Below are 124268 nucleotides of genomic sequence, written 5' to 3'. Positions count from 1 at the left end.
GCTGCATGTTTGCTCTATAATTTGTAAATTTCTGGAGACAGATCTTATGTTTCAGAACTTGTTTCTGAATTCGAATTTGCCAACAGGGGCATGTCTTGTCTTATATCAAACAAGAAATATCTTTAAAAAAGATAAACGGCATAGTTTTAATGCTCGCGGTTATAATGTAAAACTACTGGTGAAATAAGTTAACGAACTACATTGTAATTAATAAATGCGCAGTTTCAGCACGGATAACAAAATTATATCAGTTTGAGTCATTTTTGGTTATTATAAGCAGAGACATATAAGACTGCAAATGTGTCATTTGAATAGATGCATCCACTTATTCAGCTTGCATTCAATTTAAAAGCGACATCACGGTAAAAACGTTGCAATTTTCATTGAATGTACGCGTTTTGTTCCTTTCCAATTATGTTTCTGTGCTCTCCCAATGTTCACAGTCAATCCCTATGTCCAGCTTGACCACTCGATTTAGTTGGGAATCCCCCTCTAAATTTAGCGCGGAAATTATTTTTAAATCATTACGTGACTGTTTAGAAATCGTGGCAGCACAAACACACGATAGTTTACAAGGCGATATCTATATTCCATCTGGGTTAGTTGGATAACGATATTATACAGTGGTTTATATTACGGCACATATATTTATGCGTAAATAAGTGTAAACATTGTTCATATAGTATAGTGACAGTAGCGATGTACGTATACTGGTACAGACTGTATAAATATTACCGAGTTTGTGGAACTATTATAGAGTTTGTGTTAATATTACCAAGTTTGTGTAAATATTACTGAGATTGTGGAAATCTTACCGAGTTTGTGTAAATATTACCGAGATTGTCATGACCTACTATCAAACAATCAAGCAGAATACGAGCGGCGTCCGTATTACTGCTGTTTTCATGTTTGAACTGTTACAGTGTATTGTACTGCTTCCCAAGTTAAATTCTAGGACTGTGTTTGACCCATTTCCCTATTATTCTCTTCATTGCGGAAGCTGTTATCACACTATGGTGGCATGGATTTGCCATTACATAACGAGATAATTTTGTCATTATAGCGAGACAAATATACCATATAGCGAGATAATAAAACCGACATCGCGAGATAATTTAATGCGTTTATGAAGTCGCTATCTCGAAATCTTGCCGCATTAGATGCTGCTACTGACATGGATTTTTTTTCTTGTCAACGTCACGTGACCCCCATTCGGAAGTTCAGCGCGCCATAGGTATCCAATATGCTTTACTTAGTTTACCTGTTTGTTGTAGGTGTTGGGCCGTTCAGCTTCCCTGTCCAAGCCTCGTGTGCACTGGCGCGCTGAACTTCCGAATGGAGTTCACGTGACGTTGACAAGAAAAAAATCCATGACAGCAGTAGCATCTAATGCGGCAAGATGTCGAGATAGTGACTTCGTAAACGCATTAAATTATCTCGCTATGTCGGTTGTTTTATCTCGCTATGTCGTTTTATTATCTCGCTATATGGTATATTTATCTCGCTATAATGACAAAATTATCTCGTTATGTGATGGCAGATCCATGCCACCATAGTTATCGTTTTCAACCGCAGTCGATTCACATTGGTAGCCATTTTTGTTTCCATGTGTTTATTCAGATTGTTGATCAGCGAATTGTGATAACCTTTTAATAATTGATAATTGATGTTTTTATGTACCTAAATCATCGAATTCGAATGGTTATTGTTCAGAAGGTTATTTATTTTTAAAGATATACCCAATAATAAGATAAAAAATACAAAATAAATATTGGTTAACCGTGAGGTCCCTTTAACTTTGTTTCGTTTTTAACTGTATATCTGCATTTTGCATTGACCGCTACATTGACCAATCACATACTTCATCTTGACCAGTAACGCCACCTGTCGCGTCATATCCGGGGCCAAAACAAAATTAGACGGCTATGCCGAAAAATATTTTTTAATATAAGACTTGAAATGCCCCTGTGATCTGGCTTGTTATAGCTGTACTTTCACATTCTACTTGACAATAATTAATTGAAATAAAGTTAATATTATATATGTTGATAGTTGCCTGTGTCCATACTAATCATTTGCCATGTTTTCATTAGACACATATAGGGTGCTAAACTGCAGTATATTTATTTCAAAACAAAGGTAAAATAAAATGAATTAAAGCACATAGAAATAACTACAGTGATCGTTTCAACGATTACATCATTTTAACGTGAACTACTTTTTAATAATAGACTTCTGTTTGCATTATGGTTTATTTCACTTAAGTGAAATAGAATTTCAATGAAATGAAATAAATTTTATTCATTTTTAAAAGAGAATCCTTTTCACTTATGTGAAATAGAATTTCACTGAAATGAAATAAATTTTATTCATCTTAAGAGAGAATCTTTTTCACTAAGTGAAATAAATCATAATGCGAATGCTGAAGTTGAGAAGTTAGTACACCCACTCTCATATGGGGCGCCGTTTTGCTATTTATTCCCATTTGGTGATATCACCTATTCGAATAGGTGATATCACTTATTGAAACGAATAGGTGATATCACTTTAGAACAATACAAACGACTGCTCCCAAATAAGTATAATGGTACAGTAGATGTTGGAGGTTTTTTTTTTTATAAAAATAAAACGTTTCAATTAATATGCATATATCTACAAAAAACGTCATATTTTTTTACATTTTATAAAATAACCATTTACAGTCTAAAATATTTTAATATACATATTATCCTGTTTCTAACGCGATAACTTTGCAGAATGTCGTCATTGGCTCGATTATCCATTTTGAATGCCTATAGTTATCCCTAATATTCACTGAGACATGTTACACATGATGAAATTGGGGAGCAGTTTTCCAAATTTTATAAGTGATATCACCTATTCGAATAGGTGATATCACTTAAGAATATTTTTAAGTGATATCACCTATTCGAATAAGTGATATCACCTATTCGTTTCATTAAGTGATATCACCTATTCGACCTGTTTGATAGATAAGATTTAGGCAAGTAGGAGACTTAAACTTAAAAATGATAAACTTACTCTAATTTGAAATATCTTCTGTCTACAACACAGAGTGGTGATAGAGTCTTTAAGTTTTTGCTGAAAAGTATCAGAGTAGATATGTTGTGATTCTGAAGCGAGGAAGGGTTAACAACAAAAGCTCGAGAAGTTAAAATTTCTCTTTTCAATACCATCGTGTTTCTGCCCTTCAAATGCCAGAATGTTTCCTCCGCGATAAAACAACGATCTTGATGTGAATGTTTGCACGAAATCATTAAATCTTAGGTTATAAGAAAATCATGCAGATATACAGCATATTTTATCGAGAAAAGGACCGGAATATATCTTGTTGAACCTATATATCTTTCCCCCGCCCCACTCCGCCATTAAACCACCGCCTTAGATATCGAAGTCCGTGATTGAAACGTGTTCTGATAAAACAACACAGCATTAACAATACCACAATACAACAAAAGAGCAAACTAAAAGAAACATAACACTAATCTAATAATATCGAACCAGAGTACGTGTATGTGGTACTCTCTGCCTCCGTTTTGAAACTATGCATTTCTTAGACATGCGGAGTTGTCGTTCTTTGGCCACTAATGGACGAAATTAGCTAGATGAAAAGTGATCACAGAAGATAAAACATTTTCAATAATATCAGAAATTCGGGTGGTGGTCATCACATCTTAGACCATCTAAGACGAGGTCTCAAATGACCTATTACAATCGCAGTTTATCCGTCGCCGTGTGTCGTACGCAATTTACAATGTCGGCTTCTTCTCAATAACCAAGAGGCATATGGTCTTGATATCGGATGCTGGACTACAAATCATGTTGAAAATCACAGCTTTTAGAAGTTAAATATTCATTTGAAAACAAAACGTCATCTGTGAGTTTACATATCAGAAATTACATGACCGGTAAGGCCATTGGTGTTCTTTTTTAATCGAGTGCTGTTTTCATGGTCGGAACAACAACGGGTATATCTGTATTAATATTGTAACTTACCTGTCCATGATAATTAATCACGTAGCACGTGACCAGATAACTAAATACCTGTCATAGTCTATGATTGGTCTCTGACTTGACCGTGTCTATTAACGGATGTGCTTCATGCTTTGTTGCACAAAGTCGGAATAAAAAGTGAGATGAGACCCAGTCCACTATTGGCAAGGATTGTCATTTCGAATTCTACTAAAGATGATACTTGGTCATGGCCATAAGATGGTTGATTACAAGTGAAGTAGACGTAGTGGAGATGGAGAAACTGAAAAGGTTTCAGAACTTATTCCATATACAAGAGCCTAGCCGCTCCTCTTCTAGGGGAATCACATGTCTATTCACTTCAGTTATAAGTACATTATCGAATATGTTTCAACTAAACTAGTTATACAAGAATATAAATTAGGAGCAATTTTCTATCATTCATTTACACAACATTAATTTCCTTTGGCCTTCGTCAATTTTGCGCCGGGATTCGTCATACAAGGTTTGCTGAAATCCTTGCAGCTGTTCCATTGTAGTAGTCTTTGAATGGAAAAGTTAACAAACACCACACGATGGGATAAAATCAGTTTTTCGGGTTAGCTAGCTAAGGAATTAGTATTGCCCCTGATAAATACGGGAGTGTCCTTTCATCTTAAACTTAAATTGATCAAGATCAAAACACGGGATTTCCATGCAAGGAAATTACCTTGGGTATATGTTATCGATCGGACGGTCCCTTTATAGGTTTTACCTTCGATTTCTCTACGCCGAAGTTTCCTTCTATGACCGACTACGCATTCTTCTTTTTTACCATTTGATTCCTGTGACCTTGAGCCAAGGGCAAGTTCAGCGATGACCTTGAAACGTTACACCTATCGTCAAAAGAGCATATTCTATAAGATGTGATTAAAAGAAACTGTTTTATATAAAGGAGTTTCATTTTTTTTTTACCAATTGACCCCTGTGACCTTGAATGAAGGTCGAGGTCAACCATAAGCACAACTTTTGTAGCCAACCAGCTCTTTATACCAAAGATGATGTCTGTATGTCTTCAGGAGGAAGAGCAGAAACCTCTCCTCGCATTTTTTTTGAGAATTTTGAATTTTGGCGGGAAACTGAACATTTTCAGTGCCATATATATCATTTTGATGTTATCACCTTGAAACATTGAGCATACCATCATACAAACATGTTCTTTACCAATTTGTTTTTGTTTTTTTTGGGTTTTTTAATTATTTAGGCCATGTGACCTCAATCTAATTAAAATATAGATGTTCATTCTCACTACGTTATGTAGTGAGAATCAGCATCTAAATTTTGATTAGATTGATGTGACCTTGAATGAATGTCAAGGTCAAAAACAGGCATACCACTTGTAGCTAACCACACATCCTATCTACGCACCAAATAGCAAATGTGTGTGTGTCAGGGTGAAGATGAAGAAACATGTAAGTGATTTTTTTTTAGAGAATTTCGAATTTTTGGGAGGAAATCAATATTTTTCAAAGTGTGATATAATATCTTCGTCATTTTTTAAGGCATGCTTTAACTTGAGTTGAAAACGTTTTAAAGTGTTTGCTCTTTATTTGAGCCCATCGCGAGCCCTTGACTTTGGCACATTCTCTAAATACATGTCATGGATAAATGTTAGCCCGGAGCAAGACCTATACATCAAACAGTTAAGAACTTATGACCAGAACATTTTTAAAGCATAATTTATATATCTGTGACCTTTGAACTCGTGATCGTAAAATTGTTAGTATATGTATTAAGATATGAAAGCTTTATCAGTTTTCGTTTATGAGCAAAATAGTTTACTTGATTTGTGGAAATAGGAGAAAAAATAATAAGAAAAAAGGCATAACGAAAAGAATAGAAATTTCCATCCGAATTGGAAATCTTTAATTCCATACCAGAGTAGATCTACCGTATATTTTCCTGTTACTCCCATTCTCCAATTCACCAGCTTTATCGTCACATTTTTAATTAAATGACAAATAATCAGAAAATATATGAATAAAGGTCTTTCGTCCTGTTTTGTTTCTGAATGAACGTGGATACGCTATCGCGTCGATGTAAGAGTTGCTTCCCTTTCACCATCCCTGTTGTCAACGTAACGAGGGCCGCGGTCGTTGTTTCGTTTTTGAAACAAGGACGGACCTGTTGATTTTTTGTTGTTTTCAAGCGAGCTTTATCAAAGACCTCCATTATATCTTCAGGTCCGTCAAAATATATGCCTAAAATATTACATTTATAAACGAACAGCCCCCTGACTAAATGTGACAGGGCTTTTAGACGACCTATTTTTATTAAATATTATTACCGTCATCCAGATACAGACACAGCTGTAATCAATGCAGAGGACAACATGCCGTGGGTGGAAGAGTTGGACGTCAATAAAGACACTAACTAGGAACATCGCGACCTTAGGTGCCATTGGACACAAAAAGGATAGTAAAGCTGAGATGAAGTGAAGTGAAGCATGCTATGAGCGAATTCCACCTTCTCTCAATAGTTTTTACTCATTCAATCATTAGTTTTAATATTGGATTGAGGTTTTAAGTTTGAACAGATTTGATATCATCTAATCCCATTTTGTAATGGAACAATCAATTATTCTTTATCTATCACGTTTGACCCCATGACTTTTGAAGTAGTCCAAGGCCGTTTGTTTTAACAATCTCGACATACCTTCGTCCTACTGGCCAAAGCGGTTTGATAGGGAGAATGACATGGGCAGACAAAAATGATGGACATTGTGTACCAGCTAATTAAGAGGCCCAGAGTCGCTCATATGGCCAGTTAGGATTATTGGCAAAATTATCATTTGTAGGTCTTTTTAGAACTTTTAACTATTTTGCCCCTATAGGTCAAGGTCATTTATAAGAGGTAATTTTACCACTCTGCCCTAGGTAAATACTTACTGGCAAAAATATCTGGCCTCTGGGTCTTCTGGATCTTGAGAAGATTCTGTAATTTTGTAACATACTTGATATAGCAGGTACTTACTGTGTAAAGAGGAGTACCTGGGTCTTTTAGAAAATAAGCAGAAGATTGGCAGACACTTTGAACTATTTGGTCCCTGTGACCTTATAAATATGTCAATGTCATTTATATAAGGAAACTTTACACCACCTGTCCTTGGCACTTTTTGCCATTTGAGCTAATAAAAACCAAACGAAATGTTAAGATTTCATATTCTGGTATTTTATTTTATCATTTTCTCAAATATTCTGTACAAATATAATGCTTCATTCTGACTCGCACACAACCAACATCAATAACATGTTTACATCTTTAATAAATTAAAAAGGTTCAACTTTCATGCAACAGTTTGAATTACTAATGGTGTGCCTCAGCTACATGGTAAAACCCATACACAGGAGTAAACACACCTCAACTACACATGTAAAACATGTCAACGAGTGATGGATTCATTGGAAACAGAAATAACAGACACAGGGGGCATAACACCAAATTCTATAATATCTGTCAACATTTGTAATATCCATATCATTATAGTTTTGAACAAAGTTTATGCCAAATGTTTGCAGTTTATTCTGATGTTGTGAAATATATTTAGTGGTCATTACAACACATCAGCTATATTAAAGAATTAACCGTCACTTTGTATCCCTGTAATTCAATAAGAGCGACAGTCAATGGAGGTATTAAGATGCACTCTAATGTGAGTGACTATCTGGAGAGTGTGTGATAAACAAGAAATTAACATTTTTTATCATTATTGTTTTATTTATCTGCATTACGAATGTTTTACTTTTTAATTTTTTTTATATATTAAAAAAGTTAAGTATTTTATTAATCTTGGTTCTAAAAGACATACATTTAAAGAAAATTTTTCTTTATGGTTATTATGAATCAAATATACATCAGCAGAGTTGACTAAATGCAATTTCCTTTTAAATGTGGGATAATCAAAGCTGAAAACTAATGTATGTATATAGGTGCATTAAAATGCTTAATTGTGACATTCTGGTTAACAGGGTGGGATTTGGGCATTTTATAAATATTTAAAATCTTTCAGAGATTAAAATCTTATTACTAAATAAATATTCATTCAATCACATAAAACAATACTTGAGGAAACAACCATTTCAATTTTTATACACGTTGTAAAATGTATATGTATGAAACATCAAATAAATTTCTATAATATGAAAATGAAGCAGTAAAATTTAAAATGTGTATCAAAAGTTATACCAATGCATCAACCATAACTTGTCACATTACAACTTCTTTTAGTTTGAAAATGAATGTTGGTGTCAAATTGCCATTGTTTGTGACAAACATTGTATTGAGTATTTCTATTGTTTCCTGTAAAATGATATCCTCTGTATACCCATCACATTTTACATAGGAGGATCATTACAATTGAAGACATTATTATTCCAGCAGTAATAAACATGTTTAGCTATGCTACGTCGCCAAGAAACGGTATTTATTTATGATATTTATCATTGGAAACATGAATAAGTTGCTGTAAAACTTGTATACAATACCAAAAGTTACATACTTCACAATATTACCACCCTACAAAAGTTACCAACTTTACAATATTACCACCCTCCAAAAGTTACCAACTTTACGATATAACCAATATCAAAATGTTACATACTTTACGCTATTATCATGACCCTCCAAAAGCTCGAGCTTCTCAAGATCTTTTTACCTTTTGAACTTGAACAAAGAATTAATTCATCCCGAAGAGATTCTATGGTACACTGCCTAAATTTGGTATGTAACTTTCGTTCCACATTTTTAGAAAACTATATTTTACCAGTATTAAGGTTTACATTTGTTGGTTAAGATTTTTTTCTATACCATGGGTACCATTTTGTACACTTTTGTATATAGCCGGCGATGTAGCATATTTATCATATATATTCCACTGTTACTTTAATTTTCTAGTCACTATCTTATCAGACTTTTGAGTTCAAACTTCTTAATTAGGTAAAAATTGGTCATTTCTCAGGGAAAACAAATCTGATCATATTAGATTATCAGAATGGCTTTTCTTGTTACATGATTTTAGAGACAAACATTACAACCTTTAACACAGTAGAATTTATTGCCAACATACTGAGGTATTACTGTCAAAGATGTGTATATTACTTGCCATTTTTCTCACCTATAAAATGATACCGACAACCATCATATAATTATAACCTTATGCCTTCACAAACAGATACATACACATACGATAAAGGTTTATGATACTTCAGTTTAACAAACTATTATTTTGACTTTTTAATATTATAAGTGAAAATGCAGGTTTTATTATATGGAGCATATAATTACCAGTAAGTGATTTCTTTTTAATTTATGGCTATAGTGGATATCCAAGGATAAAATACTATTTTATTGTAAACCAAAATGGCTTCAATTTAATGTATAGGAGTATACTTTTAAATAGACCAAATCATGAAAATAGCATACATTATGACTGCGATACTTTGTGACATATTTAATACCATAAGTTACAACTTTGTGACACAAAAAAATGGATTTCTTAGGCATACATCTACAGTCAAACCTGTGTTAACGGGCACCTCTATATAGCGGGCACCTGTCTATAACGGGCACTTTCAATTCCCCCCGTCAAGTTTTACTCTTTATTGAACCTCTATATAGCGGGACCTGCTCAACGCGGGCAGCGGGCACCTTATTCTCAGCAAAAATATAAACAAACTTGTTTATAACGGGCACAAAAGTCGAGGCTAATTTCCCCTTGGAAAATCAGTAGACCATAATATCTTGATCAATGGTACTGTAAAAACATCGCCATTCACCGAGACACAGGTAAGCTCTGGAAGTCAATCGAGCGTGTCTGTATGTTTGTTGAATAGGTACATATAAATACATGTACTAACCGTGATTGTGGCATATAAGTCTGTATATATTGTCCCGAGGCAGTGTGTTTGCGGGTGAAAACCCACAAAAGGTATTTTCAGTGGTCTTTTTATTGATTACATCTCCGACTGCAGAGCACACTTCCTAACGCAATGGCGACTGTGACGCGGCCTTCACCTTCATCTTGAAGCGAGTAATTATTTGATAAATGATTTGTCTGAATAAACGTATGCATGTTGTGTGTTTTTAAGTTTTATTCAGTAATTAAAAGTTACAGTAGGAATCTGATAGTATTTGATACATAAATATAGTTTGAGACAAATAAAACAAATCCCACGGGATCCGGATATCGTTCAATTATCGAGAACGAGGTTGTTTACTGAAACTAGGAAGTGATCAGTGATCTGCAGTTCACCAATTGATGCAAGATGTCGACGAAACGGCGAGTCGCTTTAACCCACGAGCAACGATTGCAAGTCATCAGAGAATCGGAGAAATTTCATACTAGTTCTCGCAAAATTGCCGAGAAGTATGGTGTTGGCAAAACTCAAATCGATAGGATTTTAAAACGAAAATCGGAAAACCTCGCTGATCTGGAGGACAATGTTGCCCCCGAGAGGAAACGACAAAGGCGGCCTACGGGCAATGAGGAAATAAATAACCTTGTGTGGGAATTTTTTAAAGACGCTTCCTCGCGCCGTGTTAATCTTAGTGGGCCACTGTTAAAACAAAAGGCACTGGATTTTGCATCAGACTTTGGTAACACTACATTCAAGGCTTCAAATGGATGGTTGGATTCGTTTAAATCACGGCATAATATTGTGTTTGGAACAATGAGCGGGGAAAGAGGGGATGTAGATAACTGATCAATGAGTAGTGTTTTATGTAACATTTTACATTAGCATTATCTTAAGTTTGGTAAATGTTTTACAGAATTGTTACTGTTTTTTAATCAAATGTAATTTTTATGTTGAGCAATAGTATAAAATGGTGCTGTATATATGTATTTATTTAATACTGTAATAAAATGTGAACCTTATTTTATAGCTTGTTATACTTTATAAAGGGCTACTGGTGATCAAATTTCACAGTATGAATGGAACCTCTATATAAAGGGCACCTGTCTATAAAGGGCACTTTTGTTGCTTCCCTTGGATGGCCTTTATAGACAGGTTTGACTGTATATATATATATTCTACATGTAATATGTGTAAATTGTCTAACGCTCATCTAAACAGCACCTAGACGAGGAGTTACCACAACTGACTGGCCTATCAACGAGGAGCGACCACAACAAACTTGGCCTACAGGGAATTGACACAACACACACATACACTCATGGGTATATAATTTCAAACTATCACCAGATTTCAGGTTCGAAAATTAAAAACAGCAAATGAAAAAAAATTGCAAAAATTTATTCATATTTATTATTTAGATATTTTTAGTTCTAGATTTCCATTTTTGAAATATAATCTCGGTATAAATTTTTAATTTTTTATAAATCTCTTCAAGTCATTGTTTCCAAACTGGTTTTTGTTCACGTCATATTTTATGCAGGTCAAACGTGAAATTCTAATAAAAGACAAAATGAAAAAGACCCAACTCTGGTACACTGCATGTCTAACCCTTGTTTTATAAAATCTCCACTCCATATCAAGATAAAAACACACTAAATTATCTCAAATCTAAATTATTAACTGTTCATTCTAGACAATGGCACAATTTTAATATTAAAAATTTCTCGTGAAATTCACTTTTAATTTTTAATACTTATATGTTTAAATATCAAATGCTACCTTCCAAAATTAATATGGTTTTTGACATAAAAAAATATCTTTTACTTTATTATTATAAATACACTATAATCAAACAATTCAGATTTTTATTCAAATTACTGATATTTTTGTGGATACTTCTAATTTCTACTCATGAATAAAGTCAAAATTACCCTCACGAAAAATCTCTTGGAAAGGAAAGCAAAGTAATTGTATAGATTTTTCGATTAAAAGTGAATGTTACAATACAACAAAATGTCTTTTAATCATGCATTCTTTTTAAAAAAAAAATTGACAGTCCATGAATATGTGATGTGGTTATATTATAGAACAAGGATATGACATTCATATACAAATATGTACCGATCACATATACACATTCCAGAAATACCGGGATTCACAGTACACTCACAACCCTCTAACATACCAATTTTATACATGGTAATAATAAGTCTACAAAACAAAAACGCTTGGAACCAATGGATTTGCATGAGGTATGTTCCGTCTGATTATTTACAATGAGAACAAGATTTGTACACATTGCAAGCTTTAAAACAACATTGGCTATACAAAATTGTATGATACAATTCAGTACACAAAACAGGAGATGGGAAATCAGTCTAAAAGCCATGTAAGATATATACTATTAAGGTTTCCATAAACGAACATTGCCATTTTAAAACTCAGATGCATTACTGAGCACCTATACTTAATAAATAAAATGGTGAATATATGTTTAGCTCTCTGACAAGAGATTTTTTACACCATCAAGTTTGTTGCAGTTAATTTTGGTAATACCTATTTTATCTTTTATTTTTTCTTAATAATAGCATAACTTATACCAAAACATTTGAAACTGATTGAAGTTTTATATGTGAGGAGAGGGAAACAGGCAGTTATTAGTCAGGATTTGGAATTCTGGTTCCTTAAAGCTATTACTTTGCATTTATTTTTCTTCATTTTAGTTGATAAAGAAGAAATCTGCAACTGTGGATAATTTTGTAAAATCCTTTCCTGACATTTAGACTACAGTAGTTTTAGGACAAGCAGTATCAATAATTTACCCGTTTCATTTCATTCTCCATTTTTTGTCATCAATGTACACAAAAACATATCAATGTATACAAATAATAATAAATGTCTGTGGCCTACAGTGGTCACAATAGTACCCACCCCTCCTGGGTGGCTCACAAGGTATAAAGCTTTGGCTTGTTACACAAATCACAGAAACTTGAATACAGTATTTTGAATCCTTCACGCTGTTGAACATTGGCATTCAGAATCCTTAGCACTGTCGACCATCCTGAATTCTTCATGCTGTTGAACATCAGCATTCTGAATCATTCACACTGTTAGAACGTCCTGATGTCACTATTATGCTGATGGGTACATTCTTGTCAACACACAAACTACTACACATCCACTGTTTTCCCATCTAAGGATTTTAAAGTGCCATTTTGTGTGACGCCATTCGCTTTTGAATGCGAAGACGAGTGCGAACGTCTGTGCTTTGGTGGAATGACAGGGGGGATTTTGTCGATGGCTCCATTGCTTGTCCGATGAGTACCACCAACCACTAACACTTCTCTATAATTGTTATGATGATTAGAATCCATTGCCATGTTTCGTGGCAGCGACAGTTTATTATTAGCACACACCTGACAGTCATGAGTATTGAGTAGAGATGGGTTGTGGTGGTTATATGGATTGGGTATATTTGGCACCACATGTGGCGGCATTCCTGACACCAAATGTGGTGGAGTTGGTGATGGTGATTTCATAACATGATGACACACTGCAAAATGTAATGAAAACATGTCAGAAATAAACACACAAATGAAAATGTGTCAATATAATGATTTTCAATTCAAGGAATGTATTAACTGATCCTCTATTATAAGAAAGCAAACAGTAATATGGTCATTTTAGAGAATTATAAACTATTGATAATTTTTACTTTAGAATGTAATTTGTTGCCATTAATTTTCACTGCATAACATTATAATATTTTACCTGTAGAATTGCTTGGTACTGGGATGGGAGAATTATTATGTACAGGGGACGTACAGCGACAATTACAAATATTGTGTTGACTATCACAAACAGCATCTTCAACTTGGTAATCTGTAATATAGAAAAGACAGGATTAGTTTATATCAAAACATCCCCTCTCCTACACACTGTCTCCTCTCCTACACACTATCTCCTCTCCTACGCACTGACTCCTCTCCTACGCACTGTCTCCTCTCCTACACACTGTCTCCTCTCCTACACACTGTCTCCTCTCCTACACACTGTCTCCTCTCCTACACACTATCTCTCCTCTCCTACACACTATCTCTCCTCTCCTACACACTGTCTCCTCTCCTACACACTGTCTCCTCTCCTACACACTGTCTCCTCTCCTACACACTGTCTCCTCTCCTACACACCGTCTCCTCTCCTACGCACTGTCTCCTCTCCTACACACTGTCTCCTCTCCTACACACTGTCTCCTCTCCTACACACTGTCTCCTCTCCTACACACTATCTCCTCTCCTACACACTATCTCTCCTCTCCTACACACTATCTCCTCTCCTACACACTGTCTCCTCTCCTACACACTGTCTCCTCTCCTACACACTATCTCCTCTCCTACACACTATCTCCTCTCCTACACACCGTCTCCTCTCCTACGCACTGTCTCCTCTCCTACACACTGTCTCCTCTCCTACACACTGTCTCCTCTCCTACACACTGTCTCCTCTCCTACACACTGTCTCCTCTCCTACACACTGTCTCCTCTCCTACACACTGTCTCCTCTCCTACGCACTGTCTCCTCTCCTACGCACTGTCTCCTCTCCTACACACTGTCTCCTCTCCTACAAACTGTCTCCTCTCCTACACACTATCTCCTCTCCTACACACTATCTCCTCTCCTACACACTATCTCTCCTCTCCTACAAACTGTCTCCTCTCCTACACACTGTCTCCTCTCCTACACACTGTCTCCTCTCCTACAAACTGTCTCCTCTCCTACACACTGTCTCCTCTCCTACACACTGTCTCCTCTCCTACACACTGTCTCCTCTCCTACAAACTGTCTCCTCTCCTACACACTGTCTCCTCTCCTACACACTGTCTCCTCTCCTACACACTATCTCCTCTCCTACGCACTGTCTCCTCTCCTATGCACTGTCTCCTCTCCTACACACTATCTCCTCTCCTATGCACTGTCTCCTCTCCTACACACTGTCTCCTCTCCTATGCACTGTCTCCTCTCCTACACACTGTCTCCTCTCCTACGCACTGTCTCCTCTCCTACACACTATCTCTCCTCTCCTACACACTATCTCCTCTCCTACGCACTGACTCCTCTCCTACACACTATCTCTCCTCTCCTACACACTATCTCCTCTCCTACGCACTGTCTCCTCTCCTACACACTATCTCCTCTCCTACACACTGTCTCCTCTCCTACACACTGTCTCCTCTCCTACACACTATCCCCTCTCCTACACACTGTCTCCTCTCCTACACACTATCTCCTCTCCTACACACTGTCTCCTCTCCTACACTATCCCCTCTCCTACACACTATCCCCTCTCCTACACACTATCTCCTCTCCTACGCACTGTCTCCTCTCCTACACACTGTCTCCTCTCCTACACACTATCTCCTCTCCTACACACTGTCTCCTCTCCTACACACTATCTCCTCTCCTACGCACTGTCTCCTCTCCTACACACTGTCTCCTCTCCTACACACTATCTCTCCTCTCCTACACACTGTCTCCTCTCCTACACACTGTCTCCTCTCCTACACACTGTCTCCTCTCCTACACACTGTCTCCTCTCCTACGCACTGACTCCTCTCCTACACACTATCTCTCCTCTCCTACACACTATCTCCTCTCCTACGCACTGTCTCCTCTCCTACACACTGTCTCCTCTCCTACACACTGTCTCCTCTCCTACACACTATCTCTCCTCTCCTACACACTATCTCCTCTCCTACACACTATCTCCTCTCCTACGCACTGTCTCCTCTCCTACACACTGTCTCCTCTCCTACACACTGTCTCCTCTCCTACACACTGTCTCCTCTCCTACACACTGTCTCCTCTCCTACACACTATCTCTCCTCTCCTACACACTGTCTCCTCTCCTACACACTGTCTCCTCTCCTACACACTATCTCCTCTCCTACACACCGTCTCCTCTCCTACAAACTGTCTCCTCTCCTACACACTGTCTCCTCTCCTACACACTATCTCCTCTCCTACGCACTGTCTCCTCTCCTACACACTGTCTCCTCTCCTACACACTGTCTCCTCTCCTACACACTATCTCCTCTCCTACACACTGTCTCCTCTCCTACACACTGTCTCCTCTCCTACACACTGTCTCCTCTCCTACACACTATCTCCTCTCCTACACACTGTCTCCTCTCCTACAAACTGTCTCACTTGTCCACACAATCAACACATCTCCAATACACACACAAAACAAAGTCACACCTGACACACAATCAACACATCTCCAATACACACACAAAACACTGTATCATCTGTCAACAACTCAATGCATCCCCTCATTTGTCTACAAACTCACTGACATGTATACCCTAGCTGTGTCATCCAAAAGGCCCCATTTCAAAAACACTCAACTCTGTCACAGATTCTGGGTATCAACAACCAATTTTTAGGTAGCCAGCTTGGGCTGTATTAAAGTATTTTCTACTGTACATACCAATACAGAAACCTGCAATACACATTAGGGCTTTTCCAGTAAATCATCTACCCCACCCCAGGACGCCAGGTTTGGTTAAGGGGTACCACCTATAGAATTTATTCAATAAATTACATAGCAGTAATAGGAAGGCAATCCAACCATGTATAGAAGTGATTTATTGTGGAGTCCTGAGGTCAGGTAGATACAGTGTGTAAAGAATGTCCTAATTACCTAATAATATATAAACAAAAGTAACTTCAAATTATTTAGACTTATACCTGGAGGGGCAATGAATATATATTAAGTAAGTATCTATATAAGGTTAGTGTCTTCTATTCCACAATTTGCAGAATGCAGGGTACCGAGTGGTTGTTGCAGAAATATCATTGGAATGTTACTTATGACTTCCTGGAACTTAGGAGTTGTGAAAGTAACCCTTACCTATGCCAGGGTGCGTGGCTCCTGGAGGTTGCGGCTGGGATCCATGGTGAATCGGCATACCACTCTGTTGTGGACTATTGTATAATGAGTGTCTGTAATTAGCACTGTGACAATTTTGTCTATCACCATTCGCCTGACACTGATCACACCCTTCACAATGACCAACCCCACTCACGTTCGGGGTGGTCAACACCCGCGACGAAGACAACGTGTCGTGGTTAGTGGGTACAGGGTGGAAAGTCCGCAGGGTATGCTGTTCACTGGCACGTGTACTGTTTGTACTGTGTGAACTTTTTAAAGAGTCTGTTTCATCACTGTTTGGATAATGCAAACTTGACACACTGTTTTCTGATGGAAAGAGAAAAGAGAGAAATTTGAATGATATTTCATTTAATTTCATAATTTGCCAAAAACATCAATAATGAGTATTTTTTTCCCCTAAACCATCACTGAAGAGTATCATTTGCCAAAAAACCACCATAAAAATCATTGTTATTTCAATTTAAGGTCTTTATTTTTTATCGTTACTCCATATTTTCTGTCATTTTCACTTGCACGGAAAATCACACTTAACATTAACAATAAGATCAGCCATTTTTTAGGGGCATGAAAGCTTGATAGAAAACTTTAATGTGACAGTAGAGTGCCATACCTGGTGAGTCAGACCCCAGCTGATGTTCTCCTAGTGTAAGAGGCACCGACTGTTGATGATCCTCCTCATCCACATCACTGGGAAATATGGCTGCTCTTGCAGCCCGAAATCGCCCCGATGACGACTCATACCCAGACTCTTTCATCTGGTAGTCGTGGTATTGAAAGTTTGGAGTGGTCATCGGGACTGGTTGAGTGAAGCTGCCCTCCTTATCAGAGGATGTATACCCTGAGCTGGGTATTTCTCCCGGGAGGGTGGTTTCATCTGTCGGAGTAGCACTGTACATTTCATGTCGCTTCCTCGTCTGGTAGATGATAATTACCCACACCAATGATGTCCCCACCACACAGCAGACAACAGCGATGATGATGATTCCTGTTGTTGTTGATTCATCGCTTGGACCATTGTTTCCATTCTGACTGCCTTTTACTTCTGTGACGATGCCACGGTTCTTGGGGATTACACGTAGATTGGTGAACCCGGTCTCTTTACCAAGAGTATTGGACATGACACATGTATAACGTCCATGATCGCTCCTCTCAGTCTGTACAATTATTAGGAGCTGGTTACCCGCGGTAAAGAAGTAGCGCTGACTTTCTTTTAAAGGCTGGCCATTTTTAAGCCAAGAGAGACTTGGAGTTGGACTCCCTGCAGCCATACACTCCAACACAGCTGTATCCCCCACTGAGGTCACCTTAACAGTCTCCATAGGCTTCACGAACGTTGGTGATTCTAAAGTACAAATTAAACATTTTTTTTCAACATCTTGTACATTATAGTTTGATCATATAACTACCATATGTTTCATCCAGTCACTTAAAAAAAAAAGAAATTGGTAAAATCTTACTAAAGTCTTCAATATCTGCTGGCAGGGAAACAAGGGCACAAAACATAGAATGTTGTTTCCATTAACACTTAAAATACCTACCCAATACTCTCAGTGTTGCATTGGCACTGATCATGCCAGCATCATTCTTGGCTGTACAGCTGTATACCCCCTCATCCTTCCTGTTCACCTCCACAATAAAGAACACATCATCAGCCGTCATTACGTGGACTCTCCTCTCCCTGGCTGCAGGGAAGTCATCGCCATCCTTGTTCCATTTGATTATAGGGTTGGGCTGACCTGTTGCTGCACACTGGAGGCGGGCTGTGTGTCCCGCCTTAACCGTCACGTCCAGAGGGGTCTTTACAAACTTGGGGAATACTGTAAAACAAGCATTTTCATCTATAACATTCCATTTCAACTACAGGTATACTGTCAACAGAAGCAACATTAAATTTTAACTTCAGCTTATGATCACCTGGGAAATAAAAGACATAACAAAATTCAAACTACTTCTATAGCTACTTCATTTCAATTTGTATTAAAAGAAAAATGTCTTACTTAGAAATTCAAAGTAGAAAAGAACTTTACATGGAAGTGTGGTGTTCAGTGTAATAAGAGTCTCTATAATACAGCATTTCAGATACAATTCAACTATCTATGTCTTGGAAGGCCTGACTAGAGAACACAGTATACTACAGTTGGCCTGACTGAGAACAGTGTCGGATACAATTCAACTATCTATGTCTACGGAAGGCCTGACTATCTAGAGAACACAGTATACTACAGTTGGCCTGACTGAGAACAGTGTCGGATACAATTCAACTATCTATGTCTTGGAAGGCCTGACTATCTAGAGAACACAGTATACTACAGTTGGCCTGACTGAGAAGGGAGTATGTACCATGGACACGGATGTCGGACTTGTTTGAGTAGGCTGAGCCAAACTCGTTGGATATGATACACTGGTAGAGCCCCATGTCCGAGTCCTGTATGCGGGTAAGATGGAGGCGAGAGGTGTAATTGTAGATATCTCCATCCGCACGAACAAAGTTCTCCACATTCTTGTCCATCAACAGCTGCACATAGAAAACATACACATACAAATTATAGGCACTACAGAAATTAATGTAGAAATAATGGACTTTTTTGGAACAATACTAGTAGTATTACATGTATATAAAGATATTTGCTTGTTTTGAAGCAGACTATAAGGCAAAAATATTGAAATGACAAACAGTAAATAATGTACTGATTATAAAAAGATCAATGTGTATTCATATTCAACAGCATTACAAAAATGCTCCAAGAGTTTTCTCAGAATCAAAAATATGCACAATTCATGAAAGTTCAAATAAATCTATAAGTAGGCATATAAGCATTCAGTTAATGAAAACAAAGCATTATATGTGTGATAAAGATTTCTTAGTTGTGCTTCAAAAATAAGTTGGCTTGAAGATGGTATATTTTAAAATGGAACAAGTCTGTTCACAAGCAGGTGAAGGCTTACAATGTTATTCTTTTTCCAGCTGAACTGTGTGTGTGACTGCATGGTACTGTTGGCACTACAATTGAGGGTAATGTTCTGTCCCTTCAGTGCTATCTGGGATACCGGACTCACTGTGATCACTGGCTGTAGGAAATCACCCTCTGTAGAAGACAGAATACCACAAAAATTACAAAAAGGAAAGCATTTACACACTTAAACAGACCATATATCTTAGAGCTTGATTTGCTTTATTAAATGGACTCTATATTTGAATTTATTTTTCTTCAATTTGACACCAGGAAACATAAATATGACATTTTGAAAATATTGCATAAAGAAGCAGTAAATATGTACATTAGATGTTAACTACCATCAATAGACAAGACAAAGAGCTACTCCAGTAAAATCATTTAACATTTCACACAAGATAGTGTTGCAAGAATTTTATTGTGTTTATTTATCAGTTTTCAGCTGCTTCCTTCTAATTATCTTGCTGTGTCTCACTCAAAACTAGGTTCTAGTTAAGATGACCTTGACCCTTCCTAGCTGACATGACATTGACTGGATACGTACCACACTTAAACTCTTGTGGGTCTATGGTATAGATATTTTTGCCCCTAAGTTTGGCAGGATGGGCACATACAGCTGTAACTGTGCTCTGGAATCCCTTCTCCTCTAGCCACTTAGGCAGCCATGACAGTTGACAATCACACAGTAGACTTGATGAATTAAATGACCTGAAAGTACAAAAAAACATAGAAGTTACAACTCTTGTACAACCTCTGGGAAATACATAGAGATGAGAAGCCTCAAACCAACAACAACAAAAAAACAGCCAACACAAGGAAATTTGAACTATTAAAACCACATGGGATTTTCTAATGTAATTAACTATCAAATAATGATCTGTAAAAGAGAGAAAAAACCTTGCAAAAACAACCAATTGGCTGCATTTAGAGCATTGGTGGAGAAGCTTAATGGTAACCTAGAGGAATCAATCGATTGGAAAATGAGCATGGAAAAAAGCAACAGTGAGAAATTGTGGATCACATCGAGCCCATGGGGTATTGTATATTGAAGGAATTAAAAGATCTACAAATGAGAGAAAAACTTAAATTTAGGAAATTGAGAGCTTTAGAAAAGTTTTGGTATTAATTGTCAAACGGTGGCTGTCTCATCAAAGGTTAATGGGACATTAAGCGCCCTATTTAATATGTATCAATCACTGAGACGTATTCGTATGCTGCTGCATGTACCAATTACCATGGCATTACACCCCAGTCAAATTAACAACAGCACCAGCAAACTTAATCAACTCAAAGGTTTTCTCCTCCTAGGCCTGGCGATTAACATGTTTTTAATCACATTAAAATCTACTACTCTCAATCATTTTGCCACCAGGCTGTGTATTTTTGGGTCTTAAGGCAGATAGATTGCACAAGCATTTCTAGAATTATATGGCTAACTATTTAACGAGTAGTAATAAACCACTCATTGTTTTGTCTTTCATGCATTTCAATAAGAAGCAAATAGTATTAAAAGTCATTAATGACCGAGAACTAGGGAAGAATGGGTGAATTATACCGTCTCACTCCATACATCATCATTGTGTTAGAGATAAATTGTACTCCTCTCGGGAAGCAAGAAGGGGGAAAAGAAAAATTCTAATTGTTCCTTTGAATCTTGACAAATAGTAAGAACTTTTGAGCTGAAGAAAATCTGTAAGCCGTGATCCTTGAGAGCCAAAAATGTTCAATGTTATTTACTTTGATATAATTGAAAAAAAATAACAGCACTTAATTTTGAAACAGAAATCACTTCCCTAGTCGAGGTATATATGTGCTCAATTTTTTAGCACAATGAGATTTTCTAATGCACAAAAACCAGCAGATAATGACATTTATTAGCATGCGGGCACTTAAACTACCAGGCATCATGTTTAGTGTGATGTCGGAAAAAAAATAAGCATTTTAATTAATGTGAATAAGATCTTCTTGAGATTTAAAAGTAAAAAAAAACAACAATGTTTTGTCAACTTAGGAAATAAAACAAAAAGGAATATGATTCAGTTGATAAATTCCTGTATAAAAACCATGTTAATGCTGTGGTAAAGATCCTTACAATTGTGTGAGCTGAGTCATGACCCTGAGTGCGTCACGCTGGATGGAGGCGATGGGGTTGTTCTGCAGGTTCAGTCGGACTACTTGGCTGAGGCCGCTGAATGCATTCTGGGCAATCGACTTGATCTTATTATTCTCCAGGCCTAGCTTGGTAAGCGCAGTTAGACCAGTGAATGCTCCGTTCATGTCCTCAATCGTCCAAGAGATGGCATTATTGTTCAACTCCCTGTTAAGTCACAAGGGTAAAATTATGTGGGATTTTTCTTTAACATATCACACATATTTTATTCCCCCCAGAAAAGATAAATGGGCTGCCAGGGTTAAGAAGCCCCGGGGTCAGCCCCTAGCACAATAGGTGTCCTCACTCAGAAGGGCTCTCTAAATTATGTTATATTTCCATATTACAATATGTGCTCAAATGCATATTATGCCAATCTCACTTTTATCCAAGACATTGTAGTAGATCAATTTCGCAATTCAATTTGAGAACAGAGGTTCAAAAAGGTCAAACACACAGGTTTTGGAATTATGATGTCTGGAGTTTATCTATTTCTATGCAAAATATGAATTAAATAATTTTCCTACCCTTACATCAGAATACAATATTCCCATGAATAGCTCAGTTTTAGTCAACTACTGCATACTTACAGAAGTTCAAGGCTCTGCAGGTCACGAAAAGCTCCATCCTCTATGTTTGAAATATGGTTGTCACTGAGGTAGAGGGAGCGCAGATTGTTCAGTTCTGAGAATGACCCTCGGGTGATGGAGGTCAGACGGTTATTGGTTAAGTCACTACAAAGAAAACGAGATAATTTTACTTAATGTGTGTCCATCATATAATGTCAGGATTCTTAACTTTCAATTCATCTTCTGTTCATCAATATTTTCTCTATTCCTTATAAGGGTTTTATCTTTTAATGTCAATTAAAAACCTGGAATCTTTTATTTCATTAGATTCCTATGCATTTGGTCTACCAAAAATTGTCAACCTACACCAAGATACAAATCCAACTATAAGCTACTTTTGATACAGAAACAACCCCACATCATTTGGAGACTTGCTATAAAAGGGCCTTATACAGGACTTGTGCAGGTCTAAGTACAAGGGCTTACAGAAGAGTCTACAATTTCAACATATGCCTATATACACATAGGAGACAAATGACTGATCATGACTCTCCTTTAAGTCTACAGGTACAAGGCCTATAGGGCCTGCTGCAAGTCTATTGCTAGAACCAGGTAAATACAGGTGACATCTTGGTAAGCACAGGACTATGAGCGGCCTAGAGAAAGCTTATATACAGAAGAGGTATATGTTTCTACAAAGCTTTACCAATAAAGCCTCCTGTGACAGGGTAGGATCCCTTTACCTGTACACATACACAGTAGAAACAGAGACCCATTGTACCAGTACGAGGACAGGGTATACCTGGCCAGCGTTGGGCCAGGTGTGGGGCTGATTATATCTATCAATTGTTTCTGTGGTCACGCACCAAAGCCTTCTATAGCCATACTAAATACACCATGTATATAAATTACCCTGTAGTAGTAAACATAGATTCTTCTTATTCACTAAGGTCCTGAATGTTTGTCAATATAATACTGGACATTTTACTTGCATACAAATTACTTTACATACATGTACATTCATCTTAGCTTTCCACAGTCTCTAGATCTCTCTCACATTTTTTTTATTCTGGAATTTCTGTAGAATATATACCCTAATAAAATGCCTTTGTCTTACACAATTTATTTCATAACACATTGATTAATTTAATCTCTGGTGAATAAATGATAAGTATTTTCAGTGGCTTTATCAGCATTAATTATAAGAAGTTCCTGTATATTCTGTTATTACACATTGTCTAACACTACATAGAACCGCTACAGCAATCCTATGTAACAAACAGAATCCTCAGGCCAGCCACCTAACCTCTTCCATTCCCCATGATTCAAGTCCTTATCAAAATCATATAATACTCCCAATAATTTTACTATTAGTAGAGCAGGAGTTATGCCCCCATAACATCAGCCAAGGTATACAAGATTGAGTGTAAGATCACGAATTCAATTATTTACAAGATTGCCTGCACCTGATAGTGCATACACTGTATATAGGTATGAAACACCTCGATATATCTCCAGTCCCCCTTCCTGGACTTGGTCCAAAGCTTCCTCTCCCTCCCTCCGGATACATGTACCTCCTCATTACCCCGAACAGATGGTCCCCCTGTATCACCACCCCTATCTACACTGTTTGATATGAAAAACAGATCATTTCATTAAGGCAGTGTATTCTACACCTATTCCGCCTAACAAGCCCGACAAATTTACCAGATTTCCATAAATGTTACAGTATCTAATTCCTCTCTACAAATAAAACTCCACCAAAACAGAAGTCTGCTACCCTATCCTGTTCTGATAAGATGAAATTGTGTAACTCTGCAGCTGTTTTGATGGGCTCCACACTGCTCTCCCAACCCTCAGCTGGGTTATATACAGCCATTCAGCTGTTCCTCACATTCACCATGTTTTTATACATTATAATTTAACCCATCATCTTCCTTCCTCTCCTTTTCTGTATATCCACTCACCTCTGTGCCTCTAACTATTTGTGTTTATGTTGGCTTTGATAAAACCTTACATAATTTTAATTGTTTCCTACTGTTTTGAAACATGGAGATTTCTTTTCATTCCTTCACTTTTCACCACATGTAATATTCGGCGAGATAGGTATGTATATGTAGGTAGTTAATTTTTACACATTCTTCAATAGTTATTTGACTGCTTACTTTTGAAGTTGAATAACACATTTACACTATCCTTTCCAATCATATTGCTTCTAACTTTATGACCTTTTACCAAAATGGCATCTTCTATTTGTCACAAACATTTGAACTATCAAAGCATTTCATTGTTAACATATCTATCTACTTAAATTAATTTTTGATGTAATTTTTTTTTTTATTTCCACAAGGAGAGAAAAAGGGTGTTTGATGCCCTATTACATAACACCTCGGCCTAAGTACCGCTTATAACAGACGGAATCTATGCCTTTTATATTAATGAATACCATTGTCTGCTTCTTACAGAGAAAGCCCCATAGACATAAACATGGCAGAGCCGTGTACATAACATTCACACATACTTGAGAAGCCAGGCAGATAGTTGTGTTCAGTAGCACCAGCCAATTAGCTTGTGTATCATCTCTATCTACCCTTACAACCAAATCCAATGGCAGTGGTCGATGCAATTTCATCCATGCAATAAGCAGACAAAGTATTTATGATCGACCAGATTACATCCATACATGTTAAAATGCTATATAAGATTGTGTAATACATAGTTAGGAGAAGTGCTCGGGCCTCACTATTGTATGTAATGTGTTACGGCAACATATACATCATCCCAAGTGTCCCTAAACTTATGTGCCTCTCTCCCTATCCCGATCCCCGCTTGCCCGCCCATGAGCCCATCAATCGTGGACAGATTCCCTTCCCTCCCTTGTATGGGACGGTAAAGTTGCCTGCGCAAGCCTATTCCAACAATCGTTTGATATCCAAACCAAGCAATAGTTAAATAGATCCATCTATTAATATAATTGCACGATATATAAGTATATTCCATAATTCTATTTCTTGGTCTTTATTTTTCACTTAATAAAATGTTGTTTTTTTAATAAGATAAATTTTTGACAAGTTCACAATGTAATTGAGGAGAATTCAGATGGCAGTGTTAAGCTAACTGAGTTTGAGCTGAAATAGCTAGAGCCAGCGTAGTGGTTAACGTTTTACAGTCTGCAGAATACTGTTTCTGATCTGGGTTGTGAATGTATTGATTTGCAGTTTTCCATTTCCATCGGGATTACAGCATTACATGATATAGCTAAAGACCTGAGACCTCAGGTACAGTGTTAGTGTTTGAACAATACATCAAGCTGTTTAACCCATCCCAGTCTCAACTAGCCCAATACTCTTACACTATTAACAACACATTTGCCCTTTTCATTCAAATTGTGTCTTGCATATGAAGAGGTATTTATCCATTATTCCGCTATAATTGGCTGGTACTCACTATCAGTATGATATGGTATACTAGGGAATTCAGCCGAGAAAACTTATGAGAATTTTATTGTATTTGAAAATTAACAGAGCTGTTTTATGAGTACTGTTAGGCATTTATAATGAAGAGGTGTTTTGTACGACAACATTACACTGCCGGTTTGTGTGAATGTATGTGATGCACACACCTTCTTAGCTGCATATAATGTATATCTCCAGGTTCTAATGTAACATAAAATGTTGTATCCCTTCGCTTATTTTTTATTTCATTTTTAATTTGATATGTATGCAGTAAAACTTTCTAAAGACGAACAGGATTGATATGAATTTCTGCTTATTAAAAAATAAATTAAAGTCCCAAATTCAGCTCAACCTTATATACATTTTAAAATTGTATAATTAATTTTGTATATAATGAAATAAATCCCTTGGAAATCATTATAAACAAGTTTTACTGTATACAATTTTCATTCTCTTCCATGTAAGCATTATCTATTTCCATAAGATTGTGATATAAAACGCTCATTGGAAATTACATTCATCCACTTAATTATGAGGGAGGACATACACAAAAAAAGTGTTGTGTAGTTGATCAAGCTTTACATGGACAGCTGTAGAAAGCTAGTCACTGCCAACTACCATAAGATAGTCTTGTACTCAATAATACCTTACAAACACCAGTGAAACCCTGCTCCAGTAAGAAAACAAATTTGTCAGCTAAAAATCCCCAATTCATTTGGTACATAGGAACATAAGATAACTGCCTGCTAAATAAACCCAGCCGATGCAGTGAAACCCTCCCTAGAAGCTCCAAAGGGGAGGGGGAAAAGAAAACAAATTGTCAGTTAAAAATCCCTCAATTCCTTTGGTATCCAAATCTAGTTCTATCTTGCTGTAATGCCAATCTCATCTCCAGGAAACAGCACAAATAAACATGTGCTCCAAACTTACAGCGTGCCTCCCTCCAGTTCAACCCCAATGCATACACATGTACCATTTCCTCACTGCCAAATTCATGCAGAATTTCTGAATTTTATTACCACAGTAGAAAGACGGAGGGAAGTTTTTTCTCCTTCTAAATACACATAAAAGCTGTAAAAGCTTGAATTCTCCTAATTGTGGCATGAGCCTGGTTACCCCACACCTGCTTACTATTTCTAATAGCTGAGGAATCGTAGCCCATCGAGGAGGGATTACAGACAAGATGTTACAGCCATTTAAACCCGGTCCCCTCCCCTCAATCCTTTCTCCCTTTTAACCCTTTCTCCTTCCTTATTTGCCAATACCTACTCTTGGGCTATTTCCTAAATTCCATCCTAAAATCCTCTCTAGTCTGTGGTTCTCCCTGACCTAAATATTTACCCACCCCTCTAGTGAGCCCCAAACTTACACCTGTCCTCCATCAGAACCCAATGGTGCCATTCTCTCCAGAATCAAATCAGAAACACTCTACTATATTTCACAAAAATATAATACTTCAAGTTATCTTTTTCTTTACATGAAAAAAATGATGCTAAACCATTAAAAACAATTTGTAACTATGTCAATTTCAATGAAATAAATTCCTTCAAATAAACCGGTGCAAAATAAAATTACTTTTGAAGATGTCAATAATCCTGCTGATACAAATGGATTTAGAATCAATCTCTTAATCAGTTATGATAATGTCTGTAAGATTCACTGCTTTCAAATCATGCAATTATGATATCAAATTGAATTTTGAGAGGTGATGATAAATGTATCACGATGTCAAAATCTTTTAAATCTTCAAACCTTAACCTTAGCCATTTTTTTCAATTTCCAATAAGGTACATACACTATGATATGATAATTAAGGCCTGAAAATGATGCAGGTACAGAATAACTTTCCTTTGTGTTGACATTGTGTAGGATGTCAAATTTTCACTATACACAGAGAATTCATCAGATACAGCATGAATACCAGATTTCTTACTTTGAGTAACACAAAAACTCAATTCTACAGGTGAAGAGGACCAGTGAAAAGTTTTACAATTCAAATCTCCATTTCTGCTGTATAATTGAAGGCGGATGATCACTTGCCAATATTTCCCTTTGAATAGAGCTATGCTATGTCGTTGGGGAGATATCTGGGCCACTGAATAGGGCTCTACAGCAGTGAAAAGATGAGCTCGTTATGTTAAGGTGAGAAAGGGCAGGACGTCTTCTGTGCCAGTATGAAGTGGCTTGCTTCACTTCTTCCCAAGCTGGTGCCAGTGTGGTCCACTAGCCTTAGAGCAGGGATCCCTCACCATTCACACATACAAACATCATCGGCCTTTCTGTGTCCAAATTAACATGACAAACACAGGCCATTGTCAAGCCCTCTCATACAATCACAGCGCTACACATTTTTTTTTATTAAAACTCTTCTTTTCAAAATATGACAATGTGAAATTCTGATTGGAAAGTAATTACTGACATCTCCTTCTTAGCCACACTAAGCTTTGCTACATTTTATAATCAACATGTAGCATTAATATCAGGGCCTAGGTTTGGCTAAATTGTCTCCATATCCCAAAGCTGAAATTCCTTACATAATTCTTGACTTGGGTAAATTTTCCCCATGATCATTAACTTGGCAAATTAATGTCTTCCATAATCTAATTGCTTATGATTTAAATAATTAATCAATATGAGGTCAGAACAAAATACATTAAGCTAATTTATATTGACCACAAATGACTTAGTATCTACAACACTACCGGATACTTACAGAAGCTGTAAATTTTTGCAGACCTCCAAACTCTCTGGATCTATGGTATGAATTCTGTTGTTGGTCAGGGACCTGAAGAAAAAGATAAACAATTTAGATAAGAGATGTAAAATTACAATTGGTGACAATACTTATGTTGGACTAATGTATTGTAGCTACATGGTTGTCTATCTTATGAAACTGGTTAACTATATAATTGACAATAATGTGTAACCTGCGTTAGTTGATAACACCGATGTTTTTATCTCACAAACATGCCAATTCTGCTACATAATGTTTTTACATTAGATCAATTATATATAAAGTCTGAGACAATTAGAAGCCCCCCCCCCCCCCCCCCCAAACCTGGTAGCTATATAAGAATTCTGACTCACACTTTGGCCAATTACAGCCATTTGTACTGCTATAGGTCTGATACAGCTGTCACTGAAAGCTTCAACAATTAATGGCCGCTTGTTCCACTTTCATTGCCAGATGTTTTTCAGCAAGTATTTCATAGAGGAAAACCGCCAAAATGCCAAAAATAATTGCAGCACATTCACGCACATTGTTTATGATTTCATTTCCAAATAGGTACAGAGGAAACCCATTATCAAAATCTAAAAACAATTTTCTGGTTTAAGTAATTTTAAAATGAGTATAGTCGGAAAACAATTGCCAAAATCTTGAAGCTATTGTGTTGTAATAACGACGTCTTCCTTATCAATTCTAACCATTTTCTCTAGCAAACGACAATTTTTTAAATTTTTTTTCTTCACATTAATATTCCCATCATGATTACGATGTTGATTCCATCAAATCCAACAGCATTTTAAATAATTGAAAAGGCAGAGTCGGGGACCATTTAAAGAGGGCATGTGTTTGTGGTATCAGGACACACCACCACACATGTAATGTATAGACGGCATTTCAAAGTCATCTCAAGTCCCAACTGTACCAAACCAGCTATTTATGGTATGTATCTCTACCATATGATACTCTTTATCATTGAAATGTTTCAGAAAAAGTATTTCACAACACCATGAGAAAAACAATGGACACGATCATTAGCTAGGAGACTTACCAACTCCCTGGATGGAAAACAAAATTCAAATGAAACTTTTTTTATAAAATAAATGAAATAAATATAAGATATATATACATATATTCTGTTCTCAATTACAATTACAGGTGTTTATTTCAATTTAACACATTTCTACTAAATAGAAGAAAATATATTAAGGTTGGTGAATTGTTTATTTTATTTTCATAAAAGTTTCAATTTCTACATGAAGCAAATTGAACTAAGTAACTTGTATGAAGCAAATCATGGCCCCAAACTATCTGACAGATAATATTCTAATCTACACATTAACCACGCACAGGGCATTGCAGATGGGCTGACTCTCTGACCTGTAAATATGTCGGCATTTCTAAAGTTACTGTGTTCCAGAGACCTTTACAGCTAAAACAAATTCTTCTCAACTTCCCTACAATTTACATTTAAATGTAATTCTATTCTCCTAACATTTTGAATGTACTTAAAAGACCAGATCATATTTCGCAGGCACATTTTTCTTATTTTGAGCAAGAGTACTGCAAGCTTTGTATTCAACCTTTCATCATAGCTTCTGAAGATTATGTGAATATAACTTCATAATAATATTAAAAGGTAAATTCAAACATTTTTTGAATCAAAATCTAATTTCCGATATGAAGCATTTTTTGTGTGGTACAATGGTATATAAACTCTGTACAAATGAAGGTAAAATACACTTTCTGTAAGAGTGTGGAATATAATCTCTGTATGATGCAAGATTTTCTATGATCTGAACCAGTGAATTACATTACTCTTTCTTTAGTCTAAGAGCACCTTGTGTAAGTCTATCAAGAAAGCCTACCAAAGACATGTTTTATTATCAGGGGAGATAATTAATGGCTAGAACTGTAGCCAGCCTGGGCTATAAGGAGGAATATAAATTATGTTGGCAGTTGCAATATCAATTCTGTATGCACATACAAGTTGTTCCTAACACATATATCTTAATGCTGTTTCAAATCAATATATGGAGAGAAATTCAACGGGTTTATTAAAAATAAAATTGAAATTCCGGATGAAATTGAATGCCAAAAAGGAAGCCGTTTTAATGTAGTACTGCTAAAAAGGTGATTTGTAAAACTGATCTGTATTCAAAATGACTTTTCTTACTGGTATGACAAAAGAGGAAATCTGCTGTTTGAAGCCATACATGATCATGAGGTGATACATGGTAGTTTCCTTATGACAACAATGAGCCATAAAGTTAGAAGATGGAGAGTTGTATGTGGTGTTCATACAGCAGCCCAGCTTACAGACAGGCTTCAGCTCAGTAAATACATGCTTGCTGCCTCACTCATACATGAAAACCAACTCTCTTCACTAGCATGATTTAATGTATAAGAGAGTTTTGCCTGCTTGGACAACCTATTAGACAGCAAATTATTAGCAAGTGCTCACTCGAATATTTATGAAATATTGATTGAAAATTTAAAGTATTAGTTTACTCTTGGTATAAGTAGTATAATTCTCATAGGTGTCAATTCTTCCATTCAGACTTGTGTCCAGTGTTAAAATAACAGCTACTTTGTGTGAATAAGAAAGTGTTGATGTGTAAGATAATTAAACTCCAAAAGTAACTGGCCCTTGTTTTCACTGAAAAATCTATAAGTAATCCACACAAAAATAGACACCATCATCATATATATTGCTAAGTTTGATTTTTATGTATTGTTCCTTAGGATTTCGATAATGAGGACTCCCCATATATACCTAGATGATGTCCAATATGTTAGCGGCTGTACAATAATCACCAAAAACCCATCATTTTGAATTTAGAGTGAACTACCTAGTCATGAAACAAATTTGTTGTGGTTTTCTATATACTACTACCTAGTCATGAAACAATTTTGTTGTGGTTTTCTATATATTACTACCTATATATTAGTCATGAAACAATTTTGTTGTGGTTTTCTATATATTAAGTAAATGAGGAAGAGGAATAATGGCATTTCTATTTGTTTTGAAAAAAGAAATGTTGATATTTTCAATTCCAAAGTTCATTTCCTTTGAACCAATGAGAAAAAGAAATAATGCTATTTTTTTTTAATTTCCATTTGTTTTGAGCCAATGAGAAATAGAAAAAAAATCTTCACTCATCCCACAATGTCATCGGAAACGTAGGGAGATAAATTGAGATGTATGATGTGTCACTTTGAGGAGATGCTAGGAAAACATGGCCACCCCATATATTGTATCAGCTGGTAGCCAATCAAATGGTATAATACATTTGTACAAACACAATCAGGGGTTACAATGAGGGATTCGTAGGGAGGTCAATGGGGTTAAATCTTGACTGATTAGTGCGATTCATCACAAACACAAAACTGTTGTTATTCCTACAATCACACATTCTATCATCGTCAGGTCCTTTTGATCAACAATAATTCATAACAGAATCAATATTGTCAGTGATTCAAACAAATATTCATTTTTAAATCACAAAATGTTTACTGCTAGTACATCTTTAATAATTTCATGTTTTTCCTTTTTTGAAAGAGATAACCAATTCATTATTTTCAATATAATACAGATTACAAACCTCACCAATACTGATATAGTGATGTATTCACCACAGGAGAGATTTCTCGCAAAATAATTATATAAATATGTGAATGAAATGTGTGGAAAGCTGATGCAACCAAATGTGATTTGCTGGTAATTTAGCTGGTATTTTGGACAGAAATTAATTAAATTCAAATGACTATCATATTGAGTTGATCAATTTTCTTTAAATTAGTTAAAAAAATTAATTACTGTAGATGTTGTAAAAGCCATTTACACCTAAACATTATCACATCTAATGACTGACAAGGATTTAAAAATAAACCAGGAACAATTTTTCAAATCAATTTGTAAGACGCGAGACTTAATAGTGGTACAACATCATCACCTCAAGGCCAGGTCAAAATAAGAAACTTTATGAATTTAAATCAAACAGTTTGGAACCCAACTCTTCTCACCACCTTTTAATCACAGAGAACCATCTATATAAAGTGTTAAGTCTAGTTATTCACACAAAAATTCTGCATCATAACACTTGAGCTGAGAAATTAATTCTGTGGAGTATGCCAGTATCAGAAGAGGTGAGAAGTAGGAAACGCTTATGCCTGGTCCTGTGGAGCCGACTCTACTTGGCCTGTTCAGGTCAGATGGCCCTCCCGCTGTCTCCCAGATTACTTACTCTGCTATCTACTTATTATCCAACAATACCACAACTCCAATGCTTTCTAAAGAGCATACACGGGGTAGCACATTCATGTATATGCATGTGGAAGCCTGCTGATCTTACCTTGTAACACACATAAAGTACCATTTCATTTGCTTTTTTCTGGGCTGTAAAATCTCTTATAACAAATAAACTTTCTGCAATTGTTGCCGTGTTTTTTAAGGCCGAGAGATTTAATTGGACAGTGTAACAGTGATACTATGACTGTATTGTATCATGTAAATACTAATTATTCCCCATCTCATTTAATTTTTTTAAAGAAATTTAATGCCCGCTTCAATCTTTTACTCGCCTATAAATTACATACAAGCATTACTTGATAAATAATGTATGTACGGGCATGAATCACAGGAACACCTGCCTAAAGGAAAACTGTATCTGCTCACAACTTCATAGGGGATGCCTACAGACTCTGCCGAGACACAAAATTCTGAGGTAGTTTTGTACAAAAACATTTTTCATGTTACACCCTATTTCCAAGATAAACCTGAGACCAATGCTTAATATTTTTTTTTTTTTTATCCTAATAAAAGATAAATATATCAACTTCATAAGGTAGGATTTACATTTACAACTAGCATGACTAGTGGTCACTGGACTTGTAAAATATTTGGTGAATCACTGCATGTCTCTCCGCCAGGATTGACATCCACATATTGTGAGTTACAGCTTGTTGCTCCATCAGGATTGACATCCACAACACAAGTCACATTTGTTAACTATAAACATGTACATCTAATATTAAAAGTTCTTCATAGGACTACATAGACCCAGAATATACTTACAGTTGTTTGAGTGACTCCATTCTATACAGCCAGCTTTGTGTCACATTGGAAATGTTGTTGTGATCAAGTTGTCTGTACAAAAAAAAAAGCAACATTTACCATTTGCAAATACCACAATTTAAACAATACACATTTCAAAAACTTCGAATTTTTAGAGGTTCTTCCTGATCCCGAAAATTAACTTACTTCCAAACCTAATTTTAATCTTTTTTAATTGCAAGGTTAAAACTTCGAGTAATTGACACAGTGACCTAATGTATTAAACAGAGAATTAAATATTAAACTATACTTAACATTTACTCTTGTTACAAATACAGGAAATGATTAAAATGTGATCAATGATTACATACTAATTAAATAATAACATCCCAAGTGTTATTATATAACACAGGTCTACATTATAGTGCCTGTATATACCTACAGATGTACTAGATGCAATGATACAGACAGCAGTTATATACTTACAAGCTCTGAATCTTGGTTAGGCCATAAAATGCTCCATCCATCAATACTGATATCTGATTTTTCCTTAACTTCAAAATTTGTAAATTGGATAACTGTCGGAATAAAAGACCTTCAATTTGGCGGAGTTGGTTCTTGGTAATTTCTCTGTAAAACAAGATAAAAACATCAGTTAGCCTTTTTTTTAAATAGAATACCTCCACTGTTTATATCTAATTATATTTTGTAAAACATTAAGTGATAGACTAGTTAGTATCAATGTTAAACTCTTGTTTTGCACTTCTCACATAAAAATAACTGCACTAATTCCATAAGGATAACTGAACAGGTGGCTCAGGTGTAGACAATTTCAAACATTTCTTTTCTACTGGTAGGTCTTGTAGGTCACAATGTGCATATTGAAAATGTTTTAGATCAAAATACTGAGAATACAATGAAGAAAAAAAACTTCAATTTTAAGAAAGAAAGAAATTGTAATTATTGATTGAAATAATTGTTGAAGAAAAAGTGATAGTCGAGCAACAAATGTTAAACCCTAATGATTAGATGACAAGTCATGTTTGCTTCTCTTCTGACCATGTGACAGGCCTTCATGTTTGCCGTCTTTGATCATGTAAAAGTACTCATGTTTGCCGTCTTTGATCATGTAACAAGCTCCCATCTGTCAGTTTGCCCTCTTTGATCATATGACAAACTCTTTATTTTGCCCTCTTTGATCATGTGACAAACTCTTTATTTTGCCCTCTTCGATCATGTGACAAACTCTTTATTTTGCCCTCTTTGATCATGTGACAAACTCTTTATTTTGCCCTCTTTGATCATGTGACAAACTCTTTATTTTTGCCCTCTTTGATCATGTGACAAACTCTTTATCTTTGCCCTCTATGATCATGTGACATGCCCTCATGTTTGCCCTCTATTACTGACAACTCCTCATGCTAACCCTCTATAAATGCATCATCATGCTTGACCAAAATAATCTCCCAATATCAATAGGATCTTCAATTCCCTCTACCTAATGTCTCCAACAGCGATTCCCATTCACAGAGATGTCAATGTTTTAAGTGTTGCATAAATGGTTTTAATGTAATGAGATGTGATTAATCATCAAGACTAGTATGTTATTTCTCCATAAAGATGAAATATAGATAAGTCATAGCGGCAAATCTTTTCATTTTATTAACTCTATTATATGAAAATAATATTCCCATGAAGATATTTGGTGCACATTCAAAAAACGATTTACAGTTGGCACAGAGCAAGCAATCGATACACGAAGCTCATAATTATCCAAACAAAATGTGTCATTTCCCTCAAATCATCGAACAATCCTGTTCATCTCAAAACCTAATCGCATGTAAAAACACAACTCTGGGCCATAAATCCCTAACTGATTGCTATCTGTCATCTAAGTTAAATGTGTTTTCCATGGTACAAGTTTAAATAAAATGCTGTGGAGAAAAAACTGGTAGCCTCTCCAGTCTTGTAACAATGCTGTAATGACAATTCTGCAGCAGAGGAAGCCGCAGTAATGTAGGAAGTTCAGAGTCTGGTTAGCCTGCTCATCAGCTCAACAAAATTGTCACAGCATACACAAGACTTGATATTCTTATGTTGTACATGTCAAGATTCAACTAAATCAAGCTTACAATAATTAGAATGACAAAAGCATAAGAAGTCCCTAGGATGTTGAGAAAGAAGTCTGATTGAAGATTGATATTTGTTGATGAAGCTTGTTTTTCTGAGAGAGAAGCTAGAGATAGGAACAGAGCGAGCTTGCCAGACAAGCCACTGCTTGTGATTTATCAGTATTGTCTATAGGCTACTTCTTCCACCATCTAGGCCTTCCATCTTAGGCTAGCACAAACATTTCATTTCACTGAAATGTGTTTATGATGCATGGGGGACTCTGCTGGCAAGGTACTAATTATACTTCCAACTTAAGCAACATGTGCTTAATGTCAGATGGGCTATAGCTACTGCTTGTAAAGGCATCTGTATAATTTCAATTATGATGATTAAAGTTGCATGAAGGATTTCCGATTAATCTCCTATGATCTGTTACCAGTGGTGTCATTATAAACAAAAAACATGTCATTTGCTATGGTCTGCACTATGACAAATTCTCAAGCCAAGCTTTTAAAATCTTTTTGCAAAATGATGATACTTCAATAATTCCCTAATACTTGTTTTCAGAGCATTTTGATAGATTTGATGAATCATATGAATATTATGTTACTTGTTGTAACTTTCATATTTGTAAATTAAATGTACACATGTGTATATGTAACGGTTTGACACTCCCTTCCGATGGTGGTTTGTGGCTCTGGGAAAGCTGAGCTTGGGCAAACACTTTCTCCTACTTGCTCTAAGGGCAAGTAATTGGTCTCCTGTATGTTGTTTAGTGAGGTAGCCACCAGCTACTACAAGGAGACCCTACCTCAAGTGATCAAGGGGTGATAAACCCAACAAACAAACAAGAACATAGAACTTGGGCTAGCACATTTTTTTAGGAGGATATGCATGAGAGGCAATGATATTGGCCATATCATTAGTTCACTATTATGCCTTACAATTAACTAAGATTTGTTTAACAGATACATAAATATACACACACATGTAAATCTACAAATGCTGCAAAGCACAAATGCTGAATTTTCACATTATTTTTACAAACAAAAAACAAAAAAAATATTAACACAGTTACAGTGTCAAAATGGAAATGTCTATACAACATACTTCATATCAAACGACCAACAAAAATTTCATTTTAAAATGTTATAAATCAATGTCTTTTCCCCCACTATTCTCACACCAAGTGCTTTTTTTCCTGGTAACTCATATTATATGTAAATATAAGAGCATGAAACCCATAAATAAAATTTTAATGTATAGCTGGCATCTGTAAGACTTTGTCACGTGATTTTTTTTATCATGTTTTACATAAAACAGCTTATAAATTTGAAGCTGAATAATGATGAAATGAAGATTCTCAGGTCAATTCAAAATCAAATTGTAACCTTTGAAATTAATTTTTCACTTAAAACAATACTAATTTGTTAGTGATGATCACAGTAAAATTAACCCTTAATACACTTGTTAAATACAGCTTTGACATTTGTAAGTTGCATTCAGCCAGATGGAAAATTTGCAGTATATATATATTAATAATAGACCAGTTTCACTACATGCCAATAAATATTGCATAGTAGTATTTCCTTACAGGAAAACTACCCAAGGTAAGGCCAATTTGAACATACATAATAATAATTTGATTATTTGTAGTTTAATATATCGCTTTATCACAGCAACATAGCCGTCTCAAAGTGGTTCACAAATTATTAACCATGGTTATTGGGCCTTAAGCAACTAGCCAATGTCTTTCTCAACTTCCTGGAAAGCATACAGCAGGAGCTGCCATTTTGGCGCTAACAGCTTACATACAACATTTTTTACACTGTCCTAACACATACTCATTTACAGCTGAGGCAACAGAAACACAAAGGAGTAAAGTATCTTGTTCAGGGAATTAACACAGCGCCCGCACGGGACTCGAACTAGCAACCCTTCGGCCACATAGCCCTGCGTCCCACCACTAGACCATGTGCCTCTGATACTTACTAAGAAGTTTCTTTATACAGCATTTTGAAACAAACAAATATCAAATCCCTTGAAGTTACTGAAGTGGTTCAAATTATTGGCTTTATCTTATTGATGCTGTATTTAATTGCCAAAACAAAGTATTTCAAACATAGGCCAAAATCTTTCCAGGTATTTGTATTTTGAAAAAACATTTCCATCTTGAATGTATTTGGAATCTGCTTCTCATTTACTCCAGAATGAGTAATTCAAAACTAAAAAATGTGTGGAAAATACGTTATCTTCTTTAACTCGAAAGGGAACACTTACAATGTTTTCAGTCTATTCATTTTACTGAATAAATTCTTGGGCAGGATGCGGATTCTATTTTTATTCATCTTCAACACTTCTAATGATGTTAAGTTGTCAAAACATCCTGGTTCAAATGTTTCCAGACCGTTTCCATTGAGAGTTCTGTAAAACACAAAAACATAAATGTGTTACATATACACCCATCAAGAACACCTACATCAAACAAGCATAATTATCTAACAATCATCTTATAGAGCCTGGGGTAATTTATTACACAAGGCCCCCAGCCTCAGACACACCAAGACAAAGTGATAGCAGAAAGAAAAATATATGTATTACATCTCATAATATCTATTATGTCCACATACTTTTCTACAAATTCTGTAACTAGATTACATCTCATAATATCTATTATGTCCACATACTTTTCTACAAATTCTGTAACTAGCTTTTAAAAAATGTGAAGAGAATTATGTTGATATTTAATGATGTACATTAAACCATCATTACAATAATTACATAGAAGGTTCTATAATATAATGTATCACAAAGCTAGTAGCTACCTTTTACATGAATTAAAAAAAAAACATTGTACCACTTCCTAGCATTTTGTAACAGCCAAATCCAAACAATTGATCCAGTTAATTTCATTACAGATATTTTATAAGGATTGCTAGCACTGAACAGCATACACTAACACGCATAACCACCATTACATCACCAACATTTATCATCATCAACTCGGGGGAATCGTACTGGTATGCATGTTGGTACAACATAACTTGCAGCTCTCTCCTATATATACTTTAATGGGACAAACAAACATGACGCACCCTCCCTTAAATAGGACAACTAACATTAACTCCCTCCCCACATCTTTAGGACACCAAATCAGACAACTCATTAATTACCAGCTGGGGTAGACAATAACATCTAATTTCTGGTAACACAATGTAATAACATTTATGACACATATCCCTCATATATTTTCAATCAACACAAAAGAGGATTACTTTTTAATCTATTCTTTTTTTTGAAGCGCTATAAGTATTCAACAGTAGCAGAGGCTATCCCAACATATAAAGGTGATCAGCAATCCAAGACCCATTTTTTCAAGAACAGGCAGAAATTTCTGCATTTTTTTCACTTGAGCTAAAAGTGATCCTACAATGACTTGGTACTTAATCGGGCCTCGATACCACATACAACATATTGGCAACACATTTAATAATTGTTTTCAGACGAGGTTTGCAACTTTTGACTCTCAAGAACAAGATACTGTTATGTATCTGGGGGCCGCGTGCAGTCAGGCAGGACCAGTGGGGAAAGAAAATGTTTCTTTTAGCAGATAGTGTATATCAGGTTTCCTAATTTGAGCTAGCGTTTGACTCCGTGGCCTGGCAAAACAGTTGTGTCCCGACTGATCCTGTTACCTATGTGAGACACGCACTGAAGTGCCTACCTGGTGTTTCCCAACCAAGCTGTCCTGTGAGATACCCCACTACACAATAAACTACAATTTTCTGGATACATGCTTCTTTATTGTTCTGACACGAACGGAACACAAGTAAAGCTGCGACCCCACAAATTTCGGGGATCAAACTTGAGATAACATTTCTTTCTAAAAAAGATTTTGAACAATCGTTTAACTTTTCATATCAAAACCATCCATCCATGACCAAAGGCATTTAAAGTCTGTTCTCATATCGACACTATATACAACTGGAGTAATGTCCCAATGATAGATAGCATTTTGTAGCATTTTTTTTGTGTGTAGGTATTTTGGAGCTTACAAAGAGGTCCACAATTACTAACAGGCACATCTCATACTTTAACATAAGGAATAGTGAAATACCACCATAAAAATGAAACATGGCATATCTAACTGGAAAATGATCATTTCTGTAATAACCATTTCAGGAGAAACAGTAATCAAATACTACCATTCACTTCAGGGTTTGTTCTGTTAATCTAGAGTAGGGTATATATATGGGGAGGAAGTGGAGGGGTCTACTGATAATTGATAAAATATGGGTGAATGGGTATAAAATAATGGTTAACATCTGTACAGTAGGGCCCCTGGAAAAAATAAGATGTTAATGTTAGGGGTCACTAAAAAGGCAACCATATAGTCCTACTTCCATAAAAATGTATATGTCCTACAAAATGTATAAGAAAATACACATACAAAATAAATCAAGTTCAATTTAAAATCTAATCCCAATCTTATGAAAGGATATAAATTTTCATTAAAATATCATGTACAAGTTGACATTTATTTATTTGTCAAACAAAAGAGGATACTGAAATGTCTTTTTTCCTTTATAAAAGATACTACACATTGTTGGACAAGACAGGGTGTCAGAATACTCAGTGATCACAAATGAGATTCAATCTACATAATTTTTCTCTTTATTTTAAACATGTCTGTCTGCCTATGTACACCTGTTCCGAGTCCTGGGCAGAACACAATATACATGTACTTCTAATGCCCCAACAGTGTTGGAACACTCCTAGCTAGCTGTACCTCCGCAAGTATCATTTCCAGTCAGTGTATCATTAGAGGACGGTAACACGCACCTGGTCGTCAAGTACTTGTAATTGTTCCAAAAATGTGCAACTTTGGCCGCGGCTGGCACATGGCTGGCTTTGTTAATACAAACTGATGAGATGTGTTTTGTACATATGTATATCACAAAGCCATGTTAATAACCTGCCGGCCCTGTCAGAACATTCATTTTAAATATGAACTTTTTTCAGTTTTGAAAAAATATTCTGAAAGACTAGGTTTCTATTTTTTAAGGTTATAATAGTATAATTTGAGAAACATTTCATCATAGAAAAAATTTCAAATAAAGACACTATTTGTATATATATATTCTATCTGAAATAAAGCTATCATCTCTAAACTTGAAACATGAATGTTTCAATACTGAATTAACCCAAATAGTTTGGACAACTTGTCCAATATTATCATGATGACATCCAAATAATTATTATACAAAATTTGAATACTGGTAACCTAATATGCTAATCAAATGAATAATGAATATTTATGTGGCAGATCTCTCCCCAACATAGGTTTTACTGGATGATAATCACTGCTTTTTTTTAAATCAAGACAAAGCTGATGTTGGGGTCGGCCATTAATTTTAGGTGGTCCATGGCTCCAGTTGGACTGGTCTCTGTTTTCATTTACACATAGTGATGGATGGATTTGCTGGGGGTAATACCAACACTTTCTCTGCCTTGTCCATGGTACAAAACAAAAGTAATTATACTTTAATCAAGTGACAAATGAAGTTGATGACAACATGTTAATCCACTCATTATTTGGCTTTTGGTACAGTTAATAAGAATTTGGTTATCAAGTGCACTTGTCATGTTGGTAAATGTCTGCTGAACATTGAAACCGCCCCACCTATTCCAATGCTCTACCCATCTCAATCCTGGTCTCCTGGCTACTTTTAAAACATGTTTGCTGAAACTTGAGGCTTTTTTCGTGGTCATACTTACAGTTTTTGTAGGGTGTTGTTGACTGGGAAGACCCCTGGAACAATGTCTGTGATCTGATTGTGACTAAGCTCCAGTACTTTGAGTTGAGACATGTGAGTGGTAAACTCCATGGCCAGAGTATGGATACGGTTGTGATTTCTGTTAACGGAAAGTTTTAATTTAAACATCCATACAAACAAATTCCTTTTTTTCACAGAATGATAGATTATAATTTTAATAAATTTAATGAAATCAAGTATTCCCTTAAAGTCAAATAACAATGATGCACAATTATGACATTATTTTCACTAAAATTTGCATTTGAAATTATATAACTATATATGTTGTAGGAAATCAATGCAATAAACATTTCAGTTGCTTCTTTTTTTTTCTTTCATTTTATTCATCAAATGAATCAATATAACAAGTTTAAAATTTGTTTTTCTTTCAGTTTTAGTGAAAAACAAAATAATTGTCATAATTCAAGACCAAGTATGTATCACGAAGAAGGAAAGTAAAGCCTGTCCTTTACAGATCCAACATGATAGTACAGGTCTATCTCCCCTAGTAGGACTGGCACCCTGTGGCCGAGGACTCAACACGGACAACTTAAAACTGATGAATTATTTTATGGTGAATAATCAACATCCAAATAAGCTCTCCTTTTGATGTACGACATCAAATAAAATGAATTTCAAAATTTGACTTGTGGACATTCATGCATTTTTTGTAAACATTTGAAATTGTTAATTGAACATAAATATGTACAACGAAATGATTAGATGTTTGGACATATATATAGAATTGATTATACTTACAGCTCCAGGGTGGTTAATGATGTGAGGCCTTTTAGCATACTGACTTCTGTAAGTTTGTTGTGGTTAATTTTTCTGGAAAATATTTAATAAGTAATTATAACTTCATCCATAACTGTGTTTCAATCAAATACAAAAATGTTAATCATAGATCCTACAAATGGTAATAATTTCACAAAGAAATGATTTTTTAAACAAATTATCCGATACCTTTTCATATGATACCAATTGATTATTGTCCTTAATTAAATGTACTCATCATTCTCAGTATGCTTCTTTATACATTATACAAAATGTATAATGCAATATATATTTATCTGATAATTTAGAATTTTAATTGATGTACAATCTATTTTATTTCAGAGCAGATCTGAAGGCATAGAATTTTCTGAATACCTGTTTGAAACTGTCCTGCTATATTGTACAGCGAAATTTACAACATTGTGCATGTACATGATGTTTTTATCTTTGAGACACATAAATCTGTCATCTTGGTGCAACAAGTATGTCACCAGCAGTATGTACCTGCAGATTGTTTACTCTATGGCACACACACCAGGTGGGACATTCTGACACCTCAATTAGCATTAAGACTGCCACTGGGTTGTAGACATACGACAGACAATACCGAACATTACATACCGTTCTAACCAACTGCATATAGTTGTTATCAGAACAATCAAGAGTAGAATAACTTCTTTCACATCCAAAGAAATATATTCAAAATTTCAATATTTTTACAAAAGAATGATCTATGGATGTATGTGTACACGGTCACATTAAGAAAGCTATATATGCAATGTGAAAGTCAATACTGGTTAGAATATTGTTTGGACGTTTATATAACTTACAGTTGTTTCAAAGCCGGAAGGTGTAGAAAAACAGATTCATTCAAAAACCGTATTTCGTTGTTACTTAGGTCTCTGAAAGCATAAAACAAGAAATATTTTGAATATATATTTATATATGCATTGATCATTATCTACTCAATCTTGGAAAATTCATAACTTCAATTAAAATAATATAAAATAATCAGGGCAAGCTTAAAGTTTCAGCACTGAATTTGGAGATATAATACAGAAATGTACCATACACATGTATAACTACTGCAACTGTTAACCTGTTATGCTCAAATACCAATCTGAACAAATTTATATATATATATATAATTAATACTGTAAGAAGGTTATGAAATACACAAGATAAGATATTTCTATCACTAAATAAGATATAAACTTCACACAAAATCTTCATTTCATCACATGAATTACTCCATAATTTTAATGATGTCACCTATAAAATGATGAGCTTCAGAAAACATTTTTATCAAGTAAATACATTGTATGTACTGTTTTTAATGCTGATTTTTACTGTTTAAAACTTATACCTAAAAATCTTACTTTATATTCAATTGTGATATTTAATATTAAATATCCCTCAATATTTTTGTATTTAATAGCTTAACTTCAAATTAACGGCAAAGTCAAACTTTAAACTTACGGCGGTTCAAAAAACAATTATTCAAGTCAGTAAAATTTCAATTCATTGGAACTGGTTAATTACAGTCAATGGGGAAAAAAAAAATTTTTTATCTGAATTTTTCCTCTTTTAATTCATAATGTCAAAAATTGTGACATAAAAGTAATCATAAAACAGCACAAAATATGCATATACATGCCAATACCAACCTAAATAATTAATGATTAACAATTATTCCAATACAATTTTCCTTGACACATAATTACAATCGAATTGCCTAACACACAAAGTATATATATCCTCCCATAATTAGCATCTACAACATACATGTATCTTCCATCTTACATGGATATGAAAATTTATCCTAGCAGATCACTACTCTCAACAGTTTTTCTTCTCCTTTAATTTTTTTTGTTAAAAAAAAGTTAAAACGATTCATTTCCTTTAGCAGAGATATCAGATTTGTCCATTAATTTAGAAACTCTTTCATCCTGGACACTGCCCTATATGGGAACCTACAATTTGAAATGAATCGTGAGGATCAGGTAGGTATTGGGCTTTGACGCCATGTTGGATTAAAGTACATAAAAGCTAACATTAAGCTGTGAGGGCCATAAATTGAAGAGGTAACAATCACCTGTGTCCCAGGTAAAACCTCCTTACCTAGGGCAGGCAATGCCTTAGTAGCTTCTACAGGTATAAACAGAAACTTACACACAGGAAAGGTCGTCTTGAATTTTATAACACAACAATTCTACTTGAAAAAATCTGTATTTCCAATCAAGATGGCAGCACTGAAGAAAAAACAGAACTCAAACTTGGAATATGAGACTTCTAAAAAGTAGTTGAACACCTAAATTAAAGCTAACCAGACTACTGATAAGTGAAGCCCTGTTCTACAGATGCCAGCACTGGGCTTTTACATGGGTAGGGTTACCCGCTAACTATTCTACTGGTAACATTTACAAAGCCATGCCTTGTAATAGCATTTTTTGTAGCCTCTCGGGTACAGCGAAATTGTAATTCGATCAACATCGCAATCTAGAATTAAAAAATTTATCAACAACTGAAGGTTTTTTAAACAACGATTGGTGGAAAGGCACTGACCATACATAATGTAACAACCACTACTGACAGGGCCACTGTACAGTGTGTGTGTTATAACCACACTTGGATGGACCTAACCTGGTGTCACAATAACAGAAACCACCCTTCTTCAGTACTACAACTCACTACTCGGTATAGGACTTAATGTGATATGGTGTTCCCATGGCCTATGGCCATGGTAACCAGCTTCAACACCAGAATATATATATATGATTTCAGATTTGAAATTAACAAGATCAAACACTTATCATATTTTAACTCCAGTCAACTACAGAAACTAAATTAATTCATCTTGCTGTTTATAATGACAGGAATACACCTAAGTGTGGTAAAATATTATTAGTGTGATAATCTACGACATTAATCACAGTTTAAACAGAATTCAATATCTGTCAACATGCATTTAAATTTACTTTCTAAAATACTATTCTCTTTTTTTTTGGTGGAGAGTGGATCACTATAATTATAATTTTTTAAACATCTCAATATAATATAATTAATGCTCTCTTAAAATTAGTGCCTTCATAACACTATATAGCTAGTAGCAAATACTATCAATACTACTGACAAAATAATTTTTCAAATCCTATTACCTATAATTATAATTATCTATAAAAAACTGATATACTATCTTCGTTTAAACCCAGAATGCAAAATTAGAAATCAAAAGATTAGAAATGTGTACGTATTTCTGGTCCAAAAGTCCAAAAATTTTAAGAAAAATAAATATTTCCCCCATTTACATGAATGTGGTACACGATAGTTGACTACATCTATGTTTCTCAATAAAATTTCATTTCTTCTATGTTTGTGTTATCCTTGTAGAAAAGATGAGGATATTTCTATTGGTTTGTTGTCAGATTTTAATCAAACACATGAACAGTTTAAATTAAATATTGCCATTGTGTATCTTGGTATAAGCTTGATGACGGTGATACACTGTCTTTATATTGGTATGTTGTGATACCTAGCCACCCACATGTACTGCCGAAAGTACCACCTCCCAAGTACAAATGTCTGGATCAGATCAACATTTTCTTGGCTTCCGACAAAACAAAAAGAACAAAAGAAAGCAAGTATGTACTAGTGTCATTGTTCTTATAGGCAGATAGGTGACATTTAGACTCCAGTATGCGGTATGTACTCGACACTGGTCTACTTGGCTATACCTAACAGACAAGATATCACCGACTTTTTCCAGATCATTACTTTCATCTTTTACGTATTTCCAATTAACTGCAAAAATAAATGCCTAATCTGTATGACATTTACTCTTTAAAAAATCAGACTTTAGCCATAATCTTCTTTCATATAGTACTATACAAATAAAGAATTTCAGGGATTGCTCCCAATGGTTATCATTAGTCCATTATGCTATTGGGGTTTATAAGCAGTTTCGACCTTTTAATTTTATAGAATACAGAATAACCTTGCAATATGACAATTATAATAATTTATTAATTACATAATTCAAATCAACATTCTTACTTGGTTACTGCACTTCCACTTTAACGTAAAATATATAAGCAGTCTAAATACTGTCTTGTGAAATTATTGCATTGCCACTTAAAATTAATACCTAAAATATTCTCAATAACAAGTCAATGCCAATACCTAAATTAAATTGTTTCAAAAATATTATAAATCACAAAAAAGTAATGTACTTTAAAAATCACTGCCAATATATATATAAATGTTCTGGCCTCAATGCTAACAAAGCCAGTAGGCACTTAAGACTATGGTTTTGACTGCAAAAATGATGTTTGACTCTTGGAATCGAAGGAACATGTCTATTTGTCATATATGACTTGACCCTTCAGATTTCTGAGAAGTGTTTTGGCTTCTAAATTAGGTAAAAAAAATAAAGATTCAACTGGATGTCAAATTTTAACAGATCATTGTTGTAAAAAGTTGTATATCATTTTTACATAAAATTTTTTTTTTAAATGAAGTACAAAGAAGCAAGTCATAAGATCGTTATAAAAGGCAAAACAAACACTGCTCTTATTTTATACAGAATTAGATAAACACTTAAAATAGCATGAAATTCCACTGTTCAACTGGGAAATGTATATTTCAGTAACCATGACAATAGAAAAGGCATCCCGATGAATCTTCGGAATTTCATTAAATCTCAATCTCTGCATCAATAAGGGCCTTAGTCATGTGCAGTCGATTGGTTTTTCATTACACTAGGATTGTGCCTCCATCGAGGCAATCGCAGCCTTTGAGCCTTTTATATATCTCCCAATGTACATCAAATAAAATGTATCGTTCACTTCATCTCGTGTTCAACACAGAGCTGGTTATACATACAAGTGGTTGTCTCGTCAACCCGCACCAGTTTAAAATGGCCATGTATGTGAAAACCGTCAATTGTAAAAATGAAATATGAATAAAACATTTGGATCCAGTGAAGCATTTCATGCTTTACTAAGCTATATAAACAATTTTTGTTTTCATTAAAATGTTCAAAATTTATTTTTGAAAATCCTGATGTATGTTAATGTACACCTGAATGACCCAGGTGTCGGGGTTGTTTACGAAGGACGTCCTGGGATCAAAGCATCGTAATCAATGTTATTAATGCTTTCCCCTACTACAACACCTAACAGTGACCCCGATCAAAAACTCACAATGCCAATGTATATAATGGAGGCCTTGAGGTGTTAATAATTTTTGTCCAATTTATGTATTACAGTGCCAATTTACATTTCTTTATATGTATCATAATAAATATGTTTTAAACATTCTTTCAATATATATATACATCAAGGATTTTAATTTTAGTTTTCATACAAGCTGTGCAGTGCATATACCTTACAGCAGAAGTAATAAATTAATTGTATTCTCTGATAGCGATATGTATCAATTGGTAAATTTTCCTTTTTTAGAAATGCTCTTTTAAACCTAGGCCCAGTTTGCTACAATTTAAGGTCAGAAAACACTAACATTTCATAAATTATTGTGAACTTCCATGAGAATTCTGATCTTTACAAAACATTATGAAATTCACTAGTACTAACAACAACGGATATAAATCAAAATTATGATGTACACATTTAGTTAGCTTGTTCACAGGCCTTACAGGTCAGATGCGATGTTGACCTTTAGTTAAAATACTCCTATATGTACAGTGACATTCAAGTGTTCAAATAAGTCCCCTTAAATTGAACTGCCAATATATGGCATGTTGACTTTCCCTCAAGCAAACCCTGTCAGCTCAACACAGACCTTGCACACACACACTTGTATTTATTTCACTTCATTCTCTTCTATGTTACTAGTTCTGCCAAAGAAAAGGTTTGAAATAGCCTTGTAGCACTGGGTTACTATAGCAACTAAGAAGTAAAACCCTCTCCAGATAGTGTTCATGGACCGGCACAGCTGTGAAAATCTTCTTTTCCAAAAGGATTTTTGTTCTTTCTAGCTATAAGAAAGTGGGCAGGGGTAAACAAAGCTGTGTTTAACTAGGTGAAGAAAGAAAACTACTTTTGTTTGGTACTAAATGTGGGGTTTATTATGTGACCATAGCCAATCTCCCAACACAATACTCAAGGTGTGAAGTGGATATATTTGGATTAAACTTACCAATACACAATTTTTACAATTAAAACCTTAAGAAAATATCAGTACCAGGGCTTTGTACAGTAGTAAACCAGACTGTTGGTTAGTAATTGAAGGTGAGAGGAAGAAGTAAAGTAATCTGATATACAATGGTATGTTGAATGACCAGGGATTGTCAGCAACACCTGGCCTAGGCCGATATAGTCTGTTTCATATATCTCTACCTATATCTAGATCTCTCTCCATGTCATAATAGGACCTGGCAAGTCTAAACAACATAATGCTAATAGATCTGAGAAACAAATTCTTATATTCAAATTTCACAGGTGGTGTTGGAAATTTTATCTATAATACAATATTGAAAGACCTTCACTTACAAACAAATGAGGCAATTTAAACTACATTTTTTGCACCATAAATATTAAAATTAACATATATACACATGTAAATTTGCAGCTGGTAGCTGGATAGTTTTACTGTACACCTTCTCTCTGTCTTAACCATACATTTGGGAAATTGACATTACACACTAACACTACAGAAAATCTAAATTATCGCTCTATACAACATAACACAATACTTAGTTTAACCTCAAGACAATAGTAAAGAACATTTTCTGTTAAAATCATTTGCTGTAAAAAAAAAGAAGAAAACCTACAAGTTACCTATTTTTTATAAATTATTTATTTCACAGCCTACATATTGGAGAAATGTGATTTTGCCTGGTAATGTGTGCCTACACTCAGTTTTCCATGTGATAGCTTAGCATGCATAGTTATTTCACTGAACCTCTCCCATCTCAGTATTGATTTTCTGTACACATTGTATTCAAAATGCAGTGGCTTCAAGTTGCTAAGGTTTTCAATACCAGTGGCAGTATTGGATATGGTAAACCTTCTTAAAACTTGCAAACAAAATAAAACACAGCTATAGCAACATCAGATAGGGAGCTTCACAGTCCAAGATATTTCAACTAATATTGGATCTAGTGAAGCTCCTGAAAAGCTGAATATGAACTTCATTGACAACATTTCCTGTTATTTGTCCATCAAAATGTCAACTTACAGTTAAATTGCTGTCCATAGACTACTATGGACTGTCTGTAGATTATTTTGTGCTTTGCTTGGATACCATAAAAAGACCCTTAGTACTAGTTCAAAAACATACATTTAATTAATACCATCAAATTTTCAAGATAACCATGAAATATATAGTCTAGGTCAATAACATGAAATCAGTACCATTAAATTAAACTACATTGATTTATATATATATATATATATCTACCAAAGAAAACTAAAGAAACACTCCAGAAGCACTAGTGCTATAGACTGAATCCAACTCAACAAACACATGGAGACCACACCAGCCTCCGCTAACATTATAGAATAGAAATTCAAAATACATCCTTAAATAAAAAATACTCCACGTTTCAAAATTCTGATTCAAACAATCCACCATTTTATCTGTAGATTGCATTCAAACTGAAGATCTCACCTCAAACACATATTTGATACTATCAAATTGCCCAGATAGCTACCATAGGAGGCCTGGGTCTAACACCATGTGTAGCCCATGTGTTGTGGGGACTTGGCCAGGGTTTTACAGGCAAACCCTCCAGCACCACATTAAGCCTGCTCCCTCCAAAACATCACTGGCTTGGTATGCTGTGCCATTTCTGTTATGCAACATGTGTGCTAAACACGTAATTACACCAATAAGGACTACCACTTTTTCTAACCCCCTCCTCCCTCCCCCTCTTTATTTTTTATAGTCGTGCAAGTATACACATACACACATTGTAACAATGAGCATCATCAGGTAGAAAGATCAGTTCACATTATCCTGACTGCTAATTACATGACTGCCTATCATATAATAATCATATAATCATTCCTTCAATCTTAGATATATATATATGACTGACATTCATATCAATACATTTATATATATACAGACATCCTGCATTATATTTCATGTACCATTCATCACTGTTTTATTTGTAATTATCAATTAAGAAACAAACAAAAAATCAATTAAGAAACAAAAAAAATCAAACTATATGTAGTTTTAGATTACAAAGCAGAAACTTGTCAAAAACACAGAATATTGACAAGCTAAAAAATCACCCTACGATTCTGACTAAAAATTGATAAAACAGCAAAATAGGAACAAAAATATAGATTTGCATGGAGACATTGAAAAAGAATGAGGAAAATAAGACCAGGTGCTCCGGGAGAATAAGCGTCTTCTTCTTCATCAAAAACACCCACCATAAAAATCTAGGTCAAATACAGGTCAATCTATAAATGGCAAAACTAAATTTCACAACAGAAATCAAAGAATTTTTACCTTTCAATTTGTGTTTAAAAATTCAAAATAACTGTGATGCTTAATTTAGAATTAAACGTCCAATTAAAGTACACTAATTTGAATTTTAAATTGTGCACAGTTGTCACCTTGTGTTTATATATAGTACTTGATTACTGTATGGTAATCCATGCATACAACCCATTACTCGAGTAACACGCATATAGGCCACACAGACTTTGTAACAACACAATGTAACATAGATAAGTATCAAAAATTGATCATTATCAGAAAACTGTTTTCATTCCTAGGTCTGCAGGTGTGATTCCAAGGTCTTAAACACCTTCAACCTAAAAACTGCACAAGTGTGACTATATATATATGCATGCCATGAATAACAAACCTGACAGTTTTTTTTTGTTTTTAAATAAAATTGCATACATTTTTACATATATTTATTCAAAGTAAATGCATTGGAGTTTTTAAAGTATATGCAGATGTATTGCACACATTCTGAACCATATTAAATTGTACAGAAAGCAAAAATAGTATATATATTGATACATGTATCTAGATTGTATCTAAATCACATTGAAAACAGACTATGATTTGTGTGACAATATATTTTTTACCGATATATATTAGTTAGGTATAAAGTTAGCATCATACAGAAATACCAGATTTACCTATAATATTATTAAATTTGGGTACATTATAGTTATACCCAACAATCAGGGCTATAGTCTAATTTAATATTATATATAAGGGTACATACACACCCAATAACCAAAGCTATAGCCTTATTCAGATTGAGAGAATGTTATACTGATTGTAAACCATATATATATGTATGTACGTATAACATATATACATATACATGAAAAATGTATAACCATATATATACAGTACATGAACAATGTTGTATAAATATGTACGATGGTACCATAGGATTATGAAATCAGCTGGGATTTTTTTAAAGTTGTTAGTGCAGTATTCAAAACAGAAAAATTGCATGTATTATCGCTAAATAACTGAGGCTGCTGAGCATGTGAATTAAGTTCTATTAACACATCACATTTAACCATTTATACATGTGTACTACATAAAAACACATGATTTTTAAATACTGAGGTACTGAAGTTCTTTTTGGGCGTATATAAAACAGCAGTATCTCAAAATTTGAAAGTTGAACAAGATTCCAGTTTACAGCAATTCCTACACATTTCCTGTTGGGAAAAAGAAACAGATGAAACAAGATTTGGTTGGAGTTGTGTTGGGCTGATAACACACACCTGGTGATAATGTGACCTATAAAAATCCCTATATACCAGCCAACGCATATCATGTCCCAGCATCTACATAAATCTATACTTTGAAATATCTTCTAAAAGTCTTTACTTCATATTAACACCACTAACAGAAATTTCTTTAAAAAAAACTTGCATGTTACATGTTACAGTCACAATAATATGGCTTTTCAGTGCCAACTTGTTAGCACATTTTCTGAGTGACCATATATATATTCAAGTCATGCATCATGATTAAAGTAAATTTTAAACAGTCCAATGAAGAATTAGCAGAGAATGTAGATGGTAAATGCAATTGACAATTCAAATCATGACAAAGTATATAAAACCCTTCTATTTAATTCAACCATTTCAAAAATATCTACAATTTATATATTACTAAAGTCTGGCAAATTATTGAAAATTATTTATTTACAATTTTTCAAAAATATGCATTAACCAGAAAAAAAACTTTATTACAAAATTATAATTACAAAGTACTGTAAGTTTTGTTCTACTGTATGTTATATTTAATGTAGTATTGTATGTTAACATTACGTAGTATTGTATGTTAACATTACGTAGTATTGTATGTTAACATTACGCACATACTGTATGTTAACAGGGACCTGATGTGTGATGAAATGAGTTTATATATCTATCTCTACACAGGTGTGTAATGTCACAGGTGACACGGGTAAAAATATGTCATGCACAAATGAGAAGGAAGAAAAGACATAAATAAATATATATACATGAATGTACATTAATATGCAAAAGATGAACACAAAGAATATCATGTGTTTGTATGTGATTATTAATCAAGTTAGTGATGGAAGCACACCCCAAAAAGTGAGGCACAAATGATAAGGATCGTAATATGTGTGGTGAATGCGATGATAACCTCATGATCAAACTTCTGTAATCTGGGAAAGTCAACTTTTATATGTCACTAGACTGTGTTTTTTTCTCCCTATATAATTGGGTGCACAAGAAATTCCCATTCCCAATGCATTTTTACCTAGCGTTTTTTCTTCCCCAAAAAAAGAAATTCCCAATTGTACATGTGTCCATAGAACGTATGAAATACACAAAAAAATATGATGTCAAACATTACAAAAAATATATCAGCAAAATTAAAAATAACAGCATGCATGGTCACAAGATCAAGGGCAGAGGCAAGTTCAGGCAACAGTCTCCATTTACACACAGTAAAAGAACTGCTACTGATCATACAAATATGACAAAAATCTAGTAATTTGGCAATTAACATTGATTAGACTTTCTTCTCATGTTTCTATAAGCTATCATATCATTACGGTATAGAAAAATGATAAATGAACGTATGTATCATGCATGATAAACTTCCAATGTGTGTCACAAACACAGCTGATTCAAATTTAGAGAATGGAAGAAGTAAATGATCAGAAGTGCATGAATTATCCATCTAAGTTTTAACTGCAGGTTTACACCTATATAAACTGATTTATCCTTGCCTTTTTTTGTAATTTAATGTCCCGGTAAGATAAAGCAGATTATTTTATAAATGTTAAATAAATAATGCTAGGTAAACCAACCAGATGTTAGGGTTAAATATAATTAATAATTAATTAATTTAGCAATAAAACAACAAAACTTGTATTTAACAACTTGCAACTAATTGGAATACATAAAATACATAAAACTCTGTCAACTTTTCTGATTTATCACTGTCCCACTTAACATGACATAGTAATCATGCAGGTCCATGCTGTATAGAAAGTGTACATGTGCCTCTAATAGATTCATCAGGTTCACTTGCTCCAGTTAGTTCTGCTTAATACATTACTGTAAATGGCTACCAAGTGGTATTTTGGTGGAGTTTTAAGTCATGCATGTTTTATTTACGACCATAACCTGTAGCTGCCTCCACAGACATATACACATAAAGCCAGCCTCATTCTACAAAAGCACTGGGTGACAGTTTATAGTCAAATCTTTTATGCTAGGCGATTATCATTTTTCCTTTTTACTGTAGCAAATATGTTTATGGGTATTTCAATAGGGCAACAAAAAGAGTATCCAATGGTAATGTACGAAGGCAAGAACAAGTTATAACGTACGTAGGTCGGGGGAAAAAGCCACTGTGGTATATACTACAGGAAGTAGACAGTGGGTAAAAAAAAACATGTACTACAACACATCAACTGATTTACATCTGTATTAACAAAGATGGTAACACAATCACTGAATGTCATCACAATAACTGTTATGATTCGCAATAATTTGATAAGGATCTTTCCTGACTGCATGTAAACAGCTGAAGGTTTAGCCCTCCACGGAGTGGTATGGCCTGTACTCCCCCTCCCGTCTGTCTCTCACCCCTTCTAAACACCATCTCTCCATTATCACAGGGTTCATCTCTCCCTAACAACTAACTCGACAGCTGTATCATGTATAAATACATGTACCTACATTCCTACAGCATTTACAACACTTATCAAAACCCTCTGTCACACTCATTACATAAACCAGCAGCCAATGACTGGAATCAATATACAACATTTCCACTTGACTCTTTTTGCACCATTCCATGTCCTCTGTGAAATGACGTCTATGACCCGATGATGAATCTAGTGATGCTGGAACAATGTTAACATTGCTGATCTACAGCACCTCCGGCTCATTTTCCTTGTAATGTCTTTTTCAATCCAACTGATGCAAGCTTAAGTCTGTTGCCAGGTGAAAATCTCCTCCATTCACATTATGTATTTTAATTCATGCAGTTGTTCAAGAACAAGTTTTTAAAAAAAAAACTTTTATTGTACCATCTTACATTACAATACAAGGACTTTAAGGATTTGTTCATGTTGATAACTGAGGCTAATTCCCAAACTGAAATTATTTCATATTAAAGCAAAACTTCCAAAATTTACAGAAAACTACAGAAACTTCCCAAATCATGACCATATTTATCACAAATTCTTGCATTGAACAGCCCTGCACATGGCTTAACTTTGCCAAATAATTCATTAATTACTGTTTGTAAATAGTAGATTCAGATTAAATTTTGTATACTGTTTGTAAATAGTAGATTCAGATTAAATTTTGTATATTGTTAACCTAAATTACTTACAAATTAAAACAATTAAACATGACAATAATTCACAAGTTTAACTTGATTTACTAATGCAACAAATTAACATGATGCTTCTCATTTACACAAAAGTGTTCATATTACAGGATATAAATAATGTACATAATGAAATTTGTTCTGATTGGATTTGAGCATATTTGGAATAAGGTGGTGAGTGCATAATATGTAAGCCCCAAGTATCATTACAACTAAAATGATTTTTCTGAATCATTTAAATGCAATATCAGATGCATGGTTATCATCTTGATCCATGCATTTGCTATCGGGATCCAGTATCAATAGTAAACTGTACATTATATTAAATCATTTAAAAAACTCATTGTAACTTACAGCTGTGTCAAATTGTTCAATCCTCTGAAGTCGTCTGCTGTTATGGATGAAATTCCATTGAATTGAAGTTCTCTGTAAGAAAAAATAATCACGATCATCAATGATTGAATTTAAATTAGGAGCTGTCATACTGTTAATTTAAACTTGGTCTAATTTAAGTAAATTGATCTTGATTACAATTTTAATAAAATTAATGTCAGCATTAGATATCTTTTAGTTTACAATCAACAATTGCTGATATTAATAAATTGATGTTATTGAAAGACAAGAAAACTTAAGTCTTTTAATCATTTTTAACTATTTTTAAAGGGAAAAAGACAAAAATAAAGAATTACAGTCATGTTATTTTACAATGACATGCATTATGTTTGCGATGTCACCTGGAAAAATATCAATCAACAACCATGCATGTTTTCATGAAAATAATCTAATACAATGAAATCTTACTGACATTAAACAAGAGTTCATTTTTACCATTAAGCAATGCCGGTAAGTTTGTATGGCCAGTAGTACTCATACTTATTAGTCACATTATGACTTCATCTTCCACCAAGAAACACGATTTAACAAAACGAAAACCGTAATTTAATACCATACAAACATTAATTTCGGGTAAAATTTCTACTCCAAATACATAAAAGAGTTCTTTTGTGGTAGTTACTTTGTGTTGGCATATGTAAACAGTAGTCGGTTTGTGTACATACCACACGGTCCTGGTAGGATTTCGAACTCAACAGGGCCCGTAACTCCAATACACAACCTAAATAACAGGTACAATTTTACCTGCTCTGTAATGTTTTACGCTAACTTAGATCTAATTTATGCATGAAACACTTGAAATGAAACATAACTTTAGCTATAGATGACGATGGAAGCATTTTCAATGTGCTTCAGCAGTCATCTGAGTAGGTTATTTGTGTTGTTAGTGACTTGTGAGAAAAGTTTCTTTACTTACAATCGAGTGACGAAGACGGGTAGGTCCCGGGGAACTTCGATCAGTCCCAACTTAGAACAATCAACAAGATTAAGGAGACATGAACATGCTGAAGCACACATGTGATTCTCCCCTGACACATTGTGAAGGAGAAGACCTTCCAAAACAAACGCTGTAAAGGCAAAATACAACAACACGGCCGCCATATTGGTTTTGGGCATAAGCCCAACACACAAAAAATCTGCCTTTTGCAGCCGATTTGAGGAGGTCACCGGTCCACAGGTTCACATGGATGAAATATCGACATCTTCGTTCATATAATCCTTGCTACATAGTTGTAAACTTTGCGAATTCACCACATAAACTTGTTATTTTCTTACGGGCCATACACCCGCTTTCTTACTACACTGTAATATAAACTCGCCTCCCACGTTTCGAGAGCTAATACATTCCCGAAAGAAAAGCCCGCCGCTGATTGGTCAATTGGTGTCATGTGCCTAATACATTTTGACACCAATGCTTTGGCACAAAATTTAGGACTCCGATGTATCAAAATTTAACTCGACTACAGTATCGATAGCGAGTTAGCTATGAAACAGGATTCGATAACTTAGATATTTCAGCTTCATTTGGAATTTGTAATGTAATGAATATGTATTAGGTTAACGGTATTGTCCAGATCAGAGTTTCATTCGAATAAAAGTTATATTAGGCTGAGAGTACATTAGGCTACAAGTGCAAACATAACGTTTGATAGATTCAATATCTAGCCTATATTATTTGTATTAGACCAGATTGTAGTTATAAAAAATGGGATTTCTGTGATTCCATGACATCCACAGAGATAAGAAAATCAAAACATTCTTTTACTTGTTTTATGATTTTATTTTAATATATTTTTTATTTGGGTAATTAGTCTAATAATATAAATTCACTAAATAAACTAAATACATTATATAGTCCGGCGCAGGTTTTTGGCACTCTTCAGTCATCTAAGTCGATGACAGCCTGAGTATTATTGAGTGACAGACAGGTGACACATACTGTGTTTCAGTCGTTGTCACCGGACACAGGCAGGGTGGTTATGTGTGTGATATGCTGTAATCAGGTGACAATTGGCAGTCACATATTACATGAAGATTTGTTTTGGAGTCTATCAAAAACATTCGTGTTTACATCGCAAAATTAGGGGCACAAACGCATACTGTACAAGATGCTGTTATAATTAGAAACTATTACAGATTTTTTTTAACTTGTGACATATTTGATAAATCGCCTCTAAAATATTAGTAATAATAAAAAGATAGAAAAATAAATAAATAAATAGATAAATAAAGAACACAACACAAGTTTTTTTTTAGTTTAAACATATTGTATTGTATCATAAAAATACAAAGGGATCGGGCACAAGTTTTCAAACTTATATAAATCCCTTTCCCAATACAACACAAAAGAATTTTACAATAATTTAAAACATCGCACATTTAACACAATGAGTCTAGATGAAACTATGAATCAAGCACCAAATTAATATTTTAATCAAGAAAGCGTCTTTTTTTATAACGAACTCGTATGCGGGTTTTTTCAATAAATCAAATGAAAGAATTTTGAGTGAACATTGTTTTTATTACTTGTTGTTGACATCAAATTAATTATGCGACCTTGATGTAATGTTTATCAGCAATCTGTAGATGAAATGTTTATTTCATTAATCAGGTCAGTCATTAAAGCATCATATATCCTTTCCTGGTTTATAACACGAGGTTTGTGTATTTTGTAGATGGATGTATTTAGGAATTCTATATTCCTATTGGAATGAATTGTGTCATGATGTAATATTCAAGTAGAGATAAATATAGTACAGTAATGTCACAGTCAAATAATTAAACTTGGAATGTCATTGTATATATAAAAACAAAAACAAAACAACAACAACAACAACAACAACAACAACAACAAAAGAAGAAAATGAAAGAAAGGATATACGTGAGTTTTCCCCGGGTCCCCGGTTTTCTCCCAGTTAAGACCCCTCGCGCGCTTCCATAAGGGCCAACAAGCATTAAGGATTAATATAAGTTTATATAGTTTGTTTCGCTATTATTGTGAAATAAATAAAGTTTACAGTTACATTAAAGAAAAAGAAGGAGAACCACATATTTTATCTATACATATCCTTTAGGAAACACTATTCCAGGTGACGGAAAGACAAGCAGTCTTTAACAGTCTGCATGGAGATGCATTAGGAAGTCAACGTTACATTTTGGTATCCAACGATACATGTACATGCTGGGGCCTATTGAACCTATCGCCTCGGTATAGTGTGGCACTAACGGAGAGGACATTCGACACAGAGGTACACGACCCGATCCCCGAGCTGTTCAACAAACAGTGCTAATTTATTCGGCGTCTGTTTCCGTGTTCTTTTCACAGCTATGAAGGGAGATAAAACAGACACAGAAACGTCCATTAAATATCACCCCTACGCGGAAAGGCTATTGGGGTTAAGGTAATCCTTGTTCTCATTCAATTTTTCAAAAGGTTTCCTTGGGAACCAAGAACATGAAGGGTAAGAATTCGTTGTCGCCTCTTTTCTTTTAGACCAACAAGCCTTGCAGAGGCAGGTAATTTGTAAAGGTGTAAGAGAAGAACTACCTGCACGCATTAGCAAACATTGACACACAAAGCATGAATTAATCACTGCAAGGCTTCCTTACAAACTAAACGATTTATGTCAATATTGGCTCGTTGAAAGTAAGATGTTTTTAACAAGACTCGTTTACTGGTGTTGGATTTTAGACACACCTATTACAAGCCATCGTAACATTTATTCGGAAAACAAGAAGTATCTTTCAAAGAAATCAGACAAAGACCGGTTAAAAAAAAAATACAAAAAATATGGGGAAAACCTAAATATCACAAATATTCCATGTCTTCTTAATGTCAGTATTTCATTTCATCATATTAAAAACAGATAAAAAATACAATATGATATCACTAATTCAAATCCATAATTTGTATACGTTTGGAAGCGTCTTTGTCCCTTTTTTTGCAAACGTTTGGAAGCGTGTTTGTCCGTTATTTGTGAACATTCGGAAGCGTCTTTGTCCGTTATTTGTAAACGTTTGGAAGCGTCTTTGTCCGTTATTTGTAAACGTTTTGAAATGTCTTTGTCCCTTATTTGTAAACGTTTGGAAGCATTTTTGTCCGTTATTTGTGAACATTTGGAAGCGTTTTTGTCCGTTATTTGTAAACGTTTGGAAGCGTCTTTGTCCGTTCTTTGTAAACGCTTTGAAGCTTCTTTGTCCGCTATTTGTAAACGTTTTGGAGCGTTTTTGTCCATTATTTGTAAACGTGTGGAAGCGATTTGTCCGTTATTTGTAAACGTTTGGAAGCGTGTTTGTCCGTTATTTGTAAACGTTTGAAGCGTTTTTGTCCGTTATTTGTAAACGTTTTGAAGCGCTTTTGTCCGTTATTTGTAAACGTTTGGAAGCGTTTTTGTCCGTTATTTGTGAACATTCGGAAGCGTCTTTGTCCATTATTTGTAAACGTTTGGAAGCGTCTTTGCCCGTTATTTGTAAACGTTTTGAAATGTCTTTGCTCCTTATTTGTTAACGTTTGGAAGCATTTTTGTCCGTTATTTGTGAACATTTGGAAGCGTTTTTGTCCGTTATTTGTAAACGTTTTGAAGCGTCTTTGTCCGTTCTTTGTAAACGCTTTGAAGCTTCTTTGTCCGCTATTTGTAAACGTTTTGAAACGTTTTTGTCCATTATTTGTAAACGTGTGGAAGCGATTTGTCCGTTATATGTAAACGTTTGGAAGCGTGTTTGTCCGTTAATTGTAAACGTTTTGAAGCGTCTTTGTCCGTTATTTGTAAATGTTTTGAAACGTCTTTGTCCGTTAAATGTAAACGTTTGGAAGCGTTTTTGTCCGTTATTTGTTAACATGTGGAAGCGATTGTGTCCGTTATTTGTTAACGTTTGGAAGCGTAATTATCCGTTATTTGTAAACGTTTTAAAGCGTCTTTGTCCTTTATTTGTAAACGTTTGGAAGCGTCTTTGTCCGCTATTTGTAAACGTTTTGAAGCGTCTTTGTCCGTTATTTGTAAACGTTTTGAAGCGTTTTTGTCCGTTAAATGTAAACGTTTGGAAGCGTTTTTGTCCGTTATTTGTGTACGTTTTGAAGCGTCTTTTTCCTTTATTTGTAAACGTTTGTAAGCGTCTTTGTCCGTTATTTGTAAACGTTTGTAAGCGTCTTTGTCCGTTATTTGTAAACGTTTGTAAGCGTCTTTGTCCGTTATTTGTAAACGTTTTGAAGCGTCTTTGTCCTTTATTTGTAAACGTTTGCAAGCGTCTTTGTCCGTTATTTGAAAACGTGTGGAAGCGTTTTTGTCCGTTATTTGTAAACGTTTTGAAGCGTCTTTGTCCTTTATTTGTAAACGTTTGGAAGTGTCTTTGTCCGCTATTTGTAAACGTTTTGAAACGATTTTGTCCATTATTTGTAAACGTTTTGAAGCGTTTTTGTCCGTAAAATGTAAAAACGTTTTGAAGCGTTTTTGTCCGTTAAATGTAAACGTTTGTAAGCGTTTTTGTCCGTTATTTGTGTACGTTTGGAAGCGTCTTTGTCTTTTATTTGTAAACGTTTGTAAGCGTCTTTGCCCGTTATTTGTAAACGTTTGTAAGCGTCTTTGTCCGTTATTTGTAAACGTTTGTAAGCGTCTTTGTCCGTTATTTGTAAACGTTTGTAAGCGTCTTTGTCCGTTATTTGTTAACGTTTGTAAGCGTCTTTGTCCGTTATTTGTAAACGTTTGTAAGCGTCTTTGTCCGTTATTTGTAAACGTTTGTAAGCGTCTTTGTCCGTTATTTGTTAACGTTTGTAAGCGTCTTTGTTCGTTATTTGTAAACGTTTTGAAGCGTCTTTGTTCTTTATTTGTAAACGTTTGTAAGCGTCTTTGTCCGTTATTTGTAAACGTTTGTAAGCGTCTTTGTCCGTTATTTGAAAATGTTTTGAAGCGTCTTTGTCCATTATTTTAAACGTTTTGAAGCGTATTTGTTCGTTATTTGTAAGCGTTTGGAAGCGTCTTTGTCCGTTATTTGTAAATGTTTGGAAGCGTTTTGTCCGTTATTTGTAAACGTTTTGAAGCGTCTTTGTTCGTTATTTGTAAACGTTTATAAGCGTCTTTGTCCGTCAATTGTTTACGTTTGGAAGCGTCTTCGTCCTGGTTTTTTGCGACATTGCTTTGCCTCAAATTTCATGTTTCACTTTCATTGTGCATTTCAATTTTAATATTGACTGGATGAAGGTGGTAGACAGGATATCATCTTGAATTTTGGTAATTGAAGTTTGCTATCGCTTTTTTTTCAGAAAGTGCTTCATGGGACTTTCTCAAACTGGATGTGATTCTTATGGCCATCTAGCTTTTATTTTTGAAGCTGTCAAAATAAACAAAACTGCCGGAAAGAACAAATCTAGGATTTCGGCCAATTGGATTTTGTCTAATGATTTATTAGAAAATAGAAGATATATCTTACAAAAATCAATTTCGACTTATTAGAAGACAGCGATACATTGTCGATACAGCACATATTGATAGGATGAATAGCTAGGTGGATAGACATGTATGGTGGGCGCTAAGATCTCTTTGGTAGACGGGAACATGACCATAGAATATTAAAATTATATATGTCTGATTCTATGTTTAAAAACTAGACGCCCGAATCTGTTATGATTTGTGCAGTTACAAATCGTCCGAACCTGTTATGATTTGTGTAGTTAGAATCGTCTAGATCTGTTATGATTTGTGTAGTTAGATTCGTCTGAATCTGTTATGATTTGTGTAGTTAGAATCGCCCGGATCTGTTATGATTTGTGTAGTTAGAATCGTCCGAATCTGTTATGATTTGTGTAGTTAGGATCGTCCGAATCTGTTATGATTTGTGTAGTTAGAATCGCCCGAATCTGTTATGATTTGTGTAGTTAGAATCGCTCGAATCTGTTATGATTTGTGTAGTTAGAATCGTCCAGATCTGTTATGATTTGTGTAGTTAGAATCGTCCGAATCTGTTATGATTTGTGTAGTTATAATCGTCCGAATCTGTTATGATTTGTGTACTTAGAATCGTCTGGATCTGTTACGATTTGTGTAGTTAGAATCGTCCGAATCTGTTATGATTTGTGTAGTTAGAATCGCCCGAATCTGTTATGGTTATTTACGAATCTTCTGAATCTGTTATGATTTGTGTAATTAGAATCGTCTGAATCTGTTATGATTTGTTTAATTATAATCGTCCGAATCTGTTATGATTTGTGAAGTTAGAATCGCCCGAATCTGTTATGATTTGTGTAGTTAGAATCGCCCGAATCTGTTATGAATCTGTTATGAATCTGTTATAATCGTCTAGATCTGTTATGATTTGTGTAGTTAGAATCGCCCGAATCTGTTATGATTTGTGTAGTTAGAATCGTCCGAATCTGTTATGATTTGTGTAGATAGAATCGCCCGAATCTGTTATGATTTGTGTAGTTAGAATCGCCCGAATCTGTTATGATTTGTGTAGTTATAATCGTCTAGATCTGTTATGATTTGTGTAGTTAGAATCGTCTAGATCTGTTATGATTTGTGTAGTTAGAATCGTCTAGATCTGTTATGATTTGTGTAGTTAGAATCGTCCGAATCTGTTATGATTTGTGTAGTTAGAATCGCCCGAATCTGTTATGATTTGTGTAGTTAGAATCGTCTAGATCTGTTATGATTTGTGTAGTTAGAATCATCCGAATCTGTTATGATTTGTGTAGTTATAATCGTCCGAATCTGTTATGATTTGTGTAGTTAGAATCGTCTGGATCTGTTATGATTTGTGTAGTTAGAATCGTCCGAATCTGTTATGATTTGTGTAGTTAGAATCGTCTAGATCTGTTATGATTTGTGTAGTTAGAATCGTCTAGATCTGTTATGATTTGTGTAGTTAGAATCGTCCGAATCTGTTATGATTTGTGTAGATAGAATCGCCCGAATCTGTTATGATTTGTGTAGTTAGAATCGCCCGAATCTGTTATGATTTGTGTAGTTAGAATCGTCTAGATCTGTCATGATTTGGTGTACGTTGAGTTCGATATCCAATGTGTCACCTGACCAAACGAGATATTTTAGAACGGAACAGTCATAAATGGTGGGCAGTTCTCAGCTTTTTTGAGCAGGGCGAGAAAACGCAGGTCCGATGGCCCAGTACCAGTAGATTTGGTCTGTGGGTAAGTAAATATTCGAGGCAATTTGTCGTACTGGCAATGCAAAATTTCTCGCAATTTTTTACCTTTTCCTTAGATTAATTTAAGATACGACTAATTCAGTTTGATTGGAGCACCGTTTGGGTAAGTACTTTTGAGCCCAAATTTGCCCAAAGGACCAGTGATGCTGATTTTCTTTTCTGTCCTCCTCTTTAGCAAATATCGCTGCATTCCTTTTTATCTCTAACATGATACAAATGACTGTATCTCCTAGCTCCGGAAAAAGAAATATGGCGGAGTTTAATCTACAGCAGGTGTAGACCAACCAATAATCTCTAGTTTGTGTATGATGGAACTGTTTTAAGGTAGACAGGGAGAGGATCGCTTAGTTAATTGTCACTGTATATTTCAGGGCGAGGTCTGCTCCATCAGGGTCATCTTTTGGTTCAGACACATCGGAATGAATCTCTTACGATCCATACCACCGTTAATCAGGACCGATATGAAAGCGTTATTGGATTTAAGAAGGAGATATTAGATAGATAACTTTTAAATTCTGTATTTCTTTCCTACAGAAAATATTAAGTTAAAGAATTTCCTTCAAGTAAATCTGAAACCAATACTGGTTCATCATTGTACATAATTAAATTGCTGAGCGTCGAACAGGTTGCAAGCACCGATTTTATGTAACGGGTATGTCATGGCAGAGGGGGGAATCCAAAAGGCGTTCTGATATGGACAAATGGTTAATTTAAAATAAATAAATAAAAAAAAAAAGATAAATAGACAAAATAAATATAGAGAGAAAATCACACATTTAGTTGCCTCTTACGAAATATGCAATGCAGGGGTAGAACATATGTAATACATTTTATCGTGTAAATGTTGTGGACAAACCAATGGATGAAAATGATAGGCCACCTTGATACCATTCCGTCATGCAACGAAAGTGAATTGGTACTACTCAGGGATAATTTTGTCAATGTGTCAATTTAAATTGACATTATTTACAGTATTGCCGAAAAAAATACATTTTTCGAATGGGAAATATTGGCGTATGAGAGATCTTAGTGTGTTTTTTTTTATAGGTAATGACATTTTGAGTTTATTTTTGGGTTTGGACATCACCAGCACGAGAGAGTTTGCTGTATTCTCCGACAGTGGCACCACAGGAGAGTTTGTTATATATTCCCGGACATCACCAGCACGGGAGAGTTTGTTATATTACCGGACATCACCAGCACGGGAGATTTTGTTATATTACCGGACATCACCAGTTCGGGAGAGTTTGTTATATTACCGGACATCACCAGCACGGGAGAGTTTGTTATATTCCCGGACATCACCAGCACGGGAGAGTTTGTTATATTACCGGACATCACCAGTTCGGGAGAGTTTGTTATATTACCGGACATCACCAGCACGGGAGAGTTTGTTATGTTCGATCCCTGACATCACCAGCACGGGAGAGTTTGTTATATTCCCGGACATCACCAGCACGGGAGAGTTTGTTATATTACCGGACATCACCAGCTCGGGAGAGTTTGTTATATTCCCGCGGACATCACCAGTTCGGGAGAGTTTGTTATATTACCGGACATCACCAGCACGGGAGAGTTTGTTATATTCCCGCGGACATCACCAGCACGGGAGAGTTTGTTATATTCCCGCGGACATCACCAGCTCGGGAGAGTTTGTTATATTCCCGCGGACATCACCAGTTCGGGAAAGTTTGTTATATATTCCCGGACATCACCAGTTCGGGAGAGTTTGTTATATTACCGGACATCACCAGCACGGGAGAGTTTGTTATATTACCGGACATCACCAGTTCGGGAGAGTTTGTTATATTCCCGGACATCACCAGTTCGGGAGAGTTTGTTATATTCCCGCGGACATCACCTGCACGGGAGAGTTTGTTATATTCCCGGACATCACCAGCACGGGAGAGTTTGTTATATTACCGGACATCACCAGTTCGGGAGAGTTTGTTATATTCCCGGACATCACCAGCACGGGAGAGTTTGTTATATTCCCGGACATCACCAGCACGGGAGAGTTTGTTATATTCCCGGACATCACCAGCTCGGGAGAGTTTGTTATATTCCCGCGGACATCACCAGTTCGGGAGAGTTTGTTATATTACCGGACATCACCAGCACGGGAGAGTTTGTTATGTTCGATCCCTGACATCACCAGCACGGGAGAGTTTGTTATATTCCCGCGGACATCACCAGCTCGAGAGAGTTTATATTCCCGCGGACATCACCAGCATAGGAGAGTTTGTTATATATTCCCGGACATTTCCAGCTCGGGTGAGTTTGTTATATTCCCACGGACATCATCAGCTCGGGAGAGTTTGTTATATTCCCGCGGACATCACCAGCACGGGATAGTTTGTTATATTCCCGCGGACATCACCAGCTCGGGAGAGTTTGTTATATTCCTGCGGACATCACCAGCACGGGAGAGTTTGTTATATTCCCGCGGACATCACCAGTTCGGGAAAGTTTGTTATATATTCCCGGACATCACCAGTTCGGGAGAGTTTGTTATATTACCGGACATCACCAGCACGGGAGAGTTTGTTATATTACCGGACATCACCAGTTCGGGAGAGTTTGTTATATTCCCGGACATCACCAGTTCGGGAGAGTTTGTTATATTCCCGCGGACATCACCTGCACGGGAGAGTTTGTTATATTCCCGGACATCACCAGCACGGGAGAGTTTGTTATATTACCGGACATCACCAGTTCGGGAGAGTTTGTTATATTCCCGGACATCACCAGCACGGGAGAGTTTGTTATATTCCCGGACATCACCAGCACGGGAGAGTTTGTTATATTACCGGACATCACCAGCTCGGGAGAGTTTGTTATATTCCCGCGGACATCACCAGTTCGGGAGAGTTTGTTATATTACCGGACATCACCAGCACGGGAGAGTTTGTTATGTTCGATCCCTGACATCACCAGCACGGGAGAGTTTGTTATATTCCCGCGGACATCACCAGCTCGAGAGAGTTTATATTCCCGCGGACATCACCAGCATAGGAGAGTTTGTTATATATTCCCGGACATTTCCAGCTCGGGTGAGTTTGTTATATTCCCACGGACATCATCAGCTCGGGAGAGTTTGTTATATTCCCGCGGACATCACCAGCACGGGATAGTTTGTTATATTCCCGCGGACATCACCAGCTCGGGAGAGTTTGTTATATTCCTGCGGACATCACCAGCACGGGAGAGTTTGTTATATTCCCGCGGACATCACCAGTTCGGGAAAGTTTGTTATATATTCCCGGACATCACCAGTTCGGGAGAGTTTGTTATATTACCGGACATCACCAGCACGGGAGAGTTTGTTATATTACCGGACATCACCAGTTCGGGAGAGTTTGTTATATTCCCGGACATCACCAGTTCGGGAGAGTTTGTTATATTCCCGGACATCACCAGCACGGGAGAGTTTGTTATATTCCCGCGGACATCACCTGCACGGGAGAGTTTGTTATATTCCCGGACATCACCAGCACGGGAGAGTTTGTTATATTACCGGACATCACCAGTTCGGGAGAGTTTGTTATATTCCCGGACATCACCAGCACGGGAGAGTTTGTTATATTCCCGGACATCACCAGCACGGGAGAGTTTGTTATATTACCGGACATCACCAGCTCGGGAGAGTTTGTTATATTCCCGCGGACATCACCAGTTCGGGAGAGTTTGTTATATTACCGGACATCACCAGCACGGGAGAGTTTGTTATGTTCGATCCCTGACATCACCAGCACGGGAGAGTTTGTTATATTCCCGCGGACATCACCAGCTCGAGAGAGTTTATATTCCCGCGGACATCACCAGCATAGGAGAGTTTGTTATATATTCCCGGACATTTCCAGCTCGGGTGAGTTTGTTATATTCCCACGGACATCATCAGCTCGGGAGAGTTTGTTATATTCCCGCGGACATCACCAGCACGGGATAGTTTGTTATATTCCCGCGGACATCACCAGCTCGGGAGAGTTTGTTATATTCCTGCGGACATCACCAGCACGGGAGAGTTTGTTATATTCCCGCGGACATCACCAGCACGGGAGAGTTTGTTATATTACCGGACATCACCAGCTCGGGAGAGTTTGTTATAATCCCGCGGACATCACCAGCACGGGAGAGTTTGTTATATTACTGGACATCACCAGCACGGGAGAGTTTGTTATATTACTGGACATCACCAGCACGGGAGAGTTTGTTATATTCCCACGGACATCACCAGCTCGGGAGAGTTTGTTATATTACTGGACATCACCAGCACGGGAGAGTTTGTTATATTCCCACGGACATCACCGGCACGGGCGAGTTTGTTATAATCCCGCGGACATCACCAGCACGGGCGAGTTTGTTATATTCCCGCGGACATCACCAGCACGGGAGAGTTTGTTATATTCCCGCGGACATCACCAGCTCGGGAGAGTTTGTTATATTCCCGGACATCACCAGCTCGGGAGAGTTTTTTATATTTCTGGACATCACCAGCTCGGGAGAGTTTGTTATATTCCCGCGGACATCACCAGCATAGGAGAGTTTGTTATATATTCCCGGACATTTCCAGCACGGGATAGTTTGTTATATTCCCGCGGACATCACCAGCACGGGAGAGTTTGTTATATTCCCGCGGACATCACCAGCTCGGGAGAGTTTGGTATATTCCCCGACATCACCAGCTCGGGAGATTTTGTTATATTCCCGCGGACATCACCAGCTCGGGAGAGTTTGTTATATTCCCGGACATCACCAGCTCGGGAGAGTTTGTTATATTCCCGGACATCACCAGTTCGGGAGAGTTTGTTATATTCCCGGACATCACCAGCTCGGGAGAGTTTGTTATATTTCCGGACATCACCAGCACGGGAGAGTTTGTTATATTCCCGCGGACATCACCAGCATAGGAGAGTTTGTTATATATTCCCGGACATTTCCAGCTCGGGTGAGTTTGTTATATTCCCACGGACATCATCAGCTCGGGAGAGTTTGTTATATTCCCGCGGACATCACCAGCACGGGAGAGTTTGTTATATTCCCGCGGACATCACAAGCACGGGATAGTTTGTTATATTCCCGCGGACATCACCAGCTCGGGGGAGTTTGTTATATTCCCGCGGACATCACAAGCACGGGATAGTTTGTTATATTCCATGGACATCATCAGCACGGGAGATTTTGTTATATTCCCGCGGACATCACCAGCTCGGGATAGTTTGTTATATTCCCGGACATCACCAGCTCGGGAGAGTTTGTTATATTTCCGGACATCACCAGCACGGGAGAGTTTGTTATATTCCCGCGGACATCACCAGGACGGGAGAGTTTGTTATATTCCCGCGGACATCACCAGCTCGGGGGAGTTTGTTATATTCCCGCGGACATCACCAGCTCGGGAGAGTTTGTTATATTTCCGGACATCACCAGTTCGGGAGAGTTTGTTATATTCCCGCGGACATCACCAGCACGGGATAGTTTGTTATATTCCCGCGGACATCACCAGCACGGGAGAGTTTGTTATATTCTCACGGACATCACCAGCACGGGAGAGTTTGTTATATTCCCGCGGACATCACCAGCACGGGATAGTTTGTTATATTCCCGCGGACATCACCAGCACGGGAGAGTTTGTTATATTCCCGCGGACATCACCAGCTCGGGGGAGTTTGTTATATTCCCGCGGACATCACCAGTTCGGGAAAGTTTGTTATATTCCCGCGGACATCACCAGTTCGGGAGAGTTTGTTATATTCCCGCGGACATCACCAGCTCGGGAGAGTTTGTTATTTTCCCGCGGACATCACCAGCTCGGTAGAGTTTGTTATATTCCCGCGGACATCACCAGCTCGGGAGAGTTTGTTATTTTCCCGCTGACATCACCAGTTCGGGAGAGTTTGTTATATTCCCGCGGACATCACCAGCTCGGGAGAGTTTGTTATTTTCCCGCGGACATCACTAGCTCGGTAGAGTTTGTTATATTCCCGCGGACATCACCAGCTCGGGAGAGTTTGTTATTTTCCCGCGGACATCACCAGCTCGGTAGAGTTTGTTATATTCCCGCGGACATCACCAGCTCGGGAGAGTTTGTTATATTCCCGCGGACATCACCAGTTCGGGAGGTTTTTTTTATATTCCCGAGGCTGGTTTTGTCTCAGTATGCCTGATTAACATCGGTTAAAAGATGTCAGAGTTTTCCTTTTTTTTTTAATCGTGAGTAATGTTGTCTGATAGTATGGTTGGTTGTGATGTCAGCGTTATATCAATCTCTATAATAATGGATCCTAAGGGTTTATAGTTGGGTAGGACCCAGGTATTGCGTGCACACCTGTAATTACCTACACATCCAGGTGTACCTTACTAGTTATCGGATACTTTTGTAAAGAAACAAAACCAAGACAACACCATACTACCGCGTACACTGATGCTTCTCTTATGCATAATGATAGCTGCCCGAGCAAAGGATGCTGGTGATTTTCCTACGGATGGGCTGGGATTTATGACCACGGCTACCCACGGGAAGAATATCGTCTGTCTTATACTGGTGTCATCTGATCCGGGTCCTTGTAATTTCTATTGCCATGACAATCGCGTGGCAGCGTAGAACAAATTGTCTTTCCCTGACAACGCTTTCTTGCACTTATCTCCACCCGACTGCTCCTTTTGTCACTATACGATAAACAGAACATCCAACTCGTCGTTTAGTTGCGCGGTAGGTTATTTTACACCATTATGATTATCTTCACATACTAAATGTGACCTCTGTATCTACAACATATATTACAGAACGAATACCACATAATCACCTCGGGCTACAGACGATTTACAATACTAACAAAATCGCGTGCAAAAAAAGTATGGTCATGGCGCTCTCATCACTTCACTTCATCCCGTTCAATCGCCGCGAAACTGATTTTTTTTCTGTTTTACTCGATATCGAGGCTATTCCTTCATACGTTATTGTGGGTAGTGAGAACCTCAGTATGGGTTTCAGTGACCTAATTTTAGTGAGTGGTGAGAGTGAGTGCCTTAATGATGTGACAGAGAGAAACTACTGCAGTTTGTTGCAGTAGTGTGTAAGGCACTGACACCAAATCTTATTCCGGGTGTCAATGACCTAGTTTGGTACCCAAAGGGATAACTTACCGTATGATGCATTCAGTACTGAGAGCCTCGTTCTGGGTGTGAATGGCATATAGGTGCCAGTTCGAGTGTTACAATGCTACTTTTTCCCCAAGTACATTACGTTTTATAATTTGCATGAGAGCCTCGATCCGAGGGTTGGTGACCTTTTGATGTGACCCCGAGCGATATACGTACATGGTGTATTATAATTTGCAGTGAGCCTCAATCTGAATGTTGATGACCTTTTGTTGTGACCCCGGGTGATATACATATAATTTGCAGTGAGAGCCTCGATATGTGTTTTGGTGACCTTTTGTTGTGACCCCGGGTTATATACGTATTATAATTTGCAGTGAGAGCCTCGATCTGAGTGTTGATGACCTATTTGATGCGACATTCAGACAGTTTACGTTATCCCAGGTACATTACCTTATCTATGGCAGACACAAACTTGTCACGGTGCTGATCTCGCGTCTAAACCTACAACAATATATTTCGGATAGCATCTCTGTTTATCACCGGGTTGGGATGGAGCGGGTGACATTTCCGTCAGTCCACATGTCCGACTGTTAACCCAGTGTTTTGTACAGGAAGAATCATACCGGTAAATCATTAGCTTTTTCATCATTGATGGATGAATAGTCGTTTCGCCCCGTACGCTGTTCAACCAATTAGACAAGTATTTTTTGTTATACCGAAGATGAACTTCAATCCTCGAGGTTTCTGACACGTAAAACAAAATTCAAGTTATACTAACCTGACTTCCATTGTGAAAAATCTATAAAGCAAAGACAGCAAAGATTTAGTCTATACACGTTCTTGTGTGTAACTTCATTATCTTATAAGCTTATATTTGGGGGGGCTACAGGTTTTCAGGTACATAAAGATAATAGTTCTTAAAACTATTTTTCGAGGATATTTGTCCAAATTCAGATATTGTCCGATTGAAATGAAATGTTCACATTTTACCAAAATAGTCGCCATTTTCTGGCCTCTGATTGGTCCAAATTTAGATGTATTCTGATTTCAATTAAATAGGGGTATTATGGGACAGCAAATTCAACTTAATGGGTTTCATTTTGTTTAACGTCCTATTAAAAGCCAGAGTCATTTAAGGACGTGCCTTTTTTTGGTGGTGGGGAACGCTGGAGTACCCGGAGTAAAACCACCGACCTAAGGTCAGTACCAGGCAACTGCCCCACGTGGGTTTCGAACTCGCAACCCTGGGATGGAGGGCTAGTGATAAAGTGTTGGGACACCTTGACCACTTGGCCTCCACGGCCCAACAACACACAGTCTTCTCGTTGGTTGAAATTTTTACATTGAGCGGTTTTGATAAAAACTGCTGAAACAGAGTTATCGCCCCTTACTACGCTTCATTCTTTCTGAGACATCCTTCAGGTGTACACAAAATCTGTTCCAGATATGTATCCTGCAATGCTCAATGTTCGTGTTACCTAAGTCAAAAGATACTCACAATAGCAGTAAAATGGAGGCACCTTTATGACCGCTCATAGTTAACTTGATATTACTCAATCGCAATACCTCGACCATTTCCGTCAAGGGTCGGAAACGTGTGCTGTTACAATTCCTTTATCGTTTTCATTTGTATATGTACGCAATCGATTATATGCGATATAGACAAAAATAGATTGCCTGAAAATAACTCCCCGAAGATAGATAGATTCTTTATGATTTGTAAGCAAGTTATCTACGTAAGTTCATTTTACCAATTTCATAAATAATTGCCAATTTCTGCGACATATCTTTATTCCCATCTATCTTTCATAAGTGTTAAATGTTTTGAAACTTATGAATGCGGAGCACTTTCGAAAAGGAAGAAATAAATATTGAATTAAGAGAAAGAAGGGAAAGGTTCATACATTAAGACAACTATATAAGTTACTTAGTTATAGAAATGCAAATATATACGGTTTGAGCTAAGAGTTGTGAAGGATGACCGGTAACACCAGGTAACACGAGCGACACAATTCTTGCTGAAAATCAATTATGTTTGTCCATATTGAATTGTTCATATCCTTATAGTAATAAACACAGCATGATCGGTTAGAATTCTCGTTGGATTTACTTCACTGTCTGTCTGATTGCATAGAAGAGTGTTTGATCGATTTGTGTGGCTGGCTCTCTGATTGGTTGGAGGATTCTCTGGATTTGTGTGCCTAGTTGTCTGATTGGTTGGGGGTTTCTCGGGATTTGTGCGCCTGGCCGTCTGATTGGTGAGCGTGTACGTTAGATTCGTCTGCTTCGCTGTTCGATTGGTTTGAATGGGAATGTCTGGTTGTCTGGTTCCAGTAAATTTAGCTGCAAGATATGTATATCAATTATTACGAGTAACTTGGTTGAATAATGGATAACATTGCCCGATGAATATTGTCCTTATCTCATTATCTGCCATAATGCGTTGGCCGTTTGATTCGTTGGAGTGTTTGCTGTTTTTTTTGTGTGTGTCTGTCTTGTGAAGTTGGAGGGTTTGCTGGTTTTGCGTGTCTGTCTTTTGCGCGCTTGATTGACTGTTGGTATGTTTACTGGTTTTACGTGTCTTTCCGCATGTCTGTATGGCTGGCTGTTGGGAGATTTGCTTGTCTGGCTTGGTCGGTGGCTGGCTGACTGGCTGACTGGAATATTTGCTGGTTTTGCGTGCTTGGATGGCTGTTGGGATGTTTACTAGATTTGCGTGTCCGTCCGTATTTCTGTATGGCTGGCTGTTGGAATACATGCTTGATTTGCTTGTCTGCCTGCATGTACGGCTGGTTGACTCACTGGCTGGCTGGCTGGCTTGAGTATTTGCGTGCTTGGTTCACTTTTGGGATGTTTGCTAATTCTGCGTGTCTTTCTGGCTATCATAGTTTTTGCTAGTTTTGCGTGCCTGGCTGACTATCGGAGTGTTTGCTGGTTTTGCGTGTCTTTCCGGCTATCGGAGTGTTTGCTGGTTTTGCGTGCCTGGCTGACTATCGGAGTGTTTGCTGGTTTTGCGTGTCTTTCCGGCTATCGGAGTGTTTGCTGGTTTTGCGTGCCTGGCTGACTATCGGAGTGTTTGCTGGTTTTGCGTGCCTGGCTGGCTATCGGAGTGTTTGCTGGTTTTGCGTGCCTGGCTGGCTATCGGAGTGTTTGCTGGTTTTGCGTGTCTTTCTGACTATCGGAGTGTTTGCTGGTTTTGCGTGCCTGGCTGACTATCGGAGTGTTTGCTGGTTTTACGTGCCTGGCTGGCTATCGGAGTGTTTGCTGGTTTTGCGTGCCTGGCTGACTATCGTAGTGTTTGCTGGTTTTGCGTGTCTTTCCGGCTATCGGAGTGTTTGCTGGTTTTGCGTGCCTGGCTGACTATCGGAGTGTTTGCTGGTTTTGCGTGCCTGGCTGAATTGTTGAACATCCGCCGGCAGTTCTCACTGTGTGGACACCTGCACGATTTGATAAAAGTATATTTTCGTACCGAGGTTATGTCTATACGTACCCTATCACGTTACAGGAGTACGAAATAAACACAGGCAGACATACCAATCCCTTTCTCGTTTTTTTTTTTTTTAATTTTAAAGAAAGGAATGAACATTACCTCCACACCTGAATTAGTTTACGCTTGTCAAACATTGTGTAATACATACTCCTGTTTACAAGTGTTACTGGATCGACATGCAGCTTCCATCAATTAAAATCAACATATCAATGTGTTCACATTAAATATTCACAGCCTAGCATAGCATGTGTTTTATACAAACAGATACTGGTCATATCAATTACAGATACATTACCATGTTTTAGGCGGAACACAATCACGTGATATTTCTTGTTAAGTTTATGCAACATATTATTAATATGAGAAGAGAACTGAATTGTACAGGATTTATTTTAATATCAAATACAGTATTTATTTTGTAACAAGTGCATGTTTAAGGTAGGTATCAAATTAGTAATTTTTAAAAAGTTTCGAATATAGATTTTACTTAACATCACAAATATGATATTTATTTAGCATCAAATATGAGATTTGTTCAGAATTATATGTATTTGGGTTTTATCTAGTAGCAAAATGTCATTTTCATACACGACCTACACGATAGAATATTCTGGGGAAAATACAAGACTGATATAACCCACTGCAGGATCTCGAGAGGCGACCAATGTGGTTAGGTTTAGTATTTATTAACATTCTATCAACAGCTTAGATCATTTAAGGACGGCGGGGGGATGAGAGCGGAAGGGGTGCTAGCTCTAGGGAAACACTTGTGATAGATATGTTATTTTTATTTATTCATTTTATCATATACACCTTACTATATAATATCTTCCATTCCTCCTTTTCAGCAATATTGCATAGCCTTACATGTTGTGTCGTCATGGTATTTTGGTTTAGCAATAGCAATAACAGTTAACGTCCTTTTATAAGCGTATATTCGCTTCTTGGTCTCCTGTTTAAGGTCAATGAAATTAATTTCAGCGCATGCGCTCCTTGGTATCATCTTATTATTGTTTTATCAAACAATTTACTCATAATATTAAGAATCTATACACACAATGTACATATAATTGTTCCAATGGCAAACAAGTCGGATGTATACATGTGTACAATAATTTTTAGAGTTGTCCCTCCGACTGGGGTTTACACTGATCATATTTGCCGGGGAATCATTGGTTGCTGGGATGGTTTTGTAAAGCGACCCTAAATGCTCGTAGATGGCACTATAAGCCGGACCTTAAATGCCCGTAGATGGCACTATAAGCCGGTCCTTAAATGCCCGTAGATGGCATTGTAAGACGGCCCTATAACGCCCGTAGATGGCAATATAAGCCGGCCCTTAAATGCCCGTAGATGGCATTGTAAGGCGGACCTTAAATGTCCGTAGATGGCATTGTAAGGCGGACCTTAAATGCCCGTAGATGGCATTGTAAGACGGCCCTATAACGCCCGTAGATGGCACTATAAGGCGGACCTTAAATGCCCGTAGTTGGCACTATACGCCCGTAGATGGCACTATAAGCCGGTTCTATAACGCCCGTAGATGGCATTGTAAGGCGGACCTTAAATGCCCGTAGATGACACTATACGCCCGTAGATGGCACTATAAGGCGATCCTATAACGCCCGTAGATGGCATTGTAAGGCGGACCTTAAATGCCCGTAGATGGCATTGTAAGGCGGACCTTTATACCCGTGTTGTCTCAGAACCACAAATAAAGAATCATTATACAATTTTTACATTGAGCGTTCGGACGTGTTGGGTAAGTAGCCCTTTCTAGACTACAGTACTAACAACCGAATATAATTTAGTCTTTCCTGGTAAAGCTGTACGTATATATTTGGCCAAGTTGATGCAGACCTAGCTTCCAATACTATAATGCAGAACTTTCAATACCATATAGCTACGTAGGGTTTAATGCAGTCTTTTATCGTCAATCCTAAACGATGGGACAAGAACAGCTAGTATGCCGGAGGTTTTTGAGTTGCGTGAAGCCTTTTCTGGTAATAGTTCCAGAATGACTTTCCAGTGACGTAAAAAAATATATGAAAATTTCTCTTTTTAGTAACGTGACGTACTATTTCCAGTTACAGTTACGTAAGTATGAATGTAGACCTTTATAGTCATTATCAGGATGCAGGAGATTCAGTAACACAATCACGGTGTGCATTTCAAGCCTCAGGTACAGTCGGCATGTGGGGTCAGGTTTACGTACCGAAGTTATCGGGAGGGGCCAGTGGCTACCACCGCCTTTGATGATAAGCGCACGTGTGCAGTACTGAGTGGAGCCATGTGCTAAACAGCACACCGAACTGAAACATATCGCTTTGGGAAGAAAACGGGTATGCTTTAACTTAATACCAAACCCATTTCTTTGTTAAGTTTTTCAAGTTCATAAGATGGAATACATATGTAAGTATTGCACATGTGTAAGCTCTCTGTTCAGCCATTCCAGCATCAGCTTCCGGTTGTTTACACGTGGTATCATAATTATGAGCTTGGGATAATTAACTTTAACGACCTGCTTTCTTTACGCCTCTCAGTAATTTAACAAACATTTTGTCCGGAAAAAAAATGTGATGCTACTGCTTTACATGTTTCTTTTAAATCTAAATCAAAGCCTAATGAAACTTCCAATCAATTGAATAATAATGATAAAACACAAAACATTTTGTTCTAATTGTCAGTCTCTCATTAACGTCAACAAGCATATTTTTGTTACACTTCTCCCGAGATTTCACGTGAAGCTAACCAGGCTTTTGACACCCGATGTATGGAGTACATGCACCTGTGGCAGTACATGAATAGCATTTAATTTAATTGGGTTTTTTTTTTCGAAATAAAATACAATTTTGTTTAAGCTTAGTTTGATATTACTTTAGTTCGGTTACGGCTTGAATTGATATTCTGACTGTATTGGTAATTCGAAAAAAATATCAATGATCCTGTAGTAGAAAATTATCCGGATATATATTTTATTGTAACAGAGAGCATAAATTACATGTATTTCAGTGCCTCTGCTAGGGATCAAACCCGGGACCCCTTGCCTACTAGCGGTCCGGTCAGCCGATTGAGCTATTAGAGAGCCACATTCTCCCCCTTTAGGGAAGAGCTCTTCCCCGAGTCTCCAGGGGTTACAGTGATGCTGTCACAAGTAACCCGACGTGTACTCAAGTACTGAAATTGAAGACAGTTTACATATACACGTATACTCTTTATCTAATTATGGTATGGCATAATCTGTGATGGCGTTACCGTATTACACAGTTCTATTTACCTCTCGCCATCACATTAACGTTTAATTCCTAAGTCATGTAAAGGCAAGTATTAACAGAATAAAATCTATAACTGGCCTTAATGCTTTTATTGAGTTTGACAAACCTGCCAGATGGAGCGAACAGATTCAGAGAGATGACAGATCTTAATCACCTCGTTAACTTTTTCACGAGTTACATATCACTACGCTAACCCCTATCATGCCGAACTGACTCACATATCCCATTCACCCCGCGCTCGTAAATATCCCTCCGCACACGTGACCCCTTTTGCTAATGACCCTTCAAAAAATCTAATAGTATCAAAACGTCCGATTAAAAAGGAAAATCTCCATTAACTTTTTTCTTCGAAGTGGAAAAAATGGTTTACTTTGATGACGGGTGCTTTTAATTTGATAACATTGCTACCGACATCGCACGGGGGTGATTACCCGGAGTCGTTGTCCCGGGGGACGGGGCGGACGGCGTGGTAGCATCATCAGTCTGGAGCGTTCCGTGTCTAATACAATTATAAACATTCGGATTTGACAATGGCTAAGCGATTTAATTCAAATATTTTGTAACTAATTTAATCAGATAGAAAATGTGGTGTAGTTTGCTCGCCGCTCCTGACATTTTTTTTTTCACAATAACCAGCATGTCTCCCGCTGTGGAGCGTTTAAAAGTTTCCTTGTAAGTACCAGTATCATACAACTATGACGAATTATTGATAATATCTAATTTTAAAGGGACAAATTTCCTCAAAACAAGAATAAAAAAAGAAGGAAATTCATGATTCCTGTAATGAATTACAAGTAATGTGATTAAAAACATCATTTTTTGTTCTCAGATTCATTGTGAAAGAAACCTCTCGATGATTCACGGACTTTACCCAGTAATGTTTACTAACCCTCTCGATACCTTTCGGACGTTTTTTCTCAATAATGTAAATTACACATCTAGACGTATAATAGATGGATTGCCTGCCGTATTTTTTCAACTCTCCTCTAGGCTTCGCTTTGAAAATTCATGAGCGCAGCCTACCGGAGAAAAATGGCACAAAGGTAGGTAATCCAGTCTAACGACATTTCTTGAACGCGACATCTCAGACGTTCTCACAGTAATGTAAATAATTCTTCATGGCACATCTCTGACGTTCTCCCAGTATTGTAAACGGTACATCTCGGACATATTTCCTCTTCGGCCGTTCACCAAGTAATGTAAACGATACCGCTCGGCTGTAGTCAATATCTAAATATCTTGAAAGTAATCTCATTTTGCGAGGTACCTGATTGGCAGACCTATTTCATGCTTATATCTATATTTTGCCACCTGTGTATTCACAAGTCTATATCATATTTAGTTTTCACGTCAAATGACAATATTTCGCGTTTTGTTTAAATTCATTATCGCTTCAAATATGTACAGGAAGATGCATGCCTGTTTTCCTTTAAATGTATCTAATTACATACAAATGGCCTTCTCCTTCAGACGTGTCAGCATTTTCCACGGCGTCCTTCAGAGGTGCGCCTGCTGGGTTGATCATGTCCATCCTGCTGCATCAATTCTTGCAGAGATGCCTAACTGCCTCTTGTCACCTTATATGCGGCACTGTATCTGGTGACCACCCAATCTTTTCCACCTCTTCCTTCATGTCCAGCTGGATGCAACCTTTGTCAACCTGTTTGCTGCTTCTACCAATGTCCTCCGGTCTAGTCCTACCACCCACAACAGTCGTAAAGCTCGCCAGACTGATTGACCAATGAATCCTCTACATTTGACCTCTATAGGTACAACAGTCGTAAAGCTCGCCAGACTGATTGACCAATGAATCCCCTACATTTGACCTCTATAGGTACAACAGTCGTAAAGCTCGCCAGACTGATTCACCAATGAATCCCCTACATTTGACCTCTATAGGTACAACAGTCGTAAAGCTCGCCAGACTGATTGACCAATGAATCCCCTACATTTGACCTCTATAGGTACAACAGTCGTAAAGCTCGCCAGACTGATTGACCAATGAATCCCCTACATTTGACCTCTATAGGTACAACAGTCGTAAAGCTCGCCAGACTGATTGACCAATGAATCCCCTACATTTGACCTCTATAGGTAAACACCATGTTCTCCACCCCTGCTGCTGACATTCCCCCACCAACTGCTGATACTTCTGTCGCTTCCGCACGTTTGCCTTTGGGAGAAGCATGTGTCAGATTAGCTGGTCGCCCGCAAAGTGCACACGTCTACAATGCCTCTCAGTATGATGACCTATCACACTGAGCTGTACAAGCCTACACTGCTGAAGATCCATGGTGTGCTCAACCAGCGCCGTAGCTATCCACTGGTCATCCTCTACATTGCCTCTGCAGATGTGAGTGGCACTTCGTAGACGAACAATGGCCACAGTACACCATGCTGGTATATTCAGACCATGAACTTCCCTAGAAGTCTACTTTCGTTGACCACCGTCAACCAGTCTTCAGCCTGCTTCCACATTCATATGATGCTGTTCTTGTCATTAAAGGGATTGTCAAACCACTTGCCGAAGCTCCTCACTGGCTTGTCTGTGGCTGTCGTTATGTCCTCTTCACCGATCATAAAATTCTCCTTCCATTTCCCTGCTTTTTTGAGAGTATTCCAGATTTGGATGGTTTAAATTATGCGTGCCCATAAAATTATTTCCACTAGATCTCTGGGGGTTCACACCTTCCTTCCACCACAGACTTTGAAGCCACTATCATTTCGTCCAGGGAAGCTCTGCTAAGTGGTTGCCTGATGTCATCCGCAATGTAAGAAGGTATTTTTAAGGACCTCTGCTCATCCCAATCGCCATCACACCAAGTTGCTGGCTATTGCAAAGAGTATCACAGACATCGTGTATCTGGTGACAATCCCGACTTCGAGTCTTTGTCAAGCTATCGTATAGTCCCCGACAGTGGTAAAGCTCATCCTGAAGCTGAAGTCATTTTTTAGCAGTCTCCTGAACTTCTCCGGAATGCGATATCGCTCCATTGTCAGCTCAACCAACTTGCAAACTCAAGGCAGAGAACTGCAACAACACCATTGTTCCTCTTTCTAGAGACTTCGGGTATGCCTCCCTTCTACACCGAAATAACCATGTACAATGTACTTACTGTCAAACATGTACTTGGTCTTTCTCCTTGCTAGGCCATTCCCTTCCATATTCGAGAGAGATAATGTCCTTGGGAGTTTTCTTCCTTCGGTATAAAGCATCACCCAGCAGTACTCTAGCTGTCTACCAATCGCTTTCTCCTCCAAACTCTTCTTAGTAGTTCAACCATCATATCAGTACTGTAGGGTTGTTCTTGCAATCCCTATATGGCAAATCATTGGGCCCCTGTATGAACACTGCCCTTGCCCTTGCTCTTGCCCCTGTCCTTGCCTTCCTGACTACTTCCTGAACGCCAATAAGCTTTGGTTTGCTCTCATCAAAAGGCCCTGTAAGCTCTTCGACATCTTGAATCTGCGTGCTCTCTGTCAGGTCTTCAAGGTGAGTCTTCCCCAGATGCTCATCCGCTTATTCCCTTGGGTATTCCATCCGTCCAGGACCCTTGCCACGAAAAAGTCTCTTCACGAACTGGAATGGGTTAGAAACAAATCTCTTCTTTTCCTGTTCCCTTCAATGCTATTATGTCGATTGGTCTCCGCCCTTGTCAGTGTCTTGAGCCTCTCCCTCGGTTACTCACTCAATTCCCTGGTTGACTGATTCTGCTCATCTGTTGATCGGCTGTACTGTTTGTCTGAGTGCCTCAGGTCTCCCCTGGTATTAGAGATATACTGCTCCCTTTTCATCTATCCCATCCTTTCTCCTCTTCCACGCCGAATCTCCCTGAAGCCATGTTGTAGATACAGTGACCATTTATTTCAGTTCCTTGTCTAAATTTCTGACGCGCGATGTTTGTTGTCCACATCCTCACCAAACTGTTCCCATTCTGCATTGTTAGAACTTGCAGACAACTTCATTCTTCTTCTCCGTTCTCTTTAATGATTATAACTCATTGAAACGATAGACATATAACCGTTGCTATCAATTTCAAAATTTTGTATCATTTTCGAACTATTTCATTTTCTTAACTCACTAATACGAAAATGTTTCTCGCACAGTGGGTTGCCTGAATTATTCGTATCCTGGAGCATGTCGCTTTAAATATTTGGCAGAGCGAGGGGATATGTGTTGTTGACATTTACGCGTCAGTTTAGCCTGTACGAGGACGACGTGAGGTGTAAATGTGTGAGAGTTTGCCTTATCTGTCACCTGTATTGGGCCCTTACATGTCTTATCAGGCGATCGATACCCGGGTGTTGAGCCTTCGACCCCCACCCTTACCCTTACCTGTGCACCTTACAGTTACCAGTGTCTACAAACATCGTATCGACCCAAGGTATTATAGTCCATGTCATTTATTATGTTGGGACGTGACATACTACCTGTTTGTAATAAGCCCCTCCAGATCTCACAAACACCAGGAACATTTAATATCGATAGTTAAAACAAAAAACGGGCAGCATGTATTAACTTTTTATCGCCAAGGCAGTGACAAAATCTCAACTAAATTCTAAATGAAAAATAATTACCCAGACCTTCGTATGACAAACCCAAGTCAGTTTTTCTATCTGGGCCATTGCCGATTCCTGTTTCTCATCAGATATCTTGTAGAAGTTACCCGATATACACGTACCTTAAAATTGACTTGTTTTACAATGGGTAAATTATTTGATAAAATATGCCATATGCTGTTTTATAATGATACCTTAATATAATATAATATTATAACTTTCTATAATGGTATATACATATTTTTTCCTATATGTGATATCTTATATATTTTATACTATATCTTTTCAGTGACCGTATACAATATAGCTATCATATACATTAACATATCTCATAAAGTTTAGGGAAGCTATCTCGGAGTTGAATTGACATATTCGGATACGCCTAAAATTCAATGGTGCAATTAAAAAAATGACATATAAAAATATTTTCTTTGGTAAAAATAAAGATGTGAAAAATTTTCTGCTTTAAATATTTGTTAGAAATCCAAGGCCTTTATTGAACTGGCCAAGATGCACCAAATACAAAAAAATGTATATCATAAATTGATATTGTTTGCGGTGGCAAATTATTTGACGAATATCGCATTATACAGGCTCTGTGATATTTTAAATGCAATTGAAAATTAAGGTTTCAAGAACTTTAACAATTTTGAATTGTTGCGTGTTACACGATCTGATATTAGATGCAGGGCTTCGGACTCCTTCTAACTATATTTTGCATGACGTTAAGTTGTCGCTGTACGTATATAAAGACCAAGTCGATTTTCCGACATACGCATAAATCACGGAATATAATAATACAAATCAATAATCACTCAATAGGTTTATTTGTAAACCTTAATGACTAAATTTCAATATATTTTATTACAATTTTTTTTCACGGATTACTGGTTAAACGTTTAATTAAATTGAATACAGTCATCATATTTCTACATGAATAAAGGAAGCGGTGTAGGGAAATCCGGGCGTGTCTCGCGGTATAACAGTATAACCTGACAACGGGAAGGTCAGGTGTGTGCGCTACCTGGAATCAGGTAAACAGCCACCAGGTGTGTAAAAATATCGGGGCGAGTTGACTACATCATGTTCATTTAGAACAGGCAAGAGTGAGTTTTGAAAGATTTTTGCAATGAATACATAAATGAATTAAAAAGAAAACGAATAGAATAAAAAATAAATAAGATAACCTAATATTCATGGGCTATAGTTTCGCAGTGAAACCTCATTTTAATGGGAACTTTCAATCAAAGTGTGAAACATCTTATGAAGTCGGTGTTCAATGAAATATTTACACAAAATTAAAGTCAGCCGAAAATTGCATATGCGACCCGTGATAATTATATGAAAGTGACAATATCAGTAACCCGTGTTAATCGGGATATTTAATGAAATTAATGCTCTTTGGTAAAATCTTTGATGTAACATCCAGCGATGCAATACAAATGGAAATTTCACAAACTATTGACATTTGTCACTAATACCTTAGATAGAAACGCTCTGGTGAAACGGAAACATTTTCACGCTTTTCATTGTTAATACACTAATTTGGGATAACTCCTTATAAAATGTCACATCACATTATTCAGGGAAACCCCCTAAACGTTTATCGGTATGACACCGGGGTCCCCACAGCCCATCCTTCCCACAGCGATTACTTCACACCTGGTGTTAACAATCCAGTGGCATGCTCGACATCAGGTAATGAGTCGGCGTTCGTTTATTATTTGAAGTCTTTTCACTGCAGTCTCGCAGGTTAGATGTAGGCGCGTGCTTATGCATCACTTAAGTCAGCCCTTCCGTTTAGGGGGACATCCTCGACCCCTTCACATCTCCGCTCTTTGTGTGACGGCCAAGAGTGATCGCAGGTGGAGTTGCAGCATTGAGTCCGTGTCACAATGTCTGACCCTTCGACCAAAGTTAGTTTTCAAACAATATGTTAAAACAGACAAACGGAATGCGCTTCAAACGAAGTGGCTAGAATGCTGTTCGCACTATTATTTGGGAAAAGTAAACAGAAATTTATCTTTATGTGAAATAAAAATAAAGATGTATTTTTAAATAGCATTATTCGCCAATTGTAATGATCATCAGAAATCATTTTAAGTCCGATTTAAGGGGAATGAAAAATTACTGTAAAGAATTTCGCTTTTGTGTTGGAAATGCACGCAGGTCAGCCGCACGGCATTGACATACCAACACCGCCTTAATCGGTAAAACATGTAAATCACATCTTACTTCTACTACAGGTATTCATAATGTTCAGGTTTAGAGTCAAGCTACAGAAATATGGTGTGATTTCTGACAGTAGGTAAAGGTTTACTATATAACCGAGTAACAAGCCACATATCGAGGTCGTCAACGTCGCTCTTACGTCATATATGAGCACAACGACGCCATCTACTTCCGTTTTATCAAACTAAACGTACTTAGCACCAGGCGCCATGTCCTTCTACTCCCGAATTCTCGTTACGAAAATTATTTCGAGAATTTCCCAGAGAAACATTAATGCCATTTATCTCGTATGTTTAAACAGTGAACAAGATATGCCTTATTGTTTTAAACTCAAATAGGATCAATACTTTTATTGTTGAATCTTAATTTCATATATAAGTACTGTATCTTAACTGCGTTAACGTATATGTAAAATATTGAAAGCTATTTTTCACCACACAATTGGTATGCCTTGGCGTACTGTTCAAGCACCACTTAACATTTTTTGTTTTTGTTTTTGTTATTTGCATTCTTAAAGAACACGGCTGACACATATCTATTAGAGAAAGGAGATAATTCTTTTCATATCCCGGCCAAGTGACCTCGAATTTCTGCTATTTACTAAAATATGGAGGTTACGTTTGAATGGGCAAAATAGAATACCCATGTTAATATCAGACGGAACAAACATCTACCAATGGCCACAAGAATATATCTTTGTGCCCCAAACTAACTAACGCTCAAACACAGCTGTCATTTTCCTCGCATGATCTGTCAATATTCTTCTTCTGTATCTTTCTTTCATCCCAATCTTTCCTATTCGCTAATCCATCTGTCATTTCTAACTCTATAAATTTCTATGTGATTTCCCCCTTTCAAGTAATAATATGTTAAATAACGCTGAATTGGTATTTGTTAGAATTTGAAAAAAACCCAGCTCTTAAATGTAAATACTTATTGTATATTTGCATGGTGGAAGCACATTTATAAAACGCATCTTATTATCGACATGACTTAAATTGTTCCTTCCATGTTACATGCGACATTCTCGCCTTTCCTGCAATCTTCTTCATAGATACGTCAGGCTAACCCGATGGTTAGAGTTTCTAACCTGCTAGTTAAGGTTTTCTACATACAGTAAAGCTTAATATGCTGTCAGTTTACTAACCGATAAACCCAGACAAAGTTTCTGCCTGCTGACGACAAACAAGTAAACCTGCTGAATTATAAGCTAAGTAGTAAGGATTTGGAACCTGATGACTGGTAACCTTTCTCACCAGAGTTTTCTAACTACTAATAGTTAAACAATGTAGTTATGGCTATCTGTCAGTTGAAGATAAGCAATGTAGTCAGGGTTTTCTACCTGTTTACAGTTAATCTACATAGTCAAGATTTTTTTTATCTTAGACCGTGAAACTACGTAGTCAGGGTTAAACTTAAACCTGATATTTAACCTACACAATCTGTCTTCCTGTCTGTTGACCAGAAAACCACAGAATGGTCATACTAAATGTTTAAATCTTATGAATTAAAATTCATGTAGTCAAAGTTTTCGACCCGACTTGAAGGGCTCAGTTCTAAGAATATTAAGACAACATGACCTTAGATACATCTGTGAAGTTAGAATGTCCATGACCTTACAGACATCTGTGGAGTTAGAATGTTCATGACCTTACAGACATCTGTGGAGTTAGAATGTTCATGACCTTACAGACATCTGTGGAGTTAGAATGTCCATGACCTTACAGATATCTGTGGAGTTAGAGTGTTCATGACCTTACAGACATCTGTGGAGTTAGAATGTTCATGACCTTACAGACATATGTGGAGTTAGAATGTCCATGACCTTACAGACATCTGTGGAGTTAGAATGTTCATGACCTTACAGATATCTGTGGAGTTAGAATGTTCATGACCTTACAGATATCTGTGGAGTTAGAATGTTCATGACCTTACAGACATCTGTGGAGTTAGAATGTTCATGACCTTAGATACATCTGTGGAGTTAGAATGTCCATGACCTTACAGATATCTGTGGAGTTAGAATGTTCATGACATTACAGACATCTGTGGAGTTAGAATATTAATGACCTTACAGATATCTGTGAAGTTAGAATGTTCATGACCTTACAGATATCTGTGGAGTTAGAATGTCCATGACCTTACAGACATCTGTGGAGTTAGAATGTTCATGACCTTACAGACATCTGTGGAGTTAGAATATCCATGACCTTACAGACATCTGTGGAGTTAGAATGTTCATGACCTTATAGACATCTGTGGAGTTAGAATGTCCATGACCTTACAGACACCTGTGGAGTTAGAATGTTCATGACCTTACAGATATCTGTGGAGTTAGAATGTTCATGACCTTACAGACATCTGTGGAGTTAGAATGTCCATGACCTTACAGACATCTGTGGAGTTAGAATGTCCATGACCTTACAGATATCTGTGGAGTTAGAATGTCCATGACCTTACAGATATCTGTGGAGTTAGAATGTCCATGACCTTACAGACATCTGTGGAGTTAGAGTGTCCATGACCTTACAGACATCTGTGGAGTTAGAATGTCCATGACCTTACAGATATCTGTGGAGTTAGAATGTCCATGACCTTACAGATATCTGTGGAGTTAGAATGTCCATGACCTTACAGACATCTGTGGAGTTAGAATGTCCATGACCTTACAGACATCTGTGGAGTTAGAATGTCCATGACCTTACAGACATCTGTGGAGTTAGAATGTCCATGACCTTACAGATATCTGTGGAGTTAGAATGTCCATGACCTTACAGATATCTGTGGAGTTAGAATGTTCATGACATTACAGACATCTGAATATTCATACCGATGAAGGACTTTGGTCAATTTTGTTTTAGTTGCTGTATTTTATACTCTCTCAGACTCTCTCAGATCTGACTGAGAAAAGAATATATATATATACCAATTACCACATTGACTATCTCTGCGATTTTATCACGGAAACGGCAATGAGGAGTGTAAATTCATAACATCACCTAACTCGCAACAAGACAAATCAACACTGACTCATCTCGGTCCTCCTAGGCCCACTTTTCTCATAACCGAAGGGGAAATGTTAAACATGCTACATAATTCTGAGAGAAAACATCAATATTTTAATATATTTAAAGCAGGAACACACCCGACTGAGAAATAACTGCACAGTTTCCACGCCGTCAACTCTACATAATAGTTAATAAAACGCTTAACAGGTGAGAATTATAAATCAGATGGGCAGTATTCTAGTCTTGTGATTTGTCTCTTTAATGTCACTGGTCCATGTAATGTTACAAACACATATTAAAGAGGAGTGACAACACATATTCGTACGACACATCACACGATCTCACTCTCTAGTCGACTGGTAGTGTTGAACCATTCCGACGAGTGATGGCACCTTGCGGTTTTGACCCTTTCGGACTATCGGACAAGGGCATATATCACGTGATCAGATGATAGTATCTGATTTAATTCTTTAATAAAGTGTTGTAAGTACATCACACTGATAATTCATTGCTTATTGATATTATACCACCATGCTATTACCATATGTTCAAAAAGCTGAAGCACATATTTCAGCCTCATTTCGCTCTTACACCCTTACTTCCTCCTTATTCAGCTCTTATTTCGCCCCCTTTTCGCCCAATTTCGCCCCTTTTTCGCCCTTATTTCGCTGCAAGCTGACCTTGATCTTTGACCTTGATTACCACACAAACGTGTGGATGTATCTTTAGCAGATGAAGCATATCAAAAGTAAATTGTTTGGTTCCAATTAGTTCTAACAAAATTATCATTTATATTTTCACATTCAGTTTCGCTGACAGTGTTAGGTCCCATATCACGTGGTATATCATTTCAACCAATCATAATCGCGTATGTGAAATATAAGCAATAAATCAAGACACGATGTAAAACATATATTTCTCTCACAAAACTTGTTTATCTACCTGTTTGTTCCCGTACCTGTAGCAGATAAGAGAGCTAATATACACACCTGGTCAAATCTCTCGAGCACAGCGTGGCCCGGGTAGCTAGAAACCGGGAAACACTTAGGCATGGACTACGAACGGACTTGTAAGTGAAGTACCCCGTGCAAATATTACCAACAAGTTGTAAAAGCCTGTTTAAAATAGCACCTGCTCGGCTTCATTGCCAAGTACCAACGGGTTAAGTTATTTTTGAAACCCTTTATCATAAATCTACAGCATTTTATCTGCGATAGTTTGTTTCATTGTGCCCAATGTTCATTTCTATGCCAGCCCCTTGTAAATGACAGCGTTTAGAATCGCGAACTATAGAACTCTTCTGGTATGAATGTATGCTAATGTTTATGTGTAAATGAGTATTTTCAGTAAAACAGAAGAATGCGCGGTTGGTACGAAACAGAGATGTAAATTACAAATTGTTTAAACGTTACTGGATGGTGAAATAACCCAATAATCACGCCAGATCGCCAATATTATTGTTAACTATTCTACTTGTAAAATCCGGTAGTTTTGTATAAAAGTCACACGAGATCAGTATCTTGTATACACTGTAACACAATTACTAGTCAAATGTCTCCAAATCGGTTACTCTATATAATGTAAGGGGATGAACGTTTCCCTTAAGTAAAAAACAACAAACAAACAAACAAACAAACAAAAAACAACAAAAAATCAAAAACTGAAGTATCACGACGTCAGATCTAGGTGTTACTGATCAACATTATATAGTATCTTTTAAAATAATTTTGTTAACAAATTGCTAACTCTTCCTGGAATAGTAAGGTGAAATGACTTGTTGTGAATCAGGCTGTCCAGTAAATCTACCTCAGTTAATCATTTTATTTTACCTAGATTATCGGTCTAATATATACAACGACGGAACAGTCGAATCTAGCAAGTTCAATCCTTATATATTACATAGGTTTTAATCAACATTGATCAGGAACTATTGGTGACCTGACAAAATAAAACGTCACATATACCATTAAACAACAGTTGGCCCGAATAGCACATTTACAGACGAAAGGATTGGATACAGACGAAAGGACTGGACATTTCCTCTAACAACAGCTGGCATGCTGCATATGTTTCATAACTAGAATTAAAGGGTAAATGACGATAAGTTTGGTCGTCATACGACTAGAAAGTTGCTCGCTAATTAGCAGGGTCTAATGGTATTTTGGACGAAGTGAATGATGACAACATAAGTTGTTGGTGCTGTCAAGATATCGAGAGTTCATATAACTTTAAGGGTTAATGGAAACTAGATTTTCGGAAGGATGTATACAAACGAAGCATTGTTAAGGAATCTAACATTCGCAAACCACTGGACAGTCAGATCTGTCCCCTAGAGCGCTTGTCAAGCAACGCGTGTGTAGGAAGTGGAATAATATGGAAGAACCTGAATTTTGTCTCGTTCCAATACCGATGCCCCAACGACCTTATCCTTGTGTGCAGCAACCTACGTGAGGGACAGGAAACTAGAGAAATAAAGATGAAGATACAGAATAAGTGACAGAGAAAAGCCAGCAGATCAATTTTGGGTCACCAGGTGTTTCTTTAGCAACCGAGGAAAATATCCAACACTCGTTCAGGTACAGCAGACCTACTATTTCTCGAACTTGTCTTTATCCTATTTGAATTAATCGTGATCGTGGTGGAAAGAGAGAAATTAGCCTCACTGTTTATGGCGTACCACAAGAATGCCGTATTTCGATGTGACTGTTAAAAATCAAGGCAGTTCCTATCTAATCGGCCAGAGGGTATGTCACTGTGGTAAATACTAGGCACTTCCTACCCAATCGGCCAGAGAGCATGTCACTATGGTAAATACTAGACACTTCCTACCCAATCGGCCAGAGGGTATGTCACTATGGTAAATGCTAGGCACTTCCTACCAAATCGGTTAGAGAGTATGTCACTATGGTACATACTAGGCACTTCCTACCCAATCGGCCAGAGAGTATGTCACCATGGCAAATACTAGACACTTCCTACCCAATCGGCCAGAGGGTATGTCACTATGGTAAATGCTAGGCACTTCCTACCCAATCGGCCAGAGGGTATGTCACTATGGTAAAATACTAGGCACTTCCTACCAAATCGTCCAGAGGGTATGTCACTATGGAAAAAACTAGGCACTTCCTACCCAATCGGCCAGAGGGTATGTCACTATGGTAAATACTAGACACTTCCTACCCAATCGGCCAGAGAGTATGTCACTATGGTAAAATACTAGGCACTTCCTACCAAACCGACCAGAGGGTATGTCACTATGGTACATACTAGACACTTCCTACCCAATCGGCCAGAGAGTATGTCACTATGGTAAATACTAGACACTTCCTACCCAATCGGCCAGAGAGTATGTCACTATGGTAAATACTAGACACTTCCTACCCAATCGGCCAGAGGGTATGTCACTATGGTAAATACTAGGCACTTCCTACCCAATCGGCCAGAGAGTATGTCACTATGGTAAATACTAGGAGCTTCCTACCCAATCGGCCAGAGGGTATGTCACTATGGTAAAATACTAGGCACTTCCTACCAAACCGACCAGAGGGTATGTCACTATGGTAAATACTAGGCACTTCCTACCAAACCGACCAGAGGGTATGTCACTATGGCAAATACTAGACACTTCCTACCAAATCGGCCAGAGGGCATGTCACTATGGTAAATGCTAGGCACTTCCTACCCAATCGGCCAGAGGGTATGTCACTATGGTAAAATACTAGGCACTTCCTACCAAATCGTCCAGAGGGTATGTCACTATGGAAAAAACTAGGCACTTCCTACCCAATCGGCCAGAGGGTATGTCACTATGGTAAATGCTAGGCACTTCCTACCCAATCGGCCAGAGGGTATGTCACTATGGTAAAATACTAGGCACTTCCTACCAAATCGTCCAGAGGGTATGTCACTATGGAAAAAACTAGGCACTTCCTACCCAATCGGCCAGAGGGTATGTCTCTATGGTAAAATACTAGGCATTTCCTACCAAATCGTCCAGAGGGTATGTCACTATGGAAAAAACTAGGCACTTCCTACCCAATCGGCCAGAGGGTATGTCACTATGGTAAAATACTAGGCACTTCCTACCCAATTGGCCAGAGGGTATGTCACTATGGTAAATACTAGGCACTTCCTACCCAATCAGACAGAGGGTATGTCACTATGGTAAATACTTGGCACTTCCTACCAAACCGACCAGAGGGTATGTCAAAAAAGTAAAAACTAGGCACTTCCTACCCAATCGGCCAGAGGGTATGTCACTATGGTAAATACTAGGCACTTCCTACCCAATCGGCCAGAGGGTATGTCACTATGGTAAATACTAGGAGCTTCATTTTTCCGACCCGGATATGGTGGCTGCCGATTCGGCTATGGAGATTTTCTCCTCTCCTCAACCTATTTAATAGAGCGCCTGACTAGTAGATTTGAGTTCCATTCACTATTAGCTACAAAACTGTATTAGTAGTAATAACTGGACAATGGCAATCCTGTTTACAAGAAATACATATGGAACAGGTCACCACAAAGTTATCTCTACAACAAGACAGGGTCACATCAACTTATAAGGAGAAATGACATTAGAGCTGACCAATATGATGGTTAGACTTCCTTCTGTAGTATCATCTGATTTCATACGCATTTCTTGAAAGAAGTGAGTCGAGAAAGAATTATTATGTGCAACGACGATCGATTTTAAACAATATAATTATTATTGTTATATTTCCCCTTACTTGGTTTGCTATTGTTTTGCGCCACATTAACACAGTAAATTAATATAAGAACGGTGTCCATGTATGATTAGGGCGTGCGTTTATAGTGCAATCACACTGACATATCACATTGGAAAGGGTAGTGTGACACCCGACCAGATCACATGATACCAGTAACAGTCCTTAGACAGAGTCTTTGCCAAGTGACAAAACTCGCAAACTTTCACAGATGGGGCGGGCGGTCAACTTAAGGCCAAATGCGCGGCCACATGTGTCTGCTTCTGGTTAAAATTAAAAGACAAATATAAGCCCCTGCACCTACTCTATCAATAAGGTCTAACGCTCGAAAAGTCGGAAGTGGGGAATGAGCGTCGATTCACTTTGAATTTAAGTTCAATCCGACCTTAAATATCAAATGCACACAAACATATCTTGCTTTAGAATCCTTAAATATCAAATGCACACAAACTTTACTAACATATCTTGCTGTAGAATCCTTCAATATCAATGCATGTTATTTATTTGTCGTGTGAGAATGATTTAAAGATGAGAAAATGGATCAAAAGCAGACGTGACAGCAAACGATGGATGGACTGTGGAACTTAAGTAGACCAATAATAGCCTACTTCAGTTCCACAGTCGGTGCATAGTCTGATGTAATACTTACTAGTAGCCGACACCTGTGGTGAGGTAGTATCAAGGAAGACAAACGGAGGAAAAGGCTGTGTAGAAGGATCAGAAAAGAAATACCATCAAGTTAGTCGCGCCATACGAATACAACGATGTAGTGGAGCAGCAGGTACAATTCCTTTGCCTTTTTTAGCAGGGAAGATATATTCTGGAAAGTTTATGTGGATTGATTTAAACAAAATCCAAAGGGCATATCAAATGGGTAACAGGAAAACACATACATATCACTAGTATACAGATAACCAGACTGTACACATACCGAACTAGTATACAGATAACCGGACAGACCACACACCACACTAGTATACAGATAACCGGACTGACCACACACCACACTAGTATACAGATAACCGGACTGTACACATACCACACTAGTATACAGATAACCGGACAGACCACACACCACACTAGTATACAGATAACCGGACTGACCACACACCACACTAGTATACAGATAACCGGACAGACCACACACCACACTAGTATACAGATAACCGGACAGACCACACACCACACTTGTATACAGATAACCGACAGACCACACACCACACTAGTATACAGATAACCGGACATACCACACACCACACTAGTATACAGATAACCGGACAGACCACACACCACACTAGTATACAGATAACCGGACTGTACACATACCACACTAGTATACAGATAACTGGAGTGTACACACCACACTAGTATACAGATAACCGGACAGACCACACACCACACTAGTATACAGATAACCGGACTGTACACACACCACACTAGTATACAGATAACCGGACAGACCACACACCACACTAGTATACAGATAACCGGACTGTACACACACCACACTAGTATACAGATAACGGACTGTACACACACCACACTAGTATACAGATAACCAGACTGTACACACACCACACTAGTATACAGATAACCGAACAGACCACACACCACACTAGTATACAGATAACAGGACTGTACACAACACCACACTAGTATACAGATAACCGGACTGTACACACACCACACTAGTATACAGATAACCGGACAGACCACACACACACTAGTATACAGATAACCGGACTGTACACACACCACACTAGTATACAGATAACCGGACAGACAACACACCACACTAGTATACAGATAACCGGACTGTACACACACAACACTAGTATACAGATAACCGGACAGACCACACACCACACTAGTATACAGATAACCGGACTGTACACACACCACACTAGTATACAGATAACCGGACAGACCACACACCACACTAGTATACAGATAACCGGTCTGTACACACACCACACTAGTATACAGATAACCGGATTGTACACACACCACACTAGTATACAGATAACCGGACAGACCACACACCACACTAGTATACAGATAACCAGACTGTACACAAACCACACTAGTATACAGATAACCAGACTGTACACACACCACACTAGTATACAGATAACCGGACAGACCACACACCACACTAGTATACAGATAACCGGACAGACCACACACCACACTAGTATACAGATAACCGGACTGTACACACACCACACTAGTATACAGATAACCGGACTGTACACACACCACACTAGTATACAGATAACCGGACAGACCACACACCACACTAGTATACAGATAACCGGACAGACCACACACCACACTAGTATACAGATAACTGGAGTGTACACACACCACACTAGTATACAGATAACCGGACTGACCACACACCACACTAGTATACAGATAATCGGACAGACAACACACCACACTAGTATACAGATAACCGGACTGTACACACACCACACTAGTATACAGATAACCGGACAGACCACACACCACATTAGTATACAGATAACTGGAGTGTACACATACCACACTAGTATACAGATAACCGGACAGACCACACACCACACTAGTATACAGATAACCGGACAGACCACACACCACACTAGTATACAGATAACCGGACAGACCACACACCACACTAGTATACAGATAACTGGAGTGTACACACACCACACTAGTATTCAGATAACCGGACTATACACACACCACTCTAGTATACAGATAATCGGACAGACAACACACCACACTAGTATACAGATAACCGGACTGTACACACACCACACTAGTATACAGATAATCGGACTGTACACACACCACACTAGTATACAGATAACCAGACTGTACACACACCACACTAGTATACAGATAACCGGACAGACCACACTAGTATACAGATAACTGGAGTGTACACACACCACACTAGTATACAGATAACCGGACTGTACACACACCACACTAGTATACAGATAACCGGACAGACCACACACCACACTAGTATACAGATAACCGGACAGACCACACACCACACTAGTATACAGATAACCGGACAGACCACACACCACACTAGTATACAGATAACCGGACAGACCACACACCACACTAGTATACAGATAACCGACAGACCACACACCACACTAGTATACAGATAACCGGACAGACCACACACCACACTAGTATACAGATAACCGGACAGACCACACACCACACTAGTATACAGATAACCGGACTGTACACATACCACACTAGTATACAGATAACTGGAGTGTACACACCACACTAGTATACAGATAACCGGACAGACCACACACCACACTAGTATACAGATAACCGGACTGTACACACACCACACTAGTATACAGATAACCGGACAGACCACACACCAAACTAGTATACAGATAACCGGACTGTACACACACCACACTAGTATACAGATAACGGACTGTACACACACCACACTAGTATACAGATAACCAGACTGTACACACACCACACTAGTATACAGATAACCGAACAGACCACACACCACACTAGTATACAGATAACAGGACTGTACACAACACCACACTAGTATACAGATAACCGGACTGTACACACACCACACTAGTATACAGATAACCGGACAGACCACACACACACTAGTATACAGATAACCGGACTGTACACACACCACACTAGTATACAGATAACCGGACTGTACACACACCACACTAGTATACAGATAACCGGACAGACCACACACCACACTAGTATACAGATAACCGGACTGTACACACACCACACTAGTATACAGATAACGGACTGTACACACACCACACTAGTATACAGATAACCAGACTGTACACACACCACACTAGTATACAGATAACCGAACAGACCACACACCACACTAGTATACAGATAACAGGACTGTACACAACACCACACTAGTATACAGATAACCGGACTGTACACACACCACACTAGTATACAGATAACCGGACAGACCACACACACACTAGTATACAGATAACCGGACTGTACACACACCACACTAGTATACAGATAACCGGACAGACAACACACCACACTAGTATACAGATAACCGGACTGTACACACACCACACTAGTATACAGATAACCGGACAGACCACACACCACACTAGTATACAGATAACCGGACTGTACACACACCACACTAGTATACAGATAACCGGACAGACCACACACCACACTAGTATACAGATAACCGGTCTGTACACACACCACACTAGTATACAGATAACCGGACAGTACACACACCACACTAGTATACAGATAACCGGACAGACCACACACCACACTAGTATACAGATAACCAGACTGTACACACACCACACTAGTATACAGATAACCAGACTGTACACACACCACACTAGTATACAGATAACCGGACAGACCACACACCACACTAGTATACAGATAACCGGACAGACCACACACCACACTAGTATACAGATAACCGGACTGTACACACACCACACTAGTATACAGATAACCGGACTGTACACACACCACACTAGTATACAGATAACCGGACAGACCACACACCACACTAGTATACAGATAACCGGACAGACCACACACCACACTAGTATACAGATAACTGGAGTGTACACACACCACACTAGTATACAGATAACCGGACTGACCACACACCACACTAGTATACAGATAACCGGACTGTACACACACCACGCTAGTATACAGATAATCGGACAGACAACACACCACACTAGTATACAGATAACCGGACTGTACACACACCACACTAGTATACAGATAACCGGACAGACCACACACCACATTAGTATACAGATAACTGGAGTGTACACATACCACACTAGTATACAGATAACCGGACAGACCACACACCACACTAGTATACAGATAACCGGACAGACCACACACCACACTAGTATACAGATAACCGGACAGACCACACACCACACTAGTATACAGATAACTGGAGTGTACACACACCACACTAGTATTCAGATAACCGGACTATACACACACCACACTAGTATACAGATAATCGGACAGACAACACACCACACTAGTATACAGATAACCGGACTGTACACACACCACACTAGTATACAGATAATCGGACTGTACACACACCACACTAGTATACAGATAACCAGACTGTACACACACCACATTAGTATACAGATAACCGGACAGACCACACTAGTATACAGATAACTGGAGTGTACACACACCACACTAGTATACAGATAACCGGACTGTACACACACCACACTAGTATACAGATAACCGGACAGACCACACACCACACTAGTATACAGATAACCGGACAGACCACACACCACACTAGTATACAGATAACCGGACAGACCACACACCACACTAGTATACAGATAACCGGACAGACCACACACCACACTAGTATACAGATAACCGACAGACCACACACCACACTAGTATACAGATAACCGGACATACCACACACCACATTAGTATACAGATAACCGGACAGACCACACACCACACTAGTATACAGATAACCGGACTGTACACATATCACACTAGTATACAGATAACTGGAGTGTACACACCACACTAGTATACAGATAACCGGACAGACCACACACCACACTAGTATACAGATAACCGGACTGTACACACACCACACTAGTATACAGATAACCGGACAGACCACACACCACACTAGTATACAGATAACCGGACAGACCACACACCACACTAGTATACAGATAACTGGAGTGTACACACACCACACTAGTATACAGATAACCGGACTGACCACACACCACACTAGTATACAGATAACCGGACTGTACACACACCACGCTAGTATACAGATAATCGGACAGACAACACACCACACTAGTATACAGATAACCGGACTGTACACACACCACACTAGTATACAGATAACCGGACAGACCACACACCACATTAGTATACAGATAACTGGAGTGTACACATACCACACTAGTATACAGATAACCGGACAGACCACACACCACACTAGTATACAGATAACCGGACAGACCACACACCACACTAGTATACAGATAACCGGACAGACCACACACCACACTAGTATACAGATAACTGGAGTGTACACACACCACACTAGTATTCAGATAACCGGACTATACACACACCACACTAGTATACAGATAATCGGACAGACAACACACCACACTAGTATACAGATAGCCGGACTGTACACACACCACACTAGTATACAGATAATCGGACTGTACACACACCACACTAGTATACAGATAACCAGACTGTACACACACCACATTAGTATACAGATAACCGGACAGACCACACTAGTATACAGATAACTGGAGTGTACACACACCACACTAGTATACAGATAACCGGACTGTACACACACCACACTAGTATACAGATAACCGGACAGACCACACACCACACTAGTATACAGATAACCGGACAGACCACACACCACACTAGTATACAGATAACCGGACAGACCACACACCACACTAGTATACAGATAACCGGACAGACCACACACCACACTAGTATACAGATAACCGACAGACCACACACCACACTAGTATACAGATAACCGGACATACCACACACCACATTAGTATACAGATAACCGGACAGACCACACACCACACTAGTATACAGATAACCGGACTGTACACATATCACACTAGTATACAGATAACTGGAGTGTACACACCACACTAGTATACAGATAACCGGACAGACCACACACCACACTAGTATACAGATAACCGGACTGTACACACACCACACTAGTATACAGATAACCGGACAGACCACACACCACACTAGTATACAGATAACCGGACTGTACACACACCACACTAGTATACAGATAACGGACTGTACACACACCACACTAGTATACAGATAACCAGACTGTACACACACCACACTAGTATACAGATAACCGAACAGACCACACACCACACTAGTATACAGATAACAGGACTGTACACAACACCACACTAGTATACAGATAACCGGACTGTACACACACCACACTAGTATACAGATAACCGGACAGACCACACCACACACTAGTATACAGATAACCGGACTGTACACACACCACACTAGTATACAGATAACCGGACAGACAACACACCACACTAGTATACAGATAACCGGACTGTACACACACCACACTAGTATACAGATAACCGGACAGACCACACACCACACTAGTATACAGATAACCGGTCTGTACACACACCACACTAGTATACAGATAACCGGATTGTACACACACCACACTAGTATACAGATAACCGGACAGACCACACACCACACTAGTATACAGATAACCAGACTGTACACACACCACACTAGTATACAGATAACCAGACTGTACACACACCACACTAGTATACAGATAACCGGACAGACCACACACCACACTAGTATACAGATAACCGGACAGACCACACACCACACTAGTATACCGATAACCGGACTGTACACACACCACACTAGTATACAGATAACCAGACTGTACACACACCACACTAGTATACAGATAACCGGACAGACCACACACCACACTAGTATACAGATAACCGGACAGACCACACACCACACTAGTATACAGATAACTGGAGTGTACACACACCACACTAGTATACAGATAACCGGACTGACCACACACCACACTAGTATACAGATAACCGTACTGTACACACACCACGCTAGTATACAGATAATCGGACAGACAACACACCACACTAGTATACAGATAACCGGACTGTACACACACCACACTAGTATACAGATAACCGGACAGACCACACACCACATTAGTATACAGATAACTGGAGTGTACACATACCACACTAGTATACAGATAACCGGACAGACAACACACCACACTAGTATACAGATAACCGGACAGACCACACACCACACTAGTATACAGATAACCGGACAGACCACACACCACACTAGTATACAGATAACTGGAGTGTACACACACCACACTAGTATTCAGATAACCGGACTATACACACACCACACTAGTATACAGATAATCGGACAGACAACACACCACACTAGTATACAGATAACCGGACTGTACACACACCACACTAGTATACAGATAATCGGACTGTACACACACAACACTAGTATACAGATAACCAGACTGTACACACACCACATTAGTATACAGATAACCGGACAGACCACACTAGTATACAGATAACTGGAGTGTACACACACCACACTAGTATACAGATAACCGGACAGACCACACACCACACTAGTATACAGATAACCGGACTGTACACACACCACACTAGTATACAGATAACCGGACAGACCACACACCACACTAGTATACAGATAACCGGACAGACCACACACCACACTAGTATACAGATAACCGGACAGACCACACACCACACTAGTATACAGATAACCGGACTGTACACACACCACACTAGTATACAGATAACCGGACTGTACACACACCACACTAGTATACAGATAACCGGACAGACCACACACCACACTAGTATACAGATAACCGGACTGTACACACACCGCACTAGTATACAGATAACCGGACAGACCACACACCACACACCACACTAGTATACAGATAACCGGACAGACCACACACCACACTAGTATACAGATAACCGGACTGTACACACACCACACTAGTATACAGATAACCGGACAGACCACACACCACACTAGTATACAGATAACCGGACAGACCACACTAGTATACAGATAACCGGACTGTACACACACCACACTAGTATACAGATAACCGGACTGTACACACACCACACTAGTATACAGATAACCGGACAGACCACACACCACACTAGTATACAGATAACCAGACTGTACACACACCACACTAGTATACAGATAACCGGACAGACCACACACCACACTAGTATACAGATAACCGGACAGACCACACACCACACTAGTATACAGATAACCAGACTGTACACACACCACACTAGTATACAGATAACCGGACAGACCACACACCACACTATTATACAGATAACCGGACTGTACACACACCACACTAGTATACAGATAACCGGACTGTACACACACCACACTAGTATACAGATAACCGGACAGACCACACACCACACTAGTATACAGATAATCGGACAGACCACACACCACACTAGTATACAGATAACTGGAGTGTACACACACCACACTAGTATACAGATAACCGGAATATACACACACCACGCTAGTATACAGATAATCGGACAGACAACACACCACACAAGTATACAGATAACCGGACTGTACACACACCACACTAGTATACAGATAACCGGACAGATCACACACCACATTAGCATACAGATAACTGGAGTGTACACATACCACACTAGTATACAGATAACCGGACAGACAACACACCACACTAGTATACAGATAACCGGACAGACCACACACCACACTAGTATACAGATAACCGGACAGACCACACACCACACTAGTATACAGATAACTTGAGTGTACACACACCACACTAGTATACAGATAACCGGACTGTACACACACCACACTAGTATACAGATAACCGGACAGACCACACACCACACTAGTATACAGATAACCGGACTGTACACACACCACACTAGTATACAGATAACCGGACAGACCACACACCACACTAGTATATAGATAACCGGACTGTACATACACCACACTAGTATACAGATAACCGGACTGTACACACACCACACTAGTATACAGATAACCGGACAGGCCACACACCACACTAGTATACAGATAACCGGACAGACCACACTTGTATACAGATAACTGGAGTGTACACACACCACACTAGTATACAGATAACCGGACTGTACACACACCACACTAGTATACAGATAACCGGACAGACCACACACCACACTAGTATACAGATAACCGGACTGTACACACACCACACTAGTATACAGATAACCGGACAGACCACACACCACACTAGTATACAGATAACCAGACTGTACACACACCACACTAGTATACAGATAACCGGACTGTACACACACCACACTAGTATACAGATAATCGGACAGACCACACACCACACTAGTATACAGATAACCGGATAGACCACACACCACACTAGTATACAGATAACCGGATAGACCACACACCACACTAGTATACAGATAACCGGACTGTACACACACCACACTAGTATACAGATAACCGGACAGGCCACACACCACACTAGTATACAGATAACCGGATAGACCACACACCACACTAGTATACAGATAACCGGACAGACCACACACCACACTAGTATACAGATAACCGGACTGTACACACACCACACTAGAATACAGATAACCGGACAGACCACACACAACACACCACACTAATATACAGATAACCGGACAGACCACACACCACACTAGTATACAGATAACCGGACTGTACACACACCACACTAGTATACAGATAACCGGACAGACCACACACCACACTAGTATACAGATAACCGGACAGACCACACTAGTATACAGATAACCGGACTGTACACACACCACACCAGTATACAGATAACCGGACTGTACCCACACCACACTAGTATACAGATAACCGGATAGACCACACACCACACTAGTATACAGATAACCAGACTGTACACACACCACACTAGTATACAGATAACCGGACAGACCACACACCACACTAGTATACAGATAACCGGACAGACCACACACCACACTAGTATACAGATAACCAGACTGTACACACACCACACTAGTATACAGATAACCGGACAGACCACACACCACACTAGTATACAGATAACCGGACTGTACACACACCACACTAGTATACAGATAACCGGACAGACAACACACCACACTAGTATACAGATAACCGGACTGTACACACACCACACTAGTATACAGATAACCGGACAGACCACACACCACACCAGTATACAGATAACCGGACTGTACACACACCACACTAGTATGCAGATAACCGGACAGACCACACACCACACTAGTATACAGATAACCGGACAGACCACACACCACATTATTATCTATAAATGTATACGGATTTACAAGACATAACTGTATCTATCAATTTCATATCAAATCAACGTGTCGTAGAAAACATTGAAGTCACCTTTGTGTGTAACAGGGCCATGCCATTATAATCACACACAGGCAGGCGATGTATTTTACTAACATTCATTCGTCTGATATTTGCAAAGTAAATTTTGAAACTGACAATGTCTTTATAAAGTTTGCCTTGTACAGAATGTATTTATTTCTAAAGGATACCGGGTATTTATTCAATGACACAACTTTTAAACCCTTAACAAGTTTCAGTCAGCAATGCGATGTATAAACAAAATTTGACAATTAGATTCATTGCTGAATAAAGGCAGTGTGCTACCGACATTGATTAGTTATGTATAGGGAACTAGAAACGAAGGGAGGATATGTTTACACAGCTAACTAGCTGATATTGAGACCCTGTGGAGGACTTCCTTTGGCTGGTACGATAAGGGTAACAGAGGTTTCAGAACATGTTTAAGTGGACACGGAGTGTCGCTTGTTAGGAACTTGATTATACATGTATGTGACGATGAGAATGGCTGTCAATTCACCCCCATTCAACTCTTAAGTTGATACATAAATTCTTTACTTATTTTGTAGTTTGAATTGCATGTAAACATTTGTAAAGTTCAATTTTGGTGATAATTTTCTAATGAAAAATCACAGATATGAGATTGCCGGCTATCCGATCCTCTTATCCCCTCTTTGGATTCATGACATAATACTCGTTAATTGGCAACACCCTTTTCGCACCTGCGCCTTTGTTAATCCGATTTGGACCAGGTGAATTTTAAATTAGTCAATTCAATACATGGTATTCATACCCAATACGGCTCGGCCTCGGCCAGGTTCGTCTCAACATCAAACTGGAAACGGATATATTACTATCTTACTGTCTTCGAAAGCTACAAGGATAAGCGTCCATATAAGGATTTATAGACAGGGCCAATGTACAATAACCATATCCCACGGGATATATAAAACATACACATAAAGACGATCTTACAACCTCCTGCTTTTGATGATTTAAATTAGATAATTTACAAACTATATGTACACTATTACATTAAGTAGTACAAGCGGTGTGGGTGGTGGTGATCTGGTCAGAGAGACGACATTATACTTCCGGAAGTGACATCCTTATTCTGGCGGTTACATTGTTCTAAAGAAGCGAGGTGGCGCTGTTTTCCCGCCTTGTGGTGGTGCTGTTCTCCGGCCAGGAGGTGGCGCTTTTTTCCGGTCAGGGGTGGCTCTGTCCCTGACCAGGAGGAAATGCAGTCTCTGAGATGTAGAGCTGTTGTAACATAGGTCATTTTTGTTGATAAAACAAACGAATATAAAGAGATCACTGTATATCTGTTTTCTCTTCAAGTCAAGTTTATCTATAGATATCTAAGATATTTTGGTAGTAAAAATACCAGATACACAAGCATGCTATAAAGTAATCAAGCTGTAAAACACACCAACTCTTAAATGTCGAACGGTTCTTTGTATTTTATTGGACGATCGGAGCAGGTCATTTGTCTTTACGCTGATTTCTGAAATCAATGCATGCAAAACACAAGAGCACGTGCAGATACCGACACGGGCGAAGTACGGGAATAACGAATATGTCGATCAGAAAATATGAGAGGCAACATAGTACAGGCTAATCCATCATTCAATATGGATGTCAGGCAACCATCGCGTTACACACACACTGGGAAATCCCGTCAGATCACATGTCAGTCGAGTTAACGAGTCCACCAGATGTCGCTGATGAACGTGTCATAGCTGTACAACTCATTTTCTGATAAAAGACGGAGAGGAAATAGGCAGAATGTCAATTCCATACCGACTAAACACGTGAAAAACAGGTTCTGTTCATACACACGAAAAAACAACCCGATATACAATGTACTTTTAACGTCGATATCTTATTATTTAAATATAAATCTTCAGCCATTTTGTACGATTGAAGCAGGGGTTTTAAAGTATTGTATAAAATTATATGCGTTATGTAAGTGAAATTCGGGAGTAAAAAGCGTTTCGGTAGTTGCAGTTTTTGGAATATTTTCTATAGCATATACTTAGTGCGACGATATTACACATCGTTAACCCCATATGATTTCAACTGTCAATGGGCCGTTAAAAACAAACACATGCCATTGTATTTAAAATCTGGCTACAATTGAATATTGCTCTAAATTTCAATTTGCCGAACAATACATTTGTATGCCTACAATATGAAGTTTGTAGAACACGTTTTTGGGAAGGGAGGGAATCACTGACTTAATGTTTTATTTTTATTTCGCTTGGTCGTCATAAAACGGATGTTCAGAAAGTAGGTAGTGCCAACTGAACGGTATGGTATTCTGGCACGACGTCTAAGACTTATCGAACTTGATAAATAACATCTTGATGATAATTTAAAAAAATGATATCAGTAGAAATGCAGGTTGATCTGCACCTCTGCGGCGTGATGCTGATTGTAGAAGGTCAGAGGTCAGCAATACACGCAATCGATTTGACGTATTGTGAAAACAAATTGCAACGCCCTCTTCAGGATATGTTACACGTCCATGTTATCAAAGAGCGCTTTGTGTGAGGTGGTAACAAGCCAAACTTAAACAGATTCTTCCTTTTTTACCTACGCATGGAAAATCGACTTCCCTGTCATTCCACTTACGAACTCGCCACGCCTCGTTGCACACTCGGTGTTGTTACGTGCCCACTGAATCCATTTTGCAGGTGTCTTACGTGCGCGAAATGTTTATATTGTAGACAGGTTTACCAAACTGTTTCGCAAGGTAACCGCATTGGATTGCTTTCTCACACACGAAACTCTACAAGAACACGCAAGTTCCTCGACTTGAAACGTCCGGTACGCGTGGTGTCCTAGACTGCAGATGCGAATACCATTCTATAGAGGGATAGTATGCCGGATAGAAAGCCAACTCCGGATAGCGAATACTCTGAAAACGAATTTACCATCATCACTGATTGCTGATGTCCAATACAGATCTCTGAAACAGCACTACAAGGAATCGTAGGATTTGCTCATGTTCATCCCGGTTTCTTCATTGTATTGTCCAATTCATGCCGCACGTTTTCTCGCGCTATGCACGCGGAGCGTTAATCGGGATGTCAGACCAACGCGCCCCGTCAACTCTACGTCGTCTTGATGTTTGAAAGACACACGGTCTTTGATGTACTTAGTGGGTAGTTGCGTCAAACTAGTTATGTTCTTCCGCGCTGAAAGAGTTTGCAGACATGTATCTCAACACTTGAATCTAATTTATTGTTTCTCTTTTCAGCAAGTACATTTCAAAGCAGCAGTTATATATACAGAACGTAGGGGCCCTATTCGTAGTTATAAAAAAACATAATATTTGCGTTTGTATTAAATGCCAAATCGTAATGTCAGATTTTGGTATCAGGCCAGCCGCCAAAACACATTTGAGGTATACATTCTCAGATGATTCATTGCTACTTTAGGAAAACTTGTGTAGGAATACTTAATGTAGAAAAACAATTGATAAACTAATTCGTTTCATGTCGATATAACTTTGTCCACTAGCAACCTCAATATCTGTCACAATGCACGTGGATGTAGATAACTAATATTGTACGTACTGTAGCCATGTGTTGTGTATCGTAAGGGCGATGAGATGGCAAAACTAACAAAAATACGCGAATTATAGACTAAATGCGTCGTAAATGTCACGTGTTGACAGTTACGTTGTTTGAAGGTGAGTAAAACATGTGTCGAGTGTCAACAGTGAGAGCTCGTTAGTGCGTACACACCCGTGCTTGATTAACTACAGGTATGTGTGATAGTACATATGTGTAACAGTACACGCGACTCCGATACATAACGTTTATACCAAAATATACTCGTTATTACCAACAAGCTGATGTGGTAACTTGAATTGACGGGCCGGTCTGTGGTGTCGTGGCTGTGTCCTTGGGCAAGACATTTTACAATTATTGCTCTGGAATGTTGTTAAGTGAGGTAGTCACCAACTACTACAAGGAGACCCCACATCAAAATGACCCTGGTTGTTCATGGGGCGATAAACCAAGCAAACAAAAGCTTCTTGTATGCTGATGTGGTAACGAGGATTTCCTCCTCTAAAACTGTTTCTGTGGTAATGGGTATTTCCTCCTTCAATAGATTCCTATATAAACGAGGATTTCTTTCTCTAACAGGCTGCTGCGGTAACGGGAATTTACTCCTCTAATAAGCTGTTGTGGTAACGAGGATTTCCTCATCTAATATGCTACTATGGTTATGAGGTTGCCTTAGTACTTGTAGTGCGTAAGCATTGTACCTGCCGCCCCCCCCCCCCCCCCCCCCCCCCTCACGCCCCCTTGCATTATCGAGATGAGGCGACTAATTCTTTCTTAACAACACTTCTTTGTGTCTTTTAGTTGAGCGTTCGCCCCTGAAAGGAAGGCTTTGGGTTCTGTCCCCTGGCCAAGACATAACAGAGTCGATAAAAATGGTAGTCGCTTCTCCTGCTTAGCGCTCAACATATTAGGAGTGGGACGACTGGTTCGCCTGTTGTTAGTTTAACGTGACCGATTGTGGCTGTCCTGCTGTGTGTCTTCGGCAGTATGCTTCAGTGAGATAGCACTATAAATCGGCAAAAGTTCCGGCCTATCACAAGGAGACTTAACACGAATATACCGCAGCCTCCCAAAACACACATACGCACTCACCACACGCATACATGTCGCACTCACGGGAGGCCGTCCTTAAATGACCTTAGCTGTTAATTGGACGTTGAACAATAATAAAACAAAACAAACCATAGTACTAAGATTCAAGATTCATTTATTTCTCATCCAACGTAATGGTACAGAGATAATACATTACATAATAATGTATATATATATATATTTGTGTGCTCAGAACAGCATATATTGTATTTTTGTTTACACAGGAGAACAGACTTTGTCATTGATACATTTGAGAAACGTACATAAATTTCTGAGCTTTCTTATACTTGAACATTTCATAACAGAAGAATATTTATAAGAATATTAACTCATGCTTCATGTTCAATCTGACCGACTTCGGTGGTAATTGGAATTTTCTTCATCTACATTATTATGGGTTACAGCAGTTTAATGTATGGATTTATTCATTTAATGAATACATTTTGCTTTTTGCGATTTCTTAGGTTGATAAACTGAGTTGGTCTGGGGGAAAATAATAAACTACAAGTTCAAGTGAATTACAAACACGTGCGAAAACTACTTCAAACTACAAATAAATACCAAATATAAAAGATAAAATAAGGAGTTGATCCATATGGTCAAATACATGGCCAAATGATATAGACAACGATTAATAGTATCACACTATCAGAGATATTAAACTTCTATGTATGGTTTAATGAAAAGTTTTTACCATGAGTTCTCTCATCCTTAATTCTGACAAACTATTGGTAAACGGCAATGTCCCTTATTCTGACAGACTGTTGGTAAACGGGATGTCCCTTATTCTGACAAACTGTTGGTAAACGGCAATGTCCCTCATTCTGACAGACTGTTGGTAAACGGCAATGTCTCTTATTCTGACAGACTGTTGGTAAACGGCAATGTCCCTTATTCTGACAGACTGTTGGTAAACGGCAATGACTCTTATTCTGACAGACTGTTGGTAAACGGCAATGTCTCTTATTCTGACAAACTGTTGGTAAACGGCAATGTTCCTCATGCTGACAAACTGTTGGTAAACGGCAATGCCACTCATGCTGACAAACTGTTGGCAAACGTCAATGCCACTCATGCTGACAAACTGTTGGTAAACGGGATGTCCCTTATTCTGACAGACTGTTGGTAAACTGTTGGGCTGTTGGGCTGTACAGATTACTACGTTAATGGACGTCTATTTACTGTCAGAGACTGTACAGATTACTACGTTAATGGACGTCTATTTACTGTCAGAGACTGTACAGATTACTACGTTAATGGACGTCTATTTACTGTCAGAGACTGTACAGATTACTATGTTAATGGACGTCTATTTACTGTCAGAGACTGTACAGATTACTGTGTTAATGGACGTCTATTTACTGTCAGAGACTGTACAGATTACTACGTTAATGGACGTTTATTTACTGTCAGAGACTGTACAGATTACAGTGTTAATGGACGTCTATTTACTGTCAGAGACTGTACAGATTACTACGTTAATGGACGTCTATTTACTGTCAGAGACTGTACAGATTACTACGTTAATGGACGTCTATTTACTGTCAGAGACTGTACAGATTACTACGTTAATGGACGTCTATTTACTGTCAGAGACTGTACAGATTACTACGTTAATGGACGTCTATTTACCGTCAGAGACTGTACAGATTACTACGTTAATGGACGTCTATTTACCGTCAGAGACTGTACATATTACTGTGTTAATGGACGTCTATTTACTGTCAGAGACTGTACAGATTACTGTGTTAATGGACGTCTATTTACTGTCAGAGACTGTACAGATTACTGTGTTAATGGACGTCTATTTACGGTCAGAGACTGTACAGATTACGACGTTAATGGACGTCTATTTACTGTCAGAGACTGTACAGATTACTGTGTTAATGGACGTCTATTTACTGTCAGAGACTGTACAGATTACTACGTTAATGGACGTCTATTTACTGTCAGAGACTGTACAGATTACTACGTTAATGGACGTCTATTTACTGTCAGAGACTGTACAGATTACTGTGTTAATGGACGTCTATTTACTGACAGAGACTGTACAGATTACTACGTTAATGGACGTCTATTTACTGTCAGAGACTGTACAGATTACTGTGTTAATGGACGTCTAATTACGGTCAGAGACTGTACAGATTACTACGTTAATGGACGTCTAATTACTGTCAGAGACTGTACAAATTACTGTGTTAATGGACGTCTATTTACGGTCAGAGACTACAGATTACTGTGTTAATGGACGTCTATTTACTGTCAGAGACTGTACAGATTACTGTGTTAATGGACGTCTATTTACGGTCAGAGACTGTACAGATTACTGTGTTAATGGACGTCTATTTACGGTCAGAGACTGTACAGATTACTACGTTAATGGACGTCTATTTACTGTCAGAGACTGTACAGATTACTACGTTAATGGACGTCTATTTACTGTCAGAGATTGTACAGATTACTATGTAATGGACGTCTTTTCACGGTCAGAGGCTGTACAGACAAGTATCAAAGGATACACTTATATTTTGTTTATATGCGAGAGATCCTCTCCTCTAAATTCCACCTCAATATCTGTAGTTATTCCTCTGGCATCTTTTTCTGTGCAATTTATTTATGAAACGATATTTGTGGTCGGATTATTTTTGAAAATGATTTGCTTTTCATCTGCTTTTTCTCGCTGTTTAATTCGTTGATGTCAAAATTACCACGAACGAACACATGCAGAAGGCACCTGTGATCTTGAAAGCAAGTAAACGCGGATAGTCGATTTTCTACACAGCTGATGAAAAACATCCCAATTATGTTCAAAAGTGATCAGAGCACCACATGTGGAAACGGAACTGCTGTCCGGGAATACCGTCGGAAAACACGGATAATTAAGGAAAACAATTTCTGGTCACGTGGATGCAATCGCTGTGTAATGACAAATCATTTGATGTCACGTGATTAAAACGTCACAGATACATGTGCACCTGTGTGGAAATAACTCCATCAAAAAAGGTGCGCTCTGACAAAATGTTTTCGACACAAATCACAATAAAATGAGATGAATTGTATGCAGACAATGCAATGACGAGTACAGTCTAAGGACACTAAATCAACCAGTACATTGAAATACACATTCTACTGGAAAATATTTTATTAAAAGTACATCGAATACATTAATTTGGATAAGATGACTAATAATGTCTTCATATTTCATTTCCGACAACAGGACTAGCCATGTGCCTCACTATTTGAAATTTATTTTCTTATTTAAATGATTTATCGCGGTGCTACTGTCTAGTTTTACCATGTTGAGGGACGTGTGTACTCTGTCTGTTTATCAGTTCTAAATCATATTAGTTAGCAGAACACTCGACACATTCCTATGGGAAACAAATTTCGACGGAACATTAACTATAGAAAAAAACGCGTTTTGTTGTTCATTCACCGAGTAAACTACCAGATCATTTCATAAACTTTTATTATACACATTCAATATTAAAACATGTTTATTTTTCAGATTCTTATGGAATTAGGTTTTTTGAAATTTGTAATGAAATAATTTTACCCCGAATTTGTGGCATGTGGATGGATAGTTAAGAAACCGACTTTAACCGGAATCTCGATTTGTCTTGAGTTACTGACAGAATCTCGACATGTGGCTCCCGTCAGTGAGAGAGCTAGAGATCGCCCTACCACACACAACATATATTTCAATATAATTTTATTCATGAAGCAGAAATCGCCATGTTTACTCATTACAGCGCATGCGATTGTCAGTACAGACATCACGTGATCGACCAGACCCAACACGGAGACCATGAGAGATGGGACGACACAGCGACAGGGGGTGAATGAAATATATTTCTGTTCCATATGTTTTAAAAGTTTAGATATGTTTCCCATGTCATATATGTAAGAAAGTCTGTCAGAGATAAGGACATGGTCTTGTTAGTTTACTTTTATTCACTGTCCACTTTCATCACTACATATATTTTCTTCATTTCCTTAATTTACGCATAATTTTCTATCATCTTTTTCTTTAAAGGCAGTAACGGGTATTTTCTTTTTATTGTTCAATACATCATGTATTTTCATATACATTGTATTCAAACGCTATTCATTGTAAACGTCCGCTCACAAAATGTTCTTTAAACATGATTCTCAGTATGGTGGCTGAACAGGGCCATTTTTATTTTTCGTTTTTTTTTTCGGGTATAAAATAAAATCGAAAAGGCGTTGAACAATGACGTATTTCAATTGAAAAACACTGCTTTTCGTGGCGAAAAGAGTCGAGTGTTCCACGGAAAAACAAATGAACAACTCGCTTATTAACCACAAGCGCGCTTTCACCTGGCAATTTTTAAGCGAGCAAGCAAATATGACCCTAATCAGCCACCATATCTTAGAAATGATATTGAAACATGGAGAACAACTTTAATCGCTTGTAATATGTATATCCCTCTAAATCATCTACGCTGTAGCTTCGATTTATAACAAAAAACATATTAATAAGACCAACAAGCTTGACATCTTACTGGACCCAGATTGATCGACCTTTCTTCAATTAAGGAAATCACTAAACTTCAAATTTCCCATAGTAAAGTATTACAGAAATTAGGGAAAAGGCTTGGTTAATTATCCTTCCCTAAATTTTATAATGTTTTCCTTAAAATATTAAGGAATGTTAATGTGAAGCTGCATTGGCCCTGAAACACTTAACATTTTACAACCACATCTAATATTACACGGAAGTCCTGATTTATCAAAGGAAGAAACCGTCTGCACACTCAGCAATATATTCGTGATACAAACAGATTTTGATTTCTGTATTTCCCTCCGCACTTTTCCTCTCCCTCTATCACCCCCTCCCTACCAGACCCCTTCCTCTTTCTTTAATCAAATATGTCCCTTCAATGATATATACACATACTAAAATCGTTGAGTATGACCTCTACGGACGAAGTAATACATACAAAAAGGAAAAACTCGACAACTCGTCTTTAGCGCTTTCGTCGCATCTCGGCGATTCTCCTTTAAAATTGCCGAGATAGGACGAAAGCGCTAAAGACGAGTTTTTCTTTTTCTTTGTATATATATATATATATATATATAGTTAAGGACAGCGTCTTTGATCTTACTCGACTCTTATGGCATTTGCAAAACGGATATATCAGAAGGAAAGGAAAGAAAATGGTGGAAGCAAAGCATGGCAGGAGATATGATGATTATTGAACAGCTGAAAGTGTGGAATAGTGTAATGTCAACAAATGTCAGTCGAGTCGGGACTCTGTCTAAAACGATACCTTAAAAGTTTCTTGTTAAAATTTTGAATTCTAACAAAAATTGTAAATGAAGGAGACTTCCACATTCTCTCCCTCCATTCCCACTTATTGACATCCCATCTCTACTCTTTCTATATTCCCATTTCCAAAAAATAAAATCTTGTGTAAATATTTATGTGTAGTATTTTGTTGTTGGGAAAGGGCTTCATATAATTGGAAAACTTGTGCCCGATCCCCGTTGTATATTTATGATACAATGAGAATATGTTTAAATAAAAAAATACTAACACATCCAAACCTAATATTCTGATAACAACATTAGTCTCCCCCGACACTTAAAAACAGATTCAGCATCGGCAAAACACCAAAACAAGCCATCTTTCTCAAAAACCGGAAGTCATTTTTAACAATTATCTTTTATCAAGTTATACATTGCGGACATTATGACAATGTTCCCAATTCTCTGATAAAAGACATCAGTCTGAATTATTGTTCGCATCGTTCAAGAAAAAGAAGAAGTTTTTTTTGTTAATTAAGGTTCCCTAAAATTTCCACGGAATTATGACAATCATATCAAAATCCCATTTGTCAATCCATTTTTTCTGTACCCCGTCGTAATGTATGCTAAAAAAATGGAGTGAAAGATATGATTTCACAATTAGATTTAAAGTTAGGAGGCGGTTCATATTCAGTTTGGTTTAAACAACTAACCAAAAACAATGGCAACTGTTAAAATGACATTTAAACAACTCTGGGCATTTTTTTTCCCAATAACTAAAATGTACATCCTGGAAGTTATACTGAAGTGTTGTGTTGATACGTGATTTTCACGTGATGTGTAAATGTTTTGTCACGTGTAAGTACCGCGCCCTTAGCCAAGCCTCATGATAGCTATTACCCTACTCCCAGGTATTTTAACAAGCAAGGAAACGACCTGATATCTCACTGACAGGCAAAAGAAAATGTTAAAGAGATTATAATTTACGGTTTCACAATCTGGAAGTGTTCAAAGAATACGGAACTAGAGTGGAGTTGGAATCGGCGACGCCATTTTGTACGCGGAGTAAACAGTCAGTGAAAAGGCGGCGAGAACCAGCGCGTAGTGTTTATTTTTCTTTGTTTCAAGTGGCCAACATCTGCAGATCATCGCACAAGTACTCTCAAATTGTAATTATATCATATATTATATAAGTCCTCAATTTGGCAAGTAAACACGGGTCAGCTGGTTTGTATTGGAGCTGGCGAAGGAAGAAGTGCGCCAAAGTATATATGATGTCAGTCGACGTGAATGTAGACAATGCTGTCAGGTTGGAACAATTTAACTTCATTGTATACTGGTTTCAAAGAAAACCACAGCGCATATTTTGACAGGTGCGTCTTAGCTCCTTCTGTTTGTTCAGAGAGTTGGGGATAACAAGATGATTTATCTAGGGTAATGAGGTCTCATATGGACGACTCGGCAAAAATGTAAACAAAAACGGATATGTGATACAAGAGTGGAAAAATATATATACCTATAAACGGATATGTGATACAAGAGTGGAACCTCTGCAGCTGTCACATCAAAATCAAGTATTTGTTATACAACAGTTTTCCTGCCATAACTTACATAATCTTACATACCCTGGCTGAGAAGACCATGGGTACGTCGTCTGAATATAACGGCATTGAATAGCACAGCAAAATTCACAAGACACACACCAGGAAAACTTTTTTCATTTTTATTCTTAATTTACAATATCAAGTTTGAGGAGGTTAATGTATGATGTTTCTTTTTATTTGAATCGTATATTATACAGAAAACAACATCGTCAGTATTCAAAATTTATTTCACCATTGACCTATATTGGTGACCTTGACATGGCATTGAGAGCACTAGCATACACCACATCATTTATGTAAATAAAATTAGTCAATTAGAAATTAAAATGTTTACAGATGGGAAGACGGTCAACATCATACGACAACGCGTCCTATCATGATCCGAACTAAAGCATGGGATTCCATATCTCATTCCACCATACAATATTTACATACAATTAGACGGTGTTTACAGGTTGCACTATTTCACACCATGTATACTGTGTTTAGAATAAACGCAAAAACATCGCAGGAACAATAAGAGAGTACCAATCGAAACCGAATTTTGAATTCGAAATAGTTCCAACAATAGTAAAAATCAAGGTGATGTGTTATTGCAAATTGACCATGAATCAACCGCGGTAAGGAAATTCTGGTATTTTGGGAAGCAGGGATGTTACTACTAATAAATGGCAAAAATCTTAATAGGACTGGTGGAGATTTTCTGACATTGAAGTTAAGTTGTGTATTTGGTACAGAAGGAAACTTATCATATGCTGATAGTACTTGTTACCGAGGATTTGTAACATATAGCAACGCATATTCTAGTGTTTGGTCAATATAAAGCTAATTGCGGGGGACTGAAAACCGCAAGTAGCACTCTTAATACATACACGTATTTGCATAAACTGTATTTCCCCTCAAACCTTATACAAACATACACATGTAACTTAAGTTTGAATACACAGGTAAAACAGGTAAACTGGGTCTTGTAACAAACAGGCATACGTACAAAATAATTATGTAATATTCATTTTAACAAATATATAATCTCCTTTGATTACAAAAGTAAACATTGAAAATTATGTGTTGATTACCTTGTCCAGTTTAATGTTCCTAGCATGGGTTACTATACCTACCTGTCCATGGGTTACTATACCTACCTGTCCATGGGTTACTATACCTACCTGTCCAGGTGCGGACCTCGGAGTTGGAGGAAACGAAGCGACACAAATCGCTAGTACAGTTCCATTTACACGAAGGAAGAGACAAACAAAATAAGCAAGGTAATTCAATCTCGAGAACGATTTAAGTGGGATTTGCCTTACTTTTCGTTATAATGGTTTTAAATCGATGAATAAATTGACACCCCACCTGCACGGCCCGGCCTGAATCGGTACAGCGACCATGTACATGTTACGCCATGGCTGAGCTGGATTAGTAAGCTTTAAGTCACCCGTGAATGCAAAGTGTTCTCAAATCTGTCATGGATTGTAGTTTTTATAATAATATCAGACAATATGAGTGGATACACCTACCTAATCAGAATAAAACACCGCCGATTTCCGTAATTGATTCTTGTTGATGTGTGAAATCGACACTTATTTTCCGCCGTAATTCCATTCATTTTTTATCCAAAGATGGTGGTCTTTTCAATGTTCACCAAGACAAACTCAAATTCTCCTCCAAGTTTGTCCGATCCGATTCTGTATGTGCTAAGATTTTTTTTGGGTGTTGTGGTGTTAACGTCGCCATATTTTCTATGCAAGGTTTCGAATATACCATTGTATGAAGGAATGTCTACTTTTTCTCAATTATGCTGTTAGATGGTTTTGTATCAAAGTATTCGGTTTTAGCGTAGCCATATATCATGTACTATAACATGGGAAGGATGAGACAGGGGTGATATATGGTAGGGTTGAGGGTGTGATAATATATGTACGAACAAGTCAATTGTGGATGGTAAAAATATAAAGGGAAAATTTATCGCTAAGTCTCAGAAGCCAAAATCGAGTGATTTCTGATAAGTCACAACCCCTTTGACCATTGTCCAGTGACGGCCTAAAAAATGTACATACAAATGTATGTCCTAGTGTAATACCAATGGACAAAATACCAGGTAGGAGAGCCAAATCGGTCGAGGTAACAAGTATAATTATGTTACACCCGAAATTTGAGATGTCGTTTTAAGTTGTTTTATTATATTTTATTTTCATTAATGGAGTTTAGATTCGTGCACTGTTTTTACACGGAAATAAATGGCGCTTTGTAATATCATATTGCAGATTTTCGTCCATTTTCTAATTCTGGACTGCTTCTGAAGTCGACACCTGTACCGCGATTGTTGTTCACTAATCAGGCTTAAGTGTATCGTACAACAGTGGGCTGTTCTGTCAGGGTAGCACGCCGGAATATGGAGTACGGGTAGAGTAGCTGTAAGGGTAACATGTCAGTGTAGAGAGTACAGGTACTATATAGTTATCAAGGTGACATGTCAGTGTAGAGAGTACAGGTACTATATAGTTGTCAAGGTAACATGTCAGTGTAGAGAGTATGGGTACTATATAGTTGTCAAGGTGACACGTCAGTGTAGAGAGTACAGGTACGATATAGTTGTCAAGGTGACATGTCAGTATAGAGAGTACAGGTACTATATAGTTGTCAAGGTGACACGTCAGTGTAGAGAGTACAGGTACTTTATAGTTGTCATGGTAATATGTCAGTGTAGAGAGTACAGGTACTATATAGTTGTCAAGGTGACATGTCAGTGTAGAGAGTATGGGTACTATATAGTTGTCAAGGTGACATGTCAGTGTATAGAGTACAGGTACTTTATAGTTGTCATGGTAATATGTCAGTGTAGAGAGTACAGGTACTATATAGTTGTCATGGTGACATGTCAGTGTAGAGAGTATGGGTACTATATAGTTGTCAAGGTGACATGTCAGTGTATAGAGTACAGGTACTTTATAGTTGTCATGGTAATATGTCAGTGTAGAGAGTACAGGTACTATATAGTTGTCAAGGTGACATGTCAGTGTAGAGAGTATGGGTACTATATAGTTGTCAAGGTGACATGTCAGTGTATAGAGTACAGGTACTTTATAGTTGTCATGGTAATATGTCAGTGTATAGAGTACAGGTACTATATAGTTGTCATGGTAATATGTCAGTGTAGAGAGTATGGGTACTATATAGTTGTCATGGTAATATGTCAGTGTAGAGAGTACAGGTACTATATAGTTGTCAAGGTGACATGTCAGTGTAGAGAGTATGGGTACTATATAGTTGTCAAGGTGACATGTCAGTGTATAGAGTACAGGTACTTTATAGTTGTCATGTAATATGTCAGTGTAGAGAGTACAGGTACTATATAGTTGTCAGGTGACATGTCAGTGTAGAGAGTATGGGTACTATATAGTTGTCAGGTGACATGTCAGTGTAGTGTACGAGTATGGGTACTAGTGTAGAGAGTATGGGTACTGTTTAGTTGTCAAGGTTACACATCAGTGTAGAGAGTACAGGTACGATATAGTTGTCATGGTAACACATCAGTGTAGAGAGTACAGGTACTTTATAGTTGTCATGGTAACATGTCAGTGTAGAGAGTATGGGTACTGTTTAGCTGTCAAGGTTACACATCAGTGTAGAGAGTACAGGTACTTTATAGTTGTCATGGTAACACATCAGTGTAGAGAGTACAGGTACTTTATAGTTGTCAAGGTTACACATCAGTGTAGAGAGTACAGGTACGATATAACTGTCATGGTAACACATCAGTGTAGAGAGTACAGGTACGATATAACTGTCATGGTAACACATCAGTGTAGAGAGTACAGGTACGATATAACTGTCATGGTAACACATCAGTGTAGAGAGTACAGGTACGATATAACTGTCATGGTAACACATCAGTGTAGAGAGTACAGGTACGATATAACTGTCATGGTAACACATCAGTGTAGAGAGTACAGGTACTATATACATGTAGTTGTCATGGTAACACATCAGTGTAGAGAGTACAGGTACTATATAGTTGTCAAGGTAACATGTCGGTGTAGAGAGTACGGGTACTTTATAGTTGTCATGGTAACACATCAGTGTAGAGAGTACAGGTACTATATAGTTGTCAAGGTAACATGTCGGTGTAGAGAGTACGGGTACTTTATAGTTGTCATGGTAACACATCAGTGTAGAGAGTACAGGTACTATATAGTTGTCAAGGTAGCATGTCGGTGTAGAGAGTACGGGTACTATATAGTTGTCAAGGTTACACGTGAATGTTATGGTGGTTGACTACGGTATATTGTGTATGACGAGTGAAATGTCAAGAATTTTGTTTTAAAGCGCAAACAAACAAACAAAAAAGCAAAAAGAATTCAGCGGTGTCAAAAATAATTTTAATGGGGTTACAGTTGAAAAGAAAAAACTGTCTCATTTTGAAAGCATCTGCCAACGCGAGTTCAGCGATCACTGGATTTGTTTACCACATTGATAATTTCTAATATTTCTCTGTAAAATGTAACGAAACAATTCAAATACATGATACTCCGATACTTAAAGAGTATGAGATATACTCTATACTTTAGTATAGAGATGACATCACCAAAAATTATGACACCAGCTTAAACTTGAGTTGTATCCATATCAGAAGGGTAGAAGTCACGCCATTGTTGTCAAGATGTTTGTTGGTAGACAGATTTTGCGTGTACAATGTCAATGAAAAGTGTATAAAATGCATGTATGTTGGGAAAAAGGATTTAATTGGCAATACGCTTAATGGCACTAGACGAACCCACCCGCGATTTACCCGAGTATCAGAAAGTTAATCCCCAACTTTTGTGTACCCGAGGACTCTCGGTCACATCTGGCCGGCAAATGTAGGGGATCATGTTTATACAGCGAATTACCGACGTGTTGACCCCTTCATTCTCTTCCAAATAGCAAAAAGGCATGTTCTCACGTATTTTAGTATTTAGATTCCACATCTGTACATTGTTCCTCCTTCAATTTCGTTTTCCATTTTAAAATTCGTTGTTTTCTCACCTGAGTAATGTAAATGCCATCATACGAGGTTGAGGGGTTAATCCTTCTGTTACCAAGGGAGGAAGCTCCGCACGTGTTTCTATTATCTTAACAGGGGTTGCCCAGTTCGGACCTAACCATTGTTAGAAAGATCCAACAGAAAGGGGATGTTTGGTAAATATATTACATAGTTACCCCGGTATGTATATAAATTAATTTTAATTGATATTATCATAAAACCGACGGAGTATGAAAATCTGAAATAGATTAATTCCCGATTAATTTTAATATAAAGTAAAAACAACAACCCTGACGATTACATTGTTTACACTGCCGCGTTTGTCCTTCAACATAGAAAATAGAGGTTGATTTATACATACTTTTATTGCCATCAATCACTGCAAATAGGCTTGGACACAAGTTATAACAACATTATTAAAGCCCAAAAAATATAATAAAAGTTATTTAGATAGCCGTTGATTTTCTTAAGAAAACAGCATTATACGAAACAGAATAATTTCATTTTCGAGGGAGGTGATGCACACTGAGCTACGTTTTCATTATTGGTCATTTTAACAGAACTCAAATGTTCTTTTTTCATAGGCACGCCGTAGAGTGAAGCAAGAGATCATTTTACAAAGTAGATATTGGAACATGACTGACAAAGATATTACATACATGCTTTAGTGATGCACCATGAAATAAATCCAGAATTACATTATATGAGGTAAATGGGCTGCATCTTGCCGCATATTTGTACCTATCTTGTAATAAAACGCGTCACCAACTTTACCTTTCCATGAGGCCAAGGCATCTAAAGCCAGAAATATTGGATGCAATTTATCATCTTACGTCTCCAAATAGACAAGAGGTTGACTTTAGTGTGGAGATGCATGATAAGATGTACTTATCGTATGAAGAATCAGTTTTTTCATTGAGACGAAAAAATGGTACAATTTCTTTTGTTAGCTTAAAATGGCGGGGAATTGAAATCGAAGCTGTTATGTTATAGGTATGAATTTTAATGGTAACCGAATTGTAAGACCTTTGATCTCCCTAACTACACGTTATTTACAAACGAGACCAGGTCAGTTTACACGTGAAGGTACGCTGTCTGGTAACACGAATTCATAACGACACACGAGCATAACAAATACTTTAAAAGGGAGGTAATTCAATAAGATGTTATTGCCGGTTGCTTTGTTAACTTGGATTATTTATGTAAATGTATTTACATGTCTTTGAAGTCAAACAAAGTTTCAAGTCTCTGTTTCAGTTTATTTAACACGCTAGATAGATTTCATTAATGGCTATAAACCAGGCTTCTATTGTAATTTACAGGTGTTGAATAACACTTGTTGACCAAAACGAGGCCGCACGAAATGTTGTATCGCGGACTTTCACGATTAGCATGGCGTCGACAAGGTAGAAGAGTATCGTCTGATCCGTAATTACAGGTGTGATGTAAGTTTATATATTTGTCAATTGTTGGGTCTGAAGAGTTAGGAGGGAAAATGAAATCAAGAATGTGCCGCCAACAATTTAACTTCTGTATTCATAAAAAATGTCTCCATTTTAGAAACGTGACTATCCTGAGTCATATCTTGAAGTACAAGGAGCATTGCTTGGAGAGGTCGAGGGGGCCAGCCTGGATTACCAGCGTACATGTACAATAACCGTGTTGTAATACGCTGTATAACGACAGTGTCAGAATGGGCACTTAAGCAAGAGTGTATTGAAATATATTGGCAAACAGCACCTATCGCCATTGTCTTCACTACCATCTCAAGAGGGTGTCTTTTTAGGTGGATAGGCAGTACAAATCCCCCTAACGCTACCGAAACCCCGTCTAGTACCTGCCGAATGAAACGAATATGTTTTAAGTGCCCGATAAAATTCTCTGTATTTCGATGTGAACACAAAGACACGGTACTTGAGAAACAAAAGCAGATACACATTAAATTATAGCAGTCTTTGTGTTTATACACGTGTAAAGTTCCCGTTATAAGTTTGGTGAATACTGGGGATGAGCGACATTGAAGTGAGCTCAACTGACGAGGAGAATTAATATCTAAACAAATATACATAATTGGCCAAACTTTTCTTGAAGAATGGTATTTTCTGAATAAGATTTAAAGATTTTAAAATTCTAAATAGCCTGTTTAGATCACACAACCGTATCAAAAATCACACCTACCTGTTTTACATGACAGATTATTAATGAATTATTGATTCTTTATTAATAACGACCCATGCCCTTATTCTTTAAGACGTCTTTTATTAAATCTGTCTTATTTCATTACACATTACTTCGTTAAAATGTCCAAAAGTATTGTGGCCGTATTAACACAATTACCCAACACCACTACCGCAAACATAATTATGTTACTTTTTAATAACTCAAAGTGTCGATGGGCCGTACAAAAATTAAAAAATACCGTCAAACCAAGAGCAGCATGACGGATCGCCAAATAAGGACAACGCCAGCGCCCAAACGGTATGTTACCCAACCCTGGGCAACATGACGTATCACGAAATAAAATGGCCAACACCAGTACCCAACACCACTTACCAAAACGTCATATTACCCAAACCAGGGCAACATGACGTATTACCAAATAAAGGGGGCAGCACCAGTACCCAGCACCACTTATCAAAACGTTATATTACCCAAACCAGGACAACGAAACGTATCACCAAATAAAATGGCCAACACCAGTACCCAACTTCACTTACCAAAACGTCATATTACCCAAACCAGGGCAAGGAAACGTATTACCAAATAAAGGGGGCAGCACCAGTACCCAGCACCACTTACCAAAACGTCATGTTACCCAAACCAGGGCAACAACACGCATTACCAAATAAAAGGGCCAACGTCAGTACCCAACACCAATACCCCAACCAGTGTTTTTTTTTTTACATTAACCAACCAAAGGTAAACATAACGTGAAGTCAAAAAGGGCAACACCAGTACTCAGTTCCAGTAACTCATTGTTTATACGTTACCCAACCCAGGGCAAACGTGTCTTAAAGCCAAATACGGGCAAAACTACTGCCGCAGTAACCCTCTAAACAAACACGAAATCAGTTACCTGACGAAATGTGTTCGGTTTATTTAAAGCCTTCATTATTATTAAGTTCCCGAAGTTCGTTTTTCTGTAAACGACCCGATAGCTATATATACACACATATATATATTATTCCGACCCTCCAACATCTTTTTGAACATAAATGCCGCTGTCTGTTGCCATTGTTGTCAATATGTACCGCGCCATAGCGGGTACACAAGGAGTCATTTGAAGTTAGAGGTTATACACACCGTGTACACACACGACTCCATTCAAGTCTGCGGAGAGTAGATGACCACATCTGGTCGAGCCGTTTGTATCAAGGTTCTGCCTGGATCCAATGTCCCAAAAGTGTTCTACAAGGAGGTCAAAGGCCAATTGTCGACTCCTTAATTTGTCTTTTTTTCGTCCTATTGATCAAGTTGTCATATTGTTATCGAGATCATTTACTAAATCCTTCAGAAAGAGTAAATACTCCATAGCATAGGGATGGATAACTGCCCGGGGATCACTAGCTTGTGCATCGATATAGCATGCGTTTATAGTTTGTATTGCATCAATGACTTTCATCTAATACAAGAAGCTGCCTATATTTACTTCACCAAATGTCACCATGTTAACGTACATTTTGTATATTGTGTGTCCATCACAAACCGATGACCGAAATAGTGGAAAGCAAATCACAATGGTTGATTGAGTTGAGTGCATATTGCTACGTGCACTAAGTGACATATGCAGGGTCTGGTGAGGTCATGACCTTCCTCGTGGGATATAAACGCACCAAATTGGACTTGCTAATGTCAAACTGATACTAAGCTGACTGTGGCACCCCATGAGAACACAATCTTGCAAGCATCCCCATGAGTTCAACTCCGGTGCGTGGCAGTTCTTGGATCGCTAGTCACGGCAATAGCGAGACTGCACGTGGAGCTGCAATATGGGTAATACGTGTGCATGACATTGGCCATTAAATTATCTTACGCACAGAACGTTGCTCATCAATAATATGAGTTTTCAAGCTAGCAATAAGGGTTTTCGGATTTACTTGTGTGAGTTACCTCCCCTTTTTGACTGATAGGCTACATTTCGATCCCTTTCCTGTTGGGTCTTGGTCGTTATTTTGAGATGGGGTATTTTTGAATAACATGCTATAATACATATTTACCGCCTCGTGATACACAGAGCTATTGGGGTAAAGC

The 124268-nt window shown here is 37.8% G+C and overlaps 2 protein-coding genes across 2 annotated transcripts; one reads left to right on the top strand and one right to left on the bottom strand.

Annotated features, from left to right (window-relative positions):
- The first annotated feature begins 10295 nt into the window (after positions 1-10295).
- On the top strand, positions 10296-10733 carry LOC117331154 (tigger transposable element-derived protein 4-like). The gene has a single exon (XM_033889750.1). The coding sequence runs from the start codon at positions 10296-10298 to the stop codon at positions 10731-10733; it is 438 nt and encodes a 145-aa protein (XP_033745641.1).
- Positions 10734-11927: 1194 nt separating this feature from the next.
- LOC117330417 (leucine-rich repeats and immunoglobulin-like domains protein 2) lies at positions 11928-57014 on the bottom strand. Its single transcript, XM_033888691.1, has 19 exons — positions 56605-57014; positions 55650-55721; positions 43286-43357; positions 42438-42509; positions 41641-41778; positions 38143-38286; positions 34237-34380; positions 33772-33843; positions 28683-28754; positions 22536-22679; positions 21889-22113; positions 20341-20504; positions 19789-19928; positions 19183-19357; positions 18381-18659; positions 17453-18184; positions 16801-17148; positions 13659-13769; positions 11928-13440 (listed from the first exon to the last, which is right to left on the bottom strand). Exons 1-19 carry the CDS (start codon positions 56802-56804, stop codon positions 13058-13060), a joined length of 3687 nt encoding a protein of 1228 aa, XP_033744582.1. The 5' UTR covers positions 56805-57014; the 3' UTR covers positions 11928-13057.
- Between the last annotated feature and the right edge of the window lie 67254 nt (positions 57015-124268).

This window comes from Pecten maximus, chromosome 7 (assembly GCF_902652985.1).
Source record: "Pecten maximus chromosome 7, xPecMax1.1, whole genome shotgun sequence".
Lineage (NCBI taxonomy): Eukaryota > Metazoa > Mollusca > Bivalvia > Pectinida > Pectinidae > Pecten > Pecten maximus.
The sequence above is the reverse complement of the archived record's forward strand: the minus strand, read 5'-3'. Positions and strand labels throughout refer to the sequence as shown.

What these genes read in the sequence shown, in the direction of transcription:
- LOC117331154 (XM_033889750.1), top strand. Translation starts at nt 10,296, where the DNA reads ATGTCGACGAAACGGCGAGTCGCTTTAACCCACGAGCAACGATTGCAA.
- LOC117330417 (XM_033888691.1), bottom strand. Translation starts at nt 56,804, where the DNA reads ATGCCCAAAACCAATATGGCGGCCGTGTTGTTGTATTTTGCCTTTACA. An exon ending in CTGCAGAGCCTTGAACTTCT is followed by an intron (nt 22,114 to 22,535) that starts GTAAGTATGCAG and finishes GTGACTTAACAG; the next exon opens with GGAGTTGAACAATAATGCCA. An exon ending in AGTACCAAGCAATTCTACAG is followed by an intron (nt 13,441 to 13,658) that starts GTAAAATATTAT and finishes TACATTTTGCAG; the next exon opens with TGTGTCATCATGTTATGAAA.